The 139459-nt window shown below is 42.8% G+C and overlaps 13 protein-coding genes across 20 annotated transcripts; 7 read left to right on the top strand and 6 right to left on the bottom strand.

Moving 5' to 3' along the window:
* The first annotated feature begins 4554 nt into the window (after nt 1–4554).
* LOC139217010 (heparan sulfate glucosamine 3-O-sulfotransferase 6-like) lies at nt 4555–16456 on the top strand. Its single transcript, XM_070848273.1, has 2 exons — nt 4555–5081; nt 15838–16456. The coding sequence occupies exons 1-2, from the start codon at nt 4555–4557 to the stop codon at nt 16454–16456; spliced, it is 1146 nt and encodes a 381-aa protein (XP_070704374.1).
* An 8449-nt stretch (nt 16457–24905) lies between these two features.
* fahd1 (fumarylacetoacetate hydrolase domain containing 1) lies at nt 24906–26080 on the bottom strand. The gene has a single exon (XM_070847989.1). The coding sequence runs from the start codon at nt 25980–25982 to the stop codon at nt 25320–25322; it is 663 nt and encodes a 220-aa protein (XP_070704090.1). The 5' UTR covers nt 25983–26080; the 3' UTR covers nt 24906–25319.
* On the top strand, nt 25794–30307 carry LOC139216757 (hydroxyacylglutathione hydrolase, mitochondrial-like). 3 transcript variants are annotated; one of them, XM_070847988.1, is made up of 9 exons: nt 25794–25875; nt 26892–27076; nt 28397–28461; nt 28613–28730; nt 28816–28924; nt 29067–29170; nt 29394–29495; nt 29590–29669; nt 29755–30307. In XM_070847988.1, exons 2-9 carry the CDS (start codon nt 26972–26974, stop codon nt 29852–29854), a joined length of 783 nt encoding a protein of 260 aa, XP_070704089.1. In that variant the 5' UTR covers nt 25794–25875; nt 26892–26971; the 3' UTR covers nt 29855–30307. The 3 variants fall into 3 exon arrangements, with proteins under 3 accessions (XP_070704089.1, XP_070704086.1, XP_070704087.1); XM_070847985.1 differs by lacking the exon at nt 25794–25875 and adding an exon at nt 26320–26452; XM_070847986.1 differs by lacking the exon at nt 25794–25875 and adding an exon at nt 26713–26734.
* A 929-nt stretch (nt 30308–31236) lies between these two features.
* LOC139216636 (hydroxyacylglutathione hydrolase-like protein) lies at nt 31237–35008 on the top strand. Of its 2 annotated transcripts, none has more exons than XM_070847817.1 (9): nt 31237–31346; nt 31545–31686; nt 32143–32207; nt 32296–32413; nt 32538–32646; nt 32905–33008; nt 33308–33409; nt 34001–34080; nt 34196–35008. In XM_070847817.1, the coding sequence occupies exons 2-9, from the start codon at nt 31582–31584 to the stop codon at nt 34344–34346; spliced, it is 834 nt and encodes a 277-aa protein (XP_070703918.1). In that variant the 5' UTR covers nt 31237–31346; nt 31545–31581; the 3' UTR covers nt 34347–35008. The 2 variants fall into 2 exon arrangements, with proteins under 2 accessions (XP_070703918.1, XP_070703919.1); XM_070847818.1 differs by having other exon boundaries at nt 33308–33382.
* A 64-nt stretch (nt 35009–35072) lies between these two features.
* Nucleotides 35073–39407, bottom strand: narfl (nuclear prelamin A recognition factor-like). Its single transcript, XM_070848172.1, has 11 exons — nt 39328–39407; nt 38432–38527; nt 38194–38337; nt 37977–38106; nt 37733–37867; nt 37384–37502; nt 37049–37178; nt 36893–36965; nt 36656–36793; nt 36040–36197; nt 35073–35679 (listed from the first exon to the last, which is right to left on the bottom strand). Exons 1-11 carry the CDS (start codon nt 39391–39393, stop codon nt 35438–35440), a joined length of 1431 nt encoding a protein of 476 aa, XP_070704273.1. The 5' UTR covers nt 39394–39407; the 3' UTR covers nt 35073–35437.
* Nucleotides 39408–41066: 1659 nt separating this feature from the next.
* e4f1 (E4F transcription factor 1) lies at nt 41067–47957 on the top strand. The gene is made up of 14 exons (XM_070848171.1): nt 41067–41173; nt 41440–41573; nt 41666–41750; nt 42079–42260; nt 42394–42514; nt 42613–42765; nt 42945–43135; nt 43284–43520; nt 43642–43753; nt 43961–44178; nt 44312–44510; nt 44597–44760; nt 46608–46670; nt 46882–47957. Exons 1-14 carry the CDS (start codon nt 41077–41079, stop codon nt 47254–47256), a joined length of 2331 nt encoding a protein of 776 aa, XP_070704272.1. The 5' UTR covers nt 41067–41076; the 3' UTR covers nt 47257–47957.
* Nucleotides 47958–49306: 1349 nt separating this feature from the next.
* On the top strand, nt 49307–73261 carry grid2ipa (glutamate receptor, ionotropic, delta 2 (Grid2) interacting protein, a). Its single transcript, XM_070848354.1, has 26 exons — nt 49307–49412; nt 50924–51177; nt 51309–51641; nt 51735–51889; nt 60607–60882; nt 61767–61852; nt 62669–62738; nt 63296–63592; nt 64018–64169; nt 64359–64502; nt 64884–64990; nt 65102–65249; nt 65285–65287; nt 66195–66526; nt 66912–67163; nt 67218–68249; nt 68508–69350; nt 69450–69537; nt 70005–70094; nt 70263–70459; nt 70567–70722; nt 71042–71128; nt 71232–71361; nt 71447–71565; nt 71684–71848; nt 73173–73261. Exons 1-26 carry the CDS (start codon nt 49307–49309, stop codon nt 73251–73253), a joined length of 5703 nt encoding a protein of 1900 aa, XP_070704455.1. The 3' UTR covers nt 73254–73261.
* A 3503-nt stretch (nt 73262–76764) lies between these two features.
* On the top strand, nt 76765–83053 carry slc5a11 (solute carrier family 5 member 11). The gene is made up of 15 exons (XM_070848487.1): nt 76765–76941; nt 77987–78058; nt 78174–78278; nt 78365–78424; nt 78514–78618; nt 78779–78884; nt 78991–79071; nt 79153–79358; nt 79812–79947; nt 80211–80318; nt 80424–80574; nt 81187–81355; nt 81560–81775; nt 82175–82346; nt 82469–83053. The coding sequence occupies exons 1-15, from the start codon at nt 76807–76809 to the stop codon at nt 82699–82701; spliced, it is 2055 nt and encodes a 684-aa protein (XP_070704588.1). The 5' UTR covers nt 76765–76806; the 3' UTR covers nt 82702–83053.
* An 11-nt stretch (nt 83054–83064) lies between these two features.
* arhgap17b (Rho GTPase activating protein 17b) lies at nt 83065–104213 on the bottom strand. Of its 5 annotated transcripts, none has more exons than XM_070848484.1 (21): nt 103912–104213; nt 99610–99649; nt 93858–93962; nt 93236–93312; nt 92825–92936; nt 92505–92581; nt 92156–92258; nt 91736–91804; nt 91480–91561; nt 90966–91093; nt 90302–90413; nt 90137–90218; nt 89904–89984; nt 89342–89455; nt 89146–89237; nt 88601–88748; nt 87509–87802; nt 86767–86888; nt 86293–86688; nt 85093–85144; nt 84444–84568 (listed from the first exon to the last, which is right to left on the bottom strand). In XM_070848484.1, the coding sequence occupies exons 1-20, from the start codon at nt 103962–103964 to the stop codon at nt 85137–85139; spliced, it is 2295 nt and encodes a 764-aa protein (XP_070704585.1). In that variant the 5' UTR covers nt 103965–104213; the 3' UTR covers nt 84444–84568; nt 85093–85136. The 5 variants fall into 5 exon arrangements, with proteins under 5 accessions (XP_070704583.1, XP_070704587.1, XP_070704585.1 ...); XM_070848485.1 differs by having other exon boundaries at nt 84450–84568; nt 85099–85144; XM_070848482.1 differs by lacking the exon at nt 85093–85144 and having other exon boundaries at nt 83065–84568.
* Nucleotides 104214–106428: 2215 nt separating this feature from the next.
* On the top strand, nt 106429–108123 carry aqp8b (aquaporin 8b). The gene is made up of 5 exons (XM_070847732.1): nt 106429–106717; nt 107129–107255; nt 107366–107580; nt 107802–107936; nt 108046–108123. The coding sequence occupies exons 1-5, from the start codon at nt 106458–106460 to the stop codon at nt 108086–108088; spliced, it is 780 nt and encodes a 259-aa protein (XP_070703833.1). The 5' UTR covers nt 106429–106457; the 3' UTR covers nt 108089–108123.
* A 2562-nt stretch (nt 108124–110685) lies between these two features.
* LOC139217312 (meteorin-like protein) lies at nt 110686–114463 on the bottom strand. Its single transcript, XM_070848638.1, has 4 exons — nt 114378–114463; nt 113526–113932; nt 112345–112404; nt 110686–111508 (listed from the first exon to the last, which is right to left on the bottom strand). The coding sequence occupies exons 1-4, from the start codon at nt 114461–114463 to the stop codon at nt 111186–111188; spliced, it is 876 nt and encodes a 291-aa protein (XP_070704739.1). The 3' UTR covers nt 110686–111185.
* A 2831-nt stretch (nt 114464–117294) lies between these two features.
* On the bottom strand, nt 117295–120065 carry cbx8a (chromobox homolog 8a (Pc class homolog, Drosophila)). The gene is made up of 5 exons (XM_070847714.1): nt 119867–120065; nt 119701–119744; nt 119244–119309; nt 118742–118808; nt 117295–118312 (listed from the first exon to the last, which is right to left on the bottom strand). The coding sequence occupies exons 1-5, from the start codon at nt 119933–119935 to the stop codon at nt 117467–117469; spliced, it is 1092 nt and encodes a 363-aa protein (XP_070703815.1). The 5' UTR covers nt 119936–120065; the 3' UTR covers nt 117295–117466.
* Nucleotides 120066–125361: 5296 nt separating this feature from the next.
* cbx4 (chromobox homolog 4 (Pc class homolog, Drosophila)) lies at nt 125362–132947 on the bottom strand. Its single transcript, XM_070847713.1, has 5 exons — nt 132689–132947; nt 132545–132588; nt 131739–131804; nt 129530–129596; nt 125362–128330 (listed from the first exon to the last, which is right to left on the bottom strand). Exons 1-5 carry the CDS (start codon nt 132755–132757, stop codon nt 126927–126929), a joined length of 1650 nt encoding a protein of 549 aa, XP_070703814.1. The 5' UTR covers nt 132758–132947; the 3' UTR covers nt 125362–126926.
* Between the last annotated feature and the right edge of the window lie 6512 nt (nt 132948–139459).

The following is a 139459-nucleotide window of genomic DNA, read 5'->3' on the forward strand; positions in this document are numbered from 1 at the left end:
CTAAAATGAGCTGGGAGGCATGAAACTGTACACTGAACTAATCACGGTTGTCTCTTTTTCAACCTCCTTTCTCACTCTGTTTCTCACCCGCTCACACTCATCTTCTGTCATGCAGATCCAAACGCACGCATAGGCGCACGCAAGTTCATCTCACGGCCCCCCTTCTGCCTTCACCTCCACCCTTCCCAACACACCCAATATCACTTAGGAGCCAACCGCCAGATCCCACTTTTCACCGCAGAGCTGCGGATTAGAAAAGGAGGCATTTCCCAAATGGTCTGTGGCTTGTGTGATGACATGATTGTCATTCAGTTTAATTCCCTCTGTACTCTTTAGATCCCCACTTGCCTGATCCTCCTGCTACAATAAAGCACCCAGAGAAGGTAAATAACAGTTTAAAAAACATGAGACTCCTGTACAGACTTGCTCCCTAGAAAGGCATCTTAGTTTTTATTGCCAAGATGAAAGACACATTGAAAATAGCTCCGCACAGCTGGTTTCAAGCCGTCGAGGAAGGATTGCGTTCATTTTTGTTTATTTGAAAAATCTCTCTGGGCTCATATCTCTATATGTGTATATCAGTTACGTAATTGAACCTCTTGGCTGTGCCCAAATCGAGCCCTCATGATGTCCTCCTATATAAATATCTCCCATGTTGAACTTGAGGCATTATGTAGATCTAACACTGTTTAATGCTTTCAAGGCCGTCGAGGCTGATGCGTAAGCACCAAACATCTCTCCTCTCAGATCTTCAGTACATTCATCCTTTCAGATTCCTCTATAAAGCTGCAGGGCAAATATGGAAGTCCGAAAGTTCTTTTGGAAGCGGAAAAAAGACCAGTGCACCTGTGTGAAGGTGGCGGGACACAGAGGATGGAGGAGTGGGAGGAGTAGAGGAAGATGTAGGGAAGGGGGCATTGTGTGTGGATGGAGAGATCAGAGTGATTTGGTTCAGTCCTTCGTCTCCACGTCCATCCATCATTCTTACTGACTTTGCTTACGTCTGCAGATGAAAGTTGGGGAGGCTCCATGAGCGAGGTGGGGCTTCACAGTCGCTTTGTTGTTGGCTTTTGTATTCAGTGATCCTCTCCACCCGAGGGCTCGGCTGTTGAGCATCTAACGTGCAGCCGACAGTGTGGTGTGACATCTTTTATTTCTTCAAAGGAGCAGCACTTTCAGACGTCACAATTTGACCATTAAACTTAATTGTTTTGGGATAACCCCCTTTGGTCTAATAACCACACGACTGCATAGAAAACTGGATTAAAAAGTGAATTTATTTAGAGGTCATAAAAGCTACAATTAATCCAAAACAGTAGGAAAACATTCTGATATAATCTTCAATCTGGTGTTCATTACTGGTAAATATCTCATTCAATCCAGACACAATAAATAGCATCAGGTTCCGTTTGTAGGAAACTACCGCCAGTGCCTCTGCACCGCTCCATGAGTATCCTCTGTGGTTTCAGAGATCTGTCATGACGGCTTTAAGGATTCTGCCGGGTATCTTGCGGCTATCGCAAATGGCCGACAGCTTCTTTCTCATACTGGAAATTACAAAATGAGAGTGGAACATTCTGTTTTTGCCGAGGAGGATTTGTAATTTGCTGTAATGGCTGACACATGTACACACCGTCAGCAGGCCTCCGGCTATGGAAATCTCTATCAGTGCTACGCACAGGGATGCAGCGGCAGCAGCAGTACACACCTGCCCGCCACCGGCGTTTAGAAATGCAGGCCTAGTCTGGATATAAATGCCCGTGCATGAATGTTAGCACACAGTAATGTACACAAAGATATGGAGACGTATGCACACAAACACATCTACAGAAAGACATATTATCCAACATCAATCCTATACATACAGACACAGTTCACAACTTGCATGCCATATTTGTCTCCTCAACACCACTGCAGCCTGTTTGTTTCTTTAATCTCGTTGTTTATGTTTCTGGGTCCAAACCTGTCAGTATAGCTCCAACTAGAGCAATTAGCATGAGGGAAAAGCAAATAAAATGTCTGATGAAAGCAAAGCCTGGATCCTGACCTCATTCTGACTGAATCTGCCGCTAGCCAGTAGACAGTCATTTCCAAAGCTGTGAATTCCTCAGTGCCAGGCTGGCCTCTCTCTGGATGGATTTACAATGGCTGTTTGTGCTTCAAAACATATCATTATTCTATATTTGCCTGGGTCATGTCAGTATCCGCAGACCTTTGTTTGAGCAACTCTCTTTTATTTTTCAATCTGGTTTCACGTCTCAGAAGACGGAAATCGCAATCACAGCCTCTGAAATGCTTCACTATGAAAAGCTTATACCTTCCTTAAAGGAAAAGTTCCACATTTTGGGACAGACTCTCATTCGCTCTCTTGTCCAGAGGTAGATGAGAAGATTGACAGCACTCTCGTGTGCACTAGATACGAAGCTGCAGTCAGTCAGCTAACAGTCGGCTAACCTAGCTTAGCAGGCTAAGATAAAACAGCTGCTAGCATGGCTCTAGCTAAAGGTAACAAAATACTGCTCTGCCTCTGAGACTCACTTATCAACATGTTGTACCTTGTTTGATCTGCACACAACCTGAAGTGTCAAAACATCAAAACCACCATTTTATGTTGGGTTATGTGATCTTTAGTGGTGTTGGCAGGTTGATTTTTTTTTTTTACGCTTGGCGCTGTAGTGGTTACGCCATTAGACCCATTGCTAGGCAACAATGATAGGCAAAATAGACGTCAAAGGACTCCTCCTTGTCACCTTTTACAATTTTCAGTCATTTATAGCTAAAAAGTTGTTTCTGTTGGCATCTAGAAGTCACCGCGGCCAACAACGATGCTAGCTAGCAAGCGGGTAATGTAACATTAATGCAGAAAATGTGAGGCTGTTAGGAATATCAACATTTTCCCAAGACATAAAGTTGCTAAGAAAACTTTTTATGCTTAAAATTACAATATCCTCACTTACCATGAACGGAATAATTATTTGTTTTCAATTTCTGAAAATGTCAACAACCTGTCACAATCAGCGAAACTCTGACCTTTCTGAAAGTTTCCTCTTCGGAAGTTGTGAATACCACAAGAGAAAGAGATTCATATGCACTTTTATCGAAAACACGTTAAACACGACCCCATTTGAAAGCACCATGAGCTTAGTTAGCCAGCTGCTGTTGGCAGCCTGCGGATCACCAGACAGACAAGAGAGTGATATCAATATTCTTATCCAACAAAGCGAAAAGTCAAACTTTTTCTCAAAGTTTAATCTCTACTTTCTCAGAGGACACAAAGCTGAACAAAGATAACATATAAAACCCTCATTCAGCAAAGGGCGTTTGCCATATTCATTTATTATCTCTGTATGAAACCTACTGTGCCCCCAGGGCGGAGCGTTCCCCTTTACCTCCCCTCACTCTCTCTCCATCCCACCATCCATTCAAACGGCCACATGGGGTGTTAGTCAGGTTCAAAGTCTGAGCTCCATCTTTTTGCCAGAAGAAACCCTAAACCTGCTGCAGCTTTACAGTCGTGGGGGAATATCCCGCTGCAGATCCTTCCTGTAAAGCCCCCAAAGGTGACACACTCTGCCTCTGATACTGTATTTATGGGGCAGATCAGCGGCTGGGGCCCCTCCTGCTTCAGGCCTATTGTTTTGGAGGTTTGTGTCGGGAGGCTTGTCACTGTGTCTGCTGCGTGTTTGAGTCTCAGGGTGCAGGGAGAGTACAAGAGGTTTTGGATAGACATCCTCAGGGCAACTCTTATTCACAGGGCTGACTGAGACATCTATCATATGGGTTCAAAGGGCCAAGAGGATTTTCCTCTGTGGCGTCAGCTTACATCTGTAAAACACTGATGTGCCTGTAGCTCATAATAAAGAGCTCAAGATTTTCTTTTTTTTCATGTTAAGTCCCACAAAAACGACAAATTCTATCTAAAGAAGAGAAAATAATTCAGACGGCTGCTAATATAAATAACTTTAAGTTACGAACAGACCACAAAGGAAAAAATGTTTTCCCAGTGGGTTTGCATCAAGTGGTCTCTTTGGAATTATGTATGTTACTAATACATACTATAATTTATGATAGTTATAAAGAAATTGAAAAATGCTGCCATATAAAAATAAACATGGGCTACAACCCTAGACTCTATATGTAGTTATGTTTATGTATAGCTTCAGGAGGGAGGGGTGGAGACGTGTAAAGAAAAAAAAAAAAAGGGCGTAGGAAAAGCGGAGGAGAAACCTTGAATGAGAGCTCAGTGCGCACAGATACAGCAGCTTGTAAGTCTCATCTGACTGCAAATAAACGAGTCATGTTTAATGGCAAAACTTTCCCAATTGACAAGGAATACTTTCTGTCTTTTCTGGCATAAAGACACAAAGATTATGAGGATCATTTCTGGCAGATCCACTGTGCCACTCCACTGAAGCTCTCCGTGTGATGCCTCACTTTTACGCAACAGGTTCTGCGAGACAAATTTAACAGCATCAACTCTGTTTTTGATGTAGGAGGAAGAAGAAGCATGCTGTCCCCGTTTTGGCCCTTTGGCATCGAGCAGGAGATCAACTCATGGGATGTAGTGGATGCAGAGTCAGGTTCAACTTTGGCAAGGCGCTCTCCAAAGTCTCGGTGTTTTTTACCATGGTCCTGATCTTCACCTACTTCTTCTACTGCCTCACCGGACTCTGCGATTCGGCTCCGAGAACTTTATACAGCCCACGAGCTCTTGACTATGACATTTTGGACGATCATCGCCGCATTTTGGACGACCTGCGACCATCGCAGCGTCTCCTATCCGACGCGCCGCCTCACCGGAACCGCACAGCCTCCGCGGACGCAGAGCAGGTGGACGCGCCTGGACTCAAGCTGCCGCTACACGTGTCGGACAGCGCGAAGGAGAGCGCCCAGAGCAACGGCATCCCCGTGTCCAACACCTTCGGGACCAAAAGGTTCCCGCAGGCGATTATAATCGGCGTGAAGAAAGGAGGAACCCGCGCCCTGCTGGAGTTTCTCCGCATCCACCCGGACGTGAGGGCGGTCGGCGCGGAGCCTCACTTCTTCGACAGGTTTTATGATAAAGGACTGGAGTGGTACAGGTGGGGAGCGCACACAAACACACACACACACACTTTGTACTCCTCTCATTAACATGCACCCAAGTTTTAGCTATAAACTCAAATGAAGGCACAGAAAGGCAATAGAGAGTAAATATGAGCTTTAATCTGCTATAAACACCATTAGATTGCATTTAAATTCCCTGTTGGATGTTGCAGACGTGCTCTGAGTCACTAGAGGAATATGACCATGTTTATAATCCTCCCAATAAAGCTTTGGGTGCCATCTCAGACAGAGCAGGATGATGTATGGCAGGCTGAAGGGTCAGTGATGTCTCTGCTGACAGGCAGCCACCTGACGTGTCCTGCCAATAGACTGGACAGACCATAAGCCAATATCCTCCCTGCATGCTGCAGTGTAGATCAAAAGGCTAGTGGGGTCTCTGAGGAGCACTTCATCATCTTGACAGTCATCTAAACACCATTTACGCTCTCAAACGTGACATCCTGCATTAACATTCCCACCTTGTTGTGAGCGGGAGTCGGACAAACGTCGCAGTGAGATTGCTCTGATGTGTTTTCCACATATAAAGGATCAACCTGATTTATTAAATTAATTCATGTGATGTATACAGTAGATCTCGGCACATAAAACGTTCATCGGCTGCTGTCGCAGTGACAGCAGCTGGTTCGGGGTGACCAAGTTGACCAGAGCTATCATTTGGGTGTAGTTAAGGCCCTGAAGAAGAGGGATTTAGGATGAAGCTGGTCCTGATCATCTCCAGATGTTCTACAAGCGGCTGGAAAAGATCCCAGTGTAGCTCAAACATCTCACCAGCATCCGAATCCTATTTCAGACCTGTGAGCATTAAAAGTGCCATAAGGAGGATGAGGAGCACTGATGAACAAGCGCTGTGATAGCGGGATGGTTGCCTGAATCACTGAGGTGTAATTTAATCCTCTCTTGACATTTTTTTTTAAACCCACCCGTAGTTGTGTTTTAACTGAGAACATGAGGGCACATGGAAACACTTTCACCACTGATAATTTTAGCATGCTGCTAAGCTTCCTCTCTATTTTCCTCATAAGCACACACACACACACACGCACACACACACAGAGGTTAGCGCTTTGCTGGCCTAGTGTCTACTCCTCTTCTCTCCTTTCCCCTCTGCTGTCTCTTTTCTCTCTCGCTTCATCCCACATCTTTCTCTCCCTCCTCTGACTCTGCCTTCTCACCGCTTCCTCTCAGCCATCCAGCCTCACTTTCCCTGCTCTTCCTTCATTGAGGATGTCTTTATTTGGAAATACCTGTGGCAGACCTGGTGTTTTCAGGGCATGTTTTATGTGTGTTTCTGTGTGTTTTAATTAGCCTGACTGGTGCTGTAAAGCTGTTACGCTTTAATGCTGAAGCTTTGTGGGTGCTGTAACTCGGCAGCAACACTAACATGGTCTATGGGAGGGAGTGCAGTCAACATAAGGACTGCAAGCGATGCTTATTTTCACTAGTGATCAATTTGCTGATTATTTTATCATTTTGTTGATGCAAATCAAATGCACATTAGAATTTGGGCCCATGGTGACCTATTTATAACAGCAAGACAAAAATATTCACTTTAACATCATATATGACAAAGAAAAGCAACTAGTCCCAATCAATTAACAATCAAAATAATTGCTTTTCCAGTTCTTTCTATTTAGTAATCAAACAAATCATAACAGAGGAAACACATGCAAAATAAAAATCTGTTGTATTATCAGAAGTATTGATTTTTCAGTGGCAGTTAATATGGATTTGAGAAAATGACAAGTGGGAAGATGTGACTGCAGGAGATCCAGTGACACCAGCTCTGATGGGTGTGAGCTATTATAAAATACTGGTGTTTTGTCGAGTCTTAGTACTGGTTATTGCCTACTCTGGATAGGAGTAAACTTAGCTGAAACTGGAGGTGGAGAGGAGTTGGAAGGATTAAGACAACAAAAGAGACAGCAGCAACGTGATCCTGGGTGAAATCACTGAAAGATGATTCCCCTGTTGTCACTGAATCTCAGAAATTGGAAAAATCTGTTTGCCGCAGTGACCCACAGAGAAGCCGCTGGAAGCTGTGGAGCAGCACGGCAGTGTGTGTGTGTGTGTGTGTGTGTGTGTGTGTGTGTGTTTGTGCTTGTGTCAGTGACAGCAAGTAGTCACCGATGTGGAACAGGCACATCCTCCTCACCTGACTGTCTGTGAGCAGAGAATCAACTCACTGTCACATCTGCAAGCTAACACACTCATACACACACACACACACACACACACACACACACACACACACACACCCGTGCACTTTCCCCCATCTGATTCGGTTCGAGGCTGCTGTGTATGACAGGCTGCGAGAAGCAAATCTGAGCTCTTTGACATTTTCTTCATCTTCATCTGCTGCTCTCAGGTCAACAGGATCATATTTCTACAAATACACATGGATGTAAAAAGTATAGATCATTAATTTAATCTCAGTATAGCACCAATTACCCACATTGTCTTATTACTTCATTGACTCTCCCTTTCAGACACTCTTGACCTTTGCTTGCTTGTATTTCAGCCGTAATCAATAGAGAAACTTCCAATTCAAATGCCTCCAAACCATAAAATTGCTGATCATTTTGTAGACGAGTCAGAAGATCACAATAACTAACAAAAAAATAACCTTTGCCAGAGACACATGGTTTCAGACGAACATATCTGACAACAATTTGTGCATTGTGATGCTCCGGCCGCTTCCACATGTCTTGGACGGAGAAATAAGCGCCAACTGCAGGCGATTTTCGCAGATGGATGACAGTCGGTTTGCGCTGTCATATAAGCAGAGCTTTTGCTGTCAGATATTGGCAATCTGCAAGCTGGAGACACTTCATAGACGCAGCAGTGCTCTCCCGTGCATGCCGTTCCAGCCGCATTGTCTTCTGTGAGACAAACTTAGACCTCATTCATGTGTGTTTTCCACTGCTTTAATCTTGACTGATGCTGCCCTTCTCTCCACTCTCCACCCAGCCTGTCTCTCCATCCCCTTGTCTTGCTTGCATGTGTGCACATGAGCCCATTACGGGAATGGAAAAGCCACAAATAGTGCATTGAAAATGAAGCAGAGATTTAATGAATTTCTGTGTTGTTTTATGGCTTTAAGGGGACTTCATGGAGTGATGGGTTTCATATGGGACTTGAGAGCCACCACAGAAAACTAAAAAACCCTCAGCTTTCCATGGCACAATGGGCCTGATTGTCACGTCTTTGTCACCATGACGTGGGCTGGAATGAGTAACTCACAAATTAGGTCTTTCTTTTTATTATTTTGGTATTTACAGTTCCTTGATGACGTTAGAATGAGAGCATTTGTTGTTGTTGTTCTTGCAGAACAAGGAGTTTGTTTTATAAGAGATGAACATTGTTCTTGCACTAATCAGTTACACAGCTTTTTGGTTTTAAGAACCAAAATTTAACATCCGAAATGACTTTATCTGATTTATGAAAATTTAATTTCTGCCTTTCAATTCGTGGAAGAACACCAGTCCACAAGTTCCATCAATATTTTGAAAGATTGTCAATCGGCTGACCTACAGTCATGACACCAGAGGCCATGCATGATCGGATTTCTATTAGAATACAGTATAAATCCTTTAAGGGCAGCAGCACAAGGGCAAGGAGAAATTACAATGGCCCTTAAAAAGACATAGATCTTTGTAGCTAAGAATAATGAGTGATGACAACTGGTGAAAATAGGAAGGATTTATGCTGCACTTTAGGATATATGGGTCATTTTTAGAATACGCTTCTTTTCAATATGCATCAAGTTAGTCGGATGCATTTTGTTGGATCAGATAAACGATGAACTTGTAAAATAAAGCCACAAAGTCTTCTTCATCCCTTTACTTCCAATCCACTTCCTGCTGGGAAGTTTTATTTTAATTCAGCATCATGATTTTTGGCATCAACATTTACAAAAATCAAAATACCCTTTAACTCTTCTGAGTGACTAAAACATTACAATACATATTCATGCTAGGATATTACATATATATGATATTATACTGTGATATATTGTATCAAATATATGTACATTTACAGTTTATAAAACAGGAGAGACTGCAGTGTCTTGTCACATAATGTAACTGTTCTCATATTTTAAGAAAATTAAAGACACATTGAGACACAATGACTACATCAAACATGAGCTGTTGGCTGATGTATTTATGTATATAAAGAAAACCCTGACGGATACTTAATATCCTAAATGTTACTTTTCATTTTTGCAATGCTAAGCAAAGATTCAACAAAATAATTTAAAGCTTTTTATTTATTCTTTTTTTCATTTCTACCTCCATCATGAGCTTTCCTTCACCTCAGAGTCATCCGAGCACTGCATTCAAGCATGTTTCATTTCAGTAGGAGGTCAGATTCAAACACTTACCATGTCAGTCTGGAGTTTTGACAGTTGAAATGGGGAAAGTGGACTCTAATGCGCATTGGGCAACGCTTTCCCGAGCGAGGGTGGTTTTCCCGACACCTCATTCTGTGTCCAGCCCCGAGGCCATTAGTGATAGAGGTCGAACATGACTGATTGGTGTAACAGACCAGGAAGTGGTCTGTGTAGTTTTGAGTTGTCGTGTGTTTTAATGGTGGTGGGGTTTGGCAGGAGTTGGATCTAAGGTGGTGTTATGAGGTTTGAAAAGGCCCTCACTCACGCCCCATATGGTGGAAATTATAATAATTTGAGGAGCGTTGTGGTGCATTTTGGGGCGCCTGTAAAATCTTTGGGAATTTTCAGTCGTGTCGTTTTAGCTCTGGACTGTAGTTAGCCAAATAATGTGTGAAGAAATAATGGTTTTGTTTCAGCTGGCCAAAATGAAATGTTTCAGATACTTGTTAGTCATGCTCAGCTGAGCTGCCATTTCCAGAAAAGAATAACACCAAGCTGAAAAACAGACATGGGTATCGGAAGTAATGGAAATACAGTGATATCACCCGTGGGAAATTTAAAAAAAAATGTTTTATTGCACAATTACATGGTGTACATGGATCCACATAGAAGTCATAAATGACCAGGAGAGCCACGTTCATGCTTATCATCAGGCTAATATCAATAGCCTACTAGAACTGGGTGTCAAACTTAAATACATTTTGCAGACAAATTGTGTTAATAAGTAACAAAAACTGTGAAGTACTGAAACTCTTGTTGACATGCTCTTTGATTAGATATTTCCAGATTTATACATTTGCGAATTCTACAGTGTTTTTTTAAATTTAAGTTAAGTTTATGTGCTGCTAGTTTCCGGCCATGCTAGCAGCTCTATGCACAGCAATGCAAAATGCTAACACTAGAATGCTAACACTGCCTATTCCTGATCAGCACTTCTGCCCTGCCAAGTGTCGCTGCTATGTGCCAGGCTATTACTGAATTCCTCAAAGCATCAGTGACATCCGGTTAGGACTCCCAATAATGACAGGATCTTCATGCCACACAGTTACTAATTAGCCACTGACCAACAAAAAGTATTTCATTTTTTATAGAAAAGCCCCCCCCACACACACACATGTACATGCATGACTTTACCTCATACCCACCCACTCTCTAACACACACACACACACACACACACACACACATACAAAGTGAAATCATATCCTGCTGTAAACCACCAAAGATGAAAATGTTGAACACTGTGGTCTCTGTGGAAGAACAGCACTTCAGCTTACCCCCTGTTGAGAAAACCCTCCCCTTCTTCCATTACTGCATCATTATTCGTTGGGGAAAAAATAATCTGATAACAATGTATTTAAGATCTGTGGGTGGCAGCTGTCGTTCTGCCAGTCATGTGGTTTCCCACAGGGATCTAACATCCACTTCCTTTCTCTGCCTATGGAGCGAGGTGATGAGTGTCGGCTGAAATGCTGCAAATTCACCTCCAGGCTGACACAAGTGCTTGGTGTGTTTGTGTGTGTGTGTGTGTGTGTGTTGGATACTACTTAAGCTCTGACACTAGCTGTTGTGAAATAGCGTTTATAACACTGCTCAGTTTCAAGCCCATGCGTTTCTTTCCAACTTTGGCGTCCATGACACTTTGAGGCCTTGCTGCTTGCTCAGGTTTCTGTTGAGACAAAGAACACATAGACAGCATGGCGGCGTTCGTCCTTAGTGTCCCACAGTCAGTGACAGTCAGTGATGACTCCTCTTGTGTGCGCAGGGTCTTGGGTCGTATCACATTGACAGTGTCACCTTCATGCTTCATCACTGTAGTGCGCACAGGTGACATTTACTCTTACTGGCTTTTTTTTATGGAGAGCTAGATGAGAGTATTGATAGGACTCTTATTTCTGCCCCTCTAATAGGAAGCTACCATCAGCAGCCAATTAGCTTAGCATAGCATAAAGACTAGAAACAGGAGGAAAAGGCTTATCACCCTAATGTCGAACTATTCCTTTAAATTATCCTGGTTCCTAGTTACACAGAGTGTGGTACAGTATCGGTCCTCTCGTGCATCTCCTGGCAAGAAAACTGAAATGTTGAATTATTCCTTTAAACTGCTCTAGTTGCTTCTTGTTGAACTTACATTATTGCTTTTGTTGTTTTTCTTTTGTTTCCTCATTAAAGAAAAAATAGCAGCATACGTTTCATCCGGGAAACAAAGGTGTAAACGACGTTCCCACACTGTCAGCCTGACGTGCCACCCGTGGCCCTCCTGCCGTCCCCCTCTGAGCACTGCTGGGAAAACTTTTCGCTCAGTTTGTTGTTTGCTGTCTTTCTCATTTTTACGGCCTTGATTTTCCACTGCCTCATTAATTGGGTCTCAGCTATGAAAGCGCCTGGATGTGGAGACGCCTGCCAGAGCAGAAGTCCCCTTTAGCGAGTCAGTGTTCAGCGTAGATGGTCCAGTAAATTAATATAATAACCCATGGAATTTCAGATCTGCTTTTGTTTTACAAAGTGGCATGATAATTGGGTTTTTAGTCTATCATTCTGTGCAGAATGCCTTTGTTAGTGCACAACAGGGGATGTAACTGCAGCACTTTAGAGGGAGAACCCATAATCTCGGGGGCAGGAAGTCTCCTGGCCACATCCTTGTTGCCAGCGTTAGTATTTAATCTTCTGATCCAGACTGCCTAGAACGTATCAGTAGTGTAATCACCGCTGTAGCACTTCAGGGAAGAAAAGCGCTACATCCTTTAAGCAGCAGGGAGTTCCAGATTAATGTGGCTAGTCAGCAAGGCTTTCCCATCCTGGGCTAAATAGAAAACATCTTTGTTACTCTCTAAGATGCAACAACAGCTGACTGAAAGGCATTTTGCCTTGAGTTAAATGAGGGCGGTATTTGTAAAACATATATAGCGTAACAATAGATTTACATGCATGAGGAATTTGACAAGAAATTAATCATCCATGATCTGTTCACAGTTTCTCCTGACACCACATACAGGAAGAGATTTATGATAGTAAATGGCTATTATTGATTCTCTGATAATGAGACATATTGTGATGAGGGAGAGAGGGACCCGAGGAAAAGGGGGGGGGGGGCACAATTCATTAACTATTCATGAGTATGGAAAGACAACTTATGGTCAATTACTGAAGTGACACTTATGTGAAGGAGTGAAGGACAAATCCAAGAGTATGGATGAGAGAGGACAGGACAGAGAAGGAGACGAGTGCTCAGTTTCTCATCAGTAAACACCGACACCTCTGTGCTCACATGTGTGTACGTCTATTTGCACAAACACACACACACACGAGTGCACGCACACACAGTATGCAATCTGTCATGTAGAGACAGACGTATTGATTGGACACAGATAAACAGGGGACAGACAGGCAGCGATAGGCCATTTGCAGCTCTTGTAGTTGGATAATAATCAATTAATGGTCTTTTATTATGGGGATCATTTAATGGGGGTTGATTTAAATGGCTTAAGTAAAGGAGGGAAACTTGAAACTTTCTCAGGAACAACTCCAGAGAAGTGTCGTTTCATCCTTCACACTTATGGGCATGGAGTCTCCATGTGAGGACAAATACTTTCATTTACACTTTTCATAATTAGAGATCTACAGAACGTACGCCATAATTACAGCACACTTGGCGCATCTCTAAATATAAGCCCCATAACATACAGGCTTTATCACATTTTCTGACTGTATCACATTTCTATCACGCTTGAACTTATTTTGCCCAATTTGATGTTTCCCCTTACTAACCTAAGCTAATTGAATATTTTCTTGAGTAAGTGTGTTTTCCTTACGATGACCAGTTTGAAATAAAGTTCTGTGGGTTTGAACAGTGTTTGGCTGCACAGGAAGAGTTTGTAAAGGCTGATAGACTGGCGGGTTACTGCTTCGTAAGGTGTCACTGTGCTGCATTTGACCACAGAGTAAGAGTGCGAGTCAAGTCAGTGAACCAGTTCTTTGACTCCTGACTGCTTTTAACCACAGTCAACTTCTGCCTAATATACTTTAAAAGATGCGGTGGGTCAGTTTCATCAGCCCTGTTTTGCTCAGACATTGAGGCTCTACGGACTTCAACGGCCCAAAATATTTTTGTTTGGAGAAACATGCTGCAGCTTTAGAAATGATGCCAAATCAAAAATGCACACAAAACCCCCAAAAACAGTCAACAACGAAAATGTGCAGCAGAATGCCAAAACAAGTATATGAACAGAAAAGTACACGCACACTTTTTTCTTCTCTCTCTTTTTCTTGGGTTGAAAATCAAGTTGTTCCACTTAGCACCCCCCCCTAGAGGCCTGGGGCTCTTCAGTTGTGCTGCAGTGTTTTTCTGCTGCATTTGTTTTTGTGGTTTGCGTGTTTTTGACTTTGCAACTTTTCTGTATTTTTAGCGTGTTTGCTATGAATGTTTTTGTTCTTGCTGTATTGGCAGCACGTTTTTTTGATTTTATTTTACATTTGCAGCATGATTCTAGTGTATTTGTTTTGGATTTTTGTAGGTGTTTTTGAATTGACGTTTCTGAAGCTGCCATCTTTCCTAATGGAAATGTTTTGGACCATTGTAGCTCTTGGACATTGAACATTTGTGAATGTCCTCTTGTTATTGACATTTGGATTCTATACAGACTTCTAATCTGAAACAAATAAAGCACATTTGCTACCTTACTTGTTTATTTAATAGGAAGCCACATGAAAGCTCTGCGTTTCCAGTAATACAGTATGAAAAGTGTTTAGTAAATGAACTACAGACAAATCATTTGCTGTTCTAAACATTACTCATAATCGGTTTGCCATGCAAAACAATTTGTCTGCGAAATTTCCCATTCCACAATTTTGGCTCATGCAGTCTATCAACATCAAATGTAGACTCAAGAACAAACGCCGGATGTGTCGGATACCACATTACCCGCAATGCCTGTTTGCCAGATAGTGCTGAAATAAAAGAAGTCTGTGCAATGTGCAGGACAACTACTTTGTACTCGGAGGAGATGCTGTTGATTCAAATCACTGAAGAAGGAGGTCTCTCAGAGCTTATAAGACAACAGGTGCACACTGTTTGTAAAATAGCCTAGAGAAGAAAATTAGAGGTCTAAACACAATATAAAATCAGATTAGTGATAAGATTATATATTAATGTCCACTGGATTACTATTCAAAATGCATCTTTTGCAATATAGACACACATATTGCAGCATAGGGCAGCAGAAGCCCTTTCACTGGCATATTCAGTACAGCATCTCTCCTCACTGAAGCCACATGTTTAACACACTAGCTGAGCTCAGCAGCTTGCCATCCTGGCTGCACTTCCTGCAGACTTTTGGTGTGTTTAGTCGGTTTGGGTCCTTGTAAGAACCCGTAGGGGAGGTGGGGGGTGGAGGTAGGGGGGACTCTTTGCTCTTGCAGGAAGAAGGGTGGGGGGTGGAAATCTGTAGGAAATTGCTGTTAAGTGGTTCTTGAGGCTTTGTGGTTTTGACTCATCAGGCCCATAGTGAGCGGATTGTCCTGTTGCGCAGGCCTTACAGTAAGACTCAGATGGGCTGTCTGGGGCCCTGGTACATAAACACACTAGTGTATGAAGCTTTAATCACTCAGATTCTAGGGTGCTTTAATGTTTGGTGCATAATGTGTTTATGTTATCTGTAGATGTTCTTCTCACTGAAGTCAGTACATTAGACCTTGTACCCCACATGCGATTACATTGGCAAATAGATCTATAGATCAGGCTCGGTCTCTCTGCATCTAAAAGTTAAAGAACAATTAGCCAAACAGCTATGTGTAATGTTAAAAAGGTTGCCCACAGAGAATCATCATCTAACTCTGCAGTTCCCTTCAGATCAGACTGTTTTAGTGTCTTTTAGCTGATTGGTTTGGTTTCACGACCTCACTGTTTTGATTCACTCTCACTGCTCTCATTAGTGTTGTTTCCAGATGTAACAGGCAGATGTTTTCAGTGATAAACAAACTGTACACTTCCCCACGCCAAATGGTGGACAGACACAGTTAGAGACTAGCTGGTAAACATAATGGAACATTTAGCAGCCAAAGAGTCAGGCATTTCTCTCAGGAGGTGGTGGAAACCAAAAACAGAGCTAAAAGGAGAGTGAATTTTGCATTTAGCTTCATCAAGTGTACACAAACATGACTCCAAATGAATGCAAATTTTTCACCGTGCCGGCTGGATGTGTATGGATAACTGTTTGCTAGCATGTTAGCCATGCTTTATATGGCCGTGGTAATATGTCAGTGTTGTTTGTCTGCCCAGAGAGACAAAAAAAAAGAAAAAAGAATCTGAAGTCTGTGTCTGACCAGTTTCTTATTTTCACGTAGGAACCTGATGCCTCGGACACTAGACGGTCAGATCACCATGGAGAAGACCCCCAGCTACTTTGTGACAAAGGAGGCTCCCAGCCGTGTCTGCACTATGAACTGCCAAAGCAAGCTCATTGTGGTGGTCAGGGATCCTGTGACGCGGGCTGTGTCTGACTACACCCAGACACTGTCCAAGAACCCAGGCCTTCCATCTTTCCAGAGCCTAGCTTTGAAAAACGCCTCCACAGGTCTGATTGACACCACGTGGAGCGCTGTGCGCATCGGCCTCTATTCCAAACATCTGGAGAACTGGCTACAGCACTTCCCTTTGTCTCATTTTCTGTTTGTTAGCGGTGAGCGGTTGGTGTCTGATCCGGCTGGGGAGATGGGCCGAGTTCAGGACTTCCTGGGTCTGAAAAGGGTTGTTTCAGACAAGCACTTCTACTTCAACCAGACCAAAGGTTTTCCCTGCTTGAAGAAGCCGGAGGGGAGCAGCAGACCTCGCTGCCTCGGAAAGTCTAAGGGCAGACCCCATCCCCAGATCCCCCCCGAGGTCCTGCACAGACTCAGAGACTTCTACAGGCCCTTCAACCACCGTTTCTACCAGATGAGTGGACAAGACTTTGGCTGGGACTAACAAGAGATCCCTGCGATAGCCCTGATAAAAATCAGTCTCTTAATTTGTGCAGAGACTGACTGTTAAATGCTCCACAGGGCCAATGTTCTCAGGGACTGGGACTGAATTCTGCCTCAGTGGAATCAACATGACATGCAGCACATGAACCGTCACTGTTTTGTTGTAGCAGCCGACAGGGACACAGTGCTCCCAATACACACTCATAGTTAATGGCTTAGTTATTAAACCATTCAACCGCACGCTTGCTTGTATGTTATGGAAGTTAGAGGCAAACTAGATACCAAAGGGAAAGCAAAAAAAACATTGCCTATGAATATCATTTTTGACTTTCTTTATGTTTTGTTTATAGAATAAGCTGATATTTATAGTTTCTGTTGATTTGAAATACAACAGTTACAGATTTCTTTTATGAAAGAAATGTATTTATTACATGACAAGGCAAGACATAAGACTGACTACGGTTTTGTTGACAGGACATTGGACAAAATGTCATATTTTATGTTAAACCACTAATTCTTTTTGATTATTAGCAGTGTTACTTTGACTGCATTTATATTTTCTTTACATTCACTGTTTTTATGCTATTTGCAGGATATTTCTCAATACATTGCAGTTGATATACCAATGATACCTCATCTGTAAATAATAAATGTCTAACAGTGAAAACCACACATACACACATTCCATTTGTAGATATTTGTTGATATTTTTCCTATCAAAGCTAAATCACTATTCTACTTGCCTTGAACAGTACCACCTGTTTCCACTGTTACTCACTTATTTTGAACCGCTTTAAACTCCATGTGTAAATTACACAAAGCGCCATGATGTGTATCTGTGTGAATCTTTGTGTTGTGAAGTAAAGTTTTATCTGACATGATCCGGAGTACAATTTCTAATCCTTTTTCATTTCATGTGTTACTGTAAAGTTACCAAACAAACTGAGGATTATTTATATAAAGACTGCCAGACAAAAGGTACATTTGGACCACAAAAATGAATCCTAATCCAATAAATGTGGCCTCCCATGAACAATGATTGTCCTCTCGTACTGCATCAACCGAAACCAGCGTGTGAGGCCTGTCAAGCTTTGAATTTCTCCACATTTTGAGGTCCAGAATGTGCATGGGGTTGTAGTAAAGGCTTCACCCAAAGAGTTTGGAGGGTGGTGACTCTTTTTTTTAGCATTTCCAAAAGCAAAAATGCAACACCAAAAGTGTAAGAAATTAGTGAAATAGCTGTTAGCATGTCTGCTAACTAGCTACCTACAGTACTAACCTACTTCCAACACCAATGAGAGCACATCATTAAATAAGTTTAAAAGTAATAAGTTAAAACACAATCATAAAAGTCTTTTCTCTTGCTAAAATACTGCTAGCTAAACAGCCACACACGGTTATGTTAGAACAGAATGATCTTACACTTTTCTTCATACTTAGTAGTATTAAGTTAATATAATAGGGCTAACTAGCTCTCTCTCAATGTTTTCCATATGGGTCATGAAATTGTGAGGATATTAGCTGTTTTCCTGAGAGTATTTTAGTATATGTGTCAGAAAACATCAGATCTTTGTGGTGCGATGAGGAGACTGCAAACCTTCCTGAAATTATTACATGACATAAACATAAACGCCATCGTTCCATATGTTTTCTACATTTTTTCCCATCATTTGAGGTTTTTCAGGAGCTCTTTTAGCCAAGTCATCTCAATGAACCAACTCCTAATATTTGCACAACAGTTGTTGGTAGATTTTCATTTTGCTGTTTTTCTCAAATGTTTGTTAAAAGTTGCACTATATTTGGACGGAAACGTGGCTAGTGTAAACTGCATAGTAGCTTTGCCGAATGGAAAGCTTAGCAACAGTTACAAAGGAGGGCGGACTAAGTGTAAGTTATGTGTTAACAACCAAAATGGCTCCTCTCCTTGACTAGATGTTCCTCACTCCTTTATTTGTGCTCTCCAACTTTAACCCCCTCACAAGCTCTTGCTTTATCTTCTCACTGGAGACAAATCTCACTCTGTCTCTTGGTCTCTCTCATGCTGCTTTTCCCTCTCGCCACTTCCACACAGCGAGACCACATGTACAGTCTGAGGCCTGCGTGCGCTGTGGCCTTTAATTACGAAAGATGTCAGCTCAGTCAGAAAGCCCCCTCCTTCCTCTTTGGGCTCAGAATTAGCAGCAGAGCTCTTCTCTTTCATGGTACACTATCCTTTAAGGAAGAAGAAAAAAAAAAACATCTGCTCTGGTGGAACAACCAAAAAAAGGAACCCATTTAAGATCTGAAATACCGACTGAGCTGCAGATGGTTTTTTTTTTCCCTTAACAATGTATGGAAATATGCCTAACCAGTATTTGCATCCAGTGATTAAACCAAAAATATTCAATCAAATCAATTAACATTGAGCTTTGTTTGTGGGAATCAGTGCTTTGTGTGTGAAAAGAATGAGTGACTGCTTGCATTAGCATGCTAGTGTGTGTATTTGTACAAGTTGCACGCACACCCATAACAAACCCTTTGGCTTTCCTCATACATCTTGCCTTCTCTAATTCCTGTCAGTATTTCTGTCACATTCCCCTTCTGTTTTATATGTCTGGCATTCATTTTTTGTGGGCCACAGTAAAATTCAAAAGTGCTTGGCTCACTTCATCTGTGCCAACTTTTATTACTTTGTATTACCAGTCATAGTGATAGCTTTGCCTTTTCGCTGTGCCAGCGCAGCAGCAGGCATTAAAGATAACTGATTTCCCATTCTGCCATCTGGGAAAGACGTTAGTATCAGCGCTCGCAGGACCAGCCCAGTCGTTAGGTTTCATTAAATCAGCAGGACATTCGGCATAATCTACAGTTGTCACTAAACCCTAGTAATGATGTGAGAAATCCAGTTGAGGTGAAGGTAGGCAGCGCAAGAAAAATGGCCGAATGACTGAGAATACATTGAAGATGTATGTCGGTGTCGGTGAAAGTGCACATTTAATGAAGTGTAACTTCCATCCAACTCTGTGATCTAAGCAAACAAGTCTTATGATATTGCCTCTGGTCTGTGTTTGCACATATTGCTCCGTATGAGCTCATGAACAGCCAGTATCCACTTGTGGCTGCCACAGGAATCTGTAGACACCACCAGCATTTAGTCATGTTTTATGAGTCTGTCATCAATATTTTAGGTGTGCTGCAATTCACAAAGTCCAGACATTCTCACTCAGTCACGTTCCCATTAGACATTAATTGGATTATTGAATGATTGGACAGTAATTCTTAACCATTTTAAGAGGTTTCTAAGCACAATATCACAAAAACAGGAATTGCTGTATCATCTTAGCTTAATAACCACAGCAGGGCATTCTTTTGGGGGGTTTTTTGGTGGCATTTTTGCTATTATTGGACAGATCAGTGAAGAGCAAACAGGAAATGAGGGACAAAGAGAGAGAGAGGGGTGTGACACGCAGCAACAGGCCCAGATCGGATCCAAACATGTCGTTGGGGTAAGGACTCTACCAGGTGAGCTACCAGGACGCCCCCGGCAGCACATTGTTAATTGGATTTTAAACAAAAGACTTGAGCCTTAAATTGAATGATACAATATGTTTTTTTACATAAAACATTGGCCTGGTCATGAACTTAGAGGATTAAGGCTGGTGTTCTAAATTTTTCTGCCCAAAAAAATGCCCCAAAAAAAATACTCTCTGACGTCCTTACCTGTGTCTCATTTGGTTCCCACAAAAGACATTTATATGGGATGCACTCAGAGAAACACCACAGTGTCCGTGTTCATTGGCATTGAGGAATACATCAGTGGGCGTCTCAGAAGAATAACACATGTAAGGCTTTTGCAACTCATTACAACTCAATACATTCTTGGTTTTGGTGTTTCTCTGGTAAAAAGTACACACATCCAAAAAAAACAAACCTTCAGCATGTGCTGGACCAAGCTGGAGATACTACTGCTAAAAGTTGTACCCACAAGAATCTGGTTTTGTGTTAATTCCTTTTCACGCTGAGCTGAAATCGAAAAGAGATGTCGGACTCAACGCTTCCACCAAATCCAGATGACAGACAGATGATATGTTTCTCTAAGTTTGTTTGAAATGCAGGATATTCTTGATTAAAGCTGCTCAAAACAACTAAAAAGCAAAGACAATAAATTACACATCCATGAAATTCTTCTCTTCTCGTGGGGACAGTAATTTGTTTAGCTTTGGCTGGCATGCAGCTTCCAAGGATTTGAGCCCACAATTTAATGCATGCCATCGATTCCGGCCATTGTGGATTTGTTTGCATGAGTGAAAATCACCCAATGTGGATTGAGTTACAGGCCACTGCGACTATTTAAGATTAAGCGCGATGAGGGATGTATATTTTGTGCGGTGATTCTTATTTGGGAGTAATGGGCACATGGCAGACTAATCAGAGATGCTCCGAGGGAGGGATGAACCGCTCTGAGGGCTGCGTTGAAGGAAAAGGGGGCTGATTTCTACGCAGCAGATAAAAAAGTAGGATTAGAGTGTAAAAGTGGTTTCCCTCTGAAGAGCCACAAATGAAGACGGTTCATACTGAGGACTCCACACATTTTCCACCCGTACCGCAGTCTCCTTCGATTCAGGGAAGAAATGCTCGGGGATTTTCTCTCTTCTCTGTGGTTTAGGCCTCACAGCATCTTGTTAAATTGTGACTCCAGCTTTAATTGATGAGAGAGTAATTTGGGTTAGAGGGATTTTCAAATGGTCATAGTAGCTCCACACAAATTGAGGAACTTTTTAGGGATATGAGATTAAGAACTTTTACAATAGGATTTTATTACATTGTTTTTCTGGACACGTTTCAGTGCATGCTTCTGTTGCCATTTTAGCCAACAAATTAAACCAGCCCCAGCTTATTGGGCCTTGATTGGAAAACTTGAACAATCAAAGTTTATGGAGAAACTTGCAGTTGGTTGATGAGGTACTAACCGAGACACTGTCGCCAAATGGATGGAAACCTTTCACACTGAGAAATAAAAACTGCATTCTTAAAATAAAAATGCAACTCCTCTGGAAACATCCTTACTCTTTTGGAAATTTACACACGTCTGTATGGAAGAAACGTGCTTAGATCAAAAGCTGGGTTTACTAGTTAAACCTACACTAGCCACTTTGCCTTCCACCTGCATCTTCAAACAAAATGTTAACACACTGCGTACAGTCAATCACTCTGAATGAAAAAGGCTCGCACCTGGTCTTCACGCATGGTTTCTTTTCATTTGCGAAAGACCCTATTCATTATTCTACTAGATGGAAATACAGCCCTCTAGTTTGGCCAATAAAAAAATCCCTAATTGGTTCTTGATTTGCTCCATGGTGTTATTAATCCCTAACCACCCAGTCGCTCATTCACTATGAGTCTGATTAACTACAATCAATTGTTTACATGCAGAAGAACCAGCACAACATGTCACTGATTTGTGGGATAGAGACAAGGTGTATTCGCTGTATGTACGTGCAGACACAGTGCAGACACACATGCACACAGAGTAGCCTTTCTTCTTTCCAAAAATGAAAATCAATTTCCTGGCCACGTGAGTGCATGTCTTTTTGATGCAATATGTCATATGCATCCTGTCTGACTCAGTCCTTCCAATGGTTGTGTGTTGGTGGGGTTTTTTTTCTAAGAATGGCCACACCACAGCACCGTCTAGTGACATACAGCACAGCACGCAAAGCGAGCCATCACGAATGGTCATTTTCTGAACACACACACGCGCGCACACACACACACACACACACACACACAAACCCATGTTGCCAAGTTGTAAATCATTTTCACATGTTGGACCTTCATCCAATACATTTCATGTCAAGGGCTGGTGCTTAAATCCGCCAACAAAGGTCAGTGCAAAATCTTTTCAAATTTTCAGATGCCTCTCAGCCATCTTGTAACAATTGTGCATTTTATAATCAAAAAGAGGCTGCAGTGTGTTTCTTTTTAACTGATTTCAGCTGAAAAGACATGTTTCTTCATATAAAGACTAACTTAACTGGACTTAACCGTAATAACGCCACACAGAAGAGCCTCCCTGGCAGGATGCAGACAAACCACGGATACACGTTGGAGCTCGTATTCATGTTCAAGTTGTTTTTCTTGAAGTGAAACTGAGAGATCTGACCTGGTAACCTCCAGCATGATAGATTCCTCTGCGCTATACCTACTGGTGAACTGATGGCTACAAACAGATGTTGTAACAAGTAATATGTCACATACGGCATGTTACAGAAGGTGCAAAACAAGCCTCGTAGTCAGACACTCACCATATCCCATCTTATCATGGCACAGTCCCTGTAAGTCTATACTGTATGTGCATGTGAAAACTCACCAAAGTGATTCCAGTTCATCCCTAGGGCAACAAAAATGTGTGTCCCAAATTTCATGGCAATACAGTTAATAGCAGTTGGGACGTTTCACTTAAAGCCACAAATGTCAACTTCATTGTAGCGCTGAAGGGGAAGTCAGGAAAGTGAGTAGGATTCATCATCTGGGAGTCATGAATGTCTGCATCAAATCTTCAGCCAATCTATCCAATACTTTTACAGTTTGGGTTAAGAGACTAAAAGAAATTATCTTTATGCGATTTTTTGCTCAATATTCAATGAGATGGGATAGAAACTCTACTTTGTTTACAAGAGAATTCGTTCAAATCTTTGCTGTTTTGCTCAGTCACTGCCCGGCTTGATTTCATATCGTAGGTGACATCACTGTTTAGTGCCCGTTAGGTCAGAAGACTTTGGTCTGAAAGCGTCAAATATACCTTCTCAGACTCCTGCTCTATGACGGCATACCGCTTCATGTGGTGAATGCTAAACCAGAGCTGAGCTTGAGCTTTGAAGCTATTGTTAAAACCTGTGAGGGTGTAATACCTTCAGTCACACGGGGACAATGAATAGTGTGATTCATATCTCGTAAAAGACAACACCTGCGAGCACATGCCATACTGTGCTCTAACCCTGTGCTAACGTGACGGGGGAAAATAGGCCACGACTACATTTCCCAGATCCCAAATCTAATTGAATCTGTCATAACTGCTCTAATGATGGACACGTATAACCCCGGAGTACCCCAAGGGCCAGGGCTTGGGTCCTGTGAATCCCGGAGATAACATGCCCCACAGGTGTGGGAAGATGATGTACACAGACTCAGGTTACAGCAGACTCGCTTGGGACAGGTTGATGGAGGCTCTGATTGATCCTGAAAACAGAGAAGCCTGTGGGAGAATTGTAATTGAACCTGGAACAGATGTTAAACAGTCCAGGAAGAATGTGGTTATGATGAAGGTACACAGCCTGAAAGTCAAAATTACACAGGATGAACAGAAAGACCACAAACTTATTTAATGGTTTTTTGAGTCTTTTGGGTGCATTAAAGGCTAACCAGACGACACACACCGAAGGGGCAACAGGGTTCGCTGCGCAGTTACAAAAATGTATCAGAACTCTATCAGAAACGTGGTCCTGGAGAAAACACGTCTCCGCTAATCCAACAAGCAGCAAAATGTGTTCCAAATTTAAGAATAACCACAGATAGTCAGTGCCAAACCCTCAGTCCTCCAAACTCCCTCACTAACATGAATATTTTCTCAACTTTAACTCATCGGGGATAAACTGTATTTCACATTTAAGCTTCTGAAGGGTACACCACATAAATTGTGTGTGACTGTGCTGCTTAATGTGACTGTGAGAAATGCCCTCTGATGTGAGTCGTCTTATAGCACAAATACACCACCAGTAAATGCACATGTGGGGAAAGTTAAAAATCATATGTGTTTGTCCCTTATGCTGTTATTATTCCCTCGTCATTATCATTGTGATATTTTTTGCTCTGTCTTTACATCATTATGACTGATGTTATACTGTATGACACCCTATTGTGTCTATGAGGCATTTAATGTTGAATTTACTCCACGTTCAAATGTGAATCGCCATTGCCATTTGAAGCTGTTATAAAAAACTATTACACTGCATTTCAGAGGGAAATATCTAACTATATTATCTGTAGACAGTTAAATTGCACTTACGTACAGTTTTGAGCGAATGCATTTATATTGGATCTACGTGTTGATGTACTTCTCTTCAAATAAGTAATTAAAATATCAATTATCTATATTTACCACCTGGAACATTAAAGTGATGCTTACACATGAATGCATCAATACTTAGAATACAATTATCTAATATTCTGACAGGTCGTTCTGCATAGTGAGTACTTTTTACTTTTAATACTTTGAATACATGCTGCTGCTATTTTTTTTTGCATTTCTACTCAAGCACTTTTTTTTAGATACAAATGTTTTATCATTTTAATTCAAACTTTTACAGTATATTTTATATAAATATATATATATATATATATATATATAACACTGATAAGAGTCTTCCTCTGTGATAACTGCTTTTATCCTTTTGCTGACAATACATTTATAATTCTTTTATTATACATTTTATTTAAATTCAGTTTGCAGGACCTTTACTTGTAATAAAATATTTAGTGCATCATTTATTTGAATAAAAGTTCACAGTAATTCCTCCACCACTGATGGTCGGAAACACATAGTACAGTGACTGGGTGATGATTAATTCTAATATCCCTGATTTAACTAGACAATACAATAAAACAGATCAATCAATGCAACCAAACTGTGTTTTGAGGGCTTATTTTTAACTACTGTACAAGGCAGCATAAAATGTATCAGAAACATGGTCATGATGGCACAGCACTGCCATCTGCTGATCCACACAGATACTGTAAATACATTTAACATTCAATCCTCCAGTAAAAACTCTCTCTCTTCCTGAGTCTGGGAGTTTATTTGTGTCTCGTTAGTGTCTTTATTTCCACTACTGCTCTGGTCTGTCCACTCTGAAGCTCATGGTGACGACGTCCTCGATCCCAGCCTGCAGCTCGTCGTGCTCCTGCACGGAGGAGACTCCTTTCGGGGTCCCGGTCAGGATGAGATCCCCCTCCTCCAGGGTGATGAAGTCGCTGATGTAGCTGATGAGGTACGGGATGGAGAAAATCATCTGGGAGGTGCAGCCGCTCTGCCGCAGCTGGTCGTTGACCTTCAGCCACAGCTTCACGCTCCCCGGGTCAGGGATGCGCTCCTTGGGGATGAACTCACTGACGGGGCAGGAGGTGTTGAAAGCCTTGGCCAGGGTCCAGGGCAGACCCTTGGACTTGCACTCATCCTGGATGTCCCTGGCTGTCATGTCCAAGCACAAAGCATAGCCTGCAACATGATCCATGGCGGCGCACTGAGGGATGGCAGTGCCCCCTTTCCCGATGACCACCCCGAACTCCACTTCGTGGTGCAGGTTGCTGGTGTACAGGGGCACCAGGATGGGGGAGCCCTCTCGTACATATGCAGAAGGTGGCTTCAAGAACAAGACGGGCTCCGTAGGAATCGCATTTTTCAGCTCTTTGGCGTGATCCGCGTAGTTTCTCCCAACACAAATGATCTTCCTCCCCCATTCCCAGAATCGAGAGATATTTCGTGCTGTCATGGTGCAGAAATGTGAAGCTTTGAGCCGCTCTGAGGCAGTCCGCACCAGGTTCACTAAACTTTGACCGACACTCAAGTTCCCGTAGAAAGATTAACCTACGGCAAGCCTGAAAGGACATACGGCGAACTCACAAATCATAATAGCGCCATTATATCGATGTATTTGAGTTGTTTATTACTCATAAGCTAGAACATCACCACCCACACATACCTTAGCGTAATTTTATAGATTCGTCTTTATATCTAATAACCATTTTATTCACGTGTTTACCGATTATTCGCGATCTATTCCCCCAGAGTTGATTGGTGCATCCTGGGAGGTTAAAGTTGAAGCGGAACTGAAGCAGAACCAAACTTTTCTGGTTTATCCGCATGAGATAAGGCTGCATGTAGCCGCTGTTGTTATGTTATTCAAGTCACTCGTAGGGAGTGCCTGCACTCTGCTCGGAGCTGCAACAGCCTTCAAATTTGGTACGTCCACACCGACGCTCTAGCTAGCGATGCTAGCTTGTGTGCATGGATGCAAACTGTATTAGTTAAGGACGGCTAACGTGTTTTTGTTTTGTCGTGTCCTCGGAGGGGAGCTGTCAGGAGAACACAGCTGGCCTGTCTGGTCAAACATCTGCAGCTGATTACATAATGTCCTCAGTGGCAGTCAAGTTAGGTCACAGCTGTGGCAGCTAGCTAGGAGAAGAGCATGTAGTGTATTTTTAAAGTTAGCATCGAAGCTAACATTGTCGCATTAGCTTACAGGTTGAATACTTTGCAGCTACGTAATGACAAGTGTTTGAGGCTGCGTTAAATATGCATTTTTAGAGAAAGGATGCCTGTTTGAGAATTGTCCAGGACTGAAACGAGGGATTTGAGACATTGCTGTGTGTCTAATTGTGACTTGTATCCTCTTCTGAAGCACCTGTGGAAGTCCAGGCCCAAGCAGCTGCTCTCCTTCACAGCACAGTGAGGAAGACTTCTCTGGTGGATCAAGCCAACATGAGGGTTGAACTTCTCCCAGCACTCAGCGACAACTACATGTACCTCCTGATCGATGTGGACTCCAGAGAAGCAGCTATTGTCGACCCTGTGGAGCCAACAAAGGTCTGTGCTTTAGATTAGATTACATTACATTCAATGCTGGAAAGTGACAGAGCACATTTTCTCATGTACTCTTCTTACTTTTTGGGTTACTAGAGCGTCTATAGTCTATGCTACTTTATACTTCTACTCTACTAAAATATAATGTAAATATTCCTCTATTTACTCCACTTACATGTATTTAACATTACCAGGGCGGCCGTGGGTCCATAAAAAGTATTTGATAGTCGTAAATTTCTGTTAAATATTTATTCTCTGAATGCTGTAAACCTGGTGTAAAATCCACTCCAAGAACAAAATGTCTGAACGTTTAATATTTGATGAAATCAGTTCAGAGTTGAATTCAAACGTCTCTGTTATCCTGTTACAGTTTAGCTACACTGAACACAAAACATATAGGACTCTGACTGTAAGACAGTTTTAGTGATTTAAAATCATTAAGGTCAAATATATATTTTTTCACATTAATAAACACATTGTGACAGATGTTCTTTAACTAAACCAGTTATTGTGTTTTTGATGTACTTATACTTTTGAACAGACAGCATATGTATTTTATACGACGATGTTTATTGCAAAATTGGTCTTAAATTTAATTAAGATGATATTAAATACTTTCAAAAAGTCTTCAACTCTCATGCATGTACTGGTTCCTCGGTCCTTTACAGATTAGTGTGTTACAAACAAAACGTTATCACCTTATATAACATGATAACAGTATATTTATCTTGTGTAAATTCCATTGAGAAACTGATCAGGCAGAAATGTCTGTGTCTGGGTGATCCTGCAAATGAAATCCCTGAACAGTCGGTGGTGCTTGCAATATTCATAAATCAGTTTTGTTTAGTTGTAACATTATCCTGTAATAATAAACACAGAGATATTATTTGGATAGTTATCACTGTATAAACAATGTGGCAAAAATCTCGTTGGGTGACACATTTACAGTATATTGCCTTTCAGTAGATACTGAGGCATTGTTATAGATTAAACCCACCAATATTACATAATGGAGGCAAAATCAGCTCCACATCGACCAGCTCCTAAATCAAAATGATGCTAGTTGTTAATGCATCTATGTTGATCCAATAATTCAGTATGTATACTGTATATAAGGAGGCCCTTCTGCATAACAAGTACTTTCATCTGTAAAATGCCAAAATATAAAAAAAAAAAAACAGCAAATCCTCACATGAGAAACTTGAAGCAATAAATATTCTGCACTTTTGCTTTATAAATGTTTCAAACAATTCTCCAAATTGTCGGTTATTAATTTTCTTTCGATGTTTAATCGACTAATCGCTCACCTACTACTTTCAACAGGTTGTGGAAGCTGTCAGAAAACATGGCGTTAAACTGACAACAGTTCTGACCACTCATCACCACTGGTAAGCTATGTGTTACATCAGTGTTTTATTTCCTACTTAGAGCTAAACCAGCTACTGTTTGCATCCTTATTTCATGAGAGCACACTCAAAACAAAACACTCCAAACCAGCCAAAAATGCCCACATGCTAACAGATCACTTTCTCTCCTCAGGGATCATGCTAGTGGAAATGAGAAGATGGTGAAGCTGATGCCAGGCCTGAGGGTCTACGGCGGAGACGACCGAGTTGATGCCATTACAAAAAAAGTTTCTCACAACAACAGTTTCAAAGTAAGACCATCGAACTGTTTATTATACAGTCCAAATCTAAGCCCCAAATGCGGGACGTTTGCTCATTGGTGTCATTCGTTCCCAGGTTGGATCACTGAATGTCAAATGCCTGTTTACACCGTGTCACACGACTGGCCACATCTGCTACTACGTGACAAAAGAAAACAGCACTGAGCCTCCAGCTGTTTTCACAGGTAGGTCCAATCACATTAACAGGGTTTCCTGCCAAAACCCTCAAATCTGTCAAGCTTGACCAATATGCATTGACGCTAACAAGTTAGCAGTCTGTCATGTGCGACCTTTAAGGCCCCAAGGACGCTGTTTTCTTCCATGCAGGAGACACACTGTTTGTGGCCGGTTGTGGTAAATTCTTCGAGGGTACAGCAGAGCAGATGTACAGAGCCTTGATAGAAATTCTGGGACGCCTGCCTCCTGAAACGGTAAATATATACTCCATCTGTAATGGTTAGATGGTACTGAAAGTCTAAATGTGACGCTGAAGATGTGGATATTTCTTGAAATAATTTACTACAGATTTGAGATGACAGCTAAGTTATACAAGAGCTAAAAGCTATGTTGTTTTTGGGTGTTGAATATGTCATCTGATAAAGTACACTTAAGCTTTGTCATAAACTGATGAATCGCGCTGTGTTTGTGTTCCAGCGCGTTTACTGCGGTCATGAGTACACTGTCAGCAATCTGAAATTTGCACGTCACGTGGAGCCGGACAATGAAATCATTCAGAAGAAGCTAGCATGGGCAAAGGTATCTGACTGATGATCAATGATCGCCTCAAGCAGATGATCAACCTCTGATAGAGCTGAAAATAAAAGAACTTTGTGTCTTTGTAAATCTACAGGAGAAATGCAGCAATGGAGAACCCACCATCCCGTCCACTTTGGCAGATGAATTCACATTTAACCCCTTTATGAGAGTAAAGTATGTAGAGCGTGACTGAATGCTAATGACATCAGAAGATTATAACTCACAACACACACTCATATTCTTTTACTGTTTAATTCAGAGAGAAGTCCGTGCAAGACCACGTGAAGCAGACCAACCCGACTGAAACCATGAGAAGTCTCCGGAAAGAAAAAGACGGCTTCCGGGTGCCCAAGGAGTGATGTCCAGCGCACTGCTTCAGAACAACTGCTTACAACACTGCAAGCTGTGAATACTATACTACAGAAAATATCTGTAATTCATCTGCAAAGCCACTTCAAATACCAGTAGATCTGCTACTTTCACTCAATCATTTGTTTCCACTAGATTCAGCCCTAACAAGGCTCTAAACTTCCATCTTCATTTTAGTTGTAGTTGGTTTGTTTGGACAAAGTTGGTGTGATAGGTTTAAGGAATGTAAGGCCATTAATTGAACACTTTAAGTGAGAAGTTTATTAATGTGTAAATTGAAGTTTTAGAGTCTGTTTAGTTTTAAATTGTAATATATTAATGTACAAACTATTATTTCATGAAGTGTTCCGATTTGAAGACTTTAACAAGACGGGGAGCCGCTTGAGTAACAAATGTTGGAATATGTATAATAAGCTGTAAATTGATAAAGTAATTTCTTTAAAGATTCGTATCAATGTTTTATTCTGACCTGGGATGTTTGCTCAAGCCGTTTCTTTTCATATTTGCATGGAAGCTTTTAGCTTAGTCGTTGATTATATAAAATTCAGCTTTTTATTTCTTATCTTATTTAAAAGCATTCTCTGAGCAAAACATCGTGTGTCAGCATTAAATGTTATTCTGGATGCTCTTGTGCATGAGGCATGAGTTCTGCATGAGGTTTGTTGGAAAAAGCAAAACATCTATTTTAAGTCAGCAGAATGTTGCATTCAGAATGTATCTTATGCATTAAAAGCAAAAGCACTTTTGTTATATTATTAAATGTTATATTATCAGATACACAGTACGAAGTATTTAAAGCTTGGACATACATGTAAACCCTAGCAATAATGAAATAATCACGATCAAAACATATAATCAAAGTTATTATGAACAGCTGGTAAAAATAAAGTGACAAATACATTCATTCTTGTGGGTGTAAATGTATTCTACTTCATTTTTTGCAAGTATATTAGCATTTGTAGATATGATAAAGGATTTAACAGTGGAATTTTTTTCGTTTAGGTCCATTGAAAATGCTTGAAAAGTGCTTGAATTTTACTGTTAAAAACTGTATGAACTCTATATATTACTGGATTATTATTATGGCCAATAAGATTATTTACATACAAGTATTTTACACCCAGACCATCAAATATTTTTAAATTTAGACTTGACAGACAAAATGCTGAAGCAGAATTAAACAGTCAAGTGACACATTAATAAAAAAAAAAACAGGTAATTTGAATGCAAGTAATGTAATGAAATAACAAAGTAATAAACAAATGAGGACATTTCCTCCACAACAACACCACTTTAATTTGACACACACGGTTGGATGTTTCCGGCTCGATTAAAATGTCTTGGATCTGATATGTTGGCTCGATGATGTCGCGATAACTTCCCAAGTCTGACTGCAGAAATGTAGAATAATGATTTTACGGAGAATCGCAGCCGCACACGGATAAAAAAAAACCAACCCAAGCCGGAACCATTTAATCTGAGGTAACCGTGCTTCTCTTGACGTGTCTTTCACCTGCATCATCATCATCATCATCATCATCATCATCAGCAGAGCCGCTGGTGCTGCTACCAGAAGGAGCCTTCACCTGCTAACTTACCGCTAAACAGCGCCAGTGATAAATGAACACCTGGTGCGCAGGTAATGAAGTAACGCTGACTTTGATTAAACTCTTCCTGTAGCGTCACCCGCCGTGGTGCGCATGCGTGTGAGGGTGCCATGAAGGTAAAGGTGATCTCCATCCTGGAGGACAACTACATGTACCTGGTGATTGAGGAGCAGAGCAAACTGGCCGTGGCCGTGGACCCTGCTGTGCCACACCGGGTGAGGGATGCACAGTAAAAAAAAAGTGTGTGGGGGGGGTTTTAGGGTCTTTTTCCCTCACAAGTATCAAAATAATTAAACAAAATGCACTAATCAACTGGAAAAAACTGAATGAAGAAACAAACAAACACAAACAGTTATTAAATGTAGTTATAATTAAAAATTTGATTATTTTCGTTGCTGATTTCTCTGCTGGTTATTCATTTTTTTGGTTTATTAAATGTCAGAAACATTTAAAGGATATTTTCACACATTTTTGACATTTTATAGCACAAAATAATGCCATCAAATAGATTTCTTTTGTTCAACTTACAGCCCCAAAACCCCACAATATTCAGTTTGCTTTCACACATTAAGACAAGCAGCAAATCTTGACAATTTAGAAGCATGAACCAAAGAATGTTTGGTGTTTTTTGTTTGAAAAATTGTTAAAAATCTTGTTTTTTTTTTGGACAGCTGCTGGAAATCGTGAAGAGGGAGGGCTTGTCTCTGACGGCTGTACTCACCACACACCATCACTGGTGAGACTGTTTGGTGTCAGTAAATGCCAGATTGCCCAAACAAATCATCATTATAGTAATAACTAACCAGAATGGTTCCACGGGGCAGGGACCATGCTCGGGGGAATGAGGCTCTGCTGAAGGAGGTTCCTGGGCTGAGGGTGTACGGGGGAGACGATCGGATCGGGGGTCTGACGGATAAAGTCACCAACGCTCAGGAACTCAAGGTGCCCGCAAAGTAACCGGAGTAAAATGCCTTTACCTGGACATGCCAATCATACAAATACACAGTTTTTCTTGTTGTGTCTCGGCCATGTTGTCTGTTGTTGTTGTGCTTTCTCCACTTTGCAGTTTAACTCCATCAATGTGAGGTGCCTGTTCACTCCCTGCCATACCTCTGGTCACATGTGCTACTTTGTTTGGGAGGATGAGTGCACTGACGCCCCGGCTGTGTTCACAGGTCTTTGTCTTAAAACATAAAGAGCTGGGGAACCAGTTGGAAAAGTACATTTATGCGTACAGCTTATACCTGTATAGTACACTCACAGTATGAAGGCAAAAATGCACTTCCTATTGCATCAGTTGTATATACAATAACTTCATTTTGAGTGGCTAGAGATATGAATCCCTGCTGAACAGCACATTGTCCATTGTTCTCGTTGTACGGGATGACGAGAGCTGCTCTCTGGCTCCACTTGTCCATTCTTTTGGTTGTCAGGGGATACGTTGTTTATCGGCGGATGCGGACGGTTTCTTGAGGGTACGGCAGAACAGATGTACCACAATCTCACCCAGGTGCTGGGCTCCCTACCTCAAGACACGGTTAGTGGGTAGAGTTGTGAGTGTTGTGGGTGTGCGCAGCCCTCACAGGGTTAACGATGGCTAACATGACCTCAGATAAGAACTGGTGTAAGACTGAGTCACGGTGATGAATGACGACACATACAATGAAGGGATTGAGTGCAGCCTGGCTCTCGCTTTTCCTCTCAGTGTACAAAACATCTCAAAAATGGCACAAAGCCCAGAATAACCAAGACAGTCAAACTCCACTACTGTGTGTGTGTGTGTGTGTGAGTTAATCAGTTAATCTGGACTTTAAATCGTGCTGTGTTCATCTGTAGAAGGTGTTCTGTGGACACGAGTACACCATTAAGAACCTGAAGTTTGCCATGCTGGTGGAGCCAGAGAATGAAAAGGTTAAAGAGATGCTGAGCTGGGCCAGGGTGAGCAATATAACAAGATCTGGTTAAAGAATAAAGCTCAAAATACGCTTGTTTTTGTTACGGTCAACAAAAGACCAAAACCTTAAACAGCACGTTAGTTTATCTCATAGTGTTTTCCTGTTTCAGCCCCAAGCTCATTGGTTCCTGTCAGACATAAATCAGGTCAAGTCATTTAAAAAAAAAAAAAGGCTAAATAATTTCCTAAAACAGCTGGGCACTGTAGCTTTTAGCAAACGTTACTCAAAAAGGAGTACATTTTCTGGGGACTATTTTCAGTTGTGGATTAATACACATTTGGCGCTCTAGAAGCAGTACGTAGTTTGCGGGACTGAATCAAAATAAACTACAATGCCCATGTTCAAGGCCATGAAGTTGGCTCATTGATGCGTTTTTAAGTTATTGGACAACAATGGAGGTCTATGATACAGTGAAATAAGCGATTTCAGGCTTTGGCTATAGAGTTAGCAGGATAAAGTCATTGTTGGTTTTGGTCTTTTTGCGGGATTTGTGGGCAAAAACAAAAATATAGATTACTTTTACTGATCCTTTAAATTCAAATGAGAAATATTTATACTGTCTTTGTGCCTTCAGGCAAGAGACGATGATGACAAACCCACAGTGCCATCAACCTTAATAGAGGAGTTTGAATACAACCCTTTCCTTCGCCTCTCGTGAGTCTGGATATTTTCATACTGTATTTATGAGTATACGTTTCCTGCCGCATATTTGTGTTATAATTTGCCTCATAAGTTACTCTTTCCTTCTAATCGTCCTACTTTCCTGTAGGGAGGAAGGAGTACAAAAGTTCACAGGGAAGACGGACCCCATAGAGGTGCTGAGGGTCCTGCGGAAGGAGAAGGACAAATTTAAGAAGCCCAAGGAGAGACTTCCTCCCCACGCCATGCTAGCGTTGGAGTGGGGACTTCTCAGACCCTGAAGCCCAGTTTGAATGGCCGAAAGCAGCGCGACACAAGACTGTAGCACGTGACGTTGGCTGCTTTTACTCTAAATGTAACCGATTTGTACTGCTGGGGGCCTGGTTGACCCGCATGGGCATGTGGTGTTTTAGTTATTATAAAACCATGTATGCACAAAAAGGCCAGTGTAAAGCTGCTTTCACTAAATATTCCTACAAATTAAATTAGTTAAAGGGCTGGTCTCCCATTCTGTTATGCACAAACCAACTGCACATGGTAACGTCTGTTAATAGCAGTCTCCATTGTAAAAAAAACTGCTGAGATTTTAATGTTTTGTGTATTTATTGCTTTAAATAACTAATTTTGCTAAATTTCTTAGATTTATTTGCAATAAAATAACATATAGTTCTGCTCAGTTTGAACATACTGTATATTTTCCAATTGCTCTCTTCTTTGCTTTTTCCATTAAATGCTACACAATTGACTTTACCATAAAGAACAATTTAAGTAAATGTGTCTATAATTTATTCTGCACCTTACACGGTGAGGAACTGGAGTCTGATATGTTGTAACAAGGGTAGAAAAAACTTGCAGTGTACATTTCTGTGAACGTGAACTGCTGCTTTTCCTCTATAACTACATCTGAGTAAAGACTATTCAATAAAACATATTAGTTGGAATCAATATTTTGTTGGACACATTATTCATTATTCATATCTTATAAAGAGCTAAAAAAAAAACAGGACTATAATTAAATAAAGTCTTTATTTTCAATATATACACTGCTGTGTGTACATAATATGATCATAAGTTTAAATAAAAAAAAAGGAATGAATATATTTTGCTTTGTGTTATTTCAGGTCACATTTTCAAACTGGACAGTCAGCAGTGTAAAGACAAATTATCAGACCATATACATAACTTGGCTTCAGCATTGTGTCCAACCTAGACCCTGGTCTTCCACCTTGCCAGGCACAGGCACATATCAAACCTGCTTATGTTTGACTCTGCCCCTGACCTTTCTCCCAGAAGGGTGACGGTCACATACATTTGGACGGTTCTGTCTGCTAAAAAACACTTTGCCGATCATGGATTGTAGCAACAGCGATGTTCACCACTTCATAGCGAGCCCGTTTGTCATCTTCTCCACTGTGTGGTACTTTGTGTGCAGCAGCTCTTTGGCTTTCTCCTCCCCTACACTGTGGAGCCAGGACTGGTACAGCTCCGCCACTTCAATGTCCTCCTCTGGCGTCAGGGAATGTTCTGCCTTGTAGAGCGCCTCAACCTTCTGGAGAAGCTCCTTTGGGTTCTCACCAGGTAAGGGCTTCACCTGCCCACCACCATTTAGACAGCCTGAATATCAACAAGAGGTAAAGGGGAAACATGCAGGGTTTATCACTTAAATCTGCAAACATTGAACTTAGCAAGCAGCGCTAGTGTGATTGTCATTTATCCATCTGATGACTCAATGCATGTATTTAAGTTGCCTGCCTTTTTAAATGCTGTTTCCCCAGATGTGACTGAAGCAATAGATTTTATAGCTTCCGTATACAGATATATGTAATAAGCATAAATGTAATGGTTGTACTAGATTGTCTCATAGTATTACATTTCTCCATCTCCGGTCTTACAAGTATATGCTGTATCCATGGAGGAAAACTGTAATTGCATAAAGGAAAAGTTTTCCTTTTAGGTTTCCATATTTCACTTTACCCGATGGACAGGCCATGACTTCCACAAAGTGGTATGGCGACTTTCCCCTCTTGAGCTTCTGCACCAGGTTCTGGATGTTGCGGAAGCCGTACGCGGAAGCAAAGCACAAAAGGACAACTCCGTCCTTCTCCAAAGTCACTTCCTGGAAGTCTTTATTCCTGTGGCAGAGGGGTTTGGGGTGGGAGAATAAAGCAAGTAAGTAAGTAAAGTATATTTAGTATAGCGCTTTTCACAGAACAAAGTCACAAAGTCCTTCACAGGAGTAAAATAAAAATAAAAACAAATTATATATGATAAAATCATAAATACGATAATAAAAACAGTAAAAGAACAACAATCAGTCATAAAACACACAAATCATAACTCATAAACACTAGACAGAAGTTCAGTCCTGCCTCTCTGTCTGCACATGTAAAACCTCTAAAACAGCACCAGAGGGGTGGGATCCTGGTTGAGTGACATTTTAATTAAGCATGATCTACAAGGAAAGCTATTCTGAGATCATTAAACTGGTGCAGTTATGAAGAACTGTCTTCAAGTTTGACCGTTCCAGGACGTATAATGAGCTTGAACCACGAAGCAATCAAGCTCCTTAAAGCTGTCTAGACAGACTCACCTGAGGGTCTTGTAAGTGAGCTCCGTCACCGCCTCTCCAAACAGCTGCTTGGCAGCGTAAGAGAAGACATGATGGAGGTAACCCCCTGACCCGCTCCCAGCATGGCTCAGGAACTCATCCCCATTTACACTGCTGAACCTGGAATAATATGTAGTGTGTGAGTTCATTTAGTCTGCAAATCCATGGTATGGTTTACTTCAAAGGAGGGGATGAGCTAACAGACTTCACAGAACTCACAGCGTGTCTAAGGGTCCAGGGTCCACATCATTAAGAGACACATTTTTCTCCTCCAGCATTTTCTGAACCTCTCCTGTATGAGACAGTGTAAAGTATAAACAAGCAGATACTCCACATTCATGCACACAAAGAGAATTTTAAGAGTAGTTATTGTACCAGAGGTGATGACACAGTCCACTTCTCGAGTCTCCTCTTCCTTCATGTAGAAGTCAGACCTCGAGGCCTCAAGTTTCTTGTCAAAGCAGGGCATCACTGCCACATGGTAGATCTGCTGTGGACTCAGACCCTAACACCCACACACAAAACACAGAGAGAGTGTCACTGGCAACTCGTTATTCTCTCTGTTCTGATAACCGTACATCTACGCGCGTTCATAACAGTCAACCACCAGCTAATAAATGTAGATTACATGAACACTGACTCTTAGATGTGAACATTTTACCCTCCATGAGATGAAACACACTGTTTGAAACACTCAAGTGTCCTGGTACCTGTTGTTCAGCAAAATAGCCTTTAACCAGAGAACCCATCATCTGCTGAGGGGAGCGAGTGGTACTAATGTATGGGAGAATAAACTCTCCATGGGTCTTCTCTGCATAGCAAATCCAACCTGAACACACACACACACACACACACACAGACAGGCAGAGTGGGGGGTGTATTTGAGAAAACACAATTCAAGTACTATTACGAATAAGTGACTGATGCTGCCTTTTGTTAAGGTTATCAGTAAGTTACGTGGTCCGAATATGAGTCTTTAATAGTTTAGTAAACAGCTGACAGGAAATGAGGACGACGCTCCATCATTGTGCATACTAGGTTTTCAGTGGAATAGAGTACCTGGACAGGCCGAAGTCATCATGGGCAAAGTCTTGCTGTCCTGCTCCTTCCTCTGGAAGCGCTCCACAAACTCTCTCTGGCTCTCCAGCAGGCTGAAGGTCCGACTGAAGCTCGTGTCAAACACATGATGAACCCCTGCGGTGATGTTAAGAATCTTTAGACATAACTCAGCCTTTTCTTTTTACCCTCCTGTCTTACTTTGAGCTGTTTGGGTTAAATGGAGCAGAGTAATATTTGCACTCACCTAGGCCTTTGAAGAAAGATGTAAGCCTCCTGCCTGCCTCACTGCTGCTGAGGTCATAGCGAGCCGCGAGGGACGCTCTGGACTGCGGTGACACCGACACCACCACCACCTTCTGCTCTGTCGCACTGTCCTGTGAATACAATGACGCGCAAAATTATTACTATCGCATTCAAACGGCAGTGATAGCAATCGTAACCTGACATATTTCCATCTCTACCGTGTTGTTGCGCAGCACTTTGAAGAGCTCCTCGTGGCTCTGCTGTGTGATGAGGACGCTCTCAGCCGAGGTGATGCAGCCACTACAGGCCAAACAGTCATTCAGTGTGATCTTTGCTTTCTCCAGCTTCTGCTTCCCCCCGTCCTACAAACAGAAAGCGATTGAATTCAAGGTTCACAGTATTGCAATACTTTCATTTTACTTCACACACAAGTTTCAATTAAGCCCCGATAGCCACCTGGTTAACTTGGACATAGCTGCCGTCATCTTCTATCTGAATTTTGGCCACAGACTTCCCTTGTTTCTTCTCTACTTTGACAGGTTTGACACATTCCTGCAGAAACAGAAACCACACACATAATCACAAACTGAAATCAAACCACAAAATTCTGGTGTTCGATTTTTAAAGTGGAAATAAACACAGCAATTTATAACAACATTCAAAGGCGCCTGACAGATCTGAGGGAGAACAAAAGAGGAGCAAGAACGAGCAAATAAGTAGGTAAATAAATGACATTATTTTTAGATGTATGGGCAGATTCAAGAGAAATTTAACATTTTATTTTCTCTATTAAAGAAATAAGAGTTCTCAACGCTAATGAACATCAACGCCACCTAACTCAGCACATGGCTGTGATGACATGATGATTTAAACTGGCAAAATACTTGGTCTATAGTTATCAAGGACGTTCAATTTATCAGTTGGAGCATTAACTCTAGCTGCAGTGGCGTATTGTCTCTTGAGATAACGTAAAACTTATCAATATCCACCATACACGGGTTATTACCTAGCTAACCTCTAACTGGTGTCTCGTGGTGGTCAGTTACATCATTGCTAACATTAGCAGCGAGCTAGCTGCGTAGCACGCACTTTTTTTTAAACGTTTGGATAACGACAACAAACAACAAGTTAACATTGCGTTATAACAACCTTTTTTTCGAGAGGTATTCATGCTCGCGGTTATTTTGGGGCTTGTTCTCTCACAAAACAGCACTGACAAAACCAGCTAAGAGTCAGTAAGCTTGCTAGCTATTTCCACACGTTTCCGCAATCGGCTGCTTTCATATGTGAAGTGAGTTTTTGGCGTTAACTATCTGATCTGATGTTATAACACGTTAAAATAGTTTATTCACCTGAGACGGGGTGATGAAATCATCCAGGTCTGTCAGCTGCAGCACACCGCTGAACTGAGAAGCCATAGTTACTGCCGTAAAGCGTCTGTTGTTTACTTTTACTGTCGTGAATAGCTTTCCTTGATTCAATTCCAGCAGAGGCAAACCTGACTAACAACCACGTGATGCTGTGTTTACCTATAACTGTATGGGCTAAATCGTCTTGTCTTTCTGTATCTTAACAAAAACTATAAGTTTATAATGATCTCCAACAACTACTGTTACTGACACTTTGCTTCTGCATCTTTTCTGTCTCTTCTGTTGCATAACCAGTGACTTTCCCCGGATAAATAAAGTCTATCTTATCTTATCTTACCTTATCTTATAAGGGGATCCTGCAAACTTAAGATGCTGATAATGAGTCATGTTAACCTAAAAAAGGGATTGGGAAAAAAGGCAGGTCAGAAATAATCAGAAATCATAAATATAATTTAATCTGTAAAATTGAAATTTAAAAAAAGCATATTCACAGCTCTTTGTTTCTTGGTGCAAGTGACTTGGCAAGACATTGTTACTTTTGTCTTCATTATTGATGTTGCCTTATTAACCGTAAAGGCCTCTGTGTCAGTATAAAATGACCTTAAACAAATACATAAATAGTAAAACACTGGTGAGCTTTTTTCATGGAGCAACAGGTGGGAAACAGGGACAGGGTATAGTTAATTCCTCCCCTTAATAGATACAGGAAACCAACAGGGATGCTGAAATCAATTATATTAGAATGAGGACTCTAAAACAAATGATAGAGTTGTGAGCCATTATCATGTGTTCCTGTGAGAAAACAGAGACAGCAGTTGGACTCTAAAACGAAACCAGATCAGCTGTGGCAGCTAGAGAGATTTCCACATTATTCCACTCTTGTTTATTTCTGGGCCTGATCGTGTTTTATCATTTATCTGAATATTCTGATTTGAATTATCCCTTTTCACGTGCACAGTGGCTGTGGCCCTCCCTCACTGGTTAATCCGGGTATATATTAAGGTCACTATGTAAAATGGATGATTACAGCCGCTGTGCACAGCCGTACCTGCAGATTATGTTTTAGGAATATTTTGGCTGTGAGAACAAAACAGACGTATTATGTAAAAAAAAAAAAAGTGAAGACATTCCTGATAATATCTTTATCACATACATAAATGCATAAAGGGTTGAATGAAAGCATCTATACAATTTATACGTATAAATTTGTATTTGAGAATATGGAAGCTCATTCATGTCACTGTGATGAAAAAAACTAACTGTATGTCATTATGGTGACAAACCTTCTTGAAGCAATGACTTGGTATCTCAAAATAATGACAAACTTTCTCCAGTCATAATAAATGTATTATTTATTAAGAAATGATTTTGAGAAACTTTCTCATCATTTTGAAATACCAAGTAATTATTTGGAAAGCATTTGTCATTATTTTTAGATACTAAATCATTACTTAAAGACAGTTTCTCATTATTATCAGATACTTTTTAAAAATTATTTTGAGATACTAAATCATTATTTTTCACCACAGTGGTGGGAATAGGCTACCACACACTTTGTAAACATATTTTATACATTATTTCTGTGATTTATGGCTAAAATGAGATCAAATCGTGTTTATTGTTATCTGTGAACGAGACGACACGCACGCGCCCTTTTGTTGTTATGACTACGAGGTCGTAAATCCGCCATGTTTTCCCTCCTTGTAGCAGCGTTGCGACAGAGACGGAGACATGAATGTAGAAAATAATCATACGGCAGAAACAGAGAGGGAGCAAACGAAGAACGGCAACGAGACGATCACCATTCAGACAACTTTGGGAGATGAAGGTTAGTTCTTTTCTTGGTGAAAACAGGACTGAAATGTTAATCTAATATTGGGCTTGGGCCTAGCTTACTTCCTCCATCGTGAAATGTTGCTAGCTGCCGTTAGCAACAACATTAGCTAGTTTGCCTCCTCGCAGCAGCTTTTCCTCAGATGAGAAGTCCAGCCATTCAGCGGCACTTAGAAAAGCTTCCAGCTAGGAGGTGGCTGGCAGCGCTAATGTTTTCGTGAAGTTGTTTCATACTGAATCGCGTTGTCTCTGTGCTGTCAGATGAGGATGTGCACAAATGTGGACGCTGTCAGACCGAGTTTTCCACGCTGGAGGCTTTTATCCAGCACAAGCTGCAACACAGCTGCAAACGTGTGGAGGCGCAGGATGCTACCAGCCAGGAGGCCTGTCAGGAGGTATGAGCTGAGACTGAGATGTGTGGGTTTATATCTACATAACACTATAAACAGTAGAGGTGGAGCAAATGGTGATTTGCACACTTTTCCAGGTTACTGCAGCCAATGGAAGTTTTTCTTCAGAGGTGAAAACAGCTGAGGGTGGATCCTCAGATGAACCAGTGAAGACCTCTAATGGTGAGTCAACATCAATGTAAACATTGAATCCTTAGTTCAAAATGTCAGACAATTGTAAAAAAGCTCATAATGAGGTGACAAGTTGACTTATTCGGTTGCTTGTTTTATCCTATCATCAGTCCAGAACCCAAACATAATCAAAACAATAATAATAATGTGACAAGAGAAGCTTAAAATCATTTGCAAAGATATGTATTTTTGTATATGTGCAAGTATTTTTCTTGAAAGATGACTGAAGCAATACGTTGGAAAAAAGTAGCTGCTCATTTCAGCTGTATCTTAGATCAACAAGAGGACTGGATTGTTATTTTGTCTGTTTTTCACGCAGTTGAAAGCGGTGGTATGTTGGGTCGAGGTCGCAGGAAGAAAATTGTTTCACCCAAAGTCACTGACCAGTCGGATGGGACGGAGGGATCCATATCTGACAATACTGACAGTGACAAGCCTGTTTACAAAGTCAACCGAGAGGGGCGCTACATTTGCCAACTTTGTGAAAAGACATTTAAAACAGTGAGTCCAACATGATATTTATGCAGGAAGAGGAGAGAATTCCTAATTGTTTGGATTCCTGCTCATAGCAGGCAGGATATTTATCATACTTTATGTTGACCTTGTTGTCTCTCTAATACATTTCAACCAACAGACCAACATTTTGAGAACTCACATGAAAACTCACAGTGACCAAAAGAACTTCTCATGTGACCTCTGCGGGACCTCCTTTCGCACAAAAGGCTCCCTGATTCGTCACAATCGTCGTCACACTGGTACAGACAGCAAGCTGGGACTGTTTTTATCTTAAATTGATGTCCTCTAGTAAACTTTTATATTATTATAACCCTACATTCTTCCTGTTCTCTTGCAGATGAGCGGCCATATCGCTGCACCCTGTGTGGCCAGTCCTTCAGAGAGTCAGGAGCCCTCACCAGACACCTTAAGGCCCTCACACCCTGCACAGAAAAGATCCGCTTCGTTCAGTACAAAGAGATCTTGGTCAGCAAAGATGGAGTTCAGAAAGGTCAGATTTTTACTGCAGTTAAGTTTTTCTGCACTGAAGAGGGAAAGAAGCAAATGAGCTGTAGCTATTAATACATTAGATTTTTAAAGGTTGACTATGCAGTACTGGATTTAAAAGTAAATTTAGAGTACCTAAGGAAGTGACATTGAGTCACTAACAGATCTGTGTGATTTGTCCAGGAGTCGAAGATGACCTCGCTGCAGTGGCTGGCCAGCAGCAGGAGGTGGTGGTTGTGGAGCAACAGCCAGAGGAGCAGGAGATGGTAGAGGCTCAGACTGCTGTCGTCAGTGTGGTGGAGGCTGATTCCCAAGAGGTCCTCCATCAGGTCCACTTCACAATGGAGGTGGATGGAACAACGCAGGAGCAGCAGGTGAGTGGAGAAAGGGTGCACCTTCAGCGAAAGGTTCTGTATGAGCTGTTACCAATCATAATCCACACAAAACGACTTGGTGAGATGGTTTTGCCTGTAATTCTCATCCACCCCGTTCTGCTGCCCTGTTTCTCTGCCTTCGACCAAGGTCGTGGTAGAGCAGTCTCAGGCGGAGGCCCTGGCCGCTGCTGCAGCAGCAGGTGACAACCTCATCTGCCAGGCCATCATCAACTCTGGCATTGCGCTGGGGACAGAGGAAGCTGTGGTTGAGGAGACCTCACAGGAAACCGAGGAGATAAATAAAGTGGTTTCTGACTGTCCTGATGGTGACGAGGGAGTCACAGAGATCCAGGTTAAAGAAGAGTTTGTGGAGATGGAGGCCGAGGTAAGGATGAGACTGTATGAGTGGCTGTGAAATTAGTGGTAGGATCTGGGTCTGGTTTTGCAGTGATTATTTGCACATACAACACTATTTATTTTATTGTTTGCTTTTGTTTCTTTTGCAGGAAGCAGGTGATGAAGATGAACAGACATCCTCAAAATTGCACACGTGTCCACACTGTAATCGCTCCTTCAAGGGACTGAACTACTTCCGCTTTCATGTCAAGGGCCATTTAGGTAAGTCCATAACTACTAATGGTGACATCACAGTGTCACAGTGCCCCTCTTTAATCAACTTTATATGTCAAAATGTGAAATTAAAAGAAAACATGATGGGACTCTCACCTGTTACAAAAAAGAACAGAAAAGAAATCCACAATTTGAATGTTTTTTTTTTTTTTTGGCCCATAAATATAAATTGTGTTTCTCTTTTTATTTATGCAGGTTACAAGCCCTTTAAGTGCACCCTATGCCACAAGGAGTTTCTCACTGGTTACCTGCTGAAGAAACACATGGAAGTCCATGTCAGTGAGAGGAGGTACAAGTGTGGTGAGTGTGGCAAGCTGTACAAAACCATCGGGCATGTACGTGAGCACATGAGGGCCCACTCGGATGAAAGACCTTACCACTGTTCCAAATGCAGCAAGGGGTACAAGACAAAGGTAAATTTTAGCCTTTGTTGTGTTGAACTTTCAGCCTTAATTTCATTGTTCAGTGTGTCCTCACTGTATTATCATGTGGAGATGTAAAAGGAATTCGAGTGCTACTTCTAACACATCTTTTTGTCTCTGTCAGAATGCATTGCAGGTGCATCAGCGGACCCATGGCGATGAGAAACCTTATGTGTGCCAGTTCTGCTTGAGAGGCTTCAGGGAGAAAGGTTCTCTGGTGCGACACATCCGCCATCACACCGGAGAGAAGCCTTTCAAGTGCCCTAAGTGCAGGCGAGGATTTGCTGAGCATGGGACTCTAAATCGGCATATGCGCGCCAAAGGTCAGTGTGATTGACAGACCACAGAACAAAACCTAAAGAAATCAAGCATTTGCATAATTATAGAGAGAAACTGTGATGTCCACCAGGAGGCTGCCAGAAGGACAATTGCAGCGAGCAGGAGAATGTGGTGACGGAGGAGCAGGCGTCGGTGGACAGCCTCGCTACTGCAGCCATCATCTCAGAGGACCCACATGCTGTCCTGGTGGAGTTCTCCTCAGTGGTGGCAGACACACAGGAGTACATCATCAAGGTGAGTCAGAGGGAAGCGGGGTGGAGAGAAAGTGTGGTTTCTCCTTTTCATCACAGCTTCAAGGTGCATTTAAGGGCAAATCTTTAGAGAGGTTTGTGGGATTAGACTTGTTCAGAGACATTTTAGCTCTGAACACTACATTTCAGAAATGCTGGTTGTTTTTTAAAGTTGAAAGTTGACATGTCAACACTAACCGCAGACTGAATTGACCGGTATCATCTATGTATTCTACATTATTTTGCATGGGAGCGACAGACAGGCACCATTGTCAGTATTGGAAAAGGGCTGAAAAGTAATTAATTTGCAAGGTCCAAGTACAGTGTTGGAGGCAGGAGGAGCCAGTAGATCAGTCACGCCAGGCAGAACTACGGCTGACATAATGAGTAGAAACTGGAGCTGTCAGGAAACTATTTTGCAAAAATATCTATTTGTCATACGGCTTTGTTGAATACTCGATCCTGATTGGCCAATTACGGCATTCTACTATCCGTTATTTCTGTATAGCGGACTGTTTCTATGGACGCAGTTGTGATGGCGGAAAAAAATTAAATCAGCGTTTGTGTCAGATTGCCAGAATTCTTTTGTACGGAGCTGTGCCTGTCCTGTATCACCCTGTCGGGATTGGTTTTGCATATAATGACCGGCTCGCTGTATATTATCCCTAACTTAATGTTTCAAATTATGGCCTTTAGCTTAGTCATATCAGTGAAACACAATTGGAAGACACAGACACAACATAGTGTGCTTTTTCTTGTTTTTAATAAAGACATATTTACATGATTGTAGGCCTACCATGGCAGGAGAGGCCTACAAGGACTACACACCCTCTAAACTCTTGTATTAACAAAAGCAAGGAAAGCTAAAGTAGGACTGCCGTAGGACTGTAGAGCCGCCACTGAGTTTGCAGGCGTTTCTCGTTCTCGCAAATGTTTAGTCCACAGTAAAAATAATTACTGAACAGGAGTTGCAGTGATGAAAGGAATACCACAGCGAAAAGAAAACAGTTCTGCCTGTGAAGATAAATGGTCCAAAATACATCTCATCAGAGTGCAGGTCTGATCTATGGCTGCTGGAAACAATGGGTTTAAGGTTATTGATCGTTAAAAGGGGCTGAACCAATTACCAGCTCCAAAGCTTCACATACTGTATGGTTGAGATGACTAGAATTTATGCTTTGGAAGGTTATTATTGTTAACAAAATGAAAACGAAAATTAGAACTGAAATAAAAATAAAAATGAGGCTTTACAAAAGCTTAACTGAAACTGTGATGTGTTAAACAAAAACAAAAAAAACTAACAAAACTAATTTGAACAAAGTATAGAAAAAGTCTTGTTAGATTTCATTTTTTTATTACATCATTTTAATACTTTTTCTGCCGTTTTTGAAACTCGCCCAACTACAAAATACCCATACTAGAAAAAAAATCTAAAATTAACTCAAAATCTAATGAAAACTAAACTAAAACTGAAAATTTCAAAACTAATGAAAAATTTAAAAATCACATACTTGGCATCTTGTGGTCGTCTCCTTTGAGTGCAAACTAGAAAGACTTTCATTCCTGTGATTTACATCAGTAGCTTGAAAACAAGTCTTAAGCACAGAAAGTTCAACTTTTTTCATAAACAGCATGAATGAAATATATATATAAAAGTAGAACTATTTGTGATAAAGGTTCATTCCAAGGTTCTTATCATGACCAGACTTGGACCACATACAATGGTAATTTACTTATTTTTTTTCCTTAATTCATCACACCTATGTTTTATTTTGTGTTATTGTTAAGAAGATGCTTCGTACTGTCTTTTGTCATTTATTTTCTTTGCTCTGTTTCTCTCATCACCCCCAGACTCAAACAGAGGAGGAAGTGCAAGAAGAGGAGGTTACACTCATTCAAGACAGCCAGAATGAGGTCAGTACACACACACACACACACACACACACACACACACACTTGCAAATGAGAACATCTGTAAGATCTAAAGCAGCTGCAATGTGAGAATCTCTGTTTCTAAAACTGAGGGATAAACATATTGTTTCTAATTGTTGCACCACAGGGCCTAAAGAGCTCTTGGCTGCATTTGCATGATTGCATCTTATAACTCCACTTTTTCTGTGTCCAGATGGGGAACCACATCATGAAAGTGGTGCAGCGGATTGTCAGCCAATCGCACAGCGCCGGCGGCTCAGGCAGCCACCAGATCATCGTGCGCAATGTGGCGATGAACGAGGAGGGCCCGTCCATCTCTGACTGCGGTGACACCATCACCATCGCCACACCCGAGAGCCTGACGGAGCAGGTGGCCATGACACTGGCCTCCGCCATCAGCGACGGCACGCTGCTGGCCACGGCGGGCACCGTGGAGACGGCAGACGGGACAGTTACCATGGTTACCACAGAGGAAGCAGTGGAGGAGGGAATACAGATGGTGCAGCAGCAAGAGGAATATGTCATCACCTCCCCAGAGGAGGTGGAGATTCAGACTGTCATTGTGTGACCGAATAGGGTTCTAACTATGGACTCTAATAAATTTGGCTCGACTGCACCCGTGTAGCTGATGGCTGGAGAGTTCGTATGAGCTTCATGTCTGAGACTTGATTGCAAAACAAAGGCCAAAGTATTTATAAGGTTTATACTTGCAGAAAAGCTACAAAGAAATGTCTGTGTGAAACAGAGAATGGGTGTGCATGAGGACTAGTTCTATCATGTGTTTGATTTTCTGGCTTGATTTACTAAAATGAAGCACTGCACTCAGTATGCTAGCTAATTTTTGAACTTCTAGGTGCATACAGCTTAAAGGAATAACTTGATACGTTTTGTAAGGTTTTCATTTTGAAGGCTTGATACTTATTTCTTTCAGGTGGTACAAACTGTCTTCGCCTTTTATCTGCTGCAGCTAGGTCAAAAAGTGAAATTCCTCCTTTCTTTTACTACCTAAAATGGCATCATTTCGTTGCAGTTTTCACTTCAACTCTGGGTTGGCTACCGTCAGGTTTAGAAACGCCGCTTTGAAATGCAATGCCCTTTAAAGACCGGCCAATCGCGCACGTGTCTGCCTGCTTGTTTGAGGCCATTCAGGCAGAGCATAAATGGTACAGTGCTGCTCTTCTGAGCTGGTCAGTCATAATGCATCTCTAAGCATGACGGATAAACCCAGACATTATAATGTGTTCCGTTTACTCAAGCAGAGTGCATCAAATAAATGCTATTTTCTTATACCGCTGGCTTCTATTTATCTTTGTTGATATCCTGCTTTTTTCTGATTGAAAACCTTGTCTGACCTTTCAGTGTGTGTGATCATTTAGTGTACGCAATTAGATGCTTGCAAGCATTTGTTTTAGTAAAATGATTTTGATGGTTAGAGTACTAATGTGTGTTTCGCTCTGGCAAATTATCAGACCAACCTTTTTTCTGAGAGATAATTGGGTTATTTTAGACTGAAAATATGGGATATTTTCAACTGGAATTATCAACTGTATCTGTCTCGCCATTAGAGAGAGTTTACTGTGGCCTGTCTGCTTGTTTCCAATCCAGTTGTTTCTCTCCAAAGAGAACACATTAATATCAGATTGTCCTGTAGTGTTATTGTATTTTCATCATCCAGTGTAGCAGTTTTATTTCACTTCTTCTCTTTGTTTTTAGAGGCTCTATAGCAGAGCGTCTTCTACCATCTCAACATGGGACCACCACCTGCTTTGAAACCACACACACCTGCCAGGTAAAACACAGCATCCACTGCTCCAGTTCCCCCTGGGACACCTGCTCACACCACAAGGCTAGTACTGATCGATTTGCTGACAAACTGAATCATCCTTTTTACCTCGTAGTATTGGTATTTGTGATCCTATAGTGAATTCGCCATAGGTGACTGGCTCAGCTGAAATGCTGCTGCATGTGTTACAGGTAACCTTGAGCATATCTGCCGGCTACATCTCTGTAACTGGTGCTCCAGTACTGAGGTTAACACAGACACTATAATCAGAGAAGTGTCCCTGGCTGGTACACCATACAGTTTCTGGGTCAGTCCTCAGCCCTCTGAGAGGGCCCCATCCACATGAAGAAGACAGAGAGTGAGGGTGGGAGAGGGAGAGAGAGAGAGAGAGAGGGAGAGAGGGAAAGGTATTTATAGAAAAATGGGGCTTCGCAGTACCTTTTCTTGCAAAGAACCATTTCAGGACCAAGTGAGCGTGTCCCAGTTTTCTGATCGTCGCTCAGCCATAGGGCTTGGACTGAGGCTGAGGCTGGACCACCTCACCCAGGATGGAGAGCCTGACTTTCAGACGCTCTCCCCTCTCCTCCGGCCCTCTACGAAAACCACTGGTTCTCTGATTGAGAACAGGGGGAGGCATTGGCCCCGATAACCTACAGATGTGACCTTTTAGGTACACTTGATTTTCTTCCTAGGTGGGTAGAGGCTTTTGGGAGGCAGTGAGCTCAGGTGAGGAGCAGCACGAGGGTGTCCGAGGACACTCTTTGGCTGCCTTAACCTCCGGGTCGGGGGTGAAGGGAGGCTGGCTGGAACGTGCCCTGCCGCAAGCCGGGCAAGGATGAGGCGTTTCCTGAGCAGAAAGGGCCGCTTCTCCCTGCGCCAGAGCAAGTCTGGGACCCGGAGTGCCTCCAAAGATTTCTGTAAGTCTATTTCTCTGAATCCTAGTTTTTTACACAAAATGCCTCAACTGCTGGGGGTATGATAGGAGGTAAGCTAAAACTGAGACTGTGTATCTGGGTCGCAGGCTGGAGTGAAGAGGACAAAAAGAAGTCTCGACAATCCTGAGTGCTGCTTGTGTTCTGGTGGGGAGAAAAGATTATGGTCCACAGCTTCATGTCAGTGATCTCCCAATCTATTTTAGATCAATAATCAGCTGTAGTTTGATGTTTCCTTTCAGAAAGCTGACACCAACTTCTGTGGCTCATTGAATCTTGATATGTTTTATTCACTCAGCCACATCTCACCCTGAATATGTAGCCCGGTGCTTCAGTAACATCACAGATGCATTTTGTCACGTCTCATGCACTTTTTTTGTTACTTCCCATCTCTAATTTAGTCTTTCTGCATCAGCCTTTTCCTCTGTCTCAGTCTTTCTGAGCCTCTGATCAGTTACCAAAAGAAAAACGGAGCAGTTTTGCGCTGGCGGTTTGATGGATGACTGTATGCCATTGTTTGTGTGTCTGTAGTTTTATAATGTATCATACATAAGCATACTCTTGTGTATCTAGCTATGTCAGCTTTTCCCTTCTAAATTTGCACCTCTGAGTTATGTTGTCATATGATAAGAATGAAAGTTATTGTTGTTGGGAGTGGCAGGGCTGATTTGTCAGGTATTTTCTGCTTTTACACAGAAATCTGACATAAATACAAACGGTACATTCAGTTAAGTTCCTCGTTCTTCCATATTTACTGTAAATACCCTGGTAATACAAACGTTCAACGGCAAAGAGGGCAGAGCAAAAAGACGGGAAAATAGACAGACGAAATGAAACAACCATCGGCAAGCGCAAGTGTTGTGAATTTTCATTTTGTGATATAGAATATGAAGCGGTTTTGGGGCGTTTGGTTGAAAACTCATTAGAAAACATCATAATGTGGACTGACCAAGCCCTTTAATGTCCTACATATATGTTTGACGTATCCAGATGGCAGTGGATGAGAGGAGATGAAGTCAAGTGATCCTGCTGGGACACTTTCTGCTGCTGCAGTAGAATGAGGCCAGTGACCAGGGGAAGGCCAGCAGTTCAACATGTGGGCTAGATACCACCAGTCAGAAATAACCTCCCTCTCTCTAATTTGTCCTTTTGCTGTCTTTCAGCTTACTGAAAAGCAAATCGATCAAAACTGAAAATGCTTTTTGATGTTGCTTCTGTTTCTTAATATCAGTGGCTTTGTTAAATGGGCCAGTTTACCTGCTGCTACAGCTAGCCAGGTCCATCACTGAGGTGCCCTATTTAAACCAATGAACCGTTTGACCTCCATTTCACAACCTGCGTGTCTGTATGAGCGGCTTGGACCAGATTAGCATTACTGCTACAATCTAATATGACATTCATATCCTACAAGCAGGAAAACATTTCACCTCCCAATTTAAAAACCTAAACAATTTATATCTCAACCGACCTGCCTCTCTACCATTTCTTTGAACTTCTTCATATTTTCTGTCCTCCTGCAGACCTCGGCCTCCCAGCCACCAATCAGAACTGGCCTGAGGCGTTTGGCTTCCGACTGGGTGGCACTGGGCCCAGCTACATCCTGTCCGTGGTGGAGGGCAGCAGTGCTTACCTAGCTGGCCTGCAGCCTGGTGACCAGGTGGTGGACATCGAAGGCCAGGATGTGACCAACCTCAGCACACCGGCACTAATCGCCCTAGCTCAGACCCTCAAGACGGTGCCACCAAGCATTGGAGTGGTGTCACGGATTGAACAGGTCAGCTGGTCCAATATTCAACATTTTGTGTTTATAACTTGTGGAAAAACACAAAAAACATACATCACAATCCAGCTCTGCAATGGTGAAAGCAGCACTAAGATGCCAAACATGCTTTTTCCCCTCATCAGATTGACATCACACCTGGCCCAGATGGCCGTTTTGGCTTCACCATCGTTGGAGACTGCCCTCTGATGGTGGAGGACTGCATGCCCAACGGTCCGGCTGGTCGCAGTGGCCTCAAGGCCGGGGACTACGTCATGGAGGTCAATGGCATCCCAGTGAAGCATCATGAAACGGCAGCGGCCATGATCAAAGCCGCTCAGGGTCGTCCCCTGCGTCTGGGTGTGCTCAGCATGGCCCGCCGTCCCAAGCGGCTGAGCAGCAGCATGAGGGTGCTGTCACAGAGCGGCGACAGCGTGAGGGAGAGTCGCGCCCACAAGGCCATGGAGTTCAATAAGAAAGTGGGTGTGGAGTGTAGATGCTTTACTGCATTTGGAACTCCAATGTAATTTTTTTTAATAATTTCCACATCTGTGCATTTATTCATCCATCAGGTGGAGGAAGTGCTAGGAGAGGAGCTAGATGTGAAGGAACAGCTGTTTGAGGTCCTCAAGCAGTACGCTGCTGAGAGGGATGTGGAGACCCTGGCTGAGGCCCTGCCTGACATCTTAATCACAGAGGATCATCAACAGCTGATTGACAGCGTCAGGTAGCCAATCAGTTTCTCATAAAGGCATCATTCAAAGACACACTTATAGACAAATGTGCATTTTGTGCGTCTTGTTTAGAGTCTACATGACTAACAAGCCTTTAAGTCCTTCTCATGTAATGATTGAAGAAGACTACAAGGGAATGTCTTGAAACTGTTTCTACCAGCCCTACCTCAGCACTAAAACAGATTTCTCTGCAATACTGACATAAAAATCCCTGTGTGACAAAATTCTGCGACAGTGGTGGCTTTACATCTGGTTTAACTATCTGTCATTTTCATGATGCAACCAGGCCAGTTCATTAGTGTTGTAGCCAGCGGTGCTGTTTCCACTCTAAATTCTCAAAGCACATTCAGCTTGTGTGTTTAGAGTTGCATTTTAGCGCCTTTTTAAGTGAAACATTTATTTGTAGTCGGAGGCTGCTGTCTAATGACTTTAACAGCTAAAACTCTTCTTAGATAAGTTAGATTTGTTTGGATTCTTCGTTGCCAACTAGGTAGTAGAAGAAAAGTCTGTAAAACATTAACAAAATCATGGGAGCACAGCTTATTACCAGCTGAGCCACATACTCTGTTCCAAGTTTCTCAGGGAATTTTTAAATACAGAAAAACAATGTAACCTAATCTCAGCCCACTGGCAGTTTTATTTAGTTGAATGGGGTAATTAATATTCAGTAAGGCTGCAGACAACGCTGAGGCTGTGTAGCTCATTTCAAATCATTTTCTCATATTCGTTATTTTTGAGAATGCGTATAAAGGAGCACTAGGGACAGTTACAGTCTATTGTGTTTTGTAGACCGTTCAGCTAAAACATTCACTGTGAAGCACGGGGTTGAACAATAACCAGGGCTCAGTGAGGGGGAGAAAAAAACCCTTAATATTTTAGAATCTCCCCCCTCAGCGTTTTACTGTAAAATGTGATAGAGGTGTACATCAAGACCACACATGAATAACTTTGACTTGATGCCAAGCACTGACTGCTGCCCTCAGGTGCCTGAAAGTCACTTTGCTGGGTTTCTCCTCTCTCAGGTACAGTAAACACAAATGTGGTTAGAAATTCACAGCTCAATATTGCATTTCTTCCTCCTCAGCACTGAGAGGAAAATCAAAACCCCAAACACAATACCTCTGCACACACTTGCATTTTATTGTGTCAGTCCTCCCCCTTCCATCTTTTCCTCTCACTTGCTCTCGCTTTGACTTTCTCTCTGTTGGTCTCTTTCCCCGTTTCTCCCTGTCAGCTGTGATGCACTCTTTGATAAACGCACCAATTTTTTATGGATCACATCACTGGATGCTCTTTATTCCCTCCCCTGCATACAGCTCTTAGCTGCTACAGCCAGTTTGCTGCTGGTGGTTGAGATATGCACGCACACGAAAACAGAACAACATGCAGATGCTCAGACTGCATGCACACAGCACTGCCTCTCTCTCACACACACAGGCACACACACACAGTCCTTGTTTTGAAGTTCAGTGCTGGAAGACATTATGTACTGCTGCCTCAGGTGAGTACTGAAGAACTCTTTTGGCATTGCACGTTTGCAGATTTCAGAAAAGTTGTAGCATGTAAGTGGTCGCCAAATGTTCTCTGGTGTCTGTCTCACGTGGCCGTTCATGATTGGTCACCACGTAAGCTGTAGTGCAGTTAATGCATTCTATAGTAGCAGTCTCGTAACAATCAATGAGCACCCAGCTTTTCCGGTGACTCATACTTGGAGAGTAATCCGTTCTTCCAGCTAGAGAGCAAAACTGTTGTCCGGCCATCTCAGTTTCCTCTGACACAGCTGTCTGTATCGCAGCTTTGATAGCACGTTTCCTTCCTCACAAAGCTGCCTGTAAAAATGCTTTGTAATGTTTGTTTTGCACAGCAGTCACATTAATTATGCATTAGCTGTATCCACAGAGGACTGAGAACTATTCTAGCTGTTTTCCTCACCTTTAGGCTGTGAGAAAAGTACAGTAACTGAATCTCTCTTTAGATAAATCCACTTCAGAGAGCTGTAGTTACCCATGTTTCCATCATGGTGTGTTGAGTTCAGGTGCACTGTGACCATGACAAGCTTTAATATGCTACTTTTTTTTTCTCTTCTCTTTGTGTGTCTGCATGCTGTGCCATTATCAGCGCTATTTGTGCTGTTATTTTGTGCACTGTCTTAATGTCAATTAGGCTGTGCAGATCTCACAGGGTATTGTTGGGTCTCTGGAAAGCACTAGGTTTGGAATAGCTCTTGATATTTACAGCAGGATCTGGTGGTTGTGTTTTTGTGGAAGAAGCCTTAGGGAGTTTTGTTTCCAGGTTGTCCATGAGCCGTGCCTCAGGGTGGTTTTGGAGTAAATGGCTGCTGCTGTCAGTTAGATGTTTTAGGCATCTTTATATCTTTATCTCATCTTTATAAAAAAAATAAAATAAAATGTTACAGTTGAAAGTTCTCTGTTCTTGAATAAATGTGTTGCTAATGATATTTCTAATAGGCCTTTATAGTTTTTGCCATGCTAGCGGCATGGTTGTAGGGATGGCAAAATCAGTTGGTCCACCATTTTGGTCTTGACTGAAATATTTCAACAACTATTTGATGAAATTTTGTGCAGACGTTCATGGCCTCCAGGGGGACTCAGGTGATCTTATGACTTTTCTTCTAGCACCACCATGAGGTTGACAGTTATGGCTTTGAGTGAAATGTCTCAAACTATCAGATACATTGCCACATACACACATTCTTGTCGCCCCTTAAGGCGAATTGTTATAACTTTGGTGATCTCTTAACTTTCCTCATAAAAATGTACAGCCTCACAGAGCCGCTTCCACTTCTCTTGGTCTTGCTTGAGTTAAGATACAAAGTGAGAGCTTTCTCTATACCAATTTACTGGTTGCCATACAGCTCCAGATCACAGTGATCTGAACAGCTGTGTGTCTAAACTCTACCAGTCAGTGGCAGGAGACTAAGAAGAGAGACATGATGATATATGAGAGGTTATTAGCCATGAGCTGGGTGCCAGTGATGTCGTTTGAGGTGTGGAGAATCAATGTGTCTGCCACTGAGGCTGCATCTCTCTCTTTTATCCACTTGCTCCTCCCCCTATTTCTGTCTCTTAATTTGTCTTCCAGTGTGACAGGCACACACACACACACAGACACACACACACAGACACACACACCTCTCCACCCATCCCATCTCCATTCGATGATTAGAGGTTGCATATCAGAAGATGTGAGGTGTGCTTAACGACGTATGAAGTTATTTCTTCTGTACTCCTCGTAAAACTTGACCAGCTGGGCCACGCTCTGCTCAGCCTGCCTCTGTCCCCTCTCAGATTCGCCTCGCCCTCCCACAGGATGTGTTCTATTTTTAAGCAGCCTATTTCTTTTAATAAATTCTCTCTTAGGTTTCTGACACACTCGCTGGTGTCAATTCTTAAACGGCTCTAAAATCTATGGGTTAGCGAGTGCTTCAACACTTGGACGTTCTAAGGATTGCCACATTTCCAGCGTCATTAGAGACAATGTTGCAACACCTATTAGCTGTTTTGTTCATACGATTTTGTAGTTTTATGTTAATTAAATATAATTTTAGTGACCTGTGGGCCTTTGTCTGTTATTGTATCTGTATATAGACTTCAAAGACATTAATTAATTAGACTGATGCATTCTAAACCAAGGTTCATGGATGCAGTGCATTTTTTTCCCCAGAGTGTTTCTGTCTTTTACAAATGTTTCATGAATCAGCCAAGTAGTTTTGGGCCAGAGATGTTTGGAGGCATTTGAACAAGTGTTGTAACACATTTAGAAATGAGAGCTGTGACTTTCAAAGCTTCTGTACATTCCCTTATGCACATTTTTGGTACTTGTGTGTGCGCACACACACACACACCGTCTCATTGTGCTGACCTGCCTATGAAATTCCACTGAGGCTCTCCTCACTTCTCTCCTCTCTCCCTCCTCACTTACTCCTCTGTTCATCTCATTCTTTCTTTCCTCCACTGAGGGAAGAGAAGACTTGTCACTCACTACCTCTTACTGCTGAATGATGGACGTCTCAGTGACCAGGATTATCCTTTAACTCTGACGGAGAAAGACTACCCTGTGGTGACCTTGACCCTGGCTTCTTTGGAGGAAGAAAAGATGGGAACAAAGGAAGTGTGCCTCCCCAAGCATGAAGTTGGAAAACAGCTGATGATGCTGCCTGAGGATGTTTTGGAGGTGTGGAGGGATGTGAACCACAGCCACTCTTACAGTTTGCTCCCTCCCTCTCTTTCATTCTCTCTCTGTCTTCACCTGGCTGCTTTCCGAGCCCACAGCAAGAGCTCTTGAGATCCAGGACACCTTCCTTTTTCTCATATTTCTCTTCTTCCCCCTTTTTTCTGGGAGAGTTTGTTTGTTCAAACTAGATGGGGACTCGCCGAGAGAGAGGAAAGGCATTTGCATTGCTTAACTGAGCTCAGGCACTTCCTCAAAGCCCCAAAGAGCCATGGGAAGGGATAGGAGCCTTTCCAGACACTTTCGGTATGGCACTTTTCCTTTGATCTCAGTAGTGTTCACTGTGCTTTGTGCTGACTTGTATCTGAAGTTACATAAGTATTGTTGTGCAACTATTTTCTGTTTGTTGCCAAAGTCTATATTGATGATTATTTCACACTTGATGTCAGCATGTAAAAATGTGGAAAAAATATGTTCTGCACCCAAATTAGACTCCAGAATTGGAAACATGATGAGAAAACTGCTATATTTTAGCAAAACTCTACTCTACTACTACTGATAATTCTTTCCTGTCATGATTTTGTTTCTAGGCTTTTTAATTTCACTATTTGATTTAAACCCACTGTGTCTCAGCCTATGCTTTTGTGTTTGCAAATTCATAACTGGTCCAGACTTCAAATTGGCTGATTAGAAGTGGGTCTGATAATAATGATTCTTGCATTGAGTTTCCCAGCTGATTGCAATTGTCATTCATCCCTTTGTGTGTTGTGTCCTTGATTCACTCCCTTCTTCAGGCCTAATTATAGACTCCTCTCGCCCTCCTTATAATTGAGGGCATCCCAAAGCCTACATCTAACTTCAATGGAGAAAAACTGTGAAGTTTCTGCTCACGTGTTTTAGCCAGGTTACAATATTTGACAATTGAAATATTCTTTGTGAGTGACATTGTAACATGACATCGAGGTGGTAGAGGTGATCAAAGTTAATGGATATCAAGCGTCTATAGAATAAAATAGAGCCTGGCCGTGTGACTATCATAAACGCACAATAAATGGCCCCATTTTGTTCAGTTTTCCCAATCCGTCGTTTGTTCAAGCAGCCATGGTGATGTATGAGTTTTGTTTGGGAAAGTTCTGTGGCCTACATAGCCTGTAGCTGCAGACTTGCGTGCTTCATTCCCAATAGTTACGTGACCCTGGCCTAGAAAGTGCTCTAGTTCTCCACTTACTCTTTTTTTCTTGTCTGTGGCTCTGTCATATTTTACTGCTCGTATCTTATCTATCTCTTGAACGCTTCTGCTGTTCTTTATATCTATTCATTGCTTTTGAGAGCTTGTCTGATTGTCAGTCTGTCTTTGACCAACTTCTGTCCCTCTCTTTCTCAGCTAATTTGCTATGCAATGTTGTCATGTTATGGCTCTGATTAGAGTTGCCATAATTCTCCTCTTGCTACACAAAAGTTACCTTCAAGATAGCAGCAGTGAGCTGTGTGGTGTTGAGCAGATGAGCACATTGCAGCCCTCAGGGGAAAGTGTTGACTGTTTGCTGCATGAATATACACTACACTTTATAACTGTCACTTACATACACTACTTGCCTTGGCTTTTCTTTAGATGGATGAAACAGTATCTGTGGAAATGAGAGAGGCCAGAGAGATATATGATTGATTATCATCATCATAATTATGATGATAATGAAGTCTGAATTTAACATAGAGGTGAAATGAAAGAGGATCCACAATTGATCCCTGTGGAACACCATATAATGAATTAAATGTTTCGACATATTTAGAAAGTTGTTGAAACTATGTAACATACTGCAAGGGAATTCCAGTCACTTTTCAAGTCTTTCTTGTAAATTAGTGTGCTTAATAGTTTTTATTGCAGAGCTCAAGAAACATGATATAAGTTTAACAAGGCGTTGGTTAGAGATTGTAAATAAGTCTTGAGTTAGGACTACAGGTATAGGGATCAGAATTATTCAGATTGTGCTTCTTCAAAAGTGGCTTTATTGCAACATTTATAATGCTGTACATTGTTTTACATTTTATTGTGACATAGCCTGTTGTTTTTGTTGCCATATGGTTGTAGTTGCTAATGCCACTAGCTGTGCTTCCACAGTTGGGTTAACTTGCAAAAAATATATATTTGCTAAACAGGTGACACACGCACACACACACACACACACACACACACACAGTCACACAGTGAATCAGCAGTTAACTCAGGACTCTTATTTCGTGATGTGCGTAGGACTCCACAGGGTGGTGGACCACGAGAAATTGTAGAGGGGGCTAACTATACTGTTTCTGCATTGCTATTGACTTCATACTGTTTGGGACATTTGACTGCCATAAATAAGATGCAATTTTGTCACGCTGTAATAGGACACAAGACTCTGACGCATGCCTTGTGATATTTATACTCTTTGTATGATCAAATTCAGATCATTACTAGATTTAGAAATCCTGAATGGTGACTGTATTGAATTTATTATCTTTATGTATGATGAGCACAGGATGTTAGTTGTGAGTGGTTGGACATTAAATTTACATTGCATATGTAATTAACATATGTTACACCTACACACAGATTGGCTTTGGATACAGAGTCTTTTATTGGATCAGTGTGAGGGTGTCCGGGACAGCTGTAATTACAGGCATGTTTTTTGGTGTGTGTGTGTGCACGCTAGTAAAATCTTGTGAACTTTAATGAGTCAGAATTTTGTGTAGGTTAGAAATCTCCAGAGAGGAAGATGTTGGTATGGAGGCAGCTCAGCTCATGTGTCACTCTTAATTTAAACCCAATACTTGCTGTATGTTTTTATGAAACTACCAAATTGCCTAATCCCTGCCTCCTAACAATGCTCCCAAATGTATCTGCAAAGGGACTGTGACAGCTTTGAAAACCAAACTGCACAGCTGAGCCTTATTCTCAACAGTAGCGTTTGAGTTACAGTTGTGCTGTGTGTCTGGTTGTACATCGGAACTGGTGCACTCTGAAAAACCAAAGCACTCGCTTCTCCTCTGCACATTGGAAGTACCCTGGAGATTCAAGTTGAAGACTGAGAGACAGAGAGAGGCTTGTGTTCAGGATGGAGGCAGCATCATTTTGTAGGCAGGATAGGGAGGAACATACAGTATGCAAAAGAGAAAAGAGACAAATGAGGTGTGTAAACATGTGTGAGATGGAGGTTTGTGTGCAGAACCACGGATAAGAGAGAAAGAAAAAGGGAGAAGGCGTCCTATATTTGAAAACAGCATAGCATAAATCACTTTTCAAAACACAGTTATTGTCAATGTTTCTTCCATTTCTGGGTCATTTGTTGTCTTGTTTTGTTATGTAATTTTCTTGTTCTGCAGATAATTAGTCATATAAACCACATGCACCAGAACGCTCAGTTACAAGGGAGTTTAATGGGCGAAGACATTTCAGCATCACTGGTAGATGTCAGATGTGAGCGTTAATTCCCAGGAAACAGACAAACAAAGCTGTTTTCTTTGCAATTTTGTGCTGATGTTGAACTTACAGGGAGAAATCTGTCATAGAAGAGGCAGCGAAAAAACAGCTTTTACTCCAAGCCTCAGACAGCTTGTGCATCTGAAATATGAGCCCTCTTTGATAAGTTTCTTTCAGAATTTGAACAAGTGGTAATAGCCAACATGGTCTATCTCAAAAATCATCTCATTGACTGTACACTTTCTTTTCATCTACATGTATTTAGTACAAGTACAAAATAGACTGGAGGAAAGTGGGTGCACCATGCCCACAAAACCACACTTAACATCACAAACTGATATCTAAGAGAATCTGAGGGCGGGCCTTTTTCCTTTAAGAAGAAAAAGGCATTGGGAGTTGATTATGAGAGGAGAAAATAACACTAGTAGGGGGAGTGGAGCGCTTTTTCCCAGAGGTAGCTCTGACTCTGAGCTTCCTCCTGTTTTTTTTTTTCCTCACATATTAGCTGTGAGCTGTCACTGATACTGAACACTCTTACCTGCAGCTGCTAATGTGACAGGACCACACAAACAAAGCTCTTCTGTTATCTCCTTCATTCTCTCACACGCATGCACACACTCACAAAAACACACACACAAGCTGGTGTTGGACCAATCCCTTCTACCTGCCTCAGCCCTCCCATGAGACGATATGGACTGAACTATTTTTGAACCAATTAAGAGGATCCTGCAGCTGGAACAATACATAGTCAGAAAAAGAATCCCTCTGTTTTTTGGATGCTTGGGAGGATGGATGCTTTGAGAGATCAGGATTAAGAAATTTAGATTTTGTGTGGATTTTGTCTGAAATGCTGCTTTGATGTGGTTTTGTTGGTTTTTTTTTTTTCAGTGCCTTTTCAAGCCTTTCAGTGTGTGTGATGTTTCTCTTTTGTAGAAAAGCAGAAACGATCTTTTCAGCACACAAAAGATGCCGAACTGGATCCTAATTTGCCTCTCCACCCCTGCCTTCCTTGAGTTTTTCTTGCCAATCTGAGGTTGCGTGTGATTCCACAATGTTTGCCAGGATCTTCATTCCCAAGAAGCACCGGGAGCGTTTTGACGAGGTGGTTTCCCAGAGCCTGATGAGCCGGATCAAAGGGCGGAGCTTCAGTGACCCTAGCCGCAACCACCTTCGCCGCAGCAGGAGTGAAGATCACCCCGAACGCCTGCTGGTCTCCACCCGTGCCAGTTCAGTACCACGCACCCACGCAGAGGAAGGTGTGGTCCCACCCGCCCGCGGCATGCGCAAGACCACCTCACTCATAGCTGGGCACTCCAGTGGCACCACCACCAACTGCAGGTATGTATGAAGTGTCATGCTGCAGCCTGACAGCCTTTTCTTTGCTCATCCTGTCTTTTTTAGTTCCTGGGTGTCCTTCCTTGGCCTCTTGTCAGGAGGAGTCTCTGCTTTTATTTCCCATCAGATGCAAAGTCCACGTAATTTTTAGAATTCAAAGAAAACCCTTTCCCTAAAATAACATCTTCTCTCTCTTTATGTCTGATCATATTTATAACCTCTCCACCCGAGAAGTGCTGTGACAGGTCTTCCTGTGTACGAGAAGGGTTTATACGAATTAAGATGAGTAGGAGTTACGAGAAAAATAGACCCTTCAGTGAGTAAGCCAGTGGGAACATAAACCCATTTACACAGTCATGCCTGCTTTCTTGATCTCTTCATGTGCTGTGACGTTGCCTCGTGTCACGTCTTTATGAATTGATGACAAAAATTAATATTCAGTAGATTAAAACATATTTAAAAAACACACAGACAACATGATTACAAACATCCCATCAACATCTCTTGAATAAAGAGCCCCAAGAAACTCTTCAATGGCTCTGGCTAATGAGAATGTTTTTTGGCTCCCTTGGGACATACTGTCGATATTTAAGTGGGGTTGCTCATGCAGGATGTGACTCTAAAGTAGTCCACTGAATGTGGAAATCTACAGGAGGTCCTCAGTATCTATCAGGGTGGGTGGAATAACTTATAAATTAAACAGTCTCACTGCAGATCATTTTTGAACAGATCACTGCCATAACACTGTGGCCAATGAGCTTAAGTAGCTAATGAATTCTAGCACCCTCAAGTATGGAGCATCTTTACCTGCGTTTCTTTTACTTCACAAGATCTCTGGTTATTCCTCAGTCCTGCAACTAATCATAGTTCAAATTCTGTCTCTTTAGGACAGTCAGAGTGTGTAAGGGCAACATGAGTTTTGGCTTCACTCTTAGAGGCCATGCTCCAGTGTGGATTGACTCTGTCATCCCTGGTAAGTTAAAAATGTGTGCGTATTTATTATTATCATGATTATTAGTGTGTGTGTATGTGTAAATGATCAAGCTGTTGTCCCACACAAGCTGGTTTAGGTATTACACTGTAATAACACTGTTATTACATTTAATAGACTAATGATTCAGACAGCTTTATATATCACCAAAGGATAATTCATTTGTAACTCTTCCATTACGTGCATCCTTACATACAACAGACAATGAATAATCTATAATTAAATCAAGGAAAACGTATTAAGGACAATAGACAGTAGAAGGGACAAGTTACAGTAAAATCCTAAAATTACCCATACATATTTTCCGGCACCCGTTCCTCTACCATAGTGCCCAAGTCCTTCTGCTTAATTCCAATAATCTCCGAGCACATTTTGACTACACTATTCACACTATTCCTGTCTTTCACCAACAACCTGTTAAACCAGCAGATAAAGCAAGTGGTTAAAAGGCTTTTAATAAAAGAATGGTAAAAGCAACACAAGATTGTATCACACACATTAAATGAATTAAGTTTCTGCGTTAAATGAATCCTTTGATGCCCCTGTTTGGCAATTAGTTCTGTGTTTACATAAAATTAGAGCTGTATATAAAACACAGTACCAAGATATTTGTAGGAGTCCAAGATTTCGTTATGAATGGTGCTTGCTCTTGGTGTGCCATTGCTATGCCTAAAATCAATGATTAACTGTTTGGTTTTTGATATGCTAAGATCCAAGCAATATATTCATGAAGCTGTACTGTTCTTTTAATGAGGAGATGATCAAATCAGACTCTCTTTCTCATTTTCTGTCCTGCAGGAAGCCCAGCAGACAAGGCAGGTCTAAAACCAGGAGACCGCATCCTGTTTCTCAATGGACTGGACATGAGGTTGAACTCTCATCCGCAGTAACAAAATTTTTTTTTGCAAATTTGTGCTCAAGCTCTACATAAAACCATGCAGTTTCTAAATCAGATTCAGTAGAAAATGATTACATTTACAAGTAAACATAGATATGGTAATACAGTTCCCCTGTGGAAGATGTTTTGTTGTTTGAAGAGCTTACACGGTGGTTGGGGGAGTGGAAATCTCATTTTAGATGGATTTGATAGAAAAACAACTGTTTCCTGAAAATAGCTCAAGTTAAAAGACAAAGATAAGGAAGCAGAGAATGTAAAAATGTTTTTATACTCCAGTATATGCAATGTCCTCTGCAGAATACAGAAAGCTTTTCATAACCATGTTTATTTACACACCAGTAAAGTGAAATGACTAATTACTCCGTAGTAGAAATTTAAATTGTGGGATGGATCCGGTCTAAAAAATAAGTGGCTTTCACAGTGTGTGTGTGTGTGTGTGTGTGTGTGTGTGTGTGTGTGTGTGTGTGTGTGTGTGTGTGTGTGTGTGTGTGTGTGTGTCTCCATGTGTACTGTGTGTCTGCCTGTAGGACCTCCTCCCATGAGAAGGTGGTGTCCATGCTCCAGGGCAGTGGTGCCATGCCCACTCTGGTAGTGGAAGACGGTCCACCTACTTTCACCCTGTCAGAGCAGGACCTTGTGGGGGGCAGCGTTCCCACAGAACGCGCTCGCTCCCCTGTGCTCAGCTCCCTGCAGTGGGTGGCAGAGATCTTGCCCCCCAGCATCCGGGTTCAGGGTCGTACCTTCGGACAGCAGCTGGAGCACCTGCTGACCATCCAGGAGAGGTACACCATCTGCAAGGCTCTGGAGAACTTCTTCCAGCACAGGTGAGCAAAGGATAAAGAGATTAGGAGAAGAGAGAAGAGAAAGACGGAGCTTTCAACAAGACGAAAAATTCTGAGAGGAATAACTGAACATGTTTGTATTTTGTACGGTTGGGGCTGTTGTGTGCATTTATACTAAAACATGATTGGCATGTAATGTATAAATACGTTAAAATAAGGTGGTTAAGTGTCACAATTTAGCACAGAAATCAGGGAACAAAATTATACATACAATTCCCACAAGGCAACCCTTAGCATATTTTTTTTCCAGGCCTTCCTTTTCTTATAAATGTCTTTCAGAGTGTGTACCACAGGCGCTCTGTCATAATACATTTTCCTTTTTTTTTTGTGCTTTGACTTTGAACTTTGGCCTCTGACCTGACAGCCAGGTGATCCCTGTCATCTTGCCTGTGTTTCCATTTCAACAGGAATGTTGACACTCTGATCGTGGATGTGTTCCCGGTGCTGGATACTCCAGCCAAACAGGTGATCTGGCAGTTTGTTTACCAGCTGCTGACGTATGAGGAGCAGGAACACTGCCAGAGCAAGATCTCACGTTTTCTGGGATACAAAGCACCAGGTGTGTGCACACATTCGTCTCCTTTTAATTCTTTTTGTGTATTTTGGGTTTGTGCGTGTGCGGTGGACACCATCTATGACAAAATCATTGGTTCAGATTAACTCAGGTGCTGCAGCCTTTCATACACCTTTGCCTCTTCCTCTGCATTGCCGATATGTGCGTGTGTTCCAGTTCCACCTCCACCACCACCTCCTCCACCTCCTCCAGAGCCTGAGGCCGCCCCCGAGCCCCATCGCCGTAGTAGCTCAATGAGGGTGACAGGGACCACGTACAGGAGCAGTGTGAGGGGACGTAGCTCTGATGACCTGGTCATTGGCACACACTTGGGCATGGGTACAGAACTTCATTGTCTTCATTATCACCACTAGCAACAGTAACACTTTGACCACCATGGCGCCCTTGATGCTAATCACCACCATCACTAAACTTGTTAAATTTTTATTAGATTTCTGGTAGCATGTAGAATCTGTCTGACAAGAGTGGTTCCTACTAAAAATTCTGCAAGATTTCATATATTGAATAATAGGTTAACATATTTTCTTGTAGCCCAAACTGCTTGGTTGGTTGCGACAAATTCTGCACTCATTACCCATTACCGGCCCAAGGATCTAACTTATGCTAACTGGACAGAGCTGGCACAGCCGAACAGCTACAGTTGACTAACTCAGCTACCTGGGTTGTATTTCAGCAATACTAATGGGTGTTTTGTCACAGGCCTCCGTTCAGAGCCAGTTCTGGAGACAGGGATGAGGTTAGCCCCAGGGGAGAGACAGTCAGGAGATGGTACTTCCCTTCCTGAGACTCCCAACAACCTCACCAATGTATGTACCAAGACCCATCCTTATAGGAAAAGATGCAATAAATATCAACTAAGGGTTCATCATCATTAGGGCACCTTACTCTGGTGTCTTTCTGCATTTCCATCATGTAAGCTGTCCGCAGTGTATGCCGAACTGGAGAACATGTATTCAACCAAGAGGTCCAAGTCTCTGAAGAGTCGTCCTCCTCCTGCCCCTGAGAGTTTGCTGGATCTGGAGCCCGCCTCGTGCACGGCCTCCCCTACAATTCATGCTAACACAGGTAGCTGAAAGTATAAATTTACACTAAACTCATAGCAGGTGGAATAATATTAACTAATATGCTGTATATCATTACAACAGTGCTGATCGACTGTGTGCTTGAGTGACTGTGGGTGTGTAAGAGAGAGAGAACATGACAAAATGTTTAAAAAGTGCTGCAGAGCAAGAGTGATAAATCCCAAGGTAGCCAACCCATTTCTGACTCAACTGAATATCCCTGAATTTTATACTGACACAGTTTTTGTGAATTCACGCTGTGTGTAAATATACAGCACAGTAGAGTCTTAAAATAACCCACTGCTTTCAATCTGTTTTTCACCCTGGCTGTAATGATTAGTTTTAGTTTATTAGGGGCAATGTAGGAAGCATCAGGAAGCTGCCATTAGACATGAGGCCAGGTATCCACTGATACACTGACGCACAGATATACTGTGACTATACACATGTGACTTGATGTGGTCTGGCTTGTCAGAAGAGATAGGAGCATCCTCATGTTCAGTCCATTTATGGTAGTGTCAGGCTCTCAGGAGGTAGTCTAATGTAGTCCAGAGAGACTGAACTATGTAAGGAGGATATGGTGATGGTGGAGGAGGAACCAGAAAACACACACCTGTAAATCAAAAATGTATGCAGTAGTTCCTTCCTCTGGGAGACGTTCAGATTCTCCAAATGCAGAACTTTTCACATTTTTCCATTAAAGCGGAAAGGTTCCTCTTACTTATGCACAGCCACGGTTTTTTACATTTATATCACCTTTTGGGTTGGACTGGGTGAGACTAATGACCACACATTGCCTTCGTGTAATACAGTATTTCTTCTATTTAAATTTCTGAAAGTCTGTAGAGATACATTTCTTTCTGATATTGCACTTTACATGATGCCTGAGAGATTTAGGCCTCATTGTATAACTGTACACTATATGCCTCTTCCTTATCTTCCTTATCAGGTAGTCGTAAAGGCCCCCAACCGCCTACATCATGGCCAGAGCCTCTCCCCAGCCCCCCTCCAACCCAGTTCTATTCATCAGGGCTGACCAGCCAGACCAGTGGAGAGTCCAACCCCTACATCAGTCTAGACAGTCCCCCTCCATCACCTCCAGAGCCCCCTGATTATCCATCTAGTCCCCCTGCCCACCGCAGCAACAAGCGGCGGTACACCTTCTCCAAACCGCCGCGCTCAGAAGATACAGATCGCTTTCTGGACGCTCTGAGCGAGCAATTGGGACAGAGGGTGGCCATTGTTGATGACTTCCTGACTCCTGAGAATGACTATGAAGAGGTAAACGTCACAGCAGCGCAGGGCCATGAATGCAGTTATGTGTCTCAGTTATATGAAAAAGCTCTGAAGCCTCATTTAAAAAAATGTTTTTGTTAGTTTGTGTAAAAGATTTAATGTTCTAACTATGTTTGTACAGTTTTTACAAAGAAATATAGAAAACATAGAAATATATAGGAGATCCTGCAGAACCTGCCCAGTTTTAACAGACACACGTGTGTTTTAAGGGTTAGAGTTTAAGTTAGAATATAAAAAAAAGTTCTGTTTTAGCCAATAAAAAAATATATTTTTGATCAACTTTTCCAGCTTGACAAGTGTACCAAAAGAATGTCACAAGTTCCACTTTGACATTAAAGGGCTAATGAAGTGTAATTGGTGTTAATGCCAGGATGTTGTGCAGATGGGCTTCCCAGATGAGGAGGATGAGGATAATGAAGAGGAGTTGGGAGTGGATGAAGAAGAAAATGGAGGATTTGTGGCCCCAGAGCTCAGCAGCCCAAGCGATGTTCAAAGCAGCAGTGGAGAAGAGAATGCTTCCTCCCTCACCTACTCTTCCTCCTCAGACCACATCCCTCCGCCCCCAATGACCCCTCCACCACCGCCGCCTGTTCAGTTCAATGACCCGCCTCCTCCCCCTCCAGCACCTGCACAGTCTCAGCACCAACAACAGCAACAGCAGCAGCAGCAGCAGCAGCTCAGCTACACCCCTGAGCACTCCCCAAGGGCATATGTGCCCATCCGTCGGAAATCTGGCCCCCCTCCCCCACCTCCACCTCGCAGTAATCCACCACCTAAACGCCATTCCTTACATAAAGTGCTGCCCACAAGAGACGACCTACAGGTCCATGCTACCATACAAGAGCTAAAAGCCTACCAAGAGCAAAAAGTCTACCAGGAAAGACAAGCTTATGAGGAGCAACAAGCATATAAGGAGAGGCAGGCATATGAGGAGCAGAAAGCCTATGAAGAACAAAAACTGTTCCAAGAGCAGCAGGCTTACCAGGAACAACAGGCCTATCAGGAGAAAATTTTGAAAGAGAGACAGGCTTACGAAGAGCAGAAAGCATACGAGGAGCAAAAAGCCTTTGAAGAGCAACAACTGTACCAAGAGCAACAAGCCTACCAAGAAAGACAAGCATATGAACAGCGCCAAGCCTACCAAGAACAAAAAGCGTACGAACAGCGTCAAGCCTACAAGGAGCAAAAGGCATTTGAGGAGCTTCAAGCCTACCAGGAGCAAAAAGCTTATGAAGAGCGTAAAGCATATGAGGAGCAAAAAGCTTATGAGGAGCATCAGGCCTACGAGGAGCAACAAGCATATCAAGAGCAGCAGATGCAACAGATCTACCAGACCCACCACTCAATGCCCACCCAGCCTACACAGCAGAAAGCACACTCACCACTGCCTCTCCAAACACTCCACCAGTCCTTACCCCCACTCCCCTCTCCAGACTCCAGCCACCACCCCGCTAACCATCCTCTGTACATGATGCGCCAAGCGCAGCAGCAACAGGCCCACCAGGGTCATCACCACCGACGTCAGTCCCGTTCAGCCCCATCTCCGCACCAGCCGTCACCCCAACCAACATCCCACTCCAGCCAACAAGGTCAATATGCTGAAGGCATCTACCAAAGCCATCAGGGCATGAGACCCCAGCCCCACCATTCTTCTGCGGAGATGCTCCACCAGATGCACCAAGCTCCAGCCCATCATTCCTCTGCCGAGGTGCTCCATCAGTTGCAACAATCCCAGGCCCACCATTCATCTGCGGAGATGCTCCAGCAGATGCAACAAGCCCATGGCCACTACTCGTCATCAGAAATGCTCCACCAAGTGCACAAAACTAAGGCCCACCATTCTTCGACAGAGGTTCTGCAACAAGTTCACCAGATGCAGCAAATGCAGCCCCACCACTCCTCAACTGAACTTCTCCATCAAGCTCAACAGATGCATCGGGGTCAAGCACACCATTCATCCACTGAGCTGCTCCATCAAATGCACAAAACCCAACCCCACCATTCCTCCACAGAGCTGCTCCATCAAGCCCATCAGATGCACCAACCGAAGCCCCATCACTCCTCCACAGAGCTTCTGCATCAAACCCAGCAAGACCCTGCCTCCCTCCCAGTGCAGCTAAACCGGGACAGCCACTCCCACCAGAGCCGGAGAAGTCTTAAAGGCCATCATCAGACCCAAGTGTCACCGCAAGGGAGACACCAAGAGCAGCAGATCCACCAAACCCATCACCCCCAGCCCACCAAACCGTCTCCTCAGAGACCCCACTCTATCCAGCAGACTCACCACCACTCCAGCACACCTCAGATCCACCACATCCACCATATCACCCCGCAGCCCCCTCCTCAGGACTACCAACACCAGATTCATGTCATCCACCCTCCGCAGCAGCCCCACAGGCCTCAGCCCCTTCTCTCGACATTTCAGCCCCTCCAACCACACCAGCCTACCCTTTCCACTTTTCAGCCTCTGCCCCAGCACCACCAATCTCAGCACCAGGTCCAGTCCTCCTCCCAAGCCACCCGCCCGCAGTCCCAGCCCTCACACCACCTGCTACAGTCGCCACACCAGCTCCAAACTCAGTCCCACCATAAGCAATCCCATGGCCAGAGTCAGCCCATGTCCCTCCCCCACTCTCTATCTGATCCCACCGAGCACCTGGAGCCCCCTCCGCCTCCACCCCTGCCCCCACCCTGCTCCCCTCCACCCTTGCCCAGGCCTCCGTTCTCCAGGATGGACTCCAACCACATGAGCGTAAAGAGGCTGCGGTGGGAGCAGGTGGAAAACTCAGAGGGGACTATCTGGGGACAGGTGAGCTATGTGGGGTTCAGACATGGGGAGATAAAGAATCTTAGTTTAGATTCAAGATACTGTAATTCACTTAGCACCTTTTTTGCATATCTTTGGTAGCTGGGAGCAAATTCTGACTATGAAAAACTGCACGACATGGTGAAGTATCTGGATCTGGAGCTGCACTTTGGGACACAGAAGAGCTCCAGTGAGTACAACTGGTTACATGGAAGGAAGCACAGCTAAATATCATGAGATTATATGTATGGAATTCTGGATTAATAAATAAGCCCCATTCATGTCCACTGTATATAGCAAATATTTAAATCAGAGGCTGATTTGGCTGAACATTGAATGACACACTCATCGTTACTTCTCAGCACGTTAATATCCTCGTTCTTGGATCCTTAGAGTGTGATTATTAGTCACTGAATCTTTAGTGTTTCACCTCCTAATTCTTCACCTGATCTAAAAAACACGATTCCCAGTTTTACTTTTCCTAGCATTCCTCTCATGTTGGACTATATTTGTTTCCCCTAAATTTATTCTACAGTTGTCATCTTTGTAATTTGCTCTTTAGAAAGAGTGTAAAAATAAGTTTACACAAGATTTATTCCTATTCATTTCCCTCTCTGTGTATCTCCATAACGGATTTTACTAACTACTAACTTTTAGTGCCTACTCCAGAGCCATCCCTTCAGCCAGAAACCTTCAAGAAAAAAGATGTGATTGAAATTCTATCCCATAAGAAGGCCTACAATGCCTGTAAGTATACAATATTGTTCTATTATGTATTTCCGTATATGTATTTTTATTTTTATCCTAAAAATACTTAGATAGCACAATGACGCTTCTTCTTTTTTCTTTACTGGCTCATTTACGGTTCTGAATTAGGAATTTATAATCCCTGTTCATGTTGGTTTTAACCTCTAGCCATCCTGATCGCCCACCTGAAGCTGTCTCCCGGGGAGCTGCGTCAGGTGCTGATGAACTTGACCACCGATAGGCTGGAGCCAGCCCACATCAAGCAGCTGCTGCTGTACGCCCCCGATGCAGAGGAGGTCAAAAAGTATGACGAATACAGACAGGACCCCAGCAAACTCAGTGAGCCAGACCAGTTTGTGCTGCAGGTGAAGTCAGCTGTGGATGACCTATTTATTAGTCTATGTCTGTGCCTGTACTCTATTTGTGTTTATCACCAATCACTCATGTGCTTGTTGTGTCTGTTCTCCATCAGATGTTATCAGTCCCTGAGTACAAGACCCGCCTGCAGAGCCTCCTCTTCAAATGCTCTCTGCAGGAGAAGACAGAGGAGTTGAGGGGAGCCTACGACTGCCTCTACAAGGCTTCACTGGAGCTGAAGACGAGCAAGAAGCTGGCTAAGATACTAGAGGTGGCTTCCTGTTCAGCAAAAGTACATTAGAAATGAAAAATGTGATGATGATGTTGAAATGACTGTGGTGTTGTTGTTTTTCTGTGTAAAGTACGTTCTCAAAAGCATGTTCAGTTTTTTCCTTCAGCTGTACCTAGACACACAGTGTACCTTCATTTTTAAGGAGTGCTGACTTTGTAGCATCAAGAGCAAAAATGCTTGAACAAGTAGTTATCCTTGAGTGCATGTGAGAGATAAAAGATTGCTGAAAATGTAACAACTGTTGATTAGTCGGTTGACAGAGTTACAGTTCTGCTTGCTGCATTCTGTCTTTCTTTAGTTTGTGTTGGCGATGGGGAACTACTTGAATAACAGCCAGCCTAAAACCAACAAGACTACAGGCTTCAAGATCAACTTCCTTACAGAGGTGCATCATACACAAATAGATATTTAAAACAAATGTTTGTCCACGTGTGGTTTTCTCTCTGATTGTGCTCACACAGTTAATAACTTAATTGTGTCCTCTTTAGTTGAGCACAACCAAAACAGTGGATGGAAAGTCGACTTTTCTACATATTCTGGTCAAGTCCTTATGTCAGCACTTTCCTGATGTGTTGGATTTCTCCAAAGACTTAACCATGGTTCCTCTCGCAGCCAAAGGTAGATATATTCTCCTCTGACTTCTGCTCCACTTTTAACTTCTTTGTTGTGATGTTTCCTTCTCCTTCTATTTTCCTGTCCAAAGTAAACCAGAGGACCATCACATCAGATCTGAATGACCTTCATACAACCATTCAGGAAATTCGCTCTGCCTGTCAGAAGATGCCTGCGACTGCTGAGGACCGTTTTGCTGTTGTCATGAGTGTATCCTTCACAGAATTGTTGCCAAAGAGAGGCAGGGAGCGCTGGGATATACAGGTTAAATCTAATGAAGTGTAAGAAATGATGGAACTTTTGGCCCCCTTGACTCCAGTATGTACAGAACTTCCTGGAAAACAGTCACCCAGCAGTCCAGTCTCTGGAGTCACTGCAACAGAGAGCAATGGAAGAATTCAGCAAAACTGCCTCTTTCTTTGGAGAAGACAGCAAAGCCACCAACACTGAAGCCTTCTTTGGTATCTTTTCTGAGTTCATGGCCAAGTTTGAGGTGAGCAACAAAGAGTTAGGCATAATTATGATATTTATAATTCATATTTTATTTGTGTTTTCAGAAAATAATGGCATCACCAGACATTCGACTTGAACAAAAAGTGACAGAACTAAAAACTAAAAATGAATAATCGTAAATATAACAACAAAATATTTTAAAAAGTACCATGAATTGTGTTCCACCACCTATAGGTACTACACATTTTAACGCAACTAATCCTTGGGTCAAGATAAGGAAAGAAAATCCAAATAGGCCCCAAATAATTACTCATACCCACTAACTCATTAACAGACTACAAATGTCACAGTTGTCACAATGGCGCATGTAGGGAAATCACATAGTAGCCACATTATATGATAAATAATATTCTAATGATGATCCAGCCCGATTAAGATTAAGATTAAGATCAAGATTAAGATGCACCTTTATTCATCCCCCAAAGGGGAAATTCACATATACAGAACAGCTACATCAGAAACTCGAATTTACAGTGAACTCCTGTTCATATTAGCATGATATCGCTCATTTATTCAAATACCTCCTATTGCCACTTCCACAGTGTGACAGTGTTATCCTCTTCAGATCCCTTTCAGCCTTCCCTCAAACTATTTAACATAATGGTTTGAAAAAACACCCTTCATTCTTCTTCAAACAGCTCTCGGTGCACAACTTAAATGGCTGCAGATGAACACTTGCACCGTGTCTAATGGTTACCTCATTACTTTCTCTGCCAATGTTTTTCTTTTAGAAATGCCCATGCAGTGTGTTTGATAATGAGCACAGCCTGCTTTTCATCAAAGATTTAGGGAAAGAAAGTCTGCGAGGCTACGGTGTTAATGATGAGATACACACAGAAGCAGGATCAGCATGTTGACACTTTTTTTTTTTTATATTCAGCAGCTCAATATCAGAACAATCAATATTCAGATTTATGCAATTCACACTTTTAAGAGTGCACATTGTTTTCTGTGCAGCCTTAATTAGCTGAGATTCAAAGGGCACCAATATTCTCCTTGAAATCTGCTATAATTATTACCCATTTGTATACCAGACTTAAAAGTAATAGTTGGATTTTTAGGATCATATTTATTTATTTAAATCCTCATTAATGCAACACTGATTAAAGAGATAAAAGAGAAATACCAAAAAAACCCACAAAAGTATAAGATAACCGTAGATACCATAAAAGCAATCAAAAACCACACTATCACGACTACTACAATTAATAATACTACTACCACTACTAATACCACTAGCCACTAAAACTAATAATACTAATGATAATAATTAGCTTACAAACCCTGTTGTTTCTTTACCACAGAGAGCTCTCAGTGAGTGGCAAGCTGCAGAAAGCCTGAAGAGCCCCAGAAGTCCACGAATGGCCTCTCCGCTGGCCTGGTAACACACACAGTGACTCACGCACACACATGGAAATGAATGGGAAGCTCATAAAGTGTATGTACACACACACACACACACACACACACACAGACACACACACCATTCAGAGCACAATTTTGAGCAAAAAAACAAGATTTTATGTATTAATGTGTTTTTGGTAAAATGAAAGAAGAAACTTCTGCATCAACAATGAACAATTTAACTTCCTACCAGTCGGTCTAGTGTATATGATCGAAACTGTTTGTCGAAGTCTAAAACTTAAATGGCTAAGACTACTATGTAGAAAACAACCGTGTCTCTCCTATTTGAAAGATAGTTACTCAGTAACATCCTATAGTTTAAAGGGATAGTTCAGATTTTTTGAAGTGGGTTTGTATGAAGTATTTAAACCACAGTCAGTGCATGTTATGCCTCCAGTTTAGAGAAGTTGGCAGTAGTCTGGGCACAGATGCTAAGCAATGTACTGCTGTGAACCGGACCACCTTAAAAAAACTAAGTAAATTTAAGTGTAGGTCTCAATCATTTAGTTTGTTTGAGTTATTGTGTGATTTTGGTGTTTCATATAGTTAGTTCTGATCTGAACTACTGTGTCAGTTCGTTGATCAAGGGTGCGGTAGACCAGCAGCTCCCGTGTTCTGCCAGGTAAAATTATGGTTTTTATCAGTGGAGTCTGGTGAGAAACAGCTTCAGTTCCCCATTGGAAAGGGCTCTCTGATGGAAATGTAAAGTGATGACACTATTCTAAATACAGCAAACACTGATGTACGTTGTTTTTGGTACGCCTTTTTTTAGGTGGCTAAAGTATGTTTCTCTGCTGTGACTGTAAACAGCAATACTTTGCTTAGCTTCCGCGCCTATACTCCTGCCTGCTTCTCCAAACCGTCACCTATTGTAGATAACTATGAAAAAGTGCCTCATACAACCCCACTTCAAAAAATTCAAGTTATCACTTTAAGTTTTCTTTCTCTAAGACTGAGTTCAGGTCAAATCTGTAAGTGTGGTGTTTGTTCTATATATTCATGAATAAGACATAGATTTACAAAAATACATTTTATCCTGTTATAGATATTTAATTAAAACAAGTCAGATTCACTTGGTGGTTTGGAAGAAACCCACAAAAGCAGTTTTCCTGTTAGTTTACGTGTTCTGTGTTTTCGCAAGCCGCCCACCACACTGAATGTATCATAAGTTCTTTATTGACTAAGTGTAGTTTATTTTCTCAAGTAAATACATTTACTGCATTGTATCTATGCCTTGCTTCAGCTAATTTTCCAAATTCCTATCATGTCAATTACGGTCATTTAATTTGTTTTTTTCCAAATGGTATTGTTCTTTTATGAAGAAAGTTTCTTGTACTTGACTTCTAATATTAACTTGTGTATATGAGACAATGGCAGTGGAAAGTTGGCACTTAATACTTGTTTTTATAAAAGACAACTCTAACTGTCCCAAGGATCATTTTTAACCAGTCTAAAGTCATTGACACACTTATAACGCGAAGTAAAAGTGGGATTTTGTGGAGCGGGCAGTGTGCAATATATGAATGTTTAGCTGTGTAACATTGTTAGATACTAATACTCTTTAAACTATAACAGAGATATATTGTGTTTGTACTGTACAGAATGAGAGTGGCTATAAAGAATACAGATGCTACAGTATACTGTATGAAGCACTTTGTTACTTCCATGTGTCACCCAAACATTTCTTTTATTTATTGTATCATATGGACCGACTATAAAGTTACACCACAGAGAGGACGGCAGTGTCGTTGACTTTAGTGTAGCAGATGCAGGATTTTACTTTCAAACTGCTAATAATTCAGCATACCAGCTTCTCAGATGTGCCAGTGCTCTGTAAAGCTTACAGCTTACTCTTCAACTGATGTTTTTAAATGGTAAGGCAACTTATTCTAAGAATGACGTGCACAGCTAGCACAAGCTTTGTTTTCTAGTTGTGAAAGTTGTTTGTTTTCCTGCTTAAATTACAGAATGTAAACCTATAACACATTGCTGTCCATTTAAGGCCTATAAAGTGTTAAGTCTGTATTTTTTATTGTATCCTAACAATGCTGACGAATATAAAGAGTGACATGAAATCTACTTGAGCCTTAGTGTCTGTGTTTAAGTATTCTGATGTAAAAACAATGTGTAACGGTTGCAGACTCACTCATGGCGCTGAGCTGCCTTACAGAGAAATAATACTGTATCTTCAACTGTTTCATGACAGAACAAAGGGAATCGCATCAAAGGTGTCACGTGCACAGGTTTCTACATTTCCTGCAACTTGTACACAGGAAATCACATCATGTCTGTACAACTACTACTGATGCACCTGCTATTACTGAAACTGCTTTTAACTGTCCTGTTGCAGCAGAATCTCAGATTGGCACACACACACACACACACACACACACACACACACTCACACACTCACACACCCCTGCCCTTGCTTTAATAACATGATACACTGCCCACATCTTCTAATTATCGTGCAATTAGATTGAATATAAATCCGATTCAGCAATCATTTCCATCTTATCTTACTAGAGACAGGAGTCTCTCCAAGCCTCTCTGTCAGCTGTAATAAACCTCTTACACTTTAACTAAACTCTTGTAGTACACAAGGTGAAAGTGGAGTTTGACCCTTTGGTGAGTGGAGAAAGCTTCGGGAACAGCATGAAGTTACTGGGATCCTCGGCCCTTGTGCAAATTGTGACGCGCTGTGTTGTTTGGGTCAGACAAATCAGCTCGAGGCAGTCCAGAGGGAATGATACACAGTGTGACAACTTACTGAAAGGTGAGTAACAAAACTATCCAATACACAGTCTGAAGATAGTCACTGCTGTAGCTTATATTGTCACCTTAAGTCTCATGAGTCAACAGATTTGTTGGAGCTCTATAGAACAACATCAGAGCAGGTTTAATAAACATGTCTCCGCTAACTGAGAAATTGTAATATAATATAAAATAATATAAAATATGAATATGAGAAAATTCTGGCTTTGAGGTTAGATTATGATGGTGTGTGTCTCAACTGGCAAAGCATGGGTTTACAATTTTTTAAAGGGAGCTTGTGTCTTATGAAGCAGTTATCACTCCTGTTCATTCCATCTATTAAGAAAATTTAGATTTAATCAATGTGAGACAAAATCCACAGGCCTAATTGTGCACAAAATTACCTTCCAAAGTTTATCTGAAGTTAATAATGAGACCTCGGCCGTCAGAGTTTGACAAGCAAGCAAGTATCTTCTTAAGTTAAAGTCTTTTTAATACAGAATTTGTCTGAGGAAATGTTACACTGTTGGGTAGTTCATATTGTAACAAAGCATAATAGATTTGATCAAATATGTACATGAAAAGTAACAATGTCAAATAAATGTAGTGGAGAGGAAGGAAGTAGCATATAAAAATACAGCTTGTACTGTAGTGCCACACACACTTGTGTTATGTTTTGTTCCCTTTTATTACTCTACAGTGATATGATAACATTTTTTATCACTACTTTTGAAACTAATAGCCTTGATTGCTGTACTCACTATCACATAACGGGACAGAATGGACCATACAGAAGGCCGCCAAGGGACCAGTATGCCCCCATCTCTCCCTCCAGGGGGCAGAGCTTCCCTGGTTACTGTGGACATAGTGGTGCTGGTGGTCTACTTTCTACTGATTCTGGCTGTTGGCTTCTGGGTAAGCACAGGGGAGGAAAGGGTCTCTGTTCTAATACCTTTGTCAAGCATGTTACTCAGTAACTTATTTGTTGTCAGACAAACTTAAAAACTGGTGTATGGAACATTTCTACCAGGTAAAGGCTTGAAACCTGAATGTTCTTCGGCCTCTTTGCAATGAAGCAACAATGCTACTAAGAACAGAATTACTGGGAGGTTACAATCCACATTTTCCCTCTCCCCTCTTTCTGGCCCTGCTCTCTACAAAAGCCTCTGTTCATGTTTAGTGTTTGAGAACCTGCATTTTTACCTCCAGTAAGGAGGTTATGGTGCCGTTTCTCTGTTTGTGAGCAGGTTTACTAAAATCTACTGGCCCGATTTTCATGAAACTTGGTGGAAGGGTGAAGCATGGGCCAAGGTTAACCCTAATAAATTTGGGAATCCGATAAAGATCTGACTCACGAACATGCGACCAATAGTGGATCTGGATTATTGGCCTTGGCAAAGTCCTGCGCTCTCCAAATGCCCTTCTAGTTCTTTCTGTAATGCAACTTCTCTCCATTCTGCAAGATTTAATGTGATTTAGCGACATTGTCTCATCATTCACTTGAATAAAGGGGTTGATCCTCTATGACAAAGACAAGAAATGCTTTTCTAACACTCCTAATCACATGACTCGAGCCCGATCAACCAGTCTTCATTTCCAGAACATCTGCCAACTGTATGCAGCAAGGATAAGACGCACTTGGAGTTGTAGAAAAGGAAACTGGCTCTACTCTCCTGGCAGATCATGGCGAATATGAGCAAACTCCACAGTTGTCATTTACACACAGTGCAAAAGGAAAAGGAGCCACATCAGCCACCATTCAATGGCTTTAGCTGAATGAAATCAGCGAATCACTCAGGTGTGGTGTCAGATTTGGGTAACTGATACAGCACTCCATGCAGCTGTCCTATCACTTAGTTGGGAATCCTGTACTTTATGCCGGTAAATTTCTCCTCTGGTGTTATGAATCGACATTCATTCTGCAATTCTGTCTTTAAGACGTTTCTCATTTTTCTACTAGTCCATGTGGAGGACAAAGCGCAGCACGGTGGATGGATACTTCCTGGCTGGGAAGAACATGACCTGGTGGCCGGTGAGTCAAACACAATAAAGACTTGTGACTGCCAGCCTGATAGCTGGAGTCCAACGCAAGACACTGAGTTCATCTTGATCTTTTATCTGATCTTGAATCTTTTATCTGTATTCAGGTGGGTGCCTCGCTGTTTGCCAGTAACATTGGCAGTGGACATTTCATCGGCCTGGCGGGGTCGGGAGCTGCAGCAGGAATTGGGGCTATTGCATATGAGTGGAATGTAAGACATTATATATTTGCTGGTTGATATGTTGAACATAGGTGCTGTTTTCAAAGTGTTCAAAATTGATAACTGGCAATCGACAGGGTATGCTGATGGTGCTGATGCTGGGATGGCTCTTCCTGCCCATTTATATCGCTGCTGGGGTGAGGCATCAACACATGAAATATCACACACACACACACACACAGGTATGATTTTGTTCTTTTATTCCTTTCGGATCTTTCATCCTCAGGTGACGACCATGCCAGAATATTTGCAGAAGCGTTTTGGTGGCAGAAGAACACAGTTATTCATCACTGTCCTGTCATTATTTATTTACATCTTCACAAAGATATCGGTATGATACAAATCCTCAATAATTCTTTTGTGTTTTTAGACAAATAAGTACGTTTGTGCATGTGTTTTTTTTCTGTAGTTTCTACATAACAAATCCCACATTTGTGTTTTCTATCTTGCATCTACACCACACGTGTACTGCTGTGTGTGTTTGTGGCCAGGTGGACATGTATGCTGGTGCGCTGTTCATTCAGCTCGCCTTACAATGGAACATCTACCTCGCTGTGGTGCTGCTGCTGTCAATCACTGCTCTCTACACTGTAGCAGGTGACCTCTCTCCCTCCCTTTCTATTTTAAAAACCTCTGGATTAGACATAAGAGCACTGGTTACTGCTTGTTCTGTATATCACTGGCTGTTTACGTCGTTTCCCAGGTGGTCTGGCTGCGGTTATCTACACAGATGCTGCTCAAACTGCTATCATGCTGGCAGGATCTCTCACACTCATGGGGTTCAGTAAGTCAAATCTGACTAAACATACACCCTCCCATCATCTGCACTTTATTGTATTCCAGTTTTTGCTTTTCCCCTTTTGAGGCTTTGCTGAGGTCGGAGGCTGGGATGCTCTGATGGAGGGATACGGCAACGCCATCCCCTCGGTCCGCGTGCCAAACTCAACTTGTGGCATCCCTCGAGATGACGCCTTCCACATATTCAGAGGCCCGGTGAACTCTGACCTGCCTTGGCCTGGAGTCATCATCGGCATGTCCATCCCCTCCATGTGGTACTGGTGTTCTGATCAGGTACTAGAATGAAAATAGACCTGTTTGTATGAACTTTTCCTAACAAATGACAGCAAATGGAGAACAGAGAATCATTAAAGCAGGTATGAATGATAACATAAGTCCATGTAGTATACAAAAGAGTACAGATATCACAAATCAGGATGTTAAAAAAAACTCTAATTTAATTACTTTTTAATCTGTGAATTAAAGCCATATCATGTGCTAGCAAACCTGATCTCCACAGTTCAGAGCATATAAGGGTCCCATGTTGCCAACAAGGACAACAACAACAAATTATATTCATATTTATTTCAAAATGGTAAGAGGTTGTTCATCTATGATAGATGAAAATAAAATTTCGAGCCTCTCCATCTTGTTTATGCAGTTCTACAAATTCCTCTGAATTTAAAGTTTAAAAATCCAGAAATTATCCTTTAACTGAGGGTCATCTGTGGCTGTAACCCCCTGCAGGTAATCGTGCAGCGATCCTTGGCTGCAAAGACCCTGACCCATGCAAAAGGTGGCTCTCTACTGGCTGCTTATCTGAAGGTTCTGCCTTTCTTTGCCATCATGCTGCCTGGCATGATCAGCAGGATACTTTACACAGGTACACCATGAAGTTGATGTTTTAATGAATGAAGGCAGCAGTTGGGAAAATGTGCACTTAATGTGAATTATATATGACTTCTGTCATAATTATTAACGTCATAAAAGTTCAGAATTTATTAATGGATCTTCAATACCAGACAAATACTGTTTATGTTGGTATTGGGAGTTTTAATATTTACAGCAATATGAAATAGATTAAACTGGATGACACATTGTGGATATTTCATATTAAGCTCTGTGTCTTTTTTTGATATTGTGCAGATGATGTGGCCTGTGCAGACCCTGAGGTGTGTAAACAGGTTTGTGGGAACCCAGTGGGCTGCACAGACACTGCCTACGCCAGACTGGTCATGGAGCTGCTTCCTGCAGGTGAGATACTCCCATTGTTACACTTCCTGTCCTGCCTTTTGGTCTTTGTCCATACAGGACACTAGTCTCTTTTTTTTATGCCAATCTCTGTGTTCCCCCTCTTAGGGCTGCGAGGTTTGATGATGGCCGTAATGATTGCTGCCCTCATGTCCTCTCTGACCTCCATCTTCAACAGCGCCAGCACCATTTTCACAATGGATCTGTGGAAGAGTTTCAGATCCTGCGCGTCAGAATGGGAACTTATGATTGTGGGCAGGTATGTGACCACTTCCGGACAAGCAGACATAACCCAAATTATGGTCCTGTTTTCTGCATTTATGCTGTGTACTGCAGAACCGGTTTGAGTCTGCAACAGTTAATAATTTAGAAGTCTTAAAAACATGTCAACGAAAGTTCAGCATTTTCTATGAAACACTTCAAAAGGAATCAGGACAGTAATTTTCTGTCTTGAAAAACATCCCTACAGAGGGCCGCCCTGCTGCCTGCTTTTCCACTGAGATTTTAAGTTAAAAGCTTATACATATTTTATTCCTACTTGGATCGTCTGCATTTAAAAAGTAACCACGTATGGCATTATAATGCACTTTGGATGAATCATCCACTAAAGCGCATATTAAATTATTACGTTCTTCTGTCATGCTCACAGAAACCATAACCCCTCTTTCCACATATTCCAAAGTTATCACTAAACCAGATTTTCTTTTCTCCTTTCCTACACACACACACACACACACACACACACACCCTCATAACCGAATGTACAGTGCTGCTCAGATAAACTGTTTTCCATTCCCTACATGCCGCCCTGTGATCACATGTTGCAGAACCGTAAACCGTCAAATACACAGACCTTACGTTTCATGTGCAGGGTGTTTGTGCTCGTGCTGGTGGTGGTGTCTGTGCTGTGGATTCCTGTCGTCCAAGCCAGTCAGAGTGGGCAACTTTTCATCTACATCCAGTCCATCAGCACCTACCTCCAGCCCCCAGTGTCCATCATCTTCCTCATGGGCTGCTTCTGGAAGAGGACTAATGAGAAGGTAAAGGTGGCACAGCCTCAGGTTCCCGCATCGTGTCAGTTTTAGTTATTTTATTCCATGTAAAATTAGAAGTGATAAGTTCGTATTTATGTCCATATAGCTACAGATACACTTGACAAACTTTGATGATGAAAGCAGCACTGAAACATCTGCAACTGATTGTGTGATTGCGCCCGTCGTCGACTCACCTCTTCCTCCCTCCAGGGTGCATTCTGGGGCCTGGTTTTCGGCCTTTTGGTGGGCTGCATCCGCATGTTGTTGGACTTTATTTACCCTGCACCCCTGTGCTACGAGGAGGACGACAGGCCTGCTGTGTTGAAATACGTCCATTACTTATACTTCTCCATACTGCTGTCCTTCATCACCCTGGCTGTGGTGGTTGCGGTCAGCCTGGCTACAGAGGAGCCCAAACTGGAGCAGGTGAAGCCACATTATCACATCTATATTGAAGTTCTGGGGTTATAATTTTGCTGATCTGCATACCTCGTCATGGGCCAGTGATTCAGATGTAGAAATTAAATCTAAACTTTCAAGCTCTCAAATTTGTTTAGATTCAATGTTCCTTGCCAAAATACCATTGTGTGCATAACTTAATATATAAAATGCTTTTCCTACAACTGGAAAATATTTTGAAACATGCAAACCATTATATGTCAATAACATCTCAGGGGACATTTAAGGCAAACTGTTTGCAGTACACTGATTTTCAGCTGTCATCATTTGGGTCCTTCAGAAAAGTATGTCTGCCTATTTGCACACCTGACTTACAGTATATCCCGTGAACATCATGCATGCTGTGTGATGTCTTTTCGTAAACAGATTAGTCGCCTCACCTGGTTCTCAAGGTTTGACCCAGTGGAGCCCAAACAGCAGGTGTTTTCAGTGGAGCAGAGCACAACGACCTCAGAGGTGATTACTGATCAGACGAGAGACATGGGAGTCACAGGAGAGCAGGAGCGCAGCAATGGAAAAACCTGTCATCTCAGGGAAGGTGGGTCTTGGTCCTGCTTGCTATTAGTTGCACTTTTCCATCTGATCATTTATTTGTCTTGCAGGTGAAGACATTCTCTCTGTGCTATTCAGTGTTTTCTCTTTTTCTCCTGAACTCTCCAGACTCTTCATCCTCAGTGTCCAGCATCCACAGCCAGTCCAGAATGATGTCTGCCCTCTACTGGCTGTGTGGGATGGAGAGAAGGAGAGAGGAAGATGACAGTCCTGTGACGCCTCCCGCACCTATGGAGGCTAGCATTTCGCTGGAAGAAAAGCCACGTCTGCGGCTCATTGTTAACGTCAACCTCATGATTTGCCTCTCGGTAACGGCCTTTATCGTTGGCTACTGGGCTTGAAAGGCATGTTGTGACACTCTCAATGGACACATGGTGTGCGGGAGTGGGTAAAAAGTTGTGTATAGATTTTAATGTCACCCCCTCCTCCCCCACTGTCTTCTTCTTTCAGTCCTAAAACTGACACAGTAAAATGAGATACGTCCATAGACTGACTATATCCTTAAAGACACAGGGGTCTTTTGTAATTTTGGTTACATACATGGAAGGAATGCTTATGTCTAATATTTTGATTAAATAAATGTTTGTAAATAATTACAGCTGAAAATATACCCAAACCTACATTGATGACCTATACAGGCTCATTTACTGCAATTCAATCTTGGCAAAGGGACAAATACTAATGAGAGGAAGCTGACAACACTGTAAAATGTTGAACAATCTTTAATTATTAAGAGTAATGATGCATTGTATGATGCATAATGGGCAGAAAAGCCAACATTAAAATGCTGAGAAGAAATTAAAAAATAAAACAATCAAAGAGCTGGAAAAAAAAAAACACCCCAACAAGGTAAAAATCGTCAGCCGTAGTAAAAATTATACACAAAGAAAAATGTAATTATTTGGCTGTATTTGTTCATAGCTTTGAGCTGGAGTGGGAGTGATCAGTTACAAGCTATGAATGGAGTTCAGTTATCACAATCAATTTGTTAGAAAAAAAAAAAAATCCCTTTTAATGGTAAACTAATCTGTGAGCACCAAACTAATGTTGAGCTTGGTAAATCAGGTCAGTTGAAATCAAATAAAATTCAGATGGAAAAAAATAATCCTATCTTACTACTGTGGAAGGAAAACTACCTGAAATCCAAAAATTACAGCATGTGCGCTGTGGAGACACCAATGGAAGACAACTGCATTTTATATTGCACTCTTGCCAAAATATTTGGTCATTAACAACCACAATAGAAGCCAAGCAGCTCTAAATTTTCATTAAATTTCCTTTGGCCCATATCCACGTCTTTGGTCCTTTACACTAACAGGTTTAGTGCTGTGTTTAAGTGTGTGTGGTGATTACTGAAAAGCCCTTCTCAGCTGAATGTCACATTTAGCCAGATGAAACTGACAAATTGGAAAATGATAAAGAAAAATGGCAGAATGTGATCGTCTTTCATGATAAATAGATCATCAGTGGCTGGATAACACTCACATTGCCACGCAGCTGTGCTGCTTGATAAAAAAAAAAAAAAAAATACTGGTCATTGGGTCTGACCTGCTGCTAAAGCCAGATTCACAGATCTCTGACTCCTAAAACATTCATAGCACTGAACCTACAGTAATGCTAACAACATTTTAAAAAGAAGCAGGAGAGAAGAGGAGGCTTTGAAAGCTTAGCACTCTTTGGGTTCAGCTGCTGTGTGTTCAGGTTATATATTTAAGCCCCCTTAGCCTTGAGTCTAACAAGGCTCTGCAGTCCACTCTCAAAATACTCAGCAGTTTGCAGAACAACGGGACTTTGATATGAAGTAATAGTGGGACCAGAGTTTTGTGGTTGACACCACCGCTGTAAAATGAGGTTTCTGGTTTGAGTCACAGGAAAACAGGAGAAAAGGCAGCCATTTTTCCTCCCAGAAAGCAGTCTGGTATCATGTGAGTGGAGCTGGAGTGAACCAATGTATTTGAGTTACCTCTCTGATATGTATTTGATTCTAAAACATTCAAATCCATTTCGTGGACCAGCTGAAGGAGGATTTCGATGACGACTCCTCTTTTTTTTCCTCTCACAGAGCGGTGCTCTCTGAGTGGACCTGAGGGTCTAGGGGTGGGGTTGGGGTGGCGGCGGGCTCTTGACCAGCAGAGCTCTCCCCTTGTTGGTCCGCAATCACCTCAGGGATGAAGGCTCGCCCAATCCCCTTTAGGAACAGGCTTCCGTCTGTACAGAGGACAGGCAAATAAATCAGTCTAGAAGCAAAATAACACACAGTTTCAAAATGGACACTGCACACACCACGTTTACACACTCTGTAAGACACCAAGGATTTATCTTTCTGTTAAATCTAGTTAATGTAGTACATATATAGTACCAGTTAACTCATTTTTAGGCAGTAATTGATGGGAATCCTTGGTGTTTTAACTTTTAAATGCGACAAATTTCCTTCATAGATCTGCTGAAGTGCACATACAGAATATCAGCACACAGTCAGTTTAAAGGCATGTTAGTTATCACAGAAAACTAATAGCATTCAACCATTCAACCTCAGCATCACAAGCATGTTAGTTTTGTTGCACAGCAGGGTTAAAGTGCAGGACAAATGCATACTAATATACATAAAATATATGTATACAGTATGTGTTGAGACACACTAAAAAGGAGCAAACAATCTTTGTTTCCCCACACAGACACACATGCAGTGGATGCAGAAGCAAGGCCAAGGCATCAGCCAGTCAGATTCTTACCATTACCTGCCTTGCAAAGCTCATCTTACAGGCAGGCCAGTAGCTCAGACATCTGCAATATTTACACATTTCCTGTCATGCATCAAGATCACCACAGTTACATTTAGTGAGGCACTATGACACAGTGACACCAAAAGCCAGACAGCTACATAGAGTAATGCCCTGAGAGAAGCTGAAATCACCCAGTATACGCTATCAGCAGACAGCCATCGAGTGAGTTCATCGTCGCTGCGACGCCTACACACAGAAACCATTTTAAACTACGCTACACATCACTGAACACATGTATTTGTTGATGTTTCATGCACTGTGGTTCAAAACGCAGCAAGAGTTTCTCAAACAGTGAACTATTTATTCTTAGCTCCACTTTTACCAGCTGCATCGTTAAAGTGATGTGCACATTAATGCATCGATAATTATAATCCAATAATATACTGAAACTTCCCATTTTGCAAACTTTTGGTACTTTAAGTATATTTTGATGCTTTTGAACTTTTATTTTTGTAAAATTTTGAAGTTATAATATATAACTTAAATATTTAATTGCTGAATAGTTACTGATGATTTTACATTCTAAATACATGAGGTTATTAAATATGATAAACTGTACAAACAGCTCCATGGTATATAAAGCTACAACATTAATATTGCACTTAAACATGATTGCATCTATGATATATTACAATCACATAATGAGTGTTCTCACATTTGATACTTGAAGTTCATTTTTCTGATTTTATGTCTGTACTTTTACTTCAGCAGGATTTTGAGTAAATTACTTTTGTAACTTGTTACTTTTTTTTATTTTAGTGCTGCTACATTTAACTTTAATAAATGATATGAATATATATATACAGTATATATATCAGTGTCTTTCATCTGTGCGCCACAGCACTGCAGAAGTGGCCTGATCAAAGACACTGCTCTATTTGGAGCTAGATGAGAGTTTCCACTGAAAAAGAAAACTTGATCATACAGTACACATGTTGTACACAAACACACACATACACACAGAGTCATGCTTTGTTAAAGTACAAGTACCCTGAAATATTATTAAACTCTCCGTGCTCTTATTTTCTTAAATCTACGGTTATCTTTGTATGCATTGCTGGTGCTATTTAAATATCATTATATTCCCCACCATTTCTTATATAATGTTTTATAATAGAAACACTGAGAAAGAGGGAACAGACTGTTTACCTGTTATAATCTTGGAGCCAGAGCTGCACATGTCATTACCATGCTCATTTGCTGCAGGTTGTGGGGGCGGCGGCATGCTGGGTCGAGGTCGTGGCCTGGGAGCCGGCCTGGAGGGGCGTGGGAGGGACCCAGAGTGGTGAAAAGACAGCGGGTTGGACTGCAATCTATCGTGAGGTGGAGTGTCAGGAGGGGTGGGGGTGCTGGGGGGAGAGGGATCTGACTCCCCTTGGGCCTGGTGGGCTTGAGGAGGCTGCGGAGGAGGGTGGCTCGGGGCGTGGATTAGGCTGTCTTTGCTGGGGTGGCGTCGGGGGGTGATGGGTGGGTAATGAGGAGAGCCGGGGGTCTGGGCAAAGGGGCTGGCCTGTTTGGGTGGAGCCGGGGCCTGCTTCTTGGTGCCTTTAGAGAAAAACTCAATATTAACTATATTAATGGCACAATACTAAATAATCAGAATAGGAATGGTCACTCTTTTACCTCTGCGAACCATGTGCGGACTAGGCCCCCTGGATCCACCCTGAGAGTGGGGGGTTCCTACTGTAAGATGTACTGAACCATTCCTCTGGGGAGGAGGGGTGGACGTGAGCTCACGGGCTGGGCTGTGGAAATACAACAAATCCAAATGTTAATCCATCAACACGTCATCTTTGCTTTGCATTTAACAAGGATGTGCATCGGTGCAAGAACTCATGCATATAATACATAAAACAGATTGCACAGATTTCCATTCAAGGGATAATTACACTAGATGAAGGTTATTACATGAGGAATAACTCTGCTATAAGTAAAGTGTCGAGAAGAGGATGCAAAAATCAGAAAAAGGTTTGCTCAGTAATGTGTTACATGCAAGATCAGACATCGCCACAAAGCAGTCACTCAGACAGACGGGTGGGCAGGCAAGGAGAAAGGGGAGTCCATTTTCAAAACAGACTGAGTTTGATCAATCATCACAACAAGCAGGAGGGAGGATAAAAGCTGCCTGTAAACAAAGCATCACAGGATTTTGCTGCGTTACATTCTTAATTTGTTAAAAATAAAGCCAAATTAAAAGCTGTGGACGTAATAGACATTGTTATTCTTATGATTTCCTGTTTTATGACTCCAATATGGGAACTCAAAGATCAAACAAACACATGACAAACACAAAGGGTGGGTGAGCTCCGGATTGGCTGATTGGCTGCGAGCAGTACTGTTGCTACCTCAGCTCGCTCCTCCTTACCTGCTCTCCTCTGTGCTGAGCTGGGTTACAACCTGAGGTTGCACTGTGGCTACCTGGACCCCACCACCCAGACCACCACTACCAACACCACCACCACCACCGCCGCCGCTCAGGCCGGGCTGCTCCGCCTCTGTAGCCGGGGATGAAGCCTGGGGCTGGGGATCAGGCGGGGCAGGACCCCCGGCTTCCAGAGGGGGCAGAGGGGGTTGGAAGGTGGGTGAGGTTAGCTGTGGGTGCTTTCTATTTACAGCGCTGGCTCTACGTGGAGTGGGCTCCGGTTGTTTGTTAACGGTGCTAGGGAGGGGGGGAGAGGGGAGAGAGTTCAGGAGGGCAAACCACACGCCGTCAGACAGAATGAAAGGCCAAGAAACTGAGGGAGAGAGAAAAACAGTGAGCGCAGAGACAGACAGAGAGATGGTGACAGAAAGAGACGCCACTTCCTTTGAGTGAAACCAGTTAAGAGTCCAAAGGACATAAAACCACATGATGTGACCTTTTAAATAGAGCGACTTGGAACTGCGACATCTCTGCAGGGACAGAAGAGACAGATGCCACACCGTACAAAGGAAATGCAACAGAGGAAGCCCACACAAAACATAAAACCAGCAACCTACAGTGAGACCTAAGCTTTAATAGGAAACAAAGGAGATAACACAAGAGTACACAAGAGTAAAACACAAGAATTAGAACTCCAGACAAAAATTGTATCGCAATGATACTGAAAAATGTTTTTTTGTTAACATCTGAAAGAAAACTGCTTTTTCATCATTTCAGTACCAACCTTGAGGAAAACACAACTGATTAGCTTGTGTTAAAATCACCTAAACATAATAGAAAATCACACAGAACACCATTCCCTTCTTTTACTTATCAGGAACTGGATTCATGGGCGCTACACTGGACTACGGCACAGCTTTGAAGTCTGGGCTGGGCAGCTCTTCAGTGGGCGTTTCAGTGACTGTGATGGACTCGTTGGCCACTACATAGAGGGCCGACACGACCGGGCCCCGCGACTCCTGCCTGCTCAGTGTCTTGGGACGGGATGGGAGGGTCAGGGGCAGGCTGAGGCTGAGGTTGGGGCGAGACAGGTACCTGTCTTTACGGGGCGTGTGACTGTCCCCGTCCTGCCCCACCAGGCTGCCGGGGCGTTTCCTCTCCAGTCCGGGTTCAGGTTCTGGGGTGGCCGGGGTGGCTGGGTGGGTGGGCATGGCGAACATGCCCGACACGTTGAAGTCCACCTCTGGAGAGAAGAAGGCAGGAACCAAATATTAATGAAAATTACAAAAAGGTGGTAAAGATGATCTTCTTATTCTAAAAAATGAGTCTGTGATGTTCAATAATTATATTGTTTGTCACACACATTCATGTCCTCCCAATGATGATTGTGTGTTTGTATTTTGTGCTGATTTGCAAATGTTAGCATCACCATTATACCTGTTAGTCATCAGTATGCCATTGTCATTGTGAGCATGTGTGCATGCTGGCGTTAGCATTTAGCCCATAGCTTTACATTTCAGCAAATAAAAACAAACACCTTCATATGGTATTAGTACATCACCAGACAACATTCAAGAGACACTGCCAATTCGTTACCTTTCAAGAACTATTGCAATAAACAACAAACGGCGATGTTTTACCGTCAGGGAAGAACCAATCAGCGTGCTGGATAATGGGCTCGATGATGGCGACCACGTGGACAGATGTAGCTGCTGCCATCTCTGCCAGCGTCCTGAGAACAACCAGGGACAGACGAGGACGCTTCATCAACCTCAGCTTCACCTCGTACTCAGAAAGGTAACGTAAATATGAGGTAGCAGATCACAGAGGTCTTACCCCTCAGTCTTTGCCCAGAGCAGGTTGGGCCCCAGCACTATGGCGATGTTGCTGGGAGTCATCTTATTAACATCGCTGTCCTGAGCCAATTTGGCCAGAAACTTCACCAGATACCTGAAACACAGACTCTGATTGCTTTCAAAACCTCTAAGCTCCTGCAGCTGTTTTCAAGTGGCTGCCAAGCTTTTGGTATCGTGACCCCATAAAACAAGCGATGGCCTTAGTGCAGACGTTGTTGTGACAAGCTCAACCACAGTACTTTTTCCCCTCTCAAACTGTTATGTTTGAAAGATTTTTTAGATGCCTGAAGTAGTAAAAAAAAAAAAAAAGGGAGAAGAAACTAAAACATCTCTTCATTTTTGTTCCCTTTTCTCAGCTTTATCTTGGGACTACTTGTGGTCACTCTAAGCAGAAGTGAGTGCTCCAGTGAGACGTCTCATATGGCACCGAAATGACTTCTGAGCGTCTTATTTTACGGCTTGTAAGAAATCTGCTGTATCAATTAAGAAAGCGAAAAACAGAACATACATTCAGTTCTGTACCGATGTAGTGATGCACTTACCTGAAGTTTGCCTTGTGAGTCTTTGGCAAACGGTCACATGTCACCCACAAGGCCTGAAGCCTCTTGTCAGAGTCGGAAACACTGAAATCACACAGGCACAAAATATTTGCTGGTTGCATAAGTGCCAGAACATCTAAAGCAGCAAACACTACTGAAGGCACGTGCTTGATGCTTATTAGAGTGAGTGTGTTTTACAGGATATTAAAAGGAGTAATGTCTGTGTGTCTTCTTACTTGGAGGCCTGTATCCACTCGTCGTACAGGCCAAAACTCATTAGAGGTTCAGGAAGTTCCCTGAGATAGGACTTCAGGGCTCCTGTGTATGAAGAGAAAAAGCTCTGAGAAAATGATCTGGACCAGATGGTTTCACTTTTTGTGGATTTGTAGAGGAGGCTGTACCAGCGACGGCGTGGGGATCAGAGTAGAACTCCTCGAGCTGCGAGGTGGAGCAGTCCAGCGCTGCTTTTAGCTTCTTCAGTTTGGAAGCTCCGGCGGCTATTCTGAAGAGACCCTGTGAGGAAAACGTAAACAAGATGACTGAACAGTGACTTTTCGAAAGGTACAGGTGACTGGTTTCAATCCTAAAATTCAAGAAGTGTGTCTGGGTCGGTATCCGGAAAGGAGAAGTAAAGCATATAAAGTGTAACATCCACCAAAGGACAGAGAAAGTCGAAGGAAATGTGGTTCTTTCAGGATGAGTAACAAACAGACAGACAGTTTTGTTTCCGTTAACAAAATGTCTTAAATTGTCCTCCTTGGTGAGTTTAGTGATATGGTTAAATCTCAAGAGTGTTATAGTGAACATGCTAATGGATAACAGATGCCTAAGCACACACACATACACACACAGTGCTTATTCCCGCAGCCTCAAGGCTAACTGACCACAAGTTGGCCACAAATGTTTCCAGACTGTACGTGCCGTCATTTCAAGAGAGCAGTCCACATAACCCACATCTCTACGTCCAGCAGCAACAGAGTGGTGTTTAATGAGGACAAATTTATGTCAGGAATTTTGGTTTATTAATCCTAAACCAAGGGTTCTCTTTCTCCCCAGCCATCATACCTCCTCCTTCATGCCGGTCTCCAGCAGCATCATGACGCAGGCCTCGATGGGCAGAGCGATCTCACGGTTACTCCTCTTCAGGTGCTCCTCCAGAGCCGTGCCGAACGCCGGCTTCTCCATCCAGGAGTCTAGAAGAGAGGTCAGTGTTTGTACGCTATTTTTCAAACAACATTTATTTTCTACTCTTTTCTATACTCCTCTATAATTGACAGTGAACGTGGCTTATATAGAGTTATAAAGGTTATGGTGTGTGAGTTGTAGTATTAGTTGGAATTGCATGGATGGATTGTTTAAAACAAAAATGTATTGCTAGGTGTAATCTCTCCTGTCACCCCACTGCCTCGCTGTCACAGTGATACTTTCCCTGTCTGAAGTCTTTTTCATGCACATGCATACATGTAAAAAGCAACTACGGCTGCCAGATCTAATACTATACCGTAATTTCACGAGGAACTGAAAAGGTGCAAAGGTTGTTTTTTTTTTTTAAATTGCTTCCAGATTTAATGCTGCTCACCTTGCTGCATTTGGATAGTCGGTATAGCTGCCTCCAGAGCTGCCAGAGACCTCCTGTGGTAGTCTGCCTGGGCCTCTAATAACTGGTATACATGCAAAAACATAAACACAAGTTGTTTGTACAAGGTTTTGGCATACAGAGAAGCAGGCATTCACAAGGCTTTGCCAAATAACACAGTTAAAGTGGAATGGGTCAAATCTGCATCGCATTTCCATTTTGATTCTGGGCCATTTACACTAGACTGAACTGCACCCACCATGACATAATAGCGTGCATAATCTCCCTCTTTGGAAGCAAAGTTGTACAAGTCTGCAGAAAGCTGGTCCTGTAGGATGAGAAAATACATATTTCCATACATGGCAAAAATATTATGGCAACCTTAAACCTTTTAATTCAGACGCAGATGAACTCCAGATGACAAAGCAATGACCTTTAATTACATGGTCTTAATAATGTGCATAGCATGTTTGTTCCTGGTCCACTCCTGTTACAAGGCCTCCTTTGTTCAGCGATTTCATAAGATATGATCCTAACATGATGAGGAGGCCCTGGCTGGACTGTATATACTGCATACCTGAGCCACAGTGATTGGCAAAGTGTTGTACCATCGTGTGGCCAACGCACAAATTGTATGAGTAATAAAACAAAAAACTGCGAACTGAAAGAGAGATTCTACCTTGCATATTTCTACTTTGTTGAGAGCCTCCTCCATCTCGTCCTTGAGCGAATCCACCTTCGCTGCCATAGCCTGGTTGTTGGACTTTGTTGCCTGATACCACCTGCAGGACAAGACCGCGGTTAGACACTCATCTACAGTAAGCATGAGCACATTTTATTTAAAACATGTACTTTCTTACTAAGCAAACTCTTGTTCATGTTCACATTACATCATGCAAGAGCTACAGTCACACTTTCAAGATATTAAACATGCAAAAAAAATTGTGCAATTAAAGTTAATAGTTTTAAATAATGGGGCTAATTAGAACTTTTATTCAGCACAAAATTCAGACTTTTATTCCGTGTACCTCGTCTTGGCAGAGTCATAGTCCAGAACCAGTTTGGCGAGTTGTTTTCTCTGCTTTAGTATATTGGGAATCTCTACCTGTGAGAGAAGCAGTGAGGATCATGAGTACAGCATGAGCGCACGTGCACTTTATTATAGTCAGCACTGAGTCAGGACAGCACCTCTACAGTGAGAACATTTTGCCAAAATGAATCATGCTGAATGGTAATATAACACAAAAAGATGCCAAAGGCCATAAAAGTACTACTTAAATAAAGACACACACAGGTCATAAGTGATACAGTGTGAGGAGGGCTGCGTTTTTTTTTGTTTTTTTTTTACCTCTGCCAGTTGGTTGAGAGGATCTAGGATGTCTCTCTCGATCTGGACTTCATGCTGCATCAGTTCAGTCGCTAGCCTGGTCTCCGCATCCCCACACACTTCCATCATTTTGCTGCTCATGCACATGCACACAGGGATGTATACAAATATGACCATCATCACTACTTCTCTCACAGCGAGAAAAATGTTAAAGTATAAGAAAACAAAATGCACACAAATACACTACACCCTAACCCTAACCCCTTAATAGACCCTTCACGACCCTTTCCCTAAAATAATTACATATAATATTGCATTTTGGTTCGTTAAGATCAACGGTATTCATATTTGAGACGGACGGACAGACGTCTCAAATGCTCCTGAAACTGGTCTTGCAGGTAATAAATCTTGTAGTTAGCTTCCACATCTCACCCAATCAGACTCTCGTCTCCCAGCTGAATGCCTCCCTCCTGCATGGCCTGGGACAGCGTCGTCAGGGGCAACTTTTTCTGCAAACAGACCAGCAAAAGAAGTGTAGCCTGCTTACAAATGTGTGGTGAGCAAACAGCCGAAAGATAAGCCAATGAGTAGCTGCAGTCGTGAAAAAGTAATATACAAAGCAAGACAAAGTATATACCGTGTAACGCCGATTCCCTCTGAGATTTGTCAGTTTTATTGTGTGTATGCCTGAGATAGCTCTGTTATGCAGCTCTAGTGTAGCTGGCAGGAGGCCAGAGCTGAATATTTTTCTCCTGAGTCTCTCTCATATCAACGTGTTACATAAGAGGAGATGCAATGTGTTCATAGCACAAGATAGCAGCTCCTTGCAAATCCTGACAACAGAGTCACAGTGATTCACCCTTATGAGCCACATGCTAAACCAGGATTCTCTTACAGCAAAATGGAAAAGCTCTACATGGGGAGCCTGAGTTTGTAGCCTGTTGCTAACATGCTGAGGTAATAAAATGTGATTAGATAAGATTAGAGTAGCGAGCTGCTGAGTGAACGAACAGTAAAAGCAGAGGGTGACTCTGAGAAGTCGGGTGCTTCTTACGTGTCTCTTCTCCGTGTCTGTGCCCAGTTGACCCTGCAGACAGGACACCAGCCTCTTGTACGTGTTGTGCGACACCAAGCGCACAAACTCCATCCGTCTCTCGATCTGCGTGCGTGCGCACAAAGACACAAAAAGTTAGAAAGCGGCATCAAAATCAGGACAAGCGAAACAGCTACTGTGAGGAGAGCAGGACGAAGGAATCTTGTCTCCCTGCGTAATGACAGTTTCATCTTCTCAGCGCACATTTTCCTGTTCAACAGCCCAGATTGAGAGCTACGAATCACAACACAGGAGCAGCACTAGCGCACACCCATTTCTAAACTTTCCATCCTGCTCTTGTTCTTGAAAGTTGATGGAGGACGTCGATGCTGTTGGTCTCGCTCGGCGTGCAGCGTTACAGCAGGAATCAGCACTGACAGCCGGTTGGAAGGACTTAAGGCAGATAAGAAACACCGAATGATGGATTGTGGTCGTCAGGGAACAGAGAAAGCACCATGTAGAGATATTGTCAAGGACGGATGAATCATTCTGACTGCAGGCCTGAGGTGATTTACTGGTTATGCTTCATAACCAGTTATTTATTGAAGTGTCACACGGTGTATCTGGAAATATGAATACTCATCCAAAAGCATTTGCTCGCTTTTCCTGAAATTTAAACTCTGTGTAACAGCTTCCTCACTGAAATAAATAAATACATGTAAATACTTACATAAATGTAAATACTGCACATAAAAATAATACAAACAAGGGATTGCTGTGACCATATAAATGTGGCTGAAACCTAAATTTTATTTATTTATTTTTGATTTAATTAGAATTTTATAATGTAGTGTCATTGACACAGATACCCAATCTGCTTAATAATGTTACTATTGAGGCCAATTTAGATACAGCTGATCAGTGCATCCTTACATGAAACATTGGTGATATAGTTAATCCTTCACAGTTACTATTAATTAATAGTAAAATTAATTGAAAGTTGTATTATCATCACACGATAATGCAGCTAAAAATTTGATGTTGCATTAATGAACAATCCAATAGGAACGGGCAAATTGTCCACTATCGCTGTATGTGTTATATTAGATTGCAATGTCAATACATGATGTCGTGTAATTTATGGAAAATCATTTGAGAAGCTGTTTATAGAAAGAGGAACCACATGAGTCTGCTTTGGACAATCCAACAATACAAAAACAAGCTGCTTCACCACAGCTGAGATATCAAACGTTTGGGAAAAAGAAATCCAACACTGTCGTAAACAAGTCTTGTTAACTGAGTTGCCCACAATGGCCCAATAAAAAAAGGGGTATAACTGCTAAAAAACACTATATCTAAGAGCTCAAAAATAAATTCCAAAGTGCAAAATACACTAATTTGTTTTACAAAACATAAAATAAATTCCAAAAACAGATGATGCATGAATGGCAGTTAAGTCGGTGGTGTAAGTGAGTGACTAATCGGGAAACACAATGTATCAGTGTTAGTGGGGAAAAAGCAAGAAAAACACATGGAGAGAGTCTCTCTGAGAGGAGTGACTGGGAGCCCTGGGCCCAGGGCCTCCTCTCTCCAGTTACCAATTACACAAACCTGCAAGAAAACCAGGCACAAGACTTTTCCACAGAGAACATTTTGGCTTGTCGCAGTAGGGAAAGCACAGGTGTAAATAATCAAATGAATGATGGCTGAATTCCATTTAGCTGCTATAGTTCTGTGCATGCTGGCTCACTGTCATGGCTTGCTGTTACAGAGCCATCGTTAATGTAACACCGGTGCTTTTCCTACGAGGCCGAGTCAAAATGTCTGCTGTGAAAAACTATCAGTCCTAAGGGCAGTCACAGAATCCAACTCTTTGATCTCCTATTGTCCCTGAATGCACCACCTGCTCTTAATTTAATGACCATGTGACATTAGTTGATTTCTCTGTTACTGAAAAGGACTGAAGCCAGTGGCTGAAAGGAAGGTGGGGTTAAAGCACCTAATGTCTATGGTATGCTTTGGAAAATGGTCAGCAAAAACAGTAAATGTATAGTTGAGCTGCTAACGTATGAAAAACACACACACCAGCATGGTCATTAAAACCAAGCTGTAGTTAATTAAATTTACTGTTGTGTACTTAAATTAAGTTCACAATTTTAAACTGAAGCTAAAACTGTAACTGTAGCGTTAGAGACATGCTGATTCTGCAGCCAACTAGCTGTCTGTCATTTAAGTATTCACTTCCTCTTCCTGCCGTGTCACTACATCTGCCAGGTCCCCATGTTGCTCTCACTCCTCTTCCTTGACTTTTCAGCCTCACTAATTTGCCGTTCTCTGTACAGCATGTCGGGCTCTCCGTCACTCACAAGCGCTCTTCCTCCCCCTTCTTCCCTTCACTCTCTCCTCCCTCTTTCCTGCAGCTGTTGCTCCGTGCCAGACCACAGCTGGACTTGGCTTTCTCATCTGGATCCAATTGATTTGTTCACCATTCAGCTGATTAATGCATGGAAGTCTAGCTCTATCTGGCGGCTCCATTGGATCCAGACCTCCAAAAGCTTGTCGCCAAGAAGGAAAGAAAGGGCCCTGAGTGACTGCAGTGTGGGCGGTTAGTCTGGATACACTCAGCGATTGCATTGTCTCTGCCGATGGAAAAGTGTTTCCGTAAGTGTACACCAAAAGGCCCTCAGGACACACACCGAAAATACAAAATATCATGTCTCTGATATCGAATTGCAGTTTGTTTTGTGTAATATGTCTCAAAGTTTACCCATATTTCTATAAGTAACCTCCTCATATATGACACTAAGAACCTCCTTTTAACATAAGAACTCATTAAAAAAGAAGTCTGGTGATCTTAACCTTCAATTAGCCAGTCTCACATCTCGTGCAGCAAGCTTTACTGTGCTCACAAGAAGAGACCCGTCCTCAGGGAGAGACTCAATTCTGGAAACACACAGTGAAACACCCTGAAAAACTGAAGTCATGGAGTTGAAGACAAAAAAAAAAAAAAAAAGCAGGAAAGCCCCCTGCTCACAGGCACAGACAAGCACACACACTTTGACGATTAACAGGACAGAGACATTCCCTTCCGCCTGCCTCTCCAGCTGTAAAGCTGTCCAAAGGTTTACCGGCCTGTTACTGCCATCTTTTTTTTTTCCAGAAAGCAATGAACAGAGCGAGCTGACGACCTCTGACCTGCCACAGCAGAAAATGTGAAGCGTTTAGTGAGTCACAGAGGAACCGGGCGGGTGGACACAGTTTTTGTTTTCTGGCTTGGGGCTGGTGAACTGATGGGCTGGCTGACCTTGTTGGCAGGATGGCGAACTGTCTGCTTAGATGATGACAAAGCGGAAGCAGGATTCATATGAAACAACAGCCTTGTTTATTTAAAAAGTGTAGCTTGACACGCTTATTCTCCTTCTTGTCTAGAGAGAGAAAATTGACACCACTCTAATGTTTCTGACCATTTCCAACCATTCTCATGCATTCTAAGTGTAGTTTAGCACAAAGACTGTGCGCCAAGTCAACTTTACATAGTGGCCAAACCGTGTAATTACAACAATGGCGTGCATCACGTGATGCCATTGGGCCCAACATTTTTTTCCCACAGACTCACAATGTGAAAGAGTCTGGAAATCAGCAGATGAATATATTTGTCACTACTCCTGCAAAATGACTCATTTCACCATCAGAATTTGATCCATTCTGACAGATAACATTTCGAAAGTCTGGAAAAGCCTCACGATTAAATAATTTTATTCCCATTCATTATAGCAAAGGGCTAGCCAGCTTGGCCATGGGCCCAACAATGCCCAAAGATCCGGGTACTTTTATGCCCCGGAAATCAAACTTTTTTTGAGCTAAGCTAACCATTTGGCTGTTACTAAATATTCAGCATGCAGACATGAGAGTGGCTGCTTATTTTACGTTCAGCAAGCCAGCAAGTGGTTTTCACCGATAAAGAAACTAAGGCCGTCCGTTTGGCTCACTACCTGGTTATCTGACAGATACCTGCAGCATCAGATATGAGTAACACACCATTATGTATTGTAAGTTGTATTCAAATGCTGCTATATGGGACCAGTTTCTGCCTGACTCACTCTCTCCTGTGTGAGGCCAGGCGGGTCTGAGAGCCTCCTCAACTCTCCCGCAGAGGCAGGACTTGTCCAAACAAGATAAATGCCTTAGCCAATGCAACGGGCTATGGAAAAGTGGAAAAGAAAAGACTACAACGACATCATGGAAATCACAGTGTCAAATTACTAGTTCAGAGAGGGGAGTGTGAGGAGGGGGGGGAAGGAAAAACTATTCTTTCTCTACTCGTGTTTGGAAAATGGGAGGAACTTTCCCAGCTAATGTGATCAAATTAAAGGCCAATACTGATTCACCGGTCTACGAATCAGTTAACTGTGAGCTGCACGTATTTACAGAGATGACTGTAATCAGCCTGCATATCTGAGAGCTGGCTGAGTCCTGATTGATTGCACTAAACCGCAGATACTGACGGGCTACTTGGAGCTCAAGTTGTTGTTAAGCTAAAAGACATCCAAGCCACTTCCACTATGCTGACCGCCTGACAATCACATTCCTCACTGAGAGCTGGAGCTAAAGGAATGTCTATCGCAGCACAAAGCTCCCGTCGTTCAGGACGAGGACCAAAGACGAGGGAAAGCATTCTCTGAAAGGGCTGGGTCGGTTTGGGATCTGTGCTTTTGGGGATAATAATGACTAAATTGAATTATTACCACTGTTAAAGCAAAAAAAAAAAAAAAACAAGCCTGCACTGCTTGATTATGTTACTGTGTGTGCGAACCACATCGGGGTTCATAGTTCACTGCTGCATGCCATAAACCTTTGACTTCCACGATTGAACGAGAGGCTTTCCACTTCACCTTTATTTTTCTTTCCACAAAAGCTTCTTTCTCCTGCAAACATGCGCCGTCTTTTTCAGCCTCTTGTATTTCTTCACCCTCTTTTTTCTAGCAGTGATCTCACAGCTTCACTACCCAGAGTGCTCCCATCCCCCAACATACACAACCACACATACGATCACAGCCTACATCCAGTATGATTTCAAGATAACAGAACATTGCCAGGGTTTGACTTGAGTGGAAAACCATCAGGCACTTCTGCTACGGTGCCAAACACCCGAGCTGGCGAGGTATTACTGAATGAAAGACTCTCCAGTAATGTTTTAATGCCAGCAGTTGTACTCCAAGACTGCGGACAGACTTGGCATCTACAAGCTGCAAAGGCACGATGGCATTAACAGAGACTTTAAGGAGAAGTTTTAAGTCCTCTGATAACTTCCGAATTTCACTTGTGTAGAAGTTTTTTTTATTCTGAGTTATGGTTTAGAATAAAGTGGGTTAGACAATGAACAGGATATGGGTGGTAATAAACCACAGTTACATTAACCTTGTAACTGCAAAGGGTGCAACAACACAGCTGCTTGTGGTTCAGTCTCATATATAATATGCTGAAAGTAATTTGCTTTGACAAAAAACACATTACAGAGTGACAAAAACTACGCATAATGTACTTATTTCTCTTTAGGCATAAAAAGTGTTTTCTATTTACACCTTTCTTGGCATTTGTATAATAATGTTTCTTATAAATTTTGAATTTCAAATACAATAATTAACATAAATAAGATAAACTTGTTATTGAACAAAGAGTTTACTTAATCCCGTCAACACTGTGACAATTGGCACAGTTTGAAGCTGCCTCACTCTGGTGTACACAAACGGCGATAGAAGAACATGATACTCACCTGTAAGAGGTCATCACTCAGCACCTCAGTTTTCTCAGCCCTGTTAAGGGAGACACAAACACGAAGCCAAAGGTCAAATACTGACAAGTAGAGAAATAAAATGGAATGCAATCTCGGGGCATACGTTCAGGGACACACCTTAAGCAGCTTATTTGAAATAAATGCCTAAAGATATGGACAGTTTGGACACGTCTCACTCGTCTGTACTGGTGCAAAGCGCGACGCAGTGTCATACTGTTGCATTTCAAGTTAACAAGACCTAGCTTGCTGCACTGGTGAGCCCACAGCAAACAGGACCATCAAACTAAAGCTGAACCGTCTATCCAGCTCAACCTGTCTGCAGTTTGTGCCTGCAGCAAAGCTACACAGTGCAGAAATCGCTCGAATCCACAAAAGCACGAGCACATCACTCACGCCTGTGGCTGTTTTCCATGATGGACCTGTCGGATTCCTCCACTCTCTCCGAACACACACTTCCTGTTGTGTCATCCCCACCTTGTTTGTTATGGCAACAGGGGGAGGTGTGTGTGTGTTGTGACCAGAACATGCATTTTACCAGCAGAGTGAGAACATTGTTTGGGAAATGACGACATTTTGGCCGCTCCTCACAACTTCAAAGGGCCGTTTGAGGGTTTTAAGACTTGGTTTTAAGGTTAAGGGTAAGGTTAAGGTTAAGGTAAGGGGCTGGGAAATGAAGTACAAATCACCTCCCTGATATCTGTAATTAGACACACTTCTTTACATGCAACCTGAAACTCTCATAGCAGATTTCAGCTCATGTCAGAGACTAATCACTGCTCTCTACTTCTTGCTTTGAATCTTGCTGAGCTGGTGAAACCAGCAAGCGAGCTCATCACTCCCCCTCGTCAATATCTCACAAATACACCAGTATTACCGTATCACATCGACACACACATCCCCACAGACCTCTTCCTTCCCTCTGCCAGAGCAGGCCCACGCTATAGGTTTAAATCTCGCAGGGATCAATTAACCCTCTCCCACACACGAGCTATTACCTAATACCGTTGTAAGTTACACCCTACAGATACAGGCTTACCTCACTGACGCCTGAAATATGAGCAGATTTTTTTTCCCAATTTCAACTGGTCAAAGGTGGCAAACCAATGATGAGCCACGAGTTTCTTGTCTTTTCATGATTCTACGCATTACTTTTTGTTACATGTGCCCCCACCTAGTGCAAAAGTGTTGTAAACTGTAAACTATTTATCAATCAGCAAATATTTTGATAATTAATTAACTGGTTAAGCACTTTTTGAGGCAAAAATGTACTGATTTAAGTCGTTTTCTTGGTCTTTTATGATAATAACTAGAATATCTTTGGGCTTTTGTTCTGCTGGTCAGACAAAACGTGACAATTCTGAGATGTCAGCTTCACAAGATTCATAATCTTGCTCATTTCTTCGCTGATTTTCTGAGCCAGATTAAAATAAAAGCTCTGCCAATTTTATTAATGCATAGTTTGACTGTTTGTGTTTAGATAACATTTCAATTTTGTGAGCTTTGGCATCTTTTTGTTTTGAAGGGAATTTTGCAAGACCCAGCCTTGTTCAGGACATACTGTGACTTTTCCATCTTGATTTAACATGTTTTTGCTAATTTCTTTAACATACAGAGCAACACGCCCCGAGCAACAGAGGGATTTATCCAGGCAACGAGGAAACTCCCAGTTGATGCATCGAACAGAGGACATAAGATGGGTTTGACCAAATCACTTTCATATATTACTAATGCAGACAGATATGGCAAATAAGCCAATTATGTATATGACAAAGTCACAGCTTGTTTCTTTAACAGCTCGACAATGATTGTGATGGGGTGAGGTACGATCTGCAGCCAGAATACCTCCACACACATGATCGCATTACACATTAGGCTTCGCTGCCTGCCCTCTGAAAGAAAGAGCTACATGAGCAATCTTTAGATTCCTATCAATATTGAATTAGCATTGATTTGACTGGAGTACAGCTCTGGCTCTGGGCGGCAGCAGCTATTGTTCCAAGAATAGACTCCCACAATGCTGGAGCCTGCAAGAAAACCTGGAGAAAAACGGAGCAGAAAGGCAGAAAGAGCAGAACAGTAACTGTGTGTTATTTGAATGGACTTTTGATTGCCAGCGAGAAAATGACAATTAACCGCCTGTGTTTTCATCCCAAATCAAAGTTTTGTTAAAAGAGTTTGAGGCAGAGAGGTATGCAAAGATTCATAAACACAGTTACCCCGCATGCGTTTACCACAACACAACTACATGCAAATCAAGCTGTACATCCTCCTTCTGAAATCGCATGCAAATGACACCGGCTTCCTCTTTTATAAAAAAACACCCCCCCTGAGCTGCGTGACGTCCCCCGGCCCTCCACTCTGTCTGTCCCCGTCAACAACCACAGAAACATGCTTACTCCACAAAAACGCTCCAGGCCTGGCTCTTCCTGAGCCAAACAGAGAACCACATCATCACAAACGGTCAATTCACTGGTTTGTGAAACAGATAAAAAAAAAAAAAAGTCATCTTAGTGCTACAGTAGCGATCAGCTTCAAGTCCATCTTCATCAGCATTTAATTTGGCATCAACAATTAAAGTAGACCCCTCTAAACCCAGTTAAAGCAAAAATTAAACTGGACCAACACTTTTTTGATAATGTAATTTTATACTTTGTGTGTGTGTCATTAAACTGATGTAAAGCTGAAAAGATCAGTCGATTAATTGTTCAGTAAACAAACAATCTGCAACTATTGCGATAATCCATTACTATTTTTCCAGTCATTTATTGAGCAAAAATAGCAACAATGCTACCATGTCTCATTACAAGACCTCTCTTTATGCATACACAGATATGTGTTTGCTTGTGTCGATCACTGCCCGCATAGTTTCACCTTAGCCATCTTTTAAACACAGTACTGCTAATATCAACCACTCATCATATCTCCCACTTTGTTTTCATCATGCAGTGGTACAAATAGCACCAAAGGGATTTCCTGCCATGTTACACTCTGTCAAGCTGTAATCCACAGTGGGCGTGTGCTCGCAAACACTTCTTCCTCTTAATGAGCGAGCTGTCATTCTGCTCCGTTGAGGTTTACTGCTCTTACACAACGTATGGAGGAATGTATGTGAGGAATCTGAGGCCAGTGGCTGCAGGCTGTCTGTTGGAAAGTCATTTTGAGGACACAATAAGGAGACATCGTCTGGAGACGACATTAATGCAGTAATAACTGGAGACGCAGTGCCAGTGGTGGCTGCTGATGGAGAACAGGGCTGGAAACCCCCAAGGGGGCCAAGATGAAGGGAGAGGAGATGGTATAGATATAGTGTGTGTATGTACTAACTGCCAGTCTCTTCACATACCAGGAAATGCATGTTTGTGTGCACATCCTAACCTACAACTGCAGAAATAACAGTAACTCTAAACTATGATCTTATACAGTGAAAACCTCTCAGTCCATCAGTTACTGCTGGAGCTAACGAGGCCTGTGTGAGCCCAGAATCACTGCCCTCAGGTACGCTGAGCGTTACAGGGATGAATTAATCTAACTAGAGCTCAAACAGTTAGTCAATTAATCAATTAGTCGACTGACAAACAAACCTGAAACTATTTTCATGATCAAGTAATCGTTTTTAGTTAATCCATCGAGAAAAATGTCAAATATTTGCTGCTTCTGTAGCAGCTAAATTGTGAGAATTTAATGGTTTATATGAATTTTAAAATGAAAATCTGTGGTGTGTTGGTCAGAAAAGACAAAACTCTCAGTCCCCATTCAGATAGTAGGAGGATACTGATGTGATTTTTCATGAAGAATGCTTAATATTTAATTATACTTAATATTCTCTGGTGGTGTAGCAGTTCAATTGTGAGAATTTGCTGCTTTTCTCAGTTTTAAATTACTTTCAAAAGGAAAATCTTTAGACTTTATACCCTTTGTTTGGGTCAGATGAGACTTTAAAAAGATACCAGAATATTTCTACTATTTTATACAAAGGAAACCTGATATGTTATTGAACATCAACGTTTCCAAACTCCATGTACATGTGACAAATACACAGGTTTAGTTTCTTTTTGAAATTACTCAACAGCTTTACTTCCCCTCAAACTAGATTAAGTATCCAGGTATTTGTCACGCAGAGACGTGGCCCAGCCCTTCGGACACACACACACACACTCACACAGGAGACAGCTGACAACAGCAGCAACACTGAATTTAGACAAATCACGAAAAGCGACCTGCTGGAGCGTAAATGTGTGACATCCACTTGCAACAGTGGTTGTTATTATAATAAACACTCACCTCCCAACAGTCTGGTTGGCGAGTTGCCTCATGCGATTGAACTGTTTCTTCATGTTTTCTCCTCCTCTGCGTCTCCTGCAAGTCTGTGAAAGTTTGCCTTCAGAGCGCAGTCGTTCATCCACCGTGGGTCCAAAAAGTGGCGCTACGTCGCAGCCATTGTGGCACAAAAGGCTGCGCTCCGACCGCTTTACGCACTACAGCTCACTGGTTTTCCTGCTTAAACTCGGTGACATTGGTCGTCGCTGTCCAAACGCGGAGGGATCAGCTGAAACAGCCCCTGACGCGCTCCTGAGGCTCCATTGCCACGACTTCCTAATGGGCTGACCGTTGAGTGCAACCAGTGTGGTAGGAAGGAGGAAGTGCCTTTACTTCCCTGCTGAATGCTGCCTGGCTCAGTGGTGACATGTGATACCTTAGCAAGAAAAAAAAAAAAAAAGCATTGACTCAGCTTTTGTCTGTCATGGTCATGGCAAAGTCACATACGTTTTGCAGAAACTAGTATAAAAAAAAAATCATGTTAAAGTGTTAAATTGGGCTGATTGTTAGAAATAAATTACTGACCCTAATTGAATTGAAGAAACATGACAAAAAAAAAACTAACCACACTTTACCAAATAAGAAAAAAGCAGCAACATTAAAGATCAATCAGCAGCTTGAGCAGAGAGCCTTTTAGTTGCATTTTGTCCACTGATCCTGCGTCAGTCTTGGTTATTTCACAGTTGCCTTCAGGTAATCTGCTCTCCGGACTGATTGGAAATCAGTCATCAAACCCTGAAACACCACTCAGGTGTGTTTACAGAGATCTGCTTCCACCTTGTGGCTGCTGTGCTGTCATGACATGAAGCACCCTCTGAAAATCACTCTTATTCCAACAGAATTACACTATAAAGCATTTTATCATCAGAATAAAACGCACAAAATACGACCGGTGTTCGTGCATTAAAGCAGTCCACTCTGTGTTATAGAGCTCATATTCAGGCTCATGGCAGCGAGAAATAGTCCACCAAGCCTTTTCCAGGCAGATGGCACTCCTCTGTCTTATCTGCCTTTGCAGCCTATATTACGAGGGTCAATAATGTACAGATCATAAAGGCGTTCCTATCTGAGCAGCAGTCATGTCACAGGACCTATGAACCCTGTTTGTCATTGGACTGATGGTGTCTAAATGATCCCAATAAATGGAGGAAAACATTTGCTGTTTGTTGAACTCCTCAAACTGTGCTCAAGGTATTTTAACCCTGGTTTGTTAATGTTAAAGAACAACTAGTGGCTCAGTGTCACATTTACACAGCACATCGTGTCCAGCGGGGACTCAGAGCCACACAAAGCAGCTTTGAGAGAGAAGCTTCTCTCTTCTGTAGTGGTAAAAGTACACTTAATTAGTCCTTGTCTTCCTTTTCTGTCACATTGTCAAACTCTTGAATGTGAGCTTTACAAAAACTAGTGCCAGCTTCATGTTTAAATTGCCCTCAGGCTGACAGAAAAACAAGAACAGGCCTTTAAAATACTAGAAGAGTCGATTTATCCCACGTTCAAATGCGATTTATCTTTAAAACATACACCAGTTTGTATTCTCACAAGCCCCTGTAGGTTTTAATAGGTAATGTATATAAACCAGAGCCTGCTGTGCATCTTAACAACCTGATATTTCAATGTGATGAAGGATCTTCAGTGATCACGTGGATTTTGCTGTTCAGTATCTCCACCTACTGGTGGACATCCACACACCACATAGCAAAACTATCCATGTGGGAGTTCTTTTTGTATAATCATAAATCCTATGAATATTTAAAACATCTTCTAAGAACAGCAAAGGATTTATTACAGTCTAATTTTTTGTTTCTAGTAGATCTACAGAGTAAAGATGTCGGGTTGGTTGTGTCTGCTGTGTGTGTTCTGCAGTTATTGTATTTTTTTTTCATTTAATGTGTGATCATCTTGTTGGAAATGATTAATTAGCAAGTGGAAAATGCTGTATTATGAAATTATACTACAAGTCACTGACTTTGCTCTCAGGTAAACTCAGGTTTAACAACTGATCAATTGATCAACTGATACATTTTTAGGATTTAAGAAGCATGAGTTTAATGGTACTGAAGTCCCACTGCCTCTGCATCAACTAGTCTCTGCATTTGCTGCCGTAATTGTCTGATTGTCCTGCTTTGACCCTGCTGTGGTAAATCAGCACCTGAAAGCATGTTTGTGTAACATCAGTAAATTATTAAGTTCCAATCATTGACAAAAACTAGCTGATTTTTAAACAGTGCACTTTATGCCTGAGTTCACAAACTTGTCTGCAAATGCATGAAATATTTACCTTTGCAGGCAGACTCTTACAATGAGAGGGCAGGTGATGAACAAACTATCCTGGATTAATAAGAAAAAGGGTCAGTGAGTCCACAACAGGTCAGTGGAGCAGATCTACCACACTCTAACCTCACACACCAAAGTCCATGTGATTAGCAGGCATATTTGTATGCACACTTCGGGGCTGCACGCTCAGTGTTACATCTTCGACTCTCGCAGTCGGACCTCACTGAAGCCTCATGGCTGAGGAGAAGATGGAGATGGGGGAAGTTGGGACGTCTCTTATGACTTCGGAGACCAAGCCGCCTCCAGCCAGACCTCCTAACAAATTTGAGAGGGTGTTTCAGCCCTGTCTGGGCGAGCTGGTGGGAACTACGTTCTTTGTGTTTATCGGGTGTGTGTCGGTCATAGAGAATGTGGACTCTGCAGGGAGGCTTCAGCCAGCTCTGGTGCACGGCCTGGCTGTGGCCATCATGGTGGCTTGCATGGCTGAGATCAGGTGAGGATCATCTCCAGTGTTCAAGAGGTTTATGGACATTATGCAGACTTTATTGTGCCATGAATGCCATGAATCATAGGATGGAAAATAACAAATTGCTTAAAACGTTGTTTTTTGTTTTTTTTTCAGAAACAGGATTTAAAAACACTTTTTAATTGTTAATTGTTGAGTAAAATTGAAAATTGTCTCTTTTTCCTCATCTTCTCATCATATTTTTTTACATTTCATAATGCTTCTCTGCTCTTTGGAGAGTTATATTTAGAAAAAGTCACTGGAATGAACCAGTCCTTGCTGTCCAGTCGTATTCATTGTTAAACAATTTCATCTTATATATCTAATGCCCCCAAACTATGAACTTTGAAGGCAACATAAAACAAAAGTGAAGTTTTCTCTCTATTTTTGCCTCTCCAGTGGCTCCCATTTCAACCCCCCGTTCACCCTGGCCATCTTTCTGTGTGGAGGGATGGAGATGAATATGGTGGCCCCATACCTCGCATGTCAGTTACTTGGAGGGGTGCTTGGAGCTGCTATGGCAAAGGTGAACCTGTCTCTTTTTTGTGTCATGAAAATATCCACGTCAGACTTTCTTCTATGTGCATAAAATCAGACCTCTTTCTGGCTGAACTGTGTCCGAATTGATGCCAACAGGCGATGACCTCGGGAAAGAACTTCGACAAAGCCCACGGGGCTGCGTTTGATGTGCTGAAGTCAACAGATCAAATAGGAGGCGCTTTGTTCGGAGAGGTGGCCATGACCTGTCTGGTCACCATGGTGGTGCTGCTGGGGGCTGTTAACACCAAGACCAGAAGCCCCCTGGTGCCATTTATGGTGGGCTGCACTGTTATCATCAACATCTTGGCTGGGTGAGTGAAGACTAATGAGAAGAAGAAGTGTGAAGTTCGCTTCTACAATAATTTGATTCTTAATATCATGTAGAAATGCATTTATCTAATTTTTACAGGTTCGTCCAAGTGAAAGAGTTTTAAAAATCACATCTTATTTGCATTTTCACATAAATATCATAATTTTCTACACAAATAATGAGAAACCAATCTGAATATCTCGTATCTGCTTGTTTTGTCAGTGGGGATGTATCTGGCACCTGTCTGAACCCAGCTAGAGCCTTTGGTCCAGCCATAGTGAGCAACTACTGGACTTACCACTGGGTGTACTGGGTGGGACCCATCTCAGGAGGCCTCATAGCAGCTGCACTGGTTCGGTAGGTGCAACACACCTTCTTAATGTTAGGATCTAATTGGTAGGATTGGTAGTAAAGATTCATTACTGACCCGACAAATGACAAACTATATGCTTCCCCGTTTTTGCAGAGTCCTCCTCGGAGACAGGAAGATTCGACTCATTTTTAAATGAAAATGAACTTAAGTGGGATAAATCATCTACAGTTACATTATAACCCTCATCTTCTTTTGTTCCACTGACATGTTTGCACATGATAATGCTTTCTTTGCAATACAATACATTTTTTACATTAAAAAAAGGTGTTCACGTTTGTTTTTTGGCCTTTGCCTTGTACAGAATGTAATATTACGCTTAGCTTACAGATTAATTTAATATGGTACAGGTTCTCCTGCACCACTATAGGTACAGTTAAAGTTAAACAGAGTTGTAGATGATTTGTAAATGGAGTAAACGTGTCTCTCTAGTTCAGAGAAATAAATTCTGGTCTTTACTCTGAAATGGAAACTCTAGTTTTCAACCAGGTGCATGAGCGACAACAATTATATGTAAACCTTTAGAAAAACTTCCAAACTCATTACCTTTTCAGTCGAGAAGATTGAGAACATTTAGAAAAAAAGAAGAAAAAAAAAGCTTGAGCCAAAATTCAATTACTTCAGATTTTCAACCACAAATGCTGTGCAGCATTAAAAGCAGACCAAATGGCAACCTTTTCAAAGCTAAGAGACATCTCTGCTTCAGCTTTGTCCTCCTGGTGCCATGTGCCTGCTCTCTATAGCCGGAGCAGTGAATGCCTGTTCGGCAGTGGAGGGTATCACGCTGTTTCCATATTGTACCCCTGGGCCTCCCCACAGCAGTGGCCCACATGGGAAAGCAGGCCAGGCGGTGGGGTAAACCAATTACCCCCCAGTCTGGGTGGACTCCTGCCGGCACGCTACACGGCAGCTCCAGGCCGAGCCCTCCTGGGCTCGTTCCCCATGAGAGCCTGCTGGAATTCCCAGAGATGAGAATTGTGTGGTTGCCGAAGCCTGCAGAGAGGCTATATTTTGCTTGGAAATTTGACATGGTGGCCCCCCGGGACAATACTGAGGGAGGAGACTTCAGACTGAGCTTCTGTAGGATGAAAAAAAAGTTTTTGGAAAGCTTAAATTTGATCTTGATCTTTTTGAAACCCACAGACACCACTGGGTACCCACAGTTTATTTTTTGTTAAATAGCTGTAATGTTAAAAATTGATTGAGCTTTTTGTGCCATAAGTATAATTTGTCTAATTCATTTATATATAATAAAGATATAAAATGCACAAAGACAATATAGAAATGTCTGGAAGTATGTTTTTAGAAGCTAAGACATCTTAAATGTGCATGTTGCTTGTTTAAAATCAGGTTTTAACCAGAACTGAAAGACGAGACAGGCATACAAAGAAGAGCAACAGAGATAAATATGAGCAATAGTCTGAACACAGAGCAGAAATTAGAGAGCGGAGAGTAAAAGGCAGGAATCGGCCCTCCTCTCACCTCTTGGATTCATGAGCCCTGATGGTTTCTAGATGACAGCAGCCGTGACAATGGTCATTATGTCTGCCAGAGGCCTTGTCACTGCGGGGCCATTGTGTGGCCGCCATTCACCACACAGTCATTTACACTTTCATTGGCAGCTATTTAGTCCTCATAAAAAGTTCAACACAGCAATTTGTGAGCCCTGCTCAGCCAAGGAGAAGTGCGGAATAGGCTAAGAAAGCAGTTGCTTTAAAAGTCAATTAATTGTTCCCCTCTTCTGGGAGGGGCCGAGGGGGAGGATCCCCAGGCTTTGGGGCCTCACATCTGTCCATTTGTCTTCTAGGGCCATGATGCAGGGGCCACACCACTCAAAAGAAGTGTCCAATTCAGTCTGCTAAGAGCTTTGGCCATCTAAGGAGATTTTGTATTTCATTTTATGCTAGGACTATCCTATTATCATAAGAATCTGACCACAGAGGAAAAGATGGGATACAGAAGCTTGTTGGACATTTCAGCTCTAAATCCCATTCTCCTGAAAAACCGGAGAGCATATGAGCATATGATGGGAAGTGGGGGTGTAAAATCATTTAATCCTTTACCAGGCCACCTATTAAAAAGAGCGCAGTCTTGAGGGGCCAGAGCTTTCTTATTAAGTGGAGGACCTCATGAAATTTAGATTTTTATGCACTGTTCATGAGCTCTGCTCACTTCACCAGGCACACGTCCACATGTACTAACCAGATTTTCCTTTAAGATAAACAGAAATGAAAAAAATCTGTAAATCAGCATGTTGGGTTTTTTTAAATTAGAAGGATGTTTATTTATTTATTGGCTAAAACAGGAACGATATAAATGGAACTGATTTGTGCAAAATAAAACCAATTCCACTGATCATCTCTGTGCGCCACATGTCCACAAATCACATGTTTATTTTTGTATAGTGTATTAAAACAGCCCACACTCCACATAAATGGGTGACTTATATACCTATATCTAATCTTACTAATAAACATTAACTTGCAGCACAATCTGATTTCGTGCGTCCAGTTAAAACTAAGCCTAATCTAAAGGCTCCATTACTCTCTGTTTTCCTCATTTTAAAAGCAAAGAAACATGAAATTCTTACCTGACTTGAACAGTGTAGCAAAACATCCTTTGAATAAATGCTGAAAAATGTGATCACTAGTGCAGTGGAGTCTTCAGAGGATTTATTTTGCATTATAAGCACAATAATCCAGATGCAGAAACATTCAATTCACGTGCAGGGTACAACACATATAAATAGGCAGAGAGGAAAGAGGATTTGAAACTTAAGCACAGATGAATCAGAAGGAGAATAACTTCACATGTAAAAGCCCATTCACCCGGATAAACTGTCAAATACAAATGCTTCAGTCCTGCCTCGCACCTCGGTTCAGAGGGCAACTGTCACACAGAGCAAGCAAAGTGAACGGCGGTTCATGTGGGGAGAAGTACAAAGAGGGAGCAGTAACCCAAGCCCCGCTTAGTCTCCCGGGGGTGAGGGCAATGATGGGGGAGAGACAAAAGGCTGGCCCTCTCTATGCAGCACAGGAGGCCCTGCTGTTCGCCCCTGCTCTGCTCCTTAAAATGTTTTTAGAAACCAGCAGCTCAGCGGCCATGTCCCTGCTGGTGATGCTGGACGCCACCTCGCTGGCACATGAAAACATCACAGGGACCCCACAGTGCCTTTACAGTGCAGAGGTGAGGATGCCTGTGGGTAAAGGCTGGTGGGGCTGAAACAACACACTTCCTCAGTCTAAGGGGAAGTCACAGGAATTCCGGCGTGCCGCCCAGGCGCTCTGGTAGACAGACAGGAAGTCTTTGTATCGCGGGGCACACCCTAACCAAGCTTCCCCGAAGTGCTCAGACCCTGTGAAGAGAAACTCTCCGTCCCCGTGCGTCACATGGCACTGCAGGAGCGTGTGGATGCGTCCGTGCCAAGACGAGCCGGAGGCGGCCACTTGCTGCTCAAACACTCGGCTGCGCTGCCAGTACACCCTCGCTGCCGTCACCTCCACTGACGTCGTCCGGCGCTCAGGGTGGTGGGAGACGTTCCTGATGGAGCCTCTGACCACTGAAAGACCAAAGAGCAGTGATGTGTCTGTACACTGTATGGAAACCATGTGAAAAATCTGTGAAAAACCAGTGGGCTTTGGATAACAGCTGCCCATAGAAACTCCTTCCAATTCTTCCCACATGTTATTTTTTCTTTTCTTTTCTTGGCGTCATTTTTCTCCTTTAGCCATTTGACCATAGCGGCTCAGCTACTGTCCTCTATCTTTACTCAAATATGGAAGGTTTGAGGCACAGAAAGGCTTTCTGGGAATTCAACTAATAGTAAAAAAAAGTAAGCAAACTATACAAAGAAACAAATATAAACGTATCTATAAAAGTACCTAGAATGGCCTCAATCAGAGCATTATATATTGTACATAATACATAACTGGATTATCATTACTGATGCAACATGAACATGAGTAATATTTTAGTGTCCTCCAAGAGGAGCTGATTTGATCTATTTTATTTTGGATTGTTTAACTTTATGACATCAAATCATACTTTATAAGTTTATCTGCAAAGTCTGCAAAGGGACTGCTAAATGTATTGGAAGAGCAGAAAATGGAATCATTAAGATACATATACATCACTTTTTTACATATGTAAATATGCATATGCCTAATACTTGGATGAATGAACTAAATTACTCTCAACTTTTATGCTCATTCACATCCACCACTTATCTCAGAGTTGTAACTAAGACCAAATCTCATTCATATTTCCCTTGTTTTGTTTTTTTTTATATATTGGCTATTACCTTACATTGCATTGGTTTACAACTCCCATATATCTCAAAGGGAATTTAATGGTGCTCTGTGTTTATATGTGTTTGATAAACTCATTTGTACTCACCAAAATCACTGTTGCAGACGGCCATGAGGAGTTCTGTATCATTGCAGGGTCGGCATGAAGCTGTGGGTGGAGATAATCAGGACAGAAAATGAAGAAGTAGCTTTTGCATCAGGTCTAACTTTCTCAAATGCCACAATTTTCTCACTTTTTCTGTCTCTGTAGTCATAATCACCCTCTCCCAGACCAGGCATGACATAAACCTCTGTGACTGACACTGACTGATAAATGGGGGTCACCTCTCCTCCCTACCACTTCACTGACGGGCTCCATTCATCTCCCTCCTCACATCAAAAATGGAAGAAAGCAAAGGTTAGATGAAGGAATGCGAGCCCACCACATTGCCTCCAGATCTAAAACCCCTCCCTGGTCTTGACCCCGCCGTGTTTGACTCATATTGTGTCTACCTAACTGGGTGACCCTGTGCCAACGCCGGAGGCTGCGGGAGTCAAACACTTCTGTCAGACTGGCGATGCAGAAAAGATGAACCAGCCGCCGTCTGTTATGGACCCAGAATGACATCACCACGCTGGGACAGGCCCGCACACATGGATAAATGCTAATAAACAGACAGGCACAATGAAAAGGCATTTGAGGAATCTGTGAAGTATTTGCAGTCTCAATTCAGGCCCCTTGGCCTGGTGCCCTCCAGCCGCCCTGTGGTCTGCTCTGTCCTTGCTGCTTTGTCCCTCGATGGAAACCAGACAGCCAGACAAAACACAAGACTGACCAGCAGCTGCATGCTCCAGTCAACATGACTGGGCTCTGTAATTAAACCTCACTTTCTTCTATGAATCAGGACTGCATGCTCTGTCCCTCTCACTCCAACATATGGCATTATGACATTATAAAAGTATCATAAAGTGGAACTAATGCCAGAACCATAACCTAATGCTTCATATTTGGCTTGGAATCCACCAACAAGGGCACATTTTGGGTTGCCAGGTTGTGAAAAATTCCTTTTGTTAATGTTCCTCCTTCTCCTTATCAGGCAGTGTTGGTAATCAATTGATAAGCTTAATAGGTTGTTAATGAATTGATTTTTTTAATCCAGCCAGTTCTTCTCTAGAAGTTAACAACCTGGCAACCCAAAGCTTTGCCTCACCAATGCAATATAAGAATGCTTTCCTGGAGTGGTATATTAAATGCATCGCTGCATCTATCATGAACCAGGCTCTACTCACTCTGAAGCCCGCTGTGGTCCACGGTGGGTGCGGCACTCCTGTTCCCCAGCAGCTCGTATCTGAAGCCCATCGTGCGCCTGCTCCAGGGTCCATCACTCTGAGGGCTGGACTGGAGGTAGATGGCGGGCCTGTGAGGCCCATCCGCCCGGAAACACACCACCTGCTGCTCGGGCCGCCCGTCGTCCGTCAGCAGCAGCTCCAGCTCTCCGGCCCGTTCAATGAACACGCTGGCTCCGCGGAAGGAGGGAGACGGTTTGATGCAGACGGTGGTGCGCCGGGCGGAGGACACGTTGGGCTCCAGGACCACCCGGAGAGCCTGGCCCGGGTAAATCCACCTCACCCAGCCCGCAGTACAGCGCAGCCGCACCTGGAGCACGATCCTGGAGTCCAAGCCAGCTGCAAAACTGCTGGAAAAACGAATGAATCATGTGAGTGACGTCTTTAAAATTCAAAATCCTGCCATGTCTGGCATGGATTACATTGTTACTGTGCCATCATCTGGGTTTTGCACTGATGCTTTAAGTCATAAAACACTAATAAGATCAAATATTAGTTTGCTAGATTGTAAAAGATCCCGTTGGCATGAGTTTGTCCTTTCTGTTTGGTAATAACTCAGTTATAAATGTTATTAATTCATCAATAATGCTTTTGGTCATCAAACCTGCAGTTGAACGTGTTAATAAATGTATTTTACTGGATTGCTGGAAACGAATCAAATGGGGTTTTCACTAAACCTGAACAAGAGCTGTTCATATTCATAAAGCATCAGTGCAGCTTAGTAAATTACCAGATTGCCCCTCAAATGACTATTTATCAAAGTTTCCCTCTTTAAAAATCCGAGATGCTCCTCACCTCCCAGTCCAGTTGCACAAGTCAGCTGCGCAGAGTCCCAACGGCAGAACCAGCACGTGCATCAAAATAATCACATTTGGCAGCATCTCACCCACACAGAGATAAAAACACAGAGAGAAGTGGACTTCGGTGCATGGCTAGAAAGTTTGTCTGTGCACACGAAGAGTGTGTGTGAGTGTGTGTGAGCGCTCTGCTGCACCGCGGGACTGTGGCTCAGCTTTACTGGGTGCTCTCTCTCTCTCTCTCTCTCTCTCTCTCTCTCTCTCTCTCTCTCTCTCTCTCTCTCTCTCTCTCTCTCTCTCATTCACACACACACACACACACACACACACACGTTCTTCTCTAATTAGGACTGATCCAGTTGTTGGGGACTGCTGGCCTCTGCAGGTCTTTGTCTTTACTCTCTAAAGAGACAATCAGTTTGAAAGCCTTCAGCCATCTGTTAACGTCAGTGAGCCTTTATTATTTACTTTACTCAAGTTCTCAGTTGAGCTCCACTTCGCATTTTATAGCCTCCTTTTCTCATTCTCCTCTTCAGAAAAATTGCAAAACACAGCTGAGTAAAAAAAAAAATAATAATAAAAAAAACTCAGTCTGATTTGACCAACTGTGGAGTTAAATAAATCTGAGTTAGACTTTCTGTCACTGGCTGTGCTGTAAGAGCAGTTTAGGGCCAGATCATTTCAAAAGTAGGCCAAGTGGGGAAAAAAAAAAATAATAAAGGAGGACAAAGGGTAGAAGCGTCTGTGTTTGTGTGCTTGAGCTTCATCTAGTGGTGGGATGCTGCACCGCACAATCCCCCCACATCTGGAGGACAAAGCTGCAGGAGTCCACGGGCCAGAGAAACCCACAGCACGAAGAGGAGGAGGAGGAGGAGGAGGAGGAAGAGGAAGAGGAGGGAGAGGCTGTTACTCAACAGCCGCTAATATCATAGATGAGAGGAAACGTTACCAGCTTTCACCAATGATTAATCCACCGAGGATGAGCAGCTTCGCTTCATTTTAACCTGCTGACTGCCCGCGCACAAATAATTTGGCACCGGCTCAAGGTCTCGCTGGTGGCGACATCTTGTGGAGGTGAACTCTGTGGACCGTGACCAGGCGGGCTGGTGGCTCACGGCAGCTTCTCTCCACGGCTCAGCCTCCTCGGGCCCTCAGGCTGCGTCGGATCCGAGGAGCTGCGGGATTTGATGGAAACGGCGTTGAGTAAATTGCACTCATATGGAGAATTTGGCCAGATGTTGTCTCAGCTGCGGGGAAAATCCTCCCCTGCTCCGGTCACCAAATGTTAAAGAACTGGATCTGGTCTAGTCGCATCTGTCACCGTGACTTTGAAAATACGCGCGTATTCACTGTGATGCATCATGAGACAGGCCTGCGTCTTAGATGCGGCAAAGAGATCGTGTTTTTGAAGAAGCACTCTTTTAAAAAAAAGCTTCATTTTCCCCATTAAACTACAAAACCACGTTCAGATATCTGTCGCGCACTAATCACATTCAAAGTGACCACAGATGAGCCTGAAACCAGACGGAGTTTCCTCTCAGGAGTACCGGATGGTCACATTGAGTCATGTGTCCCAGAGACACAAAGCAGAGTCAAATGAATGGAGGCTTTGTGCCCGACAGAAGTGACCTCTTACTGCAGCAGTGCAGCCTGGATCCTTCCTGCACTGTAGGCCTGTGACGGGCCAAGGTGATGCAGGCTGTGTGCCATTGATGGGGGGGGTAAAAAAAAAATCACGGCCTCTACGTGATCATTAGCATAAACCGTCCTTTAAAAATGGCACCGTTGATTCAGCTTCACGTGGCTCGTTAAGCCATTAAATAATCTTAGTTAAATCACCCACAGCGTCTTTGAATTAACACTGTCCAGACCTACAGACTCGCTGTCAGCTTCAAGGCCCAGCTCGCCCTTTGAAATCCACCTAAGATGAACCACAGTGGTGGTGAGGATGAAGATAATGATGCTGATGATGAAAAAAGAATATCCTCCCAACTCTTGATTAGTAAACTAAAGTATATTTTTAGTTCGCATGAGATATGGTTAGAAAAGTTATAAATTCAGATACAAGTAAAAAGCAAATTACCTGCAGGATTTCTCCAACTTGAGATTAGGCCCTTGTGGTTTGTAATGAGAGAGGTGCTGGTTTGTAAGCTCGGTGGTCTCATCTGATGAGAAAGTCCCTCATACAAGACCACAACCGAAAAATAACCCATTTTTAAACAAATCCAAAACGAGCACATTTTTATTTCTTGCGTGTGTTTTACCTGCTGTTCCGTGAATCCTCGCTGGAATAATTCACACAAGCTAAAACTTGCTCAGCAGGAATTATCGAGCAGTTTTAGGAGGCGACTCCTGCAGAAAACGCAGTAAAGCCTTCACAGGAATATTCCATTCAACATCCCCCCCGTAGAGATTCAACACTTTGTGAAACGCGAGTAATTTATTCAGGTCAGCTAAATATCTTCAAGGTGGATTTAATTCTCCTGCAACCGGATATCATAAACTTTTAAGTGGGATTGATTAATTCGATTATTTAACGTGTCCCTGCAGCCTACAAGCAGTCTCCATAATTTGTTTTGAATGTGCAAAAATATACAAATACACATTAGAACCTTAAATTCAGAATCTTATTAGATTTACGTGGTTTTATGGCAAAAAAAAAAAAAAGGGGGGGGGGGGGGGGGGGGGAACACCTGAATGGATCTTTGTAATAATGTGTGACTTTATGATCTTCCTAGTGGACACTGGCACAGTCAACATCTGGGTGCGTTTTAGCTCAAGTTCATATTGTGGGATTATTATCCAGCAGAAGCTACGATGAGCTTCTTTATGATGACGTGGTTTCTTGTAATAAAATGACAAAAATATATCCTTCATGATGGACAGCAGCAAAAAAAAAAGAACAAACCTTAAACTCGTAATGTCACTTTCATTTTTAATTCTCTCAGCAGCGTATTAAATATTTGTATGTACACGTTTGAAAGTTACATAGAAAAAATAGAGTATGACAGAAAGCCTGTTAGTCGCTTGTTAAACAATTATTTACGCGTACATTATCCTCCTGTGACCTACACCAGCAGCACACACTCATCTTTTCTCTCTGAAAAAGCCTTTGTCCGTGCTGCTCTCTCTGATGGTGACTGTCAACAGGTTCATGGTGACATCTGTCACGGTCACAGAGTCCACGTTGGTGAAAGAGGGGGTCCAGGACGAGGATGGACGCGTGGGCGAATCGTGGATGGACTCGGACCGCGTGGAGATGACAGCAGCTTGTTCCCGGGACAGACGGCACTCCTCCGCCTGATGTCTCCGGTGCTCTGCGGCGTGCTTCATCTTCCTGGGCTGAGGGATAGACATCCTGGACACGCAACTAGTCCTGTGCCCCCCCTGATCACTTTTACGCACGTCTGGGCTGAATGAGCAGCTGTAAGTCATCCCTGCGCCCCCCGCGTGTCTCTGCTCGCTGCTGGATTTGGGTGTTATCGTGGTCTTCTCCTGAAACCTCTTGGTCAGCTGCATGAGGCTGTGATCTGACGTCTCTCCGTGGTGATGCAAGCGCCGGGGCGTTTTGGGCAACTCCAACAGCCTGGTCCGTTTGGTGTCCGGCTCTGCTGAGCTGCCTCCATCATCCTTATCATAATGTAAATGCAGCTTCGGTTTGCGCCCTCTCTTTTTGGGCACCCGGGCAGATTCTTGGGCTGTCAGAGCTGCTGCTGGAGTCGGTCTGGGCCTCCTCTCTGGCTCCGGTGGCCGGACGTGGACACTTTCCCCTCGGTTGACAGCGCTCGGTGGGAAGATTGTGGGAACCACGGTGCGTAAACCCTCCCTGGCCCTCGGTGTTATGACAGGCTCCGGGATGGGATAGGAAACCTGGATCCCCCTGGGGGCCTCTCCTCGAAATTCATACGTCTTTTCTTTGGCTTTGGCTTTGGCCTGAGGACAGAGCAAATAAGGGTTATGAGAGGAGGTTTCACAGAGATGGAAATTTCAAGTCTCCTGAGGAAATTTAAAGGTTTAAGAGAAGCTGGTGACCCGTTTGCTTACACTGAAGGCCTCCTCCTGAAACTGCTGTTTTTAAGGAATGCGTGTCAGATACATAAAACATAGAACATATAAACGATGATTAAAATGTATAATAAAGGACACAACTCCGCCTAACCTCATGGAGACCATAAATTAATGAGTTTCTCTTGGGTGGCAACTGCACTTCCGCTAGTTGCACCTCTGAATCACAGCCCAACAGTTTCAAAATGACCGTGGCTGCATATTTGACATATCATGGAAATTATTCACCATCTCAGAAAGGCGACAAGATTAAATGTGAACCAGAGAAATGCGCATCGCAACAGAACATTCACCCACCTTCAGGAGAAAGGTCTCGGGTTTGGGTCCCCTCTTTTTCGGGCCAAACAGCTCCCTTTCGCGCTCCCTGGACAATGAAAATCATTATAAGATTCATCAAAACACATTCCTGAAAATATATTTTAATTTAGTCTATAATTAAATCGGAAAATCTAATTTTCCAAGTGAGGGCCAAACTCTGCCAATGGAGTGAGTTTCCCCACAGTTTTTAGGAGAGATTTTATTAGAAATTGGTTAAATTAAAATGCTAAATGTGTCACAATAAAGCAGATAACGTGTTTGTGACAGGAAAAATGGCATCAACGTTTGCAGCCATTTCGACTGGAAACGGAACCACCCCGCCCCACTGCCACTTGTTAACACTTTCTTTAGGAAAAAAGTAAGATTTAAAGACTCAATTCTGGACAAAGTGTGCTGTTTATGGACACTTTTTGTAGCACAGAATGAGCGGTGCCATCTCGGTTCTGCAGAGCGGCCTACTGCTGCGCTGTCAAACCCTCACCTCTCCTCGAAGGCAGCGAAGAGACGTGCATCCAAAATGTTTTCCTCCGGCTCCCAAGTGCTGTACCTGTGTCACAACAGCGGGGAGGAGAGGTGTTTATTACCGTACAGTGAGCGGATCGCGTGTCAACGCGGGGTGTAACACTTTTATCAGCGCAGTGTTGCTGCGTGAGCTGCAAATTACAGACTACGTAGCGGACGGTGACGCATGGTGAACCCAGCCATTGCTAAAGCTAGTGTGGACTTTAATGCATCCCAGCGGGCTGAAGCTCAGACACTTCCAGCCGCTGACTGTTGCACACAACCCACCAGAGACACCGTAAACTGCGCTACAGCACGCAGGGCCGATGATATGATAAGAGAAAAAAAAACATCCACAAGCTGAATAACGACGTGGTGCAGTTGTACGAGCGGCCAGGATGGAGCGCTGTCCTTCACAGCCCGGATATTATACTCACTTCTGAGACCAGCCCTTCCATTTCACGAGATATTCCCAGCAACCCTGCAAAAACAGATCCGTGATAGATTCAGGTTATCAGAGAATTGTCTGTCGGCGCTGCACAAACAAATGGTTGCGTAATAGGTGTGGAGACACAGCCTGTGGGGGAAAAATGCAGCGTATACCCGTCTGATTCGCCGTTTAATGATGGACTCGGCTGCGAAGACGCTCTCACCAACAGCCGAGAGCTCCATGATTCACCATGCAGCGCGTTTATTTCTCTCGCTTTTATTATTTTTGGCTTCCCCGCGTCCTCCTCGGGTTGTTTAATTCCGCACATCCCATAATACGCAATCTGAGAGGACGTCATCACGTCTTTTTCTGTTGCCAGGCACCGCAGTCGGTAGGACGGATCGCGGCGGAGCACATTGGCTCAGTTGTTGCTACGTGCTCCGGATCTGTGCGCGGAGGGGAGGAGTCCCGCTGCTCTGGCTGCTGTGCAGGAATGTCTGGCACAGGGCGACAAGCAAAGTCAGAGGCTCCCGGAGCGGGTCCGTGAACCCCCCTGAGGTTCCCTGGGGGGGTCCGTGAAGTCCGAACCAAAAGAAAAAATAGTTTAATTTCACAAGATTTATGAAAAAAAATGTCGAAATTAAGCCAATGAGAGAGGAGAGTGGGTGGTTTAATGCAAGGTCGCATCCTCACGCACAAATCAATTACTCAAAACATCTGTAAATATTTGTCTTTATGTGTAAAAGCATGAATAATTCAATCACAAATTAAGGAATATCCTCCCAAATAGAAATCGTTACAAAAACATTGAATCAAATGGGATTTAAAAAGGATTAAAAAAAAAATAAAAGGTTTCCTCTCAGACACACTTTGACTTTGGATAGTTAATTTATTTATTTAGATTAGATTATAGAATCACGATTGATTATTCAAATCATCTGTTTAATACAGTCCACTTGCACTTACATTAACGTCTCGTTTCAGGTTTAAGGTGCTGAATATGAAAAGAAAAGGGCCCATGTGAAGCCAGACTGTGCGTAATTGGACTTTTGCGCGTTAACATTTTACGCACGCCATGAAGCAGCGCACAATTTTACCATATCTGCGCACAAATATTGCGTTTATACCAAAATTTAGTGGAGAAAAAATGATAAAAAGAAATGTTTTGAATCGGTGGGTGTTTAATGTCCATTTCAGAGGTTGCGTATTTTTCTTCAAGCTATTGCACTTAATCAGTAAAGACAAGTCCGTTTGTTTAGCCTGATAACAACTGTTATGAGAAATATTTTTACAAGAAGAAACAAATGACATGAAAAACAAATGAGGCATAAAACGACTGCTTCACTCAAAAACAAGCAGAATATTCACAGCCTTTCTAATAATAACCGTGAGGAGCTAAATGACATCAGTCACGTCCTGCGTGAGTTTTGAATTTCGGAAAACACTGAAACAAGGTGAAACTTTGCCCCCAAAGTTGAAATACAGCAACATTTAAAGTAGGCCTCCGTGCTGACCTGGTTCTGGTTTATGTGGAACAGTCAAACAAAAAACACTGAGAACCAAAACTGTTTCTGTGATCAGTGGAAGGATGTTTTGTGCATCTGTAGATTTCTCACTGAACTTTTTTATTTTCATTCTGTCTTGTATAAATATGTCCTGTTGTTTCTAAGATGAATTCTTAATCTACAACTGCTTGAAAGATTTTATGATAATAATAATAATAATCATCGTTATTATTATTACAATAGAATTATTTCATAATAATTACAGATTTTTTTTTTTTTTACTTAGTCTTCATGGCTGTTGTTTACCTCACAAATAAAACGAGGCACTTATAATTTAATTTAAATTAACGTGAAACGTTTGTATTTCTGCAACCAGAAACAAATTATTATTATTATTGTTGTTATTATTATTATTATTATTATTATTGTTGTTGTTGTTGTTGTTGTTGTTGTTGTTGTTGTTGTTATTATTATTATTATTATTATTATTATCACTATACCCAGCAGTCTGGCTTTTTTGGGGATATATTTAGCAACCACTATGATGGAGATCATAGAATATTAATCACACAAATTGATTTGGGGATAAATTGAGGAGAGGGAAGAGTTGGCGTGACACGTTCACATTCATCAGCTTTTCATTTGAAATGTTAAATGAAGATGAGATTAAATAATAATGATAATAATAATAAATGTCACCCAAATTTTGCTGATAGAACCATCAGTGTCTTAATCTTGCAGTCTCCATACCAGCCACAGGACCCAGCTCTTCATCATCATCCTCATCATCACCTGAGCTGAGTGGAGGGTCAAACAGACGCCAGATTGGAAAGTAATTAAATCATTTAAAATGCTTGACAGTAGAGTTTAGATGCAACACTGGAAATGCATTATTTTCATTTCAATATTTTAGCTCTTCCTCTTTTTCATTTTGTCTCTTCAAAATGAGCCCAAACACGGAAACACAGAAACCTGGAGGCTTCAGGCCTGCGAGAGTTTATTCACTAAACGAATTAAGCAGGCAGGCCGATGGTGGATTTGTTTCTGCTCTAACTAACCAGTCTGTGGGCCAGGAATCTCCAAAAATCGCCGGTGGCCAATTTGAAAGATAAAATGTGACATCTTAAGAGAAATCCTCGAAGCTTATTGACAGGATTTTGCCACAGATTCTCAGTATCACTGACAAATATTACCTACAAATGCGTTTATCTCCATTTTTATCTTGATTTGCTTTCCTAATTACGCCGTTTAAAACCATCAAATCCCGATCTAACATTCACCGTAAATGGCCCACATGAGAATAAACACGCAGGCTTTTAATTAATTGGACTTATTTGTAAAACAAAATAGATAATAACAATTAGATGTGGGATCTTTCGCCGCAGATGAAATCGCATCATGAGCAGGGAGGCAGTGTGTCCTCTGGAGAGCCGCAGCAGCGTTTTGTCTCGATCACATCAAAGAGAGTAAATGATATATTTGCTGCTCATCTGTCCGCTCAAACTCTCCCCGCTGTGGAGCGGACAAAGGCGGGCGCGCCGCGGACAAAAGATGCGTTGTGGCTGCCCGTCGAAATATGAACCACCATTTTGATAGTCATAGGCTGTAGACCGACATTTCCTGTCGGTGCTATAATGGCTATAGCCTGCGCTGTCTCTGCGAGCACAGAGAGGCGGCTGGTGCGCGCAGAGAGGAGGCAGCTTCGCGCACGCCGCCGCGGTTCTCCATATTTGGCCGCGAGTCGATGAAAAGTGAGTCTGCAGGAGCCGCAATGGCGACAGCAGTACATGAATAAACAGTGCTGGCTCTGTGAGAACATTATTGGCTCTCTGGTTTCTGGGCAACTGCTGCGCACAGCTCGCTGTTCACTGTCCTACTTTACCGGGCGACATTTTCTGCTGAAGGTGTCTCAGACAGAGAAACCTCAAACTGTGAAGCCGTGTGGCTCCGACCTGCAGGTTTTTTTTTTTAGCCACATTTTTGCGCATGCTTTGAATTAGGAAGCATCCTATACAGCAGCCTGACACGCCACCACAGCTCTAGCTCTCATTTCTCACACCATAACTATTTTGGGGGTTTTAACCTTTTGGTCTGTTTGTGTTTAAGCAGCTCTTTTTAGACAAACGAGGTTTTCTCACGACAAATAAATGAAAAGTCCACTGAGGGCTTTTTTTTTCTATATGTGGAAAGAAAATAGAGAACAATTTAAAAAGCAATATCATAATTAATTGTTATATTTTAAAATAGTCTCTTTATTTAGAGCTGTTGAGTTGTGTGCGCCACAGGCCTCCTCCGGGTCAAACGCGGGGCTTTGAGTCAAATGATCCAGTGAGGCAGCAGAGTGCGGAGAGCAAACCGACACTGTGCAGGCTGCTGGTGGGCACGACGATAAAGGGGGAATGTGAAACATCACACTTGGTCTATAAATATGTTCTCCAGCTCGACGATGTTTCAGTTTCCTATGGGTGCATGGTCGGCCCACATAGTTGGTGCAAAGCCATGAAAGGCCTATAGAGATAACCTTCACACACAGAGAGAGAGAGACACGCACACACACATGCGAGCTCCTGTGAGTAAATGATTTTTGAAATTCCGATCATATCAACTGAAAACTGAGTTTCACAATTAGAGGAGAAGCGCAGAGTCATGCGTGTGTTTGGTTGCCAGTATGTCTGTTTGGTCGTCATGTTTTTCCCCCTCATCAGACTTCAGTAGCTCACACACCCCAAATACTAAGAAAACAGTCTTTATTTGTTCATTTATAGATTTATCTGGTTATAAAGTGGTCACTCTCAGCTGCTATTCGAGCTTTAAGTTAATAAACTCTTTATTCTCCCACTGCAGCGTTATTCTAATCGATCATTTCCAACATGGCAGCACAAGAGGAGGAGGAGAGGAGGGGAAATATCTAAAGAATCTGTGAAATATAAAGTTCAGGAAATTCTTTTTTGAAATTGCAGCCCAGCACAGACAAATCCAAGTCTGAGCCGTGAGGTGCACACAGGACCCTGAAGGTGTCAGCTGGTGTTGCCTTCACTGTTCAACCCGTTGGCCTTTAAGATGATGTGATGAAGTGATTTTCTTTGGTCTTAATGTTGGTTATGTGCACTTCTGAGCCAGAATGCCACAGAGGCAACAAAATGAGCACAAGACCGAGATCACAGGGGAGTTCAGAGAGGAGTTTTGTTCATTTAAAAATAGGTGGGAAAACGCTGGCATTCTTCGTTTCACTATAATCCATCTGATCTAACCAGGTTAGACACACAAAGAGCACTGGTTGTTGATACACTCAGACACTTTCTGACAGACAGGTGTTGCTGTGGATCTTTCTTTCCTGTTTCTTCTCTTAAAGGTTTCTCTGTTTCTGCGTCAGCATTCTCTGATAGGCAGCTCCAGAGACTAAACTAAAAAAAGGCACCACACACACACACACACACACACACACTCCTGGTTCTTTCTATCATTCAAAACACTCACACGTTCACCTCTGTAGCAGCCTGAGATTCCGCTACAACTGCACAATAATCTCTGCAGCTACTTTTAATGATGTGCAGTGCACGAATGTCAGCCTGAAGCTTTACATGTGTATCTGTGTCTTTGTAGGTCTGAACTTGCCTATCTACATTTTATTGTATGATAATAATACAGGGGTATTGCCGTGTCACAGTGACACACCTTTTATGAGAAAACTCAACCTTCTATATAGCAAGAATGTTCTGGAAATGCCTTGAAGCCACATTATATTTGAATGTCATATAATTTACGTCCCCCTCCCTGCTACAATGTGCTGAGCTGGACTCCATGAAGCCTCTCTTCTTGATAGAATCTACGAGTTACATAATAGGCTTCCCTGCCCTCATCCACTTATGTTTGGCGTTTGCATTCCCGCTCGGAGTCCAGCTACAATAGAAAAATAATGCACGGGTAAAGTTTAAATGATACAAGTGGCTGATGCAGTTATGCAATACAGAGGGCCCTTTGTTCAGGATCGTTTGTGATTATGCAACATGATCTGTTTTTCTATTCATGGGTCACAACCGAGTTAGTGTCTCTAGTGTTTAATGTTCCATTCTTTCTCCGTACGGGCTGGAAGGCTTCAGATACAAGAACACACAACATGCAGAGTTTGTACCCACCAAATATCAACATGTAGCAACAACATGTCAGAGGTCATTTCTCTTTCTTTATTGTGAAACATACCATCCAGTAAGCTGTGCCAACAGCAATAAGTCAACCAACTTGTGGCAGAATGTACTTTATAACAATCGATTTGACTTTGAACCAAGTGCAAGAAAGAATGAACAAAACAAAGCAAAAGGTAGAGAACAAAAAGGACTCCAAATATTTAAAAAGGACAAACTGTTCAGTGGAATCACTTGCAGCTTCTGATGCAGAGAGAATCTCATAATTGTTTTTGAGCAACAAATGAAACGTCAATAAATATGCACTCTTCATTTTTATTATTATTATTATAGCATTCCTACTGGTTTTGCATTAGATGTGCGTAGAAGGCAATTTAGACTCAAATGTAGGTCACATCCAACAGCTTTGACATTTGAACTCTCAGCAGCATAATCGGAACAGCTTGCACTCATCGGATCGCATGTAAGCAGTGTACAAAAACCAGCCGCGCCGCTCACATTTAATCTGTACAACATTCTCATTAATGACCCTGGTAGCTTTTCCTAAAGTAAATAGCAGTAATGTGTTTTCACATCATATAATGAGCTTCAATAGCAAAATGAGATGAAAATCACTAGTCTGTGTGACATCAGGAGACTCCTAACAAGACCAGCACAGGTATTTTTAAAGTAACTCCAGCATTATGTGAGGTCAACAATACGGTAATAAATGACAACCTAATTATGGTAAAATTCAATCCGCCATCTTAACGGGAAGTCACATGTTTGATAGATGACACCATTTTCTTAACTTACTTTGAGAAAGTACATGTCACATTTGATTCCATAAATGTTTGCTTAAGGTGAAATGTGCAAAAGATCGGGTTATATATTCACTGACTGCCTCGTTGCATCTCACCAGCAAGACAAAGACCTGACAAAAGAAAAGACATTTCTTAATGGTGACCGACACAGTTGAGCACAATCTGTATGCCAAAATATGCCAACTAAATCTGGGGGTACCTGTGTGGAATAAGAAATAATCAGCGAAATAAGACTGCTCCTCCACTAGTAATGACACAAACCAGCATAGAAAAATGTTATTATAAGTGCTTTCAATTTGATCTTTGATCACCATATACTCAATGACTTCCTCTCTGTGTCTGTGTATGATTCTCAGTCATCCAGGTCATAGGCCACCTTGCTCAACTCCTAAGGAATGACTTCCTCTCTAACTTCTATCAGGACCAAAATAAGTGATATTATTCTTACAAAATATGTATAAACCTTCATACATCTCAGGTTATAAGTTTGGTACAGGTATGAAACAACAGTAGAAGTATCCCATTAAGCTCCATATGACAAATAAACTTTTTTTTTTTTTTTTTTTTTTTTAGTGGAATACATCCACCTGAATGCATTCACTCAAATCCTCGAGGGCACTTTCTTGGCTACGACGTCACAGAGCAGTTACAGTATAAAACATTATAAGAAACATATTTAATTTGAATGATAAATTATAAATTTCCACATATACAAAATTCTGGTATTTTTACATATGCACATATTAACAGGATCATGCAATCGGTCACCTGCAGTCCCCTTTCTTAGAAAGAAACATATTCCTTGAAGGTGACAGTGAGACTGTTTGTTGTGATATCAGTGATTATGATATTTCCCATAAAAGGGGAGATTTTTTTCGCAGGTGCTTCTTTCGATTTCTCTGTGGATTTCTGAGTGTCTTCTATCACAGGTGGTGTGTCTTTGACAGCAGGCTCAGGCTCCGGCTGTGTTTCCGGCTCCACCTGCTTCTTAGTCTTTGGGCAGCTGAGGTCCATCGGCTCCTCTTGGCTGCCGGAGTCCATAACCTCATATGTACATGTACTGCTGTGGCGTGGCCCACTACAGTGGAGGTCCATAGGTTTGTCCTGAGGTGGCGTGACCACAGTGCTGGGGACACTGAAGCTTCTGGAAGTCAGGTAGGCTTTAGAAACACTCCTGTCCTCCGCGGGATCTGATAGCTTTCGCTTGCGGTCGTTGGGGAAAGAGGGGATCCTGATCTGGTCGACGGCTGTGGGGGTTGGGATGTTGGTGTCAACAGCCCAGGACGTCAGGGGTGAGCTGGCGGTCAGCTGGAGGGGTAGGTCATCCGGTAAATCAGCCTGACCACGAGCCACTTCGGTGTTGTATTCCTCTGCTGTGCTTGGCGAAGGTTTGGAGAAATGTCTGTCCTTTGGGGAACACTTTATGGGATGCTCTGCGGCAGGGGGAGAGCTGCCATTGCAGATCTCTTTGGGGATACCGTTCTCCGGGTACTCCACCATTTTGGTTGTGTGTGCTGGATTGTTCTCAGATGGTTTGGTGTTTTGAGGTTTCTCTTCACTCGATGATTCCCCGTGTTTACCCTTTACTCCATGAACCTTGTTGCTGTCCATATATTTGCTCATGACAATAACAATACGTCCATTCTTGTTTTTATTCTTGATTATCTTCATTTTGCTGCTGATTGAGCTAGGCAGGGTTGCTTCTTTAGGATTGGGTTTAAGAGCATGCTCACTCTCAGCGTCTTTAACAGCTGGTTTCCTCACCTCCACTGCCAGCTCTTTGACTTTGCTCAAGCAGCCCGTGTCTTTGTCGCGAACCCATTTCTGCTGCAGGGCCAGCGGTAAGTTCCAGCCGGGATTTGCTGGTTTACTGGCAGGTTCCTGAACTTTGACCACCTCTTTGAGCCGAGAAGCCTGCGCGTCGTACATACTCGGGTCAGGCTCATAGTGGTGGTGCTTCTTGCTGTTGAGCTGGTAGATGAACTTCTTCTTGCCGTTGGATAGCTGGTCAGCAGGGACCTCCTGGCTGCTGGGCTGGTACTGATGGTGCTTCTTGCTGTTCAGCTGGTACTGCTGAGGCTGGGGGCGCTGGACCTGGACGGGATCAGGTTTGAGGCTACCCTCTGCGTCCTGAGACGATTCCTCGAAACCTGCAGGAATACTGGATCTTCTGGCAAAAGACGGGACCTTGAAGAAAGAGGTGAGAAGGCAAGTTTAACATTTCGACTCAAGAATATAAACAGCCAAATAAAGAAAACTTGAGATACAGGATTAGTATTCCTTTTATCCTACATTTCCCATAATGCAACCAAATGTTTTTAACCTTCCCTGCCATGTCTTTTAAACTCCATTTCCCCATTTTGTAATGCTTTGTAATGTAAAAATGTGTAGGCCCTGTGCCGAGGCTGAGATAACCCCTATGACATCATAATGACATCACCAGAGTTATTTTCTCACTTCTCACTTGACTTGAAAGTCTCCCTCAGAGCCACACACACAAATATTTTCACAGACTTAGCTTTGCATGTTTGACTGCTGCAAACAAATGTGCTATAGCTTAAATATGCAAACCAGTTTACAGTTTATCAGAAATTGAAATAAACAATCCAATCAGTACCAAGCTCATGACCGGCCTCCCACCATCTAGTCCCCTCCCCCTCCTCCTGTACAGGCTGACCCCTCGGGCCGGCAGTGGGGCACTGCAGCGGAACGCTCAAGACGCTTTGGCTGTGACCTCGGGTCAGAGAAGTGCCACCAGACATGTCACGCTTTATCCCTGATCGCTGGCCACGTGTGACTCTGGCAGAGTGGTATGCCTCTTAAGAAGTGACACTGCATAGCAATCAGCTCCGAGTCTCTCAAAATATATAATCACATTTGGCTCAGAATGCGGTCCTGTAACGGCCTGAGCTAAGATAGACAGAGTGCTACTTTAAGCTGTCTATTTTTGTCCTGGGAAACATTTGCAAATGGGGAAATGCAAGAAAACATGCTCCTGGTGCAGATTGACTCTGTGCAAAATGACCACAGCCTTCAATAATAAGCTGTTTTTAAAAGGAGAAGAACATTGTGTTTTGCATAGAAAGCTATTTAGCATAGAAAAATAATAAACAGGCAGACAAAATGAGTGCACTCAAGCGGTGCTTACGTAACCTCAGGCAATGAACCCGCTTTCATCATGAGTGTGAAGAGCTGTAGAACCCCATCCTCTCTCTGCCTTTTACTCCATCTCTCTCCATATGAAATCTAATCTATCTATAAATAGTCAATCATAATGACTTCAGTTTGAAAACACCTGCCAGGACCCTTCCTCTTCTTCTGTTTGGGGGAAATAAAAGAACGCAGGATATTTCCACAGAATCTATTATGGATGTGTTGATAATTACCTGGAGTAAGAGATGTTTTGGTTTTGGCCCCCGTTTACGATATCCCATCTGCTGCTCCTGCCTCTCTCTGTAAAAAAAACAAAACAAAAAAAGATAATTACATTTTCTTGCACCACATTTACCTTCTATATTCAGCATCTCTTCTGACGGGCATTTTCTCACCTTTCTAAGCTAAAAATCTAATTATATCCCATTGAAAATGAGAGGTTTGACATGTGGTGAATCGGTTCATTTCCTTCTACCTATTCAAGGTCAAAAGTGCTTTTTTTTTATTTGGCGAACTAATGAATGCCCACGTGTGCCCTGCTGCAAAGCATTATGGTCCTTATTTGCATAGCTCTCCATGGTAATCGGCCCATTCCATATTCTCATTATCCCGGAGAAATTCAATTAAGGCTACAGCAGGGAGAATCTCCTCCCGTCTTTCAAACATCCTCCCTCTTCCAGCACGCCCTTCCTCTTCTTACATTTAATCTCTAATTAGGGTCATGAGGTAGGGATGAAATGGGATAAACACAACATTGTGGAGCACTTCTGGGACACATGCTGCGGTTGAAAACATGCTAACCCTTGTGCGACCCAACGCCCATGCTCCGAAAATGTAAGACGATAAATATCAGACTAATAACATCTATTGGAGCAGGTTTTATTGAGGGAAGAGACGAGGAAACGTGTTGTTGTAGCTGTATTGACTGGACGGAGCAGTAGGCTGCCTGTGAAATATTGCCCCCTGATATAAACCTTGACTCATCATTGGCTCATAAATAACCAGCGGTGGGTGAAGGCCGGCTGCACACATATGCCGCACCAGGCATGTGGAAAGCCCAGACTATTGTTGGCCCCTTGCTACGGATGTTCAAACTATCAGAGCCGCCAGAAAATTGCCCCAATAAACAATCTACATTTTAATGCTATAGTGTGCGCGATTTCAAACAGCGTCCAATGGGGTGACCCCTATTCACAGAAGATTTGGCAATTACAGCCTCCCTTGTCGGATCCCCTCCCCCATCCTCTGGGAGCAGAGTGGAATCCACACACACACAGCGCAGAGGCAGCACTCCATGACCATCAGCACAGAGCCAGGCACACACACACACACACACACAGAGCCAGGCAGGCAGGCAGGCTGTGGGGGGAATACGAGAGCAGTACACTGGAAATGTTGGAGAGCACTGCCTGTCAATTAGCCTTTTCAGAAATGCGAATTCCTTTCCGCAGCCATCACGTCTTTACCCAGTCCCATGAGCGGCCTGCTGGCCTACAGCGAGAGCATATCTCACAGGCCTCATGGGTCCAGCGAGCCAGACGAGATGGTGCTGTGCACGCGCCACGGGACTGAAATGACAGCTGCATTTGTATTCATTAACATCTCACCTACTGAGATTGACATTTATGTGTCTACTCTTGACCCAAGATTGAAAGACGGTTGACAGCTTGTGCATCCGAGGTAACATATTCTGTTTCCACCACATTAAAACAGTAAGATGAATACAGCAGTTGCGTGTGATATTTCTATCGGATCGTTTTTTCTTGTGTGGAAATCACTGCATGAAATCAGCCATCAAAAGTAAGCCGGTAGCAGCTCAGGCGGTAACTGGTAGTGATGAGAATCCCATCGGGCAGCAGCTTGGCCTCCTCACATGAAACCACAACAAACTGCTGCACTTGTGTCCAGCAGGCAGGATGGAGAGAGCTGCTCATACAAGCACCTGTGCTGCTGAGGCTGTGAGGTCACAAAGCTAATTAACTGCTGAAAATACGATTAAACATAAATATCTGCGGTTTGATCCACACAGGGGAGCATCGCTTTCCCTTTTTTCACTGCTCCATCGTGAACCTCCTGGCAAATAAAAGACAGCTACTTCAGCTCTCTGTGAAACTGGGTCATGGCATGTGCTGAGGCCTTTGATTCCTGGCGCAAAACAACGCAATGAGATGATAGTTTATTACAACGTACTTCCTATAGCATGCATCCATGCATATCTCCTCGTGTCCGACCTTTCCATCAGCGTGATTAAGGAATTCTCTGTGCCACATCCCCAGCCCTTACCCCCAGGGAGACAAGGCCTGTGGGGAGGGTGATGGGGAGGGGGAGGGGAGGAGGGGAGCACTGATAGAGTTACTGGAGCGCCCCTCCTCCCATGGCCATATATGGTCATGGCTGAACTGGAGGCTGCGCGGCCTCGTCCGAAGTCCACATCTCTCTCACCTGTGCTGAAACGCGACGAGGAGACGCGGGTCAAGGATGTTCTCCTCTGGCTCCCATGTGTTGTATCTGCAGAGAGGAGCAAACTACGGTCAGAGAGCTGTCACGTGCAAACTTCCTTTTTTTTTTAACTGACACACAGGCCTCAGCCTCTGACCATCACTCACACACACACACACACACACACACACACACACACACACACACACACACACTCCCGCATCTTCACCACTGCTGTGACTGGACAGGTGAGCTCGAAAGATGTGATTGTGGAGACTTTTATTCTTATTTAAAGACAAATATGCACGATCGCGAATGAAACCTATTCGTCACATTCCCGCTCCACAGCAAATCAACCACGAGGGACGTGCAACTGCAGGGCGAAAATGTCAACACACAAATTGTGTGTATGTGCTCTCCAAACGGTGCTCCAGCTCCAACATACAGTCGGCCATTTTAGCACCACTGTCTCGTAAATTCGCTGGCAGAGCAGAAATAATTAAAACGGGATTACATGGCTGTGCCTTCCCCTTTCTCCCTCGCATAAATTAGTGAAGGCATCCGCGGATACACTGAAACACACACCGACCGCGCGCTCCCAGTCTACACACACACACACACACACTCACACACTCACACACACACACACACACACACACACACTCACACACACACACACTCACACACAACCATACCCACTGTGCGCGGACGCCCTTGATGAATGGCATTTTTACTGCAACAACACTTGATTTTGTTGCAAAATGGTGCTTTTCATCCAAATTATTGGAAAATGTTGCATCCAGACTTACTTAGGTGACCAGCCTCGCCACTTGACCAGGTACTCTATCTTGCCCTGTGATGGTGGAGAGGGAGAAAAAAAAAAAAATTGGTGAGGCTCACGTAAAATTTCAGCGTCCGGGGCGCTTTTGCAAACGCGCTCCCTTCTGTGTTACCTTGCGGATGCGCTTCTTTTCGATGCCCTCCACCGCAAAGACGTGCTCTCCGGCGGCAGGGAGCTCCATTCTCGCCTGAATCCGATCGCAGGGGACGGGGGGAGTCGGTGAAATGTTGGCTACGCACCGTCGATGTGCCTTCCGCTCGGTGCGTGCTGTGCGCGCTTGGTAGTTTTCCAGTTGTATCCAAATCCAAACTGTATTCCCTCCACCTCGGCTCCTCGCTCGCTCTCTCCCTCTCTCTCCCTCCTCTGCACACCCCACAGCCCCGGCTATGAGCACAGAGGGATTCACAGTGGTGCGGCTGCGGGCAGCTCGTTTCGTGCAATCGCTTCAGCTCGGTGCATGACGTCAGGAGGGGAGGAGGGGGGAGACCGTGCACAGAGGTTGGGGTTTATCCCACACGTACTGGACTGCAGGAGGGATGTCTGGAAATTCAAATCGTCCACTACGTTACTGTCACAGCACATACCCATAAAAAATCCACTTGGGCGGTTGAATCGTTTCTTTCGATTGCGAAGTTGGTGTTGAACTCCTCCTCCAACAGTTGATGCACTATTCATGAGGGGGAAAAAAACATTCTGAGTGGTTTATTCAAGTGCACATCATGTGTGGGTGTTGATTAATGGTGCATGCATTTACAGTAGCTGCACACCATGGACTGCAATTAAAACGAACAACATAGAAATAAGACGATGTGTTCCAGCTGCACCTGAGAGAACTCAAATGACCGGTTTTGTCTTCAAATCTCCACAAGCAGCTTCATCGGGAGATTTGCAACAATTCACAAACTTCTAATCTCAAGTGTCACCAAAGCTTGTTCATGACTCTAACTGACACTGGCTGATGAAACGCAAATCTCCCTTTTATTTCCTATTCCCTTAAAGCAGCACAGACAGGCTCAGTTCGATCACACACACATAAAGTCACACACACACACACACACACCGGCACCATGTCCTGTGGGCACAGCCATCGTTAATTTGACACACAGCAGAGTGTTGCTGTGTAGCCTTCAGTTTACCTGTGGCAACTTTCTAATGGGGAACTCCTTCACTGCCACTGCGCTCAGCTTTCCCCCCTAAAACCAACACCACAGCCCGTTACTGTTACTGGTTGCCATGCTGGTTGCAGCACGTCTATCTGAGTCTTGACAATTTAAATCCAAAAGCATAAACCACATCACCAGCGAGTATGTACACTGTGTTGTAAATGTCACCCGCATTAAGTCACTGGATTTATGGGGGGACCTAATTAGAAACATGAGAGAAAAGGCGCGTACGTGCATCAAACACGCGTTTCTGTGCGTAAATGGCGATTTGTGCGCACGATTGCCGCCCCAAAAAGCCGCAATTCGTTTTAATATGCGGCACTGGTGGCGTCAAAAGAACACAATTGGCTAAAACCGATGCTTTTCTTGCTCCAAAAATAATTCAGCAGCACAAGGGTTAAAATGAAGCCTCCAAGCAGAGCGGCAGCGGCCAGCCTATTACATACAGGCACGATATATCTCTGCCCTTCCATATAAGGCAATGGACAAAAAGCGCCGAAATACCGCATTTTACACTCATTAATTCCCGAGTTTTAGTCTTGAAGTGGGTGCAGGAGGGGGTTAAGACACTGGTGGTGGCAAACGTGCTCGATTAAAACTCCTAATTTTCGCTCTATTCCTGTTTTTTTCCTGTGCCCTTCAGCCGTGGCCAGGGAGCGCATACGCCCTGCTTCCCTAGCAACAGCATGAAAGGAGAGAGAGACGGAGGGAAGCGGAGAGAGAGAGAGAGAGAGAGAGAGAGAGAATTTAAGTTTGTGACAAACAAACGAGCCCCTGATAAAATGGCACCAAAGAGCCGTCGTTTCCTCGAACATCATTTTATATTTGAATAGATCTTATCGAATCGAAATGCATATTGCAGAAGCACAGAGGTGTGCGAGCTTTACAGAGCAGATGTTGGGAGTTTGAGGTGTTCACTGTCAGCTCTGTTTGCTCACCAGGTACCCAAAATACAAATTATGTATCATTGTGTGTTTGTACTGACGAGAATGACGCCTGGAGTCTGCGTCAAGGCGCAGATAATCATTTGGAATATCCTCTGACTCAGCCTGTCGATGTGATCCGATCACAGCTCGATGTAAAACAACCTGAACATATTTGGAAATACTTCCAAAAATCAGTGTTCTTTTATCAGAGCGGGTTTCAATCACCTGACAAGTGAAACAGCGTCACCAACACAATGAAGGTGTTTTTTTCCCCCCTGTTAATTTCGGCGCTCAGGTTGCACATCAAGTGTGAAGGTTTGAGGAATTAGAAACCATTCGATCGCCCTTTAAAAAATATTTTCCCCTTCATCTGAAATTGGTTTACCAAGGAGCTGCGTTTGTTTTCTCAGGAGATCCGCACTGCCCGAAGCACCTTGGTATAATTGCTGATCATGTTGGGAAGTTACCACATCCTGACGCCCTTCACTGTTGTCTAATCATATTTATTAATATGAATATTTGCGGTGTTGTTCATCACTTGTGTGTGCGTCCTGTCAGGTGAGAGGCTGGTTCACCTGTGGCTTTCTGGGTTGGAGACGCAGATAAAAGTGGTAATTAAGCAGTTTTTTTAAAAGCAGAGAGGCTAATTTGCCGACAATTCTGCAGGCGATTAAAACAGGCGCAGAGAAAAAAAAAAATTAACACACTTTAAGCAGGGCGCTGATGAAAATCGACCGGCGCCGATCTGGTTAATTTACTTGAGAAATAGTTGTGAAACCCGTTCAATCCCACATTTAACCGCCCAGAGCCGCTTCTCAGGTATTTCCTCACACTTTTCTGCGGTTATTTCCGATGAGAAAACGCTTCTAAATGAACAGCAAAAACAGACACACACGCAGCCAACTTTGCAAATGTCGTTCCTGCGCCTCTCAAACTGTCCTTGCGTTCCACTTTCTGTGTTTATTTAAATACGTTTGTAGGAACCTTCCAGTGTTTATTTTGTCCTTGCTGCTCCAGTCAAGGTCAAACGAGCTGTTATCAGAAGCTTGAGGATAAACTCAGGGTCAGCCAGTCTGTTTTTTTTATCTCCTGCTTGAAAGGACACTTTTCAAATAGCCTCATATTATTTCAACAATGCTGTTTTTGCACAAGTCAAAGCTGCATGGAATCAGACACTGAGAGAAAATATATGTGTCTGAGATGTTAAAGCAGCAGACTGAATTTTCTCTGTGAGTTTAAATGTTTATCTGAGAGACGTTGGACAGAGAGGAGCAGTGGAAGTGGGACGAGTGTGTGTGCATGGAAGAATGTTTGTGGACTATATTTATGTGGGTGTAAATGTGTGCCTGTAGGAGGGCCAGGGTCGGGTTAAGTCCTGATCTCTGGTCCAGTGTCAGCAGGAGGCACAGAGAGCTCAGCCATGTGACCTTTCTTTTCATTGCAAAACCAATTTCTGTCTTCATTCCCCCTCTTTCTGTCTTTCACACACACACACACTCTCTGCCCGCACAACAGCTGGCTCGCTCGAGAAGAGATCCACAAAATGGTGGCTTGGGGGAAGCCAGGAGGCCTTCCCTCCTTGGCACCCGCCACCCACTGTGCCAGGAGTGCCAACTGAGGGAATGGAGAGATGAGGAGGGGGAGGAAGGAGGAGGGAAGCTGGGAAAAAGTGTGATTGGTGCTGGGGAAGGGGGCGCGAGGGGAGCGAAAAAGGTGTGGTGGAAAGAGGAAGAGAGGGAGGATGAGAGGGGACTAGAAGGAGACAGGAGAAAAGAGGGGTAAAGACCTCTGCATCGGCCGTAGCCAAGCATTCGATTCACTCCTCGGCGGCGTCGAGGAAAAGAAAAGAGTTGATTGGTTTAAGAGACAGAATGCAAGGACAGGGTGGAGAGGAGAAGGAGGAGGGGGGGGTATTACAAAAATGTTAAGAGGGCCCTACAGCCATTCTCACGGCGCTCAGCGGGCGGTCATTAAGCTCCACTATCAAACAGGCTGATGTAGCAAGGACATACAGATGAAACATGCACACAAATGGCCAGAAGACAGACAATCAAGGTTCACACAGTCGCTGGAAACAGAAGATGGAGGCTCACTGAATTGCTGAAACAGAGGCTCTTTAATTAGCTACTGTAAATATGCTGTATGATTACAATATACAAATCTATCCAGGCTAATTATGCTGTAACAAAAGATATCCCTTTCCAGTGCCTGCATCCCTCTCTGCTTCAGGTGGTAACACAGAAATCTCCCGTTTCCTTTGTCTGCCCCTGACATATGTTTAATTATGATAATTGTAACAAATGAAAGCTATTAGGAAGCCATTCATCTTGGTGCTGCAGATTTTAATGCACTATGAAGATGGGGTGGAGGCGTCTGTGTGTGTGTGTGTGTGTGTGTGTGTGTGTGTGTGTGTGTGTGTGTGTGTGTGTGTGTGTGTGTGTGTGTGTGTGGTGGTGGTGGTGGTGGTGGTGGTGGGGAGGAGGCAGCGGAAATTCCTCCTCCAGTGTCATTGTCACGGCCATTGTTGCACTGAGGCGACAGGTCTGCAGAGAGGGGTGCTCCTCTGCCAGGGTGGGCTCTCCTCTCCCCGACACCCTCCCTCACTCCCTCCCTCCCTCCCTCCTCTTCCCTCCCTCCTCTTCCCCTCTGCGCCCTACCGCCTGCTTGCCTGCGAGGCTGCCGTCGTGTGGGGTTCACCCCCACCGCCACCACCTCCACCACCACCATACGCTTCCCCCATTGATCCCCCAATACCCAGGAGCCTGAGCAGGAGGCGGAGGGGGGTGCGGGGAGCCTGGGAGAGAGGGAAGAGAAGGAGGCGGGGGGCCAACGCAGAGCACCAGGCTTACAGGGGGGTGGTAGGGGTGAGGGCCGAGGCCAAGGGAGGAGGAGGGAGGCGGTGCAGTGGAATTCTGGCAGAATGCAGCTGAACGCACGACTTGTCGATACTGTATTGAGCTGCAGTGATAAGGGAGGGGGGGCTAGCGTGGATGTTTGACTGCCGAGGGAGTGTACAACTGCTCCTTCCTGCCCCTCCAAGCTGCACAGGGCTACTGCGTGTTGAAATTATTTATTCACTGCCATCAATGATAGATACTCCACTGCTTTGTGCAGGAAATCACAATAGTGAGCTTGTACATGAAGCACAATGGTAAGCACACAATGGTGCGCCTCAGAGAACAATGGCTGAATAATCCACTGAATAATTGTGTGGATTTTTCTCCGATTTGAGGCAGAAGTGATTCCCTGTGCTCTGGGTGGTGCGGTTATTTTCACTGGCGTGGAGACCTTGCAGTGGCAGACACAGCTCCTCTAAATGTGCCTGTGACCCAGTGTTCAGATTTAGCTCCCTCAGTCTAATGCCATGCTAATGATGAGTGACGCAGGCCCTTATCCTGAGAGCCCTTTCCTCGCTTTCCTCCTCTCCCCTCCCTACTCCCTTCCCCATCTCCCGGGAACAGCTTATTTGCCTGTTTTTAATTGCGTTTTAATTTACATGTGAGCCTGGAAGCACCGTGATGAGGAGCCGTCTTTCTTCTTCCTTTTTTTTTTTTTCTTTCCCCCCCTTCCTTCTTCTTCCCCTTTTTCCTCGCCGCGGAATCATGAACTGAGCTTTTACAGGAGGAAGGAGAGGCTAGATTGAGCAATAAGAACCTTGAGATTACAAATGAACAGGACAAACCGTGGCAGGAAAAGCAGGCGCAGGTTCCTCTTTATGGGGTCAACACCAGTTCTGAACCAATCAAGTGTCCGGGGCAGATAGGGAACACGACACATGAAGAGGGCTGGGTGGGGTAAAGGAGGTGTTGCAAGCTGATGATGTCAATGAAACGGCCGTCTCTCCATCAAAATGTAATAAGAGGAAGAATGGACAGTGAGCTTGCAGATAGACAACTTTAATGTGCTCGTCTATCTATATGGAAATTCAGCCACGCGGGCGTTCGCCCTGCTGCTTCTCCTTCTTTTATTATCATAATTCACTTCTTGATCGGCTGCGTAGAGAGCAAAGAGAAGGAGCTTCAGAGGAGGAGCTGAGAGATAAAGCAAGCTTTCTATACTTGAGCAAAGACCACAATAGGGATTTAATATTTGTATTAAATTTAGAAAGATAATTGAGCTGTCTTTTTTCTGGAAAAAGGTGACAATCACTCAGAAACTGCCATCCGCTGCACTTTTAAATCACAATATAAACAAAAAGACTGTGCAGCTCAGTATTATCTATTGTTTTCTAGCTCAAGTTCTTATTCCCTCTTAGCCTCCGTATTCAAGAAATCAAATTCACTGTCTCACTAACTCAGGCTGTTTACTCATCCTCTGTGCAGTCATATTTGAATAAAAAAACCCTACAATATAGGGAACTTTTCCGACAATAAGCCATAATACCCACATGACTGTATAATCACCTCTCACTCCCACACTGCACCGATGGCCTACGGCAAGCCTGTCAGGACTCATATCGGCAAAGCTGGCAGAGTGTGTCACTCATCGCCCCGCCATGTGCACCAGACATCATACACACTCAGCACAGGAAGTCGGTGTGTGTCACAGGTACTGCAGCTCGCCATATCAGAGTGAAAAAGGCCTCCCTCCTGAACACAAAGGCACAGACAGCCCCTTTGTCTGCTGCATGTCCTGCTTTGTCCTTTTCTGCTGTTGATGAGGTTCTGTTGTCATTGTGTCAGTCATGTATTAGATGATGTACTCTCACCTAACACAAACACTTCAATACACGTGTGTACATACTAGTGTGGAGAGAAGAGATTCTGAATGACGGAAACACTTTCAAAGATACAC

The sequence above is a fragment of the Pempheris klunzingeri genome, chromosome 17, assembly GCF_042242105.1.
Source record: "Pempheris klunzingeri isolate RE-2024b chromosome 17, fPemKlu1.hap1, whole genome shotgun sequence".
Taxonomy (NCBI): domain Eukaryota; kingdom Metazoa; phylum Chordata; class Actinopteri; order Acropomatiformes; family Pempheridae; genus Pempheris; species Pempheris klunzingeri.

What these genes read in the sequence shown, in the direction of transcription:
- LOC139217312 (XM_070848638.1), bottom strand. Translation starts at nt 114,463, where the DNA reads ATGCTGCCAAATGTGATTATTTTGATGCACGTGCTGGTTCTGCCGTTG. An exon ending in TTGTGCAACTGGACTGGGAG is followed by an intron (nt 113,933 to 114,377) that starts GTGAGGAGCATC and finishes TCGTTTTTCCAG; the next exon opens with CAGTTTTGCAGCTGGCTTGG. An exon ending in GGACCACAGCGGGCTTCAGA is followed by an intron (nt 112,405 to 113,525) that starts GTGAGTAGAGCC and finishes CTCCACCCACAG; the next exon opens with CTTCATGCCGACCCTGCAAT.
- arhgap17b (XM_070848482.1), bottom strand. Translation starts at nt 103,964, where the DNA reads ATGAAGAAACAGTTCAATCGCATGAGGCAACTCGCCAACCAGACTGTT. An exon ending in AGACCGGCATGAAGGAGGAG is followed by an intron (nt 90,414 to 90,965) that starts GTATGATGGCTG and finishes TTTTCCTCACAG; the next exon opens with GGTCTCTTCAGAATAGCCGC. An exon ending in TGATTGGTTCTTCCCTGACG is followed by an intron (nt 88,749 to 89,145) that starts GTAAAACATCGC and finishes TCTTCTCTCCAG; the next exon opens with AGGTGGACTTCAACGTGTCG.
- LOC139217010 (XM_070848273.1), top strand. Translation starts at nt 4,555, where the DNA reads ATGGGATGTAGTGGATGCAGAGTCAGGTTCAACTTTGGCAAGGCGCTC. An exon ending in AAAGGACTGGAGTGGTACAG is followed by an intron (nt 5,082 to 15,837) that starts GTGGGGAGCGCA and finishes ATTTTCACGTAG; the next exon opens with GAACCTGATGCCTCGGACAC.
- fahd1 (XM_070847989.1), bottom strand. Translation starts at nt 25,982, where the DNA reads ATGACAGCACGAAATATCTCTCGATTCTGGGAATGGGGGAGGAAGATC.
- e4f1 (XM_070848171.1), top strand. Translation starts at nt 41,077, where the DNA reads ATGAATGTAGAAAATAATCATACGGCAGAAACAGAGAGGGAGCAAACG. An exon ending in ACCAGTGAAGACCTCTAATG is followed by an intron (nt 41,751 to 42,078) that starts GTGAGTCAACAT and finishes TTTTTCACGCAG; the next exon opens with TTGAAAGCGGTGGTATGTTG. An exon ending in TCGGCATATGCGCGCCAAAG is followed by an intron (nt 44,511 to 44,596) that starts GTCAGTGTGATT and finishes GATGTCCACCAG; the next exon opens with GAGGCTGCCAGAAGGACAAT.
- grid2ipa (XM_070848354.1), top strand. Translation starts at nt 49,307, where the DNA reads ATGAGGCGTTTCCTGAGCAGAAAGGGCCGCTTCTCCCTGCGCCAGAGC. An exon ending in CAGCTGATTGACAGCGTCAG is followed by an intron (nt 51,890 to 60,606) that starts GTAGCCAATCAG and finishes AATGTTTGCCAG; the next exon opens with GATCTTCATTCCCAAGAAGC. An exon ending in GGTTCCTCTCGCAGCCAAAG is followed by an intron (nt 71,362 to 71,446) that starts GTAGATATATTC and finishes TCCTGTCCAAAG; the next exon opens with TAAACCAGAGGACCATCACA.
- slc5a11 (XM_070848487.1), top strand. Translation starts at nt 76,807, where the DNA reads ATGGACCATACAGAAGGCCGCCAAGGGACCAGTATGCCCCCATCTCTC. An exon ending in TGCTCTCTACACTGTAGCAG is followed by an intron (nt 78,885 to 78,990) that starts GTGACCTCTCTC and finishes GTCGTTTCCCAG; the next exon opens with GTGGTCTGGCTGCGGTTATC. An exon ending in GGAAGAGGACTAATGAGAAG is followed by an intron (nt 81,356 to 81,559) that starts GTAAAGGTGGCA and finishes TCCTCCCTCCAG; the next exon opens with GGTGCATTCTGGGGCCTGGT.
- LOC139216757 (XM_070847985.1), top strand. Translation starts at nt 26,386, where the DNA reads ATGTTATTCAAGTCACTCGTAGGGAGTGCCTGCACTCTGCTCGGAGCT. An exon ending in GACGCCTGCCTCCTGAAACG is followed by an intron (nt 29,171 to 29,393) that starts GTAAATATATAC and finishes TTTGTGTTCCAG; the next exon opens with CGCGTTTACTGCGGTCATGA. An exon ending in AGAAGCTAGCATGGGCAAAG is followed by an intron (nt 29,496 to 29,589) that starts GTATCTGACTGA and finishes GTAAATCTACAG; the next exon opens with GAGAAATGCAGCAATGGAGA.
- narfl (XM_070848172.1), bottom strand. Translation starts at nt 39,393, where the DNA reads ATGGCTTCTCAGTTCAGCGGTGTGCTGCAGCTGACAGACCTGGATGAT. An exon ending in GCTATTTTGCTGAACAACAG is followed by an intron (nt 37,179 to 37,383) that starts GTACCAGGACAC and finishes TGTGGGTGTTAG; the next exon opens with GGTCTGAGTCCACAGCAGAT. An exon ending in GGACTGTGTCATCACCTCTG is followed by an intron (nt 36,966 to 37,048) that starts GTACAATAACTA and finishes TGTCTCATACAG; the next exon opens with GAGAGGTTCAGAAAATGCTG.
- LOC139216636 (XM_070847817.1), top strand. Translation starts at nt 31,582, where the DNA reads ATGAAGGTAAAGGTGATCTCCATCCTGGAGGACAACTACATGTACCTG. An exon ending in CCAACGCTCAGGAACTCAAG is followed by an intron (nt 32,414 to 32,537) that starts GTGCCCGCAAAG and finishes TCCACTTTGCAG; the next exon opens with TTTAACTCCATCAATGTGAG. An exon ending in CGCCCCGGCTGTGTTCACAG is followed by an intron (nt 32,647 to 32,904) that starts GTCTTTGTCTTA and finishes TTTGGTTGTCAG; the next exon opens with GGGATACGTTGTTTATCGGC.
- cbx8a (XM_070847714.1), bottom strand. Translation starts at nt 119,935, where the DNA reads ATGGAGCTCTCGGCTGTTGGTGAGAGCGTCTTCGCAGCCGAGTCCATC. An exon ending in TTCGCTGCCTTCGAGGAGAG is followed by an intron (nt 118,809 to 119,243) that starts GTGAGGGTTTGA and finishes TTCATTGTCCAG; the next exon opens with GGAGCGCGAAAGGGAGCTGT. An exon ending in CCGAGACCTTTCTCCTGAAG is followed by an intron (nt 118,313 to 118,741) that starts GTGGGTGAATGT and finishes CTCTGTCCTCAG; the next exon opens with GCCAAAGCCAAAGCCAAAGA.
- aqp8b (XM_070847732.1), top strand. Translation starts at nt 106,458, where the DNA reads ATGGCTGAGGAGAAGATGGAGATGGGGGAAGTTGGGACGTCTCTTATG. An exon ending in GCTTGCATGGCTGAGATCAG is followed by an intron (nt 106,718 to 107,128) that starts GTGAGGATCATC and finishes TTGCCTCTCCAG; the next exon opens with TGGCTCCCATTTCAACCCCC. An exon ending in TTGGAGCTGCTATGGCAAAG is followed by an intron (nt 107,256 to 107,365) that starts GTGAACCTGTCT and finishes TGATGCCAACAG; the next exon opens with GCGATGACCTCGGGAAAGAA.
- cbx4 (XM_070847713.1), bottom strand. Translation starts at nt 132,757, where the DNA reads ATGGAGCTCCCTGCCGCCGGAGAGCACGTCTTTGCGGTGGAGGGCATC. An exon ending in CTCGTCGCGTTTCAGCACAG is followed by an intron (nt 129,597 to 131,738) that starts GTGAGAGAGATG and finishes TTTTTTTTACAG; the next exon opens with AGAGAGGCAGGAGCAGCAGA. An exon ending in CAAAACATCTCTTACTCCAG is followed by an intron (nt 128,331 to 129,529) that starts GTAATTATCAAC and finishes TCTTTCTTCAAG; the next exon opens with GTCCCGTCTTTTGCCAGAAG.